The 144,179-nt window shown below is 33.1% G+C and overlaps 10 protein-coding genes, 2 long non-coding RNA genes and 1 other non-coding gene across 29 annotated transcripts; 10 read left to right on the plus strand and 3 right to left on the minus strand.

The window, feature by feature from the left end:
* The first annotated feature begins 14,036 nt into the window (after positions 1–14,036).
* LOC111990205 (uncharacterized) lies at positions 14,037–22,308 on the plus strand. Of its 6 annotated transcripts, none has more exons than XR_010623625.1 (6): positions 14,037–14,144; positions 14,410–14,691; positions 17,981–18,390; positions 18,484–18,631; positions 21,118–21,575; positions 21,656–22,308. It is a non-coding gene; the product is annotated as an uncharacterized LOC111990205 (transcript). The 6 variants fall into 6 exon arrangements; XR_010623624.1 differs by having other exon boundaries at positions 21,118–21,228; positions 21,372–22,308; XR_010623622.1 differs by having other exon boundaries at positions 14,037–14,176; positions 21,118–22,308.
* Positions 22,309–22,315: 7 nt separating this feature from the next.
* Positions 22,316–25,450, plus strand: LOC136061779 (uncharacterized). Of its 4 annotated transcripts, none has more exons than XR_010623618.1 (4): positions 22,316–23,334; positions 23,478–23,943; positions 24,752–24,790; positions 24,943–25,450. It is a non-coding gene; the product is annotated as an uncharacterized LOC136061779 (long non-coding RNA). The 4 variants fall into 4 exon arrangements; XR_010623619.1 differs by having other exon boundaries at positions 22,322–23,681; positions 23,762–23,943; XR_010623620.1 differs by having other exon boundaries at positions 22,322–23,334; positions 23,762–23,943.
* An 8,637-nt stretch (positions 25,451–34,087) lies between these two features.
* Positions 34,088–37,616, minus strand: LOC111990186 (uncharacterized). 2 transcript variants are annotated; one of them, XM_024021975.2, is made up of 2 exons: positions 37,517–37,616; positions 34,088–36,444 (listed from the first exon to the last, which is right to left on the minus strand). In XM_024021975.2, the coding sequence occupies exon 2, from the start codon at positions 36,363–36,365 to the stop codon at positions 34,116–34,118; it is 2,250 nt and encodes a 749-aa protein (XP_023877743.1). In that variant the 5' UTR covers positions 36,366–36,444; positions 37,517–37,616; the 3' UTR covers positions 34,088–34,115. The 2 variants fall into 2 exon arrangements, with proteins under 2 accessions (XP_023877743.1, XP_065616130.1); XM_065760058.1 differs by lacking the exon at positions 37,517–37,616 and adding an exon at positions 36,559–37,249.
* Positions 37,617–39,838: 2,222 nt separating this feature from the next.
* Positions 39,839–50,614, plus strand: LOC111990210 (ADP-ribosylation factor GTPase-activating protein AGD1). 4 transcript variants are annotated; one of them, XM_024021992.2, is made up of 19 exons: positions 39,839–40,008; positions 40,204–40,280; positions 40,632–40,732; positions 42,697–42,767; positions 43,241–43,303; positions 43,980–44,024; positions 44,735–44,800; positions 44,924–44,971; positions 45,064–45,159; positions 45,259–45,300; positions 45,716–45,940; positions 46,084–46,215; positions 46,304–46,528; positions 46,672–46,758; positions 46,849–47,157; positions 48,287–48,432; positions 48,510–48,603; positions 49,870–50,363; positions 50,472–50,614. In XM_024021992.2, exons 1-19 carry the CDS (start codon positions 39,964–39,966, stop codon positions 50,581–50,583), a joined length of 2,478 nt encoding a protein of 825 aa, XP_023877760.2. In that variant the 5' UTR covers positions 39,839–39,963; the 3' UTR covers positions 50,584–50,614. The 4 variants fall into 4 exon arrangements, with proteins under 4 accessions (XP_023877760.2, XP_065616131.1, XP_023877761.2 ...); XM_065760059.1 differs by having other exon boundaries at positions 43,241–43,297; XM_024021993.2 differs by lacking the exons at positions 39,839–40,008; positions 40,204–40,280; positions 40,632–40,732; positions 42,697–42,767; positions 43,241–43,303 and having other exon boundaries at positions 44,002–44,024; positions 45,069–45,159.
* Positions 50,615–50,904: 290 nt separating this feature from the next.
* Positions 50,905–53,866, plus strand: LOC136061774 (ADP-ribosylation factor GTPase-activating protein AGD1-like). Its single transcript, XM_065760039.1, has 6 exons — positions 50,905–50,959; positions 51,069–51,073; positions 51,230–51,375; positions 51,453–51,546; positions 52,814–53,307; positions 53,416–53,866. Exons 1-6 carry the CDS (start codon positions 50,905–50,907, stop codon positions 53,525–53,527), a joined length of 906 nt encoding a protein of 301 aa, XP_065616111.1. The 3' UTR covers positions 53,528–53,866.
* A 976-nt stretch (positions 53,867–54,842) lies between these two features.
* On the minus strand, positions 54,843–57,054 carry LOC136061776 (uncharacterized). Its single transcript, XR_010623615.1, has 4 exons — positions 56,593–57,054; positions 56,063–56,199; positions 55,437–55,914; positions 54,843–55,152 (listed from the first exon to the last, which is right to left on the minus strand). It is a non-coding gene; the product is annotated as an uncharacterized LOC136061776 (long non-coding RNA).
* Positions 57,055–59,113: 2,059 nt separating this feature from the next.
* Positions 59,114–59,797, plus strand: LOC111990187 (transcription elongation factor TFIIS-like). Its single transcript, XM_065760040.1, has one exon. It carries the CDS (start codon positions 59,114–59,116, stop codon positions 59,795–59,797), a length of 684 nt encoding a protein of 227 aa, XP_065616112.1.
* Positions 59,798–63,463: 3,666 nt separating this feature from the next.
* On the plus strand, positions 63,464–69,814 carry LOC111990206 (uncharacterized). Of its 3 annotated transcripts, XM_065760055.1 has the most exons (5): positions 63,465–63,593; positions 64,197–64,238; positions 64,493–64,898; positions 67,268–67,456; positions 69,437–69,814. In XM_065760055.1, exons 3-5 carry the CDS (start codon positions 64,632–64,634, stop codon positions 69,518–69,520), a joined length of 540 nt encoding a protein of 179 aa, XP_065616127.1. In that variant the 5' UTR covers positions 63,465–63,593; positions 64,197–64,238; positions 64,493–64,631; the 3' UTR covers positions 69,521–69,814. The 3 variants fall into 3 exon arrangements, with proteins under 3 accessions (XP_023877756.1, XP_065616127.1, XP_065616128.1); XM_024021988.2 differs by lacking the exon at positions 64,197–64,238 and having other exon boundaries at positions 63,464–63,593; XM_065760056.1 differs by lacking the exons at positions 63,465–63,593; positions 64,197–64,238 and adding an exon at positions 63,609–63,694.
* A 22,922-nt stretch (positions 69,815–92,736) lies between these two features.
* On the plus strand, positions 92,737–97,902 carry LOC111990207 (auxin response factor 2A). Its single transcript, XM_024021990.2, has 15 exons — positions 92,737–93,402; positions 93,514–93,626; positions 93,751–93,846; positions 93,932–93,988; positions 94,084–94,239; positions 94,369–94,453; positions 94,659–94,749; positions 94,834–94,998; positions 95,160–95,279; positions 95,395–95,470; positions 95,546–95,717; positions 95,805–96,739; positions 96,824–97,014; positions 97,121–97,322; positions 97,567–97,902. The coding sequence occupies exons 1-14, from the start codon at positions 93,234–93,236 to the stop codon at positions 97,296–97,298; spliced, it is 2,604 nt and encodes an 867-aa protein (XP_023877758.1). The 5' UTR covers positions 92,737–93,233; the 3' UTR covers positions 97,299–97,322; positions 97,567–97,902.
* A 9,682-nt stretch (positions 97,903–107,584) lies between these two features.
* LOC111990212 (transcription factor ICE1) lies at positions 107,585–112,183 on the minus strand. The gene is made up of 4 exons (XM_024021995.2): positions 110,789–112,183; positions 108,939–109,163; positions 108,394–108,564; positions 107,585–107,898 (listed from the first exon to the last, which is right to left on the minus strand). Exons 1-4 carry the CDS (start codon positions 111,881–111,883, stop codon positions 107,815–107,817), a joined length of 1,575 nt encoding a protein of 524 aa, XP_023877763.1. The 5' UTR covers positions 111,884–112,183; the 3' UTR covers positions 107,585–107,814.
* Positions 112,184–122,953: 10,770 nt separating this feature from the next.
* On the plus strand, positions 122,954–131,009 carry LOC111990197 (chaperone protein ClpC, chloroplastic). Of its 2 annotated transcripts, none has more exons than XM_024021982.2 (10): positions 122,954–123,086; positions 124,267–124,848; positions 125,448–125,563; positions 125,679–125,801; positions 125,901–126,086; positions 126,489–126,704; positions 127,598–127,815; positions 128,840–128,915; positions 128,999–129,088; positions 129,552–131,009. In XM_024021982.2, exons 2-10 carry the CDS (start codon positions 124,284–124,286, stop codon positions 130,734–130,736), a joined length of 2,775 nt encoding a protein of 924 aa, XP_023877750.1. In that variant the 5' UTR covers positions 122,954–123,086; positions 124,267–124,283; the 3' UTR covers positions 130,737–131,009. The 2 variants fall into 2 exon arrangements, with proteins under 2 accessions (XP_023877750.1, XP_023877751.1); XM_024021983.2 differs by having other exon boundaries at positions 123,058–123,184.
* Positions 131,010–133,514: 2,505 nt separating this feature from the next.
* LOC111990188 (11-beta-hydroxysteroid dehydrogenase-like 2) lies at positions 133,515–136,664 on the plus strand. The gene is made up of 6 exons (XM_065760041.1): positions 133,515–133,700; positions 134,402–134,596; positions 135,325–135,456; positions 135,535–135,663; positions 136,342–136,443; positions 136,584–136,664. The coding sequence occupies exons 1-6, from the start codon at positions 133,515–133,517 to the stop codon at positions 136,662–136,664; spliced, it is 825 nt and encodes a 274-aa protein (XP_065616113.1).
* A 1,033-nt stretch (positions 136,665–137,697) lies between these two features.
* LOC111990198 (11-beta-hydroxysteroid dehydrogenase A) lies at positions 137,698–140,844 on the plus strand. 2 transcript variants are annotated; one of them, XM_065760048.1, is made up of 6 exons: positions 137,698–138,027; positions 138,493–138,685; positions 138,791–138,873; positions 139,559–139,690; positions 139,771–139,905; positions 140,340–140,844. In XM_065760048.1, the coding sequence occupies exons 1-6, from the start codon at positions 137,845–137,847 to the stop codon at positions 140,544–140,546; spliced, it is 933 nt and encodes a 310-aa protein (XP_065616120.1). In that variant the 5' UTR covers positions 137,698–137,844; the 3' UTR covers positions 140,547–140,844. The 2 variants fall into 2 exon arrangements, with proteins under 2 accessions (XP_065616120.1, XP_023877752.1); XM_024021984.2 differs by having other exon boundaries at positions 137,703–138,027; positions 138,788–138,873.
* Positions 140,845–144,179: the final 3,335 nt, after the last annotated feature.

Here is a 144,179-nt window from a genome sequence, read left to right on the forward strand (position 1 = left end):
TTCTCTATTTGGCAATCTCACCACCAAGAATAATAACAATCTGAATTACTAGTCCATCACATGTGAACCATTGCTGCTTTATTAACATAAATTAGTTGAAACACTTGGAAACTTATTAACATTAATTTGTTTTCTTAGCTTTATTCAATAATGAGTAGCATTAATGGAATGAAAAATATAAAACTATTTGAATTGATTTTGAAAAGAGAAGGAAATTTTTGGATTGAGATAATTAATGATTCTATTTTCTTGACTAAAAAATGCAGATGGGAAACAATATGCTTTATTATATTTTTCTTTAATTTTTTTAATTAATTTACTAATTTCAGTTATAAAAAGAAAGGAAAAAAGAAAAAGAAAATAGAGGATAATTTGTCAATATGTATGGTAAAAAAAACATAATGTTGAGTAATTTTGAAAGTGTTGAATTAAAATGTCATTTTCCTGTCAAGTTGGTGGTATTTGCATTTTTTTTTTTCCAAAGCTATATTTTTCTCTCTTCATCACAATCATCAATTTATGAACTCATTTTTATTGGAAATGCTATATAACTTTTTTGCTCTCAAAGGTGATATATATATATATATAGGGGCCAGAAAAACTAGCAGCCCAGGCCCACTTAGAATAGTGGCTAGATCAGTCCAATTGTGGCCCAAAACAATGAATTTGTAAGAGAGGGAAACAAACAACTAAAGGGGGGCTCCGCCCGAGGAGGAAAATAAGGAAGAAATGGCAGACTTATTTGAATGGATGAACCACTTTCTCAATACAAGTTGGCTTGAGAAGGCCACATTTACATAAGAAATGTTAGTGTTCACCTTGTTTTCTTCTCTATATCTTGGTACTTGTGTCCTCTACCCTATTCTCGGTAAACCCCCTTTTCCTTATATACTTTTCCTTCTCTCATATCTCAACCATCCATCCTTACCTAACATACCTACTATTACGACACTTGTCTCTTTCTGTATTTGAAGAAGGTGGCGAAAGGAATCTGCTTAGCTGTGACTTGTATTGTTCAAGTCACTTCCTCATCAATGCAGCTGATAAAGCTGTTGCTCGCCATTTAATGTAGAGGCAACAGGCTACTCCAAACCAGAAACTTCCCCTATGATCACAAATTCTCTCTCTTCATATCCTTTTTTCCACTTGGAACGCCTCAGGGTCCTATGACTCATCCCTTCCTCTCCTCGGGCGACCTTCCTCCTCAGGCCCGTGGCCTGTGGCATCCCCACACCAATACTGCAACTCTTCAACTTCATTCTTGATCCTCGGGCACCCACAATATATATAAGGTTTGGAATTAGATGATAGATAAGATACAACATTATTTTGCTCATATAAAGAGATTTAGGATATCCTTTGGCCCTCTCTAGGATGAAATCCTAGTTCCGCCCCTGGACCAAGTAGAGGTCATCCTCTCCGCTGGCATACCCCAAAAGCTTCACCTATAAAGATTTTACTAGTGATTATACTCAAGCCTTTCTTTCACACCATGCTAAGAGTCAATCATAATTACTCGCCACATTGTGATGGATCTTGCATAATACCTTTATGCAAAGAACTCTTTGGATTTATTAGACCTTATCTTTTTTAGTGCAGCCTCGTGAAGGTTGAAGAGTCTGTCATCATTTAAAAGTACATGTTCAAGGAAGAGGAAGAAAACTACAGCACTGATATTTTCGATTAAATACTCATTTAGATGCCTTAACAGAACACATGAACGATGAGAGTAATGTGAGTCATAACATATGCCTTCACAGGCAAGCAGCAAGCATGAACACTATATCAAAATTCATTGCAATCTCTAACTACTTATCAACGTATATGATCTACCTTACACTAGTGAAAAAAAAAAATTCAGTAAATTACCAAATTGGTCCCATCTTACAGAAGTTAGCCAATTTCAGATTAAATTAGACTACTTTACACCAAGCATTAACATTATTATTTATAAAAGTGACCAAATCCTAAAACCTTTACCATCAACTTGATTTTCAAACTTTCAAAGCTTCACTACCTCGGTTTCAGCACTGAAAGCTAGTAAATGGGACTAGAGGGCGAACGCAAAAAAAAAAATTATGGGCTCTGTCATTGGGTATGCAGATGAGTTCATGTGAAAGCGATAAACAATCATTCATAGTATGCCACATAAAATAGTTATAAAAAATAACGCCATAAATGTTGTGATTTTGGAAGAATGAAAAACCACGTGAAAAAAGAACAGAAAGAAGCTTGAGTTAATAACAAGTAAATAAATAAATAAAAGAAAGAGAAGAAATAATAATAAAATTAATGCAAAAGAAAAAGAAGAAAAAGTGCTGCACATGACTGCCATATAACACGATTTTCTTAACAATTTTAAGTGACATATTATGGCATGTTGGTCTTTGGTGGGTGATATCATTTTTTCGTCCGAACCATTTTTTTATTTTATTTTTTTATTTTAAAGATTTCTTTATGTAGGGTTTTTTTGAATTACTTAGCTTGAATTGTCTGTGTTAGAGGTTTGCAGTTTGCTTCTTGACTTGTATTATTTGTTTATTTGTGTGTGTGTGTGTGTGTGTGCGCGCGCAAAATCTATGTCATGTGGATCTATTGTGATTTGTTAATAAAAGATAGGACTCCTAGGCTGTCCACAGGTTGGGTCGACCCGGGTTTGGGCCTAACCCGCACTCGGCCCGATTGGATCGGGTCACTGAAAAATTGACCTACACTCACCCGAAAATACGGGTTTGATCTATCGAGTCGGGTCATTGGTTGGGGCGGGGCAGATTCAACGGTTTGGCAGGTTTGGACCAAATTTGTAGATTTTCATAGATTTAATTTTTTTGGGCCTTTTTGGCCAATATTATTGGGCTTTCTAAATTTTGTCATATCAGATTGGGCCTCTTTTACATCATTTCTTTTAAAATGGGCCTGAACCCTTTAAAATAGACCTTCAAGGTCTGCTTGAACATAATCAGTCCAAATCTATACTTCTAATACAAAGTAAAACCTGGACACAATAGCAAACAAATAAAAACACACAAAATACTATTTTTTACAACATGCTAAACATCAATAGCATGTAAAACCTGGGCATTAATCAAACAAATAAAAATGCACAAAATACCATTTTTTTTATCACCTGTTAATCATTCACACATTACAACAAATATTTTCCAAATTACCTAAGCCTAAAGGCCTGGGCATTGGGCAGTACCTCAAAATTGCCTCAAGAAAATTCAAGCATATAAAAGTCAATCTAAAGTTTAGATTCTAAACACATTAAACCTGCCAACCATTCCACACATCAAGTAATTCCAAAACCACATAGTAGTAAGCATTGCTACAAATACTACAGCATCTTCATAATTCCACACACACACACACACATACACACACACACACATATATATAGTAAGCCATAGAGGCAGCAAAGAAGACAATTACTGCATAAGTTTGTAAGGCAGTAAACCACCAAGGCAGTAGACAATATTCCCAGCAGTATATATAATTAGTTACAATTATGAAATACTATAAGTATTTCCAAAAAATAGCTTTCCTAACTTATTAAGAGGATTCAGAAAGCTAGTTATTACTTTTTTTCCTATCAAAAATACCCCTAAATTAATTAACCAACAACTTAAAAATGGGGTTAAAATAGTAAATTGGCAAAAGAAAGTTAGTTATTGCTTTTTTTACTGTAAAAAATACCCCTACCTAAAACTTAAAAATGTTAAAATAGTAAATTGACAAAAATAATAAATTCCTACTTCTATGTTGAAATGTTTTCCTGCTTCTAATAAACTCCTACTTCTACTCAATAGCTTAAAAAACTCCCCACATATTTATCTTCTCCACATTTTCTGAATAGAATTTCTTATAAAAAAGAAACGTGTACAATAAATCTTCCCCACTTTTCTTCTCAAAAAAAGAACTTCCCACTACTCACGTTTGTAAGAAAATAACTACCCCTCCAATACAATAAGGAAAAACTATCCCACGTTAAAATAATAATAATAATAATAATAATAAAAATAAAAAAAAAGGAATTAAAGAAAAAAAGATTTGTCAAATATAATGAAAATTTAATCTATGCTTAAATCCCTATAAGGATGAACACAATAGCAATAGCCTTTTAAAATATATATATATATATATTAAAAAAACACCTATGCTTATTTTGTATGTATGATAATGTACCTTGTTAGAAAGGTTCTTTAATTTTCAAGGCTATGCCATCATTTCCAGTTTTACTCATCTTATTGCTGGCAAATTATAAAGCTGCAAAAGCTACAGATTATAAAACATGTTATTAATATCATTTGGTATGGATCACAGGATAAACAAATTTAATGACAAAATGCCATTGTGAGAGGACTTACTTGTTAAGTGTATGACATCCCAACCAAAATCTAATATATGATTAGAATTCCAATTGATCATTCTTGAATTAAATTATCTTGCGGGATATTAATTATTTTAGGTAAGGTAGTTTCCAATTGATCCTAAGTATAATTAAAACATTCATGCATAAGGACTTTTTTTGTTTTTTATAATTCAATCGTTACAGCATGAGGAGGGTGTCCTCAATCCTCATAATTCATAAATAAGAGCCAATAATATCATTAATGTAAAAGACACTTGATCATATTCTATACATGCCACCGTTGGTATTTTATTTTTAAATTGACAAATTCAATCCAGTTAATTAAGCTATCTGCAATAGAAACTTTAAAATTAGTGGAACTAGAAGTTTCATCGCACATATTGGAAGCATGAATTAAAAAAAAAACAAAAGAACAAAACAATATGGTCAATTGTAAATTAGACCACTAAAATAGCTAATAAACCTAAAAACTTCATTTGGCCAAACATCAATACATTATGCACTTCCTGTAACTTCTCTTTACTATAGTGAATTGCTTTTCGGGACGATTTTCCCCTAGTTTTTTTTTTTTTTTTTTCTTCTTCTTCTTCTGTGAAACTAGTTTGTTTCATTGGTTTTCCTGGGTCATAATATCTTGTCTTATTTACTTTTCCGCTGTGCATGATATTGATGTTAGTTTGTTTTATCAAGGTTTATTCATAATAAATTTAATTAACAACTTGGGTTTAAAACTTGTTAATTCTATCAACCGAGGTCTAAATTTCCCAACATATTCTATTCAGGAAATTGAGACATCAGTTACCTATATATGTACCAAAACATTGTTAAGAAATCAATATCACCTTCAACGGCCTGATCATCTTCTTGTTCATAGATGACTTCTTCTTAAACAAGACATAATAAGTCATATGATAAAGACTAAAAAGGATATATCTAAAGAAAGTGAGGAAAAAAAAAAATGGAGTTTGATCATTGATGGACTTCACTAATCATAGCATGCATCACATTACTGCAAGTTTCGTGCTTGGGCAATTGAAGATGATAATGTGAAGTCCTTGTAATGTCTTATTTTAATTAAAAAAATGTTTTCTTATGAAAATTTAATTTAAGATGATAATGTGAAGTCACATTACTACAAGTTTCGTGCTAGGGGAATTATAGTGGTCTTTTTGTATTTTTCCCTAACTCCAAACAACTAATTAATAAGCATAGCAAACTTCACGAAATGAGGAGGAGAGTGTCAAAATTAGGACAAACCACCACTAGTTACCAATTTTGCAATGGATTCTTACTGTTTGATGTCAAAATTTTGTTTCATATGCATGCCACTTTTATAAGGCATTTTGTCAAGAGTTTTGTAACTCAATTGATATCTCATATATTTTCACTAGAAAGTTGAAATGTATAGGGTTCAAATCTTTAAATATTAAATTATTAAAAAAATGAAAAATAATAATAAAAGGAATTCTTAATAATAATCACAATTTTTGTTAATAATCGTTTCACCTCTTCACACGTAAAGCACATGACTTTCTAGTAACTAACTAGAGGAATTTCACAGCATTAAAAAAAAAAAACAAACAAACCTAGTGTATAATGTAAGAAATTCCAATGTCTCTCATTTCATCAAATGAATGTTGAAATCTTTGCTCAAATTTTGATTGGCAAAGATCATGGCCTGGGCCTAACACGTTTTGACTTGACATGGATTGCACTATCTACTTTCTAGTTTCTACAACATATTATTATATGGAGAAAAAAGCTATATATTGATTGAATTTAACATCAGTGCGCAACTAATCATACTAGAGTTTTTAATTAGTACCTACAGCAATTTCACAACATCAAGAACAAACGCCATTGTATACGGTGTCAAATTCCATTATCTCCTATTACATCAAATGAGTGTTTAATTTTTCATCCACACAAAGTATTGAATAGTAAAGTTTCTGGGCCATGGTCTCAACTACAACTCTCAAGCATATGTTGGACTTGGATGACAATTTCCACAACTAAGCATTATGAAATGCAGAAAAATTTTGGAGTGTATACAACGGAAATTTCATCCAGTAATAATACATTAATAGTTTAATACCCAACCACTTTGTTGGGTCAGTGAGGGACCTATTCCAATTCAATGATCCTTGAATTTTGTATACAAGTAACAATCAATGAAATTTTCGTCTAAAATAAGTCGGACTTTTGGTAGGGAAGAAAATTGATATCTAGACAAATCAAGCTACAAGGCCGACCAAAATGGACTATATTCTTAATTTCTTATCTCAATTTGTTCCATTTACAAGACTTATAGTCAATGCTTGGCGTTTAAGAGTTGAACATCTTATCTAAAGTCCATGCTCTAAAGCTTGAGAAAAAAATCCATTTAAATTTTAAGCCAGCACAAAACAAGAAACTATATAGGAATTAAAGAAAAAAAGAATTGCCAAAATAATGAAAATTTAATCTATATTTAAATTCTTATAAGGATGAATACAATAGCAATAGCCTTTTATTAATAACAATATATATATATATATATATATAACAAGCCAAGCTCAAACAAAGTAATATGTTCGTGAACATGAGGGCTCAATTTAACTATATATAATATTATATTTTTTATATGTATATTTGTCTAAAAATATTTTTATATTGATTTGAAACTGGATTGTATAAGTCTATCAAGGTTCATATGATATAAAATTATTATTTGTAGCTTATTAATTATATATAAATAGTCTATTCTAGTGTTGGTAAAAGCAAGAGTCTCACTTAAGCACAAAGGCCTCTTGGAGCCTACACGCAAAGGGCAAACGCACGCCTGATCAAAGTGAAGTGCACGCTTTCATACAAAATTTTTTTAAATTCAAGATATCAATCTCTTTTACTTTCTTTATTCCCTTAGCATTTTGACAGACCTAAATCATTTTCATACAAAATTGTTTTGCTGTAGGAAAATTACCAACAAGTCAATAGTACAAATTGTTGGCTTGAGTTTACCAAAAAATTTGTTGACTTGAAAAAGAACAAAAAATATTGTCAAATGTTTTAACCATGTTTTATGTGAGTAAACTATGACAAAATGCAAAAGACCCTCCAACATAGGCTCACTTTCACACATACTCCAGTTGTTTCAATTTAATTTTTTAACCCATAGGATAAGTGAAATTATCATATTGATTATTTCGTCCACTCAATGACAGGAAAAAATATAAGTACAATGACTCGTAACAAAAAAAAAAGTAAAATATAATATAGATTTTTGTTTATTCATCTTCTTCCTTTCTCTATCTTATTTCCTTGTTTCCTCCCATGAAACACACAAAAATCTCCTATCTGCCAAGAACCCAATTAGCTTTAATCCATTCAGGAAACTGAGACATCAGTTACCTATGTATGCACCAAAACTTTGTTAAGAAATTAATATCATCTTCAACGGCCTGATCCTCTTCTTGTTCACAGATGACTTCTTCTTAAACAAAAGTAAGTCATATGATAAGAGTAAAAAGGATATATCTAAAGAAAGTGATAAAAAAAAAATGGAGTTTGATCATTGATGGATTTCACTCATCATGGCATGCATCACATTACTACAAGTTTCGTGCTTGGGCAATTGAAGATGATAGTCTGATATCTCATATATTTTCTTTAGAAAGTAAATATGTATAGGGTTCAAATCTCCCTCTTTCTTTAAATATTAAATTATAAAAAAATGAAAAAATAAAAGACATTCTTAATAATAATCACAATTTTGGTTAATAATTGCTTCACCTCTTCACACGTAAAGCACATGACTTTCTAGTAACCAACTAGAGGAACTTCACAACGTCAAAAAAACAAACCTAGTGTATAAGGTAAGAAATTCCAATGTCTCTCATTTCATCAAATGAATGTTGAAATCTTCGCTCAAATTTTGATTGGCAAAGATCATGGCTAGGGCCTAACACGTTTTGACTTGACTTGACATGGATTGCACTTTCTACTTTCTAGTTTCTACAACATATTATTATATGGAGAAAAGCTATATATTGATTGAATTTAACATCAGTGTGCAACTAATCATACTAGAGTTTTTAATTAGTACCTATAACAATTTCACAACATCAAGAACAAACCCCATTGTGTACTAGAGTTTTCCACACGTTTTGACTTGACTTGACATGGATTGCACTTTCTACTTTCTAGTTTCTACAACATATTATTATATGGAGAAAAAAGCTATATATTGATTGGATTTAACGTTAGTGCGCAACTAATCATACTAGAGTTTTTAATTAGTACCTACAACAATTTCACAACATCAAGAACAAACCCCAATGGGTACGGTGTCAAATTCCATTCTCTCCTATTACACAAATAAGTCTTTAATTTTTCATCCACACAAAGTATTGAATAGTAAAGTTTCAGCTGGGCCATGGTCTCAACTACAGTTCTCAAGCATATATTGGACTTAGATGACCATTTCCACAACATATCATTATGAAAGGCAGAAAAAATTTGGAGTGTACACAACGGAAATTTCATCCTAGTAATACATTAATAGTTTAAACCCAGCCACTTTGTTGGGTCAGTGAGGAACCTATTCCAATTCAATGATCCCTGAATTTTGTATACAAGTAATAATCAATAAAATTTCCGTCCAAAATAAGTCAGACTTTTGGCAAGGAAGAAAATTGATATCTAGACAAATCAGCTATAAGGCCACCCAAAATGGACTTTATTCTTAATTTCTTATCTCGGTTTGTTCCATGTTCAAGACTTATAGTCAATGCTTAGTGTTTAAGAGTTGAACAGCTTATCTAAAGTCCATGCTCTAAAACTTGAGAAAAAATCCATTTAAATTTTAAACCAACACAAAAGAAGAAATTATAAAGGAATTAAAGGAAAAAGGAATAGTAAAAAAAAAAACGAAAATTTAATCTACACTTAAATTCCTATAAGGATGAACACAATGGCAATAGCCTTTTAAAAAAATAAAATAAATAAAGATTAAAAAAAAACCTATGCTTATTTTGTATGCATGATAAAGTACCCTGTCACAAAGGTTCATTAATTTTCAAGGCCATGCCATCATTTCCATTTTTACTCATCTTATTGCTGACAAATTATAAAGCTGCAAAAGCAACAAATTATAAAACGTGTTATTAATATCTTTTGGTATGGATCATAGGATAAGAAATTTAATGACAAACTGCCATTGTGAGAGGACTTACTTGTAAGTGTTTGACATCCCAACCAAAATCTATTAGAATCCCAATTGATCATTCTTGAATTAAATTTTCTTGTGGGATATTAGTTATTTTAGGAAAGGTAGTTTCCACTTTCCAATTGATCCTAAGTCTAATTAAAACATTCATGCATAAGGATTTTTTTTTTTGTATTTAATAATTCAATTGTTACAACATGGGGAGGGTGTCCTCAATCCTCATAATGTAAAGAAGAGCCAAAAATGCCATTAAAGTAAAAGACTCTTGATCATATTTCTGTGCATGTCATCATTGGAATTTTATTTTCATTATTTTTTCCTAATTGACGAATTCAATCCAGTTAATTAAGCTATTAATATCTGTAATAGGAACTTTAAAATTAGTGGAACTAGACGTTTCATCATACATTATGCACTCCCTGTCAAATCTCTCCCCCCTTTTTTTTTTTTTTTGTGGAGAAAGATGGACTTTGATTTTTAGGGAAAGTCGAAATTGGTTAAAACACCAATAGTGCTTTATTCTACAATGAATTCAGTACAGGAGGACAATACTATTTGTGATTCTTGTGCTGTGAGTATAGTTTGTGTTTAATCTTAGTAATGTTTTTGTTCAAATGACAAATATTTTAATTTTTCCCTTGGAAATTAAAAAAAAAAGTATTAATGCCCAAAAATTTTAAGGTTTTTGAACTTAATTTCTTGAATACAGAAATGTTATTTAGAATTTGAATAAATTTTTCGGATTTGTAATTAGTGTATAAATGAACAATTGAGAGAATGTGATCATAATTCTCATTAATGCAGTGAAATAATACGTCTCTGTTTTATATACAAGAATTAGCTAACTAACTAAAACGGCTACAATTTTCTACTAAAGCCTAAGCTTATTGCTGGCAAAAGCAGCAAATTAGTGAAAAAACAAGTTTCTAATATCTATTGGTATGGATCATAAGCAAATTTAAAAACAAACTGCCATTGTGATTTGTGAGAGGACATACTTGTTCTGTGTTTGGCATTTTAATTAAAATCTATTTCATGATTAGAATTCCCTGCCTACAAGCTACAAAGTATCTCACGATATCAGCTTAAAAATGAATATTGGCTTGATTGTTTGTTTCATCCCATGTTTGCAATATTAGAGGTAGTCATGAAGGGATTCACCTATGATTTTTGCAATTTTAGAGAAAACAACAAAAATAAAAGATAAAAGTTTTTCTTATAAAAAAAAAGATAAAAAAGAAAAAAGTTTTAAAATGGAAATAGCTATCACAAGTTATGTAAACAAGTAAACATAGTCCGATTTATCAAAAATGACAAATCAAAATCCCGTCTAAACAAGTAAACATAGTGGGATTTATCACAAATGATGAATCAAAATCCCGTCTAAAATATGTTACTCTTTTTGTGTTAAGTTTAGAAAATTGATATAAATCCAAATGAACCTAAATAAGGGCCCAAAATATGACCATTTTTGAATTTTTACTCTATTTTTTATATTGTTTTTTACATTGTTGGGTCTTGAATCTTGATGAACAAGCTTAGGTTATGCGTTAACCTTATAAATTTGTTCTTAAAATTTGTATTATTTAAGAACCAAAAAGGGTGTTGATATGTTTCTTGTGGCATTTTTCTCAATTACATTTCTTGAAGGCAAGAGCTCTTTTTTCTCGCCAAGAATACAAGTTGGAATCATAAGTAGATGAGAGGCAAAAAAGTGGCAGCCAAGGCTATGCAGATAATAGGAGCATTCCAAGTGCTTTCTAGATTGGTCGTCTTCTATCTAGATTAAAACTCTATGACCTTTCAACCGGTACTTCCTTTTTCTTCTTTTTACATTCATATATTCCGAAATCTATTCTTTCCAGTGCATTTATTTGTCTTATAATCTCTAACAAAGTCAATTTATTCATCTGATACGCCTTTCTGTTGTTGTTCTTCTACATGCTAAAATATTATAATTATTGCCTATAACACAAAGTTAGAAAAGTGCTTGTAACTGAATTGGCACCTCTCCATGCACATAGTGCTTGGGAGTTTAAGGGGAAAAGGGTTCGAGCTGCGGGGTTAGCAGCATATTGTAATAATCTCTCAAAAAAAGAAAATTGATATAAGTATCCAAAAATGAACTTATTAATGTCCCACAAAATTGTCGCATATACAAGACTCACCGAGTCAATGCTTTACGCCAAATCCCTAACGTGTGGTGCAAATTTAAGGCGTTAAAAACCGATTAAGCTCAAGACAACAAATAAAAAGTTAAAATCAAAGTGGGACATATTCTATATTAATGATCCTTGAATATTTGAAATTTGTTTTGATAAAGGAATGAATGATGGTAACAAATCAAAGCTCCGTGTAAAATAAGTTGTAGTGCACTTTTCTCAAGTTAGAAAAGTGCTTGTAGCTGAATTGGCACCTCCCCATGCATAATGTGCTTGGAGGTCTAAGGGGGAATGAGTTCGAGTTGCGAGGTTAGCAGCATATTATAATTATCTCTCAAAAAAAGAAAATTGATATATGTATCCGAAAATGAACCTATTAATGTCCCACAAAATTGTTGCATATGCAAGACTGACCGAGTCAATGCTTTATGCCAAATCCCTAACACGTGGTACAAATTTAAAGCATTAAAAACCGATTAAGCTCAAGTCAACAAACAAAAATTCCCGCCATCTCTAACAGCCTATTACCAAACAACATGTGGTAATGTCTGTAACTAATAAATAGTCCAAACGTTGCTTAATTTAGTTTGCGGTAAAACAATGTACACGACAAGTAGCATAAGAATAGCTTAGAACTAAGCAATAAAAGCACACTGGGATGTGTAATTGCTTCAATCTTTAATATATACTTCGTTGTGGATCAAAATTTCAGTTAAGTCTATATACAGTAATAATTTATCAATGACTGGCTGCAGAAAAAAAAAATCATTGACGAACATTTTTAGATTTATTTTCATCTGAATTTATTTTTCTTTTCCAATGTTCTCTACAACTTGTAATGAATATTTGAAATTCAAGATATCAATTTCTTTTCCAACTAGAAGTTTCATCATATATATTTTTGGCATGAATTTCAAATAAACAATGTTGTCAATTGTGAATAAGACCACTAAAATAGCTAATAAATAGAATAACTAGGACACCACTTCATTTCGCCTAACATCAAAAAATTATGCAATCCTTTAAAAAAATATATTTTTTATTTTTATTTTTTGGAGATATATAAACTTCATTTTCGAGGGAATGTTGAAATTAAGTAAACCACAAATAGTGCCTTAAATGAATTTAGGACAAGAGGCCATTACTACCTAATATAAAAAAATTGGCTCATATCCATGACACGCTCATAAAATGTACTCTTGATAATCTCAATTTTGGTCCTAAAATAATCACAATTTTGGTTAATAATCATTTCAACTCTTTACTAGTAAAGCATATGACTTTTGGAACTAGGCAGCCTCATACTATACTTTTCAATTGCTAGATAAAGAAATTTCACAATATCAAACAAACCCACTGTATACGATAGGAAATTCTATTGTCCTGTTAAATTCTGTTGACTAGTTTTGATTAGGAAATTCTAATGAATGAGTATTGACCAATCAAATTACCGTGTAAAATGCATTGCACCTTCGTAAAGATAGAAAATTCAGATGTATCCAAATGAACCTAAGGGCTTACAAATAGAGGGTCCCATTTATAGGACTTACTAAGTCAGTCAATCCCTAATGTGTGGTTGAAATTGAAAGTATCAAACAAACTCTTCTTCGAGCACAGTACAATAAAATGGATAGATGGATGGGTTCGCATCCTATAAATAAGTCCTATGCCATTGGTCCCAAACATAACAAAATCATAAATCAGTTTTATTATTATTTTTATAAAAGCACGATGATGAGAATAATATCGGCTGTTACTTTAACCCTTCTTCTTTGTTTGCTCACTATTCATCCTCCAAACTTCTGCACTGCCCACTCTAACTCTGAGGTTCGTTGCATTGAAAGGGGTTTTTTTAGAAAATAACTACAAAACCCAAACAATATTATTAGTTAGGCAACGTTTCAAACATATTTCATTTCTAGCAATTTGACTATAGAGTAGTCGATTTTACTGTTCATATTATCTTTTTTCAAAGAAGTCGACTTCAGAGGAGTCGACTTCCCCAAAAACCCACAGCTTCCAGGCCAAGCATTCCAGGCGAAGAACCCAGCAACACTGACGAACCCAGCATCCCAGGCGAAGCATTCCAGGCGCCGACGAACCAAAAACCCACAACTTCCAGGCGAAGCATTCCAGGCGAAGAACCCAGCAACATCGACGAACCCAGCATCCCAGGCGAAGCCTTCCAGGCGCCGACGAACCCAGGCGAAGAACCCAGCAACACCGACGAGCAAGACCGACGAGCAAGCGAACGCAGGCGCCGATTTCTTCACCAGACCCCGACGAACCCAGCAACACCGACGGCGAAGCACGAAGAACACGCCGATTTCTTCACCAGACTCCGACGAAGCACGAACCCAGGCGCCGATTTCTTCACCAGAACCCAGGCGAAGAACACGCTCGGGTACGGCAAAGCACGAAGAACACGCTTCTCTGGTTGTGAGGTTTCTTTGAATTTTTACACAGTGGACTTGTTTGTATAGAAGTCGACTTCAGTAGAGTCGACTTCTTTGTAAAGAAGTCGACTCCACTGAAGTCGACTTCTTTCCAACGCCACTCACAAAAAAAAGCATTATGAACAGTAAAATCGACTACTCTATAGTCGAATTGCTAGAAATGAAATATGTTTGAAACGTTGCCTAACTAATAATATTGTTTGGGTTTTGTAGTTATTTTCTCAAAAATCCCCATTGAAAGCAAGCGACACACCCTTCTCAACTTCAAGCAACACCTTACAGATCCTTCTAACCGCCTTGCCTCTTGGGCTGCTGCATCTGACGTGGATTGCTGTCACTGGGTCGGTGTTGTCTGCGACAACCACACCGGTCATGTCCTCCAACTCCATCTCAGAACCTTTCCTCCTGTGTATGAGGAGTTTTTAATACCTTATGCTTATGAGGAGTTCCAACAGGAAGCTCCATATGAAGATTATGAGAGGTCCAGATTTGGTGGTAAGATAAATCCTTCTTTGCTTGATTTGAAGCATTTGATTTACTTGGACCTCAGTTACAATGATTTTGGTGGTATTCAAATTCCCAAATTCCTCGGTTCAATGGGGAGCTTAAGATATCTTAATCTCTCCCATGCGGGATTTGTGGGATTGATTCCTCATCAACTTGGGAATCTCTCTAATTTGCAATATCTCAATCTTGGAGATAATTATAATTATAATAATAATAATGATTATTATTTATATGTGAAGAACCTTCAATGGCTCTCTGGTCTTCCTTTACTACAACACCTTGATTTGAGTTCTGCAAACCTTAGCAAAGCCTCTGATTGGCTACAGGAGAAAACTCCCTTCCTTGTTAGAGTTGCGATTGTCAGGTTGCCTCCTTTCTGGTTTTGTCCCACCGATAGCCAGTATTAACTTCTCATCTCTCACCACCCTTCATCTTTCAGGCAACAGTTTTGTAAACACTTCGATTCCGTTTTGGGTCTTTGGTCTTCATAATCTGGTTTCGCTTGCTCTATCTGAAAATCAGTTTCAAGGTCCAATCCCTGTTCATCTCCAGAACTTGACTTCACTTAGGAACCTCGATCTTTCTAACAATCAGTTTCAAGGTCCAATCCCTGTTCATCTCCAGAACTTGACTTCACTTAGGCACCTCGATCTATCTTGGAATCAGTTTCAAGGTCCAATCTCTGTTCATCTCCAAAACTTGACTTCACTTAGGCACCTCGATCTATCTCTCAACGCTTTCAACTCTTCAATTCCCAATTGGCTATACAGTTTTAGTCATCTTGAGTTCCTCAACCTCGGGGACAATAGTTTGCAGGGTACAATCTCTAGTGCCATTGGAAACCTAACATCTGCCATTAGCATAGACTTGTCATCCAATGAACTTGAAGGAAAGGTACCAAGATCTTTGGGTAATCTCTGCAACTTAAGGAAAATTACATTGTCATACAACAAATTGAGTCAAGAGATATCTGAAATCTTTGAAATTCTATTAGGATGTGCTTCAAATGGACTAGAGATCTTAGATTTGTCTAATGCTCAACTGTCTAGGCAGTTAACTGCTGAACTTGGGCAATTTAAAAATCTGGTCAGTCTTTCTTTGGGGTATAATTCAATTTCAGGTCCAATTCCATGGTCTATAGGAAATCTTTCGTCCTTGAGATCCTTGGACCTTGAGAGCAATCAAATTAATGGAACTTTCACTCAAATTTTGGGACAACTTTCAAAATTAGAGTCTCTAAATATTGGTTTAAATATGTTGGAGGGTGTGGTTTTAGAAGTTCATTTTGTTAATTCAATGAGATTGAAAACACTTGTTGCGTCTCAAAACCGACTGACTTTAGAAGTAAGTGACAATTGGACCCCTCCTTTTCAACTCAACCATTTAGATTTGGGATCATGGAATTTAGGGCCAAAATTTCCTTTGTGGCTTTGTTCACAAAGGCAACTTTTGACTTGGGCATATCCAACACAAGGATTTTAGATGCAGTTCCTCCTTCCTTTTGGAACTTGACTTCTCAGCTTACTTATCTAAATATCTCTCATAATCAGATATATGGAGAGATTTCACATATCCCAATGATTTTGTCCTATGATTCAATAATTGATGTGAGTTCAAATAACTTCACGGGTCCATTACCTTGTATATCCTCTAACGTGTCCTTCCTTGATCTTTCTAACAATTTACTATCGGGATCTATCTCTCACTTTTTGTGTTACAAGATGAATGAGCCCAAATATATGCAGTTCCTCAGTCTTGAAAAAAATCTTTTATCAGGGAAAATAAGTAATTGTTGGATGATGTGGAAAAACTTGTATGCCTTAAATTTGGGAACAATCAATTTCACTGGTAGTATTCCAACCTCCATTGGATCTTTGGTTCATCTTCGGTATTTGCACCTAGACAACAACAGATTCTCAAGAAAATTACCATCCTCTTTGAAAAATTGTAAACAATTGGTGACCATTGATGTTGCTAAGAATGATTTTGTTGGAAGCATACCTTCTTGGATAGGACATAGACTTTCAAGCTTGGTGATTTTTCACCTTCACTCAAATAATTTTCACGGTTACATCCCAGAAGAACTCTGTTCTCTAACTTCACTCCAAATCTTGGACCTTTCACATAATAAGCTATTTGGAAGCATACCTAAATGTGTCCACAATTTTAGTGCCATGGCCACAAGTAACAGTTCAGATAATCCCTTTTTTTCATTACCTTGGTATAATGCATATTTTTTTGCGCCTATTGAGAGTCAATTGGTTGCGATTAAGGGAAAAGATCTTGAGTATTCCACCACACTTCAACTAGTAAAAATAATAGACCTTTCCAACAACAATTTATCAGGAGAGATCCCTGAAGAAGTGATGCATCTCAAAGGATTACAGTCATTAAATTTGTCATTTAATATCTTGTCTGGAAGGATTCCTGAGAATATAGGTGATTTGGGATCAGTGGAGTCTATTGATTTCTCAAGTAACCAACTTTTTGGTCAAATTCCTCAAAGTATGTCAAGTTTGACATTTTTGAGTCAGTTGAACTTGTCAAACAACAATTTAATTGGGAAAATCCCTTCAAGCACTCAGCTACAAAGTCTTGATGCATCCAATTTTTTTGGAAACAAACTTTGTGGACCTCCACTTATTGATAACTGTAATATAAAGGATGTACGACCTAACACTGAAAAGAAAGAATGCAAGGCTTTTAGTGGAGTTGATGTGGATTGGTTTTATGTGAGCATGGCACTTGGATTTGTTGTTGGTTTTTGGGTTGTATTGGGTCCTTTATTGTTGAACAAGCAATGGAGATTTTTGTACTTTCAATTCCTGGATCAACTAGGGTACAAGCTTAGGAGTTTATTGGCACAAACTTGGTAGCATTGTAAGTAAATGTTGTAAGATTCTGAATATTTAGTGCAAACATCATGTAATCATATTAATCAATAGTTTGATTATTTCTTTATCATCTTCAAGCTGATTAATTCTTATATTTCTTGCTAAATTCACTCCATTAAAATTTATGAATATGATGTTTCTTCTTGTGAACATCAACGATAATCCAAGTTGTAGTTTTATTATTCCTATAGATTAATGGTGCAAAACTACATTTTAGTTCATAAAAGTAATTGATTTGTTAAAAGTAATATTCCATTCCTTGCAATGATGCCCATTTTTTCTTTAGAGTCTCTTAGTGATCACTCTGTAAAGTGTCAATAAAAAAGACAACATATATCTACATATCTGGGCAAACTAAAAATGCTCTTTGTTACAAATTGAAGGCTATTTGGTGGATTCCTTGCAACTAGTATCTAAGAAGGAAGCATAGGCTATAGAGGAGTGCATCTCGAAAGTCTACTTTGTCTCTGGTGAAAAATTCAACCTTTGATGTTCATTGGGAAATAGGTGATATGACACACGGTGTGCTAGTATGCTATAGTTTTTTGCTTCAGAAAATTTCTATGTAGTTCCATGTCTTGTGACTAAACCTCTTAGATCACATTCATGGAAGGCATAGAGTCTAAACAGAGAGAAATATTTGAAATCGAAGAAAATTTGAGAGAGAGGGATTGGATGAGGTGAGGTTCATGGTGGATGTGAATCTTATGGGGATTTCTAAAATGATCAAAGTAGCTTTTATCACCATGAAGAATTGGAGGGATTGTGGGTCATATTCTTCCATGCTGGTCAGGTACGACATCCCAAAATCTAACTCAACTCTAAAAAGTGAATTAATAAATACATGTTATTGTTTTGTAATTTTGAATTCTGTGTCTCTTCATAGGTTGGTATATACAGTTGCTTGGCTTATTCAGTGTGTATCTTTGGGCTTCGTGGTTTGATAGAGGCGTTGCACTAAGAGGTTTTCTTCCTTTGACATCCAAGTCTCTTATATTACTTCCAGACATTGATACTCTTGATTTAGTTGAAAGGTATGGAAATTGAGTTGTCTATTTCCTTAATTATGCTGCATTATTCTTTTAAGTCTTAGTAACATATTGGTGAAACATAGTGTTGCAACTTGCAAGTAACAGGCTTGGTTAGGAGCTTGTGTTTAACTGTGACAAATCTTTTTTTATGACTCCCAGCTCTTTACTGTGAGTTGCTTTAAATGTAACAGACAGCTTTTAACATACAGGATTTATCGATTGCAAAAGTTCATATTTTGTGATACATTGAGATAAATGATTCTCAACTCTCTATACATTTTTCTTTGAGATTTGTTTCCCTTTCATGAAGTTACTGCACATGAGAAGAATCTGAACTGTAATCTTGTATATACGTGCCTGTATCTATTTGGGAGGGTACCTAGATGTATATGTGTATGTTGATAAAATTAGGTTTGCTGCAGAGGGATTTGGGTCTAGGTGAAATAGGATTTTGTTGAATTGGTGATTTAACCAATTAGGTAACGTAGAATTTGTGGGGTAAATTTAATTCTCTGTGGTGTTTTGTTGGGATTCTAATTTTGTTTGCAATGATTTTTTAAAGATTTTTGTTTCAAATCTATTTGGCATTTTAAAAAATAGTCAACTGAAAAAAATAAACATAAAATAAATAAATAAATTGTAAAGAGTTGGTTCCCATTGATATTGCTAAGAATGATTTTGTTGGAAGCAAGGTAGTTAAAGGCGAAAAGCGCCCTTAAGGCGCCAAGGCCTTGTATCGCCCGAGGCGACGAGGCGCCAAAAAGGCGCTAGCCCGAGTGAAGCGAGGCGCCAAATTCTAAATATTGTTATTTTACATATAGGGTTCCAATCTAATTAATTTGATGTATAAGAATATTATATAAACAAATCTGACTCCATTCCTAATGGACAGGAGCTGGTCAGCCTGGTTTATAAAACCAGTTTGTGGGTTTGAATCCCAACTAAAAAATGAGTCTTCATCCAAATATCAACAGTCAACTAAGTCTAGATAATTATCAAATATCAACTAAGTTTGAATATTAACCATAAATCACCATTTAAAAATTAGTCTCCATCCAAATACCAACTAAATCTAAATATTAAACCAAAATATTGTTCATAACTTCATATTAGAAAGAAGAAAACTCCTGACAAAACATTGAAGATTGAACTTCATGACTATCCATGACAAAACAAAAGCATTTGAAGATTGAACATTCTGCCTATTAGCCTATTTAATAGCCTGAATGTGGTTGTTGGTTTTAATCTAAAGGTCATCATCAGACTCTTCACTCAAGTTTTCATCATTTTCAAAGCCTCTTGAACTAGATTTATAACCATCAACATTCTCTTCCTCGGTCTCATCAGAATCAGCATCTTCCTCTTCAATATTTGGTTGTGATGTTGAGGCCTTTGAGTTTGCCCTTGATTTTGTTTGGAATCTAGTATTCTATATTAAGCTAGCTAGGTATCATTTAATATGGTTTAAGCTCTAAAAATTGAGTGAAGTAATGAGTTCGAGAAAAGGGAAAAATACTGGAAAAGAAAATAAAGAAAAAGATAGGGGAGAGTTGCTGTAAGACATTCAGACTAGAGAAGGGTAAAGGAAAAAAAAACAGAGAAAAAACAGAGGAGGAGTTGTGGGAGATAGAGTACAAGGGAGAAGGGTAAGGGGTAAAAAACAGAGAAAAAACAGAGAGGTTCATTGCTGGAGAAAGAGAGTCCAACAGAGAAGAGAAAAGGGGAAAAAAATACCAAAGCAGTGTCACAGTGAGAGAGAACTCAGAAAAAAAAGTGTAAAAAAAAAAAACTAAAAAAATAGGAAAATATCACCTGACGTTGGTTGACTGCCGAGAAGAAGACAAAATACCCACTGCTTGCTCTGAAAGTGGATGAAGAGGAGTGTTCCCGAAATTTCTTCTTGGTTCTTTTGTTTTATGCTTTTGTTTTATTTGATATAGTGGGTGACAGCTCATCCCCACTGAGGAAAAAGTTTTAAAACCAACCATACACCTCTTTAAATTTACAAAACATGCCATTACGGCCTTTAAATTGCAAACTTCACCCAGGCGCTCGCCTTTCGCCTAACAAAAAATTTCTGGGCGAGCGCCTAGTGCTCCAGAGGCGAGCGCCTCGCCTCAATGCCTTTGAGGCGCTTTTCTGGCGCCTCGCCTCGCCTGGGCGCCTACCTCAAACGCCTTTGACTACACTGGAAGCATACCTTCTTGGATAGGACATAGATTTTCAAGCTTGGTGATTCTTAACCTTCACTCAAATAATTTTCAGGGTTACATTCCAGAAGAACTATATTCTCTAACATTGCTCCAAATCTTGGACCTTTCACATAATAAGCTATTTGGAAGTATACCTAGATGTGTCCACAATTATAGTGCCATGGCCACAAGTACCAATTCAGATTATCCCTTTTACTTATATCAAACATCAACAGGATATAATTTATATAATATTTTTGCATTAACAATTAATGATAATTTCTGTATTCCTTCCAGTAAGGAGTTTTCTCTTGAACTTATAAGTTTGATGGCAATGCATTCCAAATTCTCACTATTAAAAATGTGGCTTTAGTGTTCACGCCCCCAGGTTTCATGTTGAACATTCAGGTAAATAAAAGATCACAATTCCTTCTTAAATTTTTGATTGGGTCTTCTTTCTTCTTATCATTGGTAAGATGTTTCTCTAAACATGTAGGATCTATTTGCACAGTTATCATTTGACCCACCCTGTTGTTCTAATACTTGTGCAGAATGATCTATTCTTTGCTCAACACAATTCGAGTATGAGAAGCATTATACTTTCTGTATCCAAAAGTGTAATTGTTAATAATATTTCACCACCAGAGGTTGCTTTCCTAAGAAGAATTACTGCATGATTTAATTCAAAATGGCAAAACTGGTCTTTCAGTTCCTCGGACAAGATGAGACTGAGCCTTAAACCAACCAAACTTATGGTCTCTCTTAAAGAATCTTAAATTTGTCAAGACATTTTCCTCTGTAAATCTTGTTCTCAAGGCTTAGTTATGGCATGCAGATGAAACTGATTATTTACTAGGTCATGAAGAAGAGCTAGAAGATTTTGCAAATGATGTTCCACTTAGTGTCAGTTACAATTATGATCCAGTGACTCAGTTCTTGAATTACATTGACAATGGCAACTTCTCTGTTAATGGTGTGCTAGCCGACATCCCACTTATACTTCATCAGAGGCTATAGGTAAATTTTTGTCTTTTTTTCCCCTGTTAAGAAAAGTGTTCACGTAAAATTATTCATACCTAAAAACTTTATTGCATCAGTTTATTCTAAATTTCTAGCAGTTTTGATTTCTGTACATTCTCTTACAAAGTTAAATTGTTCTGCATACCTGTATCCCCTAACAGATGTATTGGACTTCTAACTATCAAATCAATAAAGCTTCTAATTGCGATTTCCTGGGTTTGGCTAAAAGGCCTCCTTGATAGATTTCTCCTTTACCAATTTCTTGACCTTTTATCACATTCAATGTGATATGATTTACTCTTTGTCAGTGGAATCATGTGGATATCAGTGTGCATTTCCAGATAACCTTAACAACTTTCCTGCATTTTGTTCTTAACTGGTGCTATTTCTAACTTCATATAGATGCGTTCATGATTCATCCAGCTCTTCATGAGAAGTTAAATGTTTAATAAATTTGAACAAAAAAAAAAAAAAAAAATGAAAAAAAAACAGAGAAAAAACAGAGGAGGAGTTGTGGGAGATAGAGTACAAGGGAGAAGGGTAAGGGGTAAAAAACAGAGAAAAAACAGAGAGGTTCATTGCTGGAGAAAGAGAGTCCAACAGAGAAGAGAAAAGGGGAAAAAAATACCAAAGCAGTGTCACAGTGAGAGAGAACTCAGAAAAAAAAGTGTAAAAAAAAAAAACTAAAAAAATAGGAAAATATCACCTGACGTTGGTTGACTGCCGAGAAGAAGACAAAATACCCACTGCTTGCTCTGAAAGTGGATGAAGAGGAGTGTTCCCGAAATTTCTTCTTGGTTCTTTTGTTTTATGCTTTTGTTTTATTTGATATAGTGGGTGACAGCTCATCCCCACTGAGGAAAAAGTTTTAAAACCAACCATACACCTCTTTAAATTTACAAAACATGCCATTACGGCCTTTAAATTGCAAACTTCACCCAGGCGCTCGCCTTTCGCCTAACAAAAAATTTCTGGGCGAGCGCCTAGTGCTCCAGAGGCGAGCGCCTCGCCTCAATGCCTTTGAGGCGCTTTTCTGGCGCCTCGCCTCGCCTGGGCGCCTACCTCAAACGCCTTTGACTACACTGGAAGCATACCTTCTTGGATAGGACATAGATTTTCAAGCTTGGTGATTCTTAACCTTCACTCAAATAATTTTCAGGGTTACATTCCAGAAGAACTATATTCTCTAACATTGCTCCAAATCTTGGACCTTTCACATAATAAGCTATTTGGAAGTATACCTAGATGTGTCCACAATTATAGTGCCATGGCCACAAGTACCAATTCAGATTATCCCTTTTACTTATATCAAACATCAACAGGATATAATTTATATAATATTTTTGCATTAACAATTAATGATAATTTCTGTATTCCTTCCAGTAAGGAGTTTTCTCTTGAACTTATAAGTTTGATGGCAATGCATTCCAAATTCTCACTATTAAAAATGTGGCTTTAGTGTTCACGCCCCCAGGTTTCATGTTGAACATTCAGGTAAATAAAAGATCACAATTCCTTCTTAAATTTTTGATTGGGTCTTCTTTCTTCTTATCATTGGTAAGATGTTTCTCTAAACATGTAGGATCTATTTGCACAGTTATCATTTGACCCACCCTGTTGTTCTAATACTTGTGCAGAATGATCTATTCTTTGCTCAACACAATTCGAGTATGAGAAGCATTATACTTTCTGTATCCAAAAGTGTAATTGTTAATAATATTTCACCACCAGAGGTTGCTTTCCTAAGAAGAATTACTGCATGATTTAATTCAAAATGGCAAAACTGGTCTTTCAGTTCCTCGGACAAGATGAGACTGAGCCTTAAACCAACCAAACTTATGGTCTCTCTTAAAGAATCTTAAATTTGTCAAGACATTTTCCTCTGTAAATCTTGTTCTCAAGGCTTAGTTATGGCATGCAGATGAAACTGATTATTTACTAGGTCATGAAGAAGAGCTAGAAGATTTTGCAAATGATGTTCCACTTAGTGTCAGTTACAATTATGATCCAGTGACTCAGTTCTTGAATTACATTGACAATGGCAACTTCTCTGTTAATGGTGTGCTAGCCGACATCCCACTTATACTTCATCAGAGGCTATAGGTAAATTTTTGTCTTTTTTTCCCCTGTTAAGAAAAGTGTTCACGTAAAATTATTCATACCTAAAAACTTTATTGCATCAGTTTATTCTAAATTTCTAGCAGTTTTGATTTCTGTACATTCTCTTACAAAGTTAAATTGTTCTGCATACCTGTATCCCCTAACAGATGTATTGGACTTCTAACTATCAAATCAATAAAGCTTCTAATTGCGATTTCCTGGGTTTGGCTAAAAGGCCTCCTTGATAGATTTCTCCTTTACCAATTTCTTGACCTTTTATCACATTCAATGTGATATGATTTACTCTTTGTCAGTGGAATCATGTGGATATCAGTGTGCATTTCCAGATAACCTTAACAACTTTCCTGCATTTTGTTCTTAACTGGTGCTATTTCTAACTTCATATAGATGCGTTCATGATTCATCCAGCTCTTCATGAGAAGTTAAATGTTTAATAAATTTGAACAAAAAAAAAAAAAAAAAATACTAAAACTTGAACTCATTGTTTTTTGGAGACATTTCAATTTCATTCTCAATCCTGGGACTATCTTTAATGCAGAGCTCCTTGATCAGGTTACTACAGAACCGAAAATGGATTTTGTTCTATTAGTACTTGCATATGATTTTGTATATCACATGCCACAATTGCATTCTAGGAACTGAAGGATTAAAATATCATTTCTTATAGCTGCATTTTATTTAGCATTAATGGCGTGATACTTCTAACATAAGTTTTCTCTATGATAGATTATTGCCTGCTCATTTTAATAATATTTTCTTCAAGATGCTGATTGCTCTTCTCACATTGCAGATTTCTTTGCTCATCTAGACCAAAATGCTTCAGCGCAAGGTATATCCTATTGCATATTGCTTCGAATAAAAGCTAATTCTTTTCTCCTCATAACTGATTGATAAGGTTGTCTAACTGTATGTTTTTATGTAAATTTTACTTTTTTAGAATATTATTGTTTACATTTTTCTTTCACCTTCCTCTATCTCCAGTGAATCCTTTGGTTATCTCTAAATATGGAGCAAGTGAAGATTACCCTGGTTGTACAGATTTAACATATACAAAAGCTATTTGAATCATGTAGGCGTACTTGACTGTCTTGTTCGATTGGCAAAGGATGGGACTCAGTTTGCTTTACTTAATTTTTTTTGTAAGAATTCCTGTGCAATATAATTAGGTGGAATGGTAATTATATTGGTCAAATTTGGTCTAGGGGGCTCTGGTGTGTAGAATCATCTTCAGCTCTTTTGCACAGGACATTGCAGAGATCAAGGAACTCTTGAAGCAGAGAGGAGGTGACATTGGCTGTTGAAGAGATTTTCTATGACGTTTGTGAAGAGCCAGAGTTATTTTGAGACAGTTTCAATATATATCAAAACTTCTTCAAGATAAAAATTTGCTTACTGCTATCTAAAATTTTGATTCTTATCTGGAACTAAGGATGCAAGATTTGTTGGATGAAGATATGCAGTTCTTAATTAAAGAGAACCTTATGACTGATTTAATTGACTTGAATTATTTGGTAGAATAGAATGATGAACATATGTAATTGGTATTAGTTGCCAACCACCTCTATGGTCATCATCAAAGGAGCCACCTGTCTTCACTAGCAGTCAGCAGTAAAAGCAAAGTACAGATTTCAATCAGGCAACGTCGATGGTTCATCTTATTTGTTTTTTCTTCTACAAGATACCTAGGGTACATCTTATCCTAATGCCTTGCTTTCAAAACCTAAAAAACCAAAAATGAAAAATACATGAAGACCAACACAAAGTAAGAAGTTGAAAAAGAAAAAAACGAAAAAAAGGAGGGGGGGGGTGGGGGGGGGGGTGGGACTGCCTGTCAACAATAACTTAACAATTATTTTAGGTGTTTTTTTTTTTTAATAAGTAAGACTTGTTAATTTCATCTTTCTCGAATTCCTATATGCATGCTAGCATAGAACCAACATAGAAGCAAGTCTTTTTTATCCATCTTTGTTTTGAATGTGTGATAGAATGTCACTGTCACAAAGTTTATGAATTTTGACACTTACACCATCTGTTCCATTTCTGGTCAAGGTTTGCTTGTTAAGTTTTTGACTTGTCAACAATTTTTTTTTTTTTTTTTTGTTTGCGAACAAGTTGTGTGTAAAGATCTGGAGTCTAAATTAGTTTGTAGCAATGATCAACTCATTGGCATATTTGATAAAGGCCTCTCATTTCAATGTTTCATTGATTTCAACCACAAAGGCACAAACTCATGCTCACTGCTGTGCCTGTTCATGTGTCCAGACAGTTTTAGAGTTAATTACCAATTTGTTGCAGTCCGTTGCTTTGAGTCAGTTACCAATATGTTGTTGTTGTGATGTTTGATTGAGCAGTAACAATAGTTGTTAATGTGTTCCCACGCATGACTTAGTGGCAAAAAGCATTACCTTCTTTGTGTAGATATCGGTGTACAATTTTGCATTTCTTCATTGTCTGCATCACAGGTCAATAATCTTTAAAACCACTAGGGAATACCCCAAGAGAGTTGAGTGTATTGGGAAAGGCGGTGTACAATTAGTCCTAAGTTTCTCCAAGTAAAAAATACATGCACAACCATTAGTATTTTATTTGATATTTTCTTCCTAATTGACCAATTGAATTTAGTTAATTACGCTATTGATATATCCAATTGGAACTTTAAAATAAGTGGCATTGGAAGTTTCATCAACACTACATATTGGTGGGATGAATTTTACCCAAAATAATAATAATAATGATAATTAGCGTAAACTGTTTTTAACCATTTTTTTGAATAACCTCACTATAATTAATAACTAGCACAACAACTTGGACACTGCTTCTTTGACCGAATACCTTCAATCAACTATGAGTCACTTTCAGGCAAACTTTGGTAGTTCCAATTTGATGTTATTTTACTCAACTGGATTAATGAAATTTTCAATCAAAAAAAAAAAAAAAAAAACCTCTATAGAGCTCCATTTTTTGTGTGTGCATAGTTTGTGTTTAATTATAGGTATATGGGCCTGATAGTTTCTGTTCAAATGACACATATTTTAATTTTTCTTCAGAAATTATCAAAAGAAAATATTATGCTCGCACAAGAATTTAAAAGTTTTTAGCTTTTCTTGAATTTAGAAATGTTATTTGGATTTCGAATAAAATTTTCAGATTTTTAATTTAGTGTATGCTCTGCTGTGGATCAAATTTTAAGTTTATATGTAGTAGTAATAATCAATGATGAAGATTTTTAGATTTATCGGTATATTAATTTATTCTTCTTGTCCAATCTTTTCTACAACTTATAATGAAGATTTAAGTTCAAAAAATCAAGCTCTTTTACTTTTCTTTATTCCCTTGGCATCTTGACTGATCTAAATCGTTTTCATACAAATCTGTTTTGCTGTAGGAAAATTACCAGCAAGCCAAGAGTACAAATTGTTGGCTTGAGTTTACCAAAAAAGTTGTTGGCTTAAAAAAGAACAAAAAATATTGTCAAATGTTTTAACCATGTTTTATGTGAGTAAACTATGACAAAATGCAAAAGACCCTCCAACTTAGGGTCACTTTCACACATACTCTGGTTGTTTCAATTTAATTTTTTAATCCATAAGACAAGTGAAGTTATCATATTGATAATTTCTTCAGCTCAATGACTGGAAAAAAATAAGTAAAATGACTCGTGATAACAAAAAAAAATTAAGTAAAATATAATATAGATATATATTTTTTTTTCATCTTCTTCCTTTCTCTATCTTGTCTCCTTCTTCCCTCTCATGAAACACACAAAATAGTAAAAGGCATTCTTGATAATAATCACAATTTTGGTTAATAATTGCTTCACCTTTTCAAACATTAAGTACATGACTATCTAGTAAATAACTAGAGGGATTTCACAAGGTCAAAAAACAAATCCAGTGTAGACGGTAAGAATTTCCAATGTCTCTTTTCATCAAATGAATGTTGAAATCTTTGCACAAATTTTGATTAGCAAAGATCGTGGCTAGGGCCTAAGACGTTTGTTTGTTTGTGGTTTTTTTTTTTTTTTTGGTGTGTGTGTGTGTGTCGGTAATCGGCCTAACATGTTTTACTTGACATGGATTGCACTTTCCACGACATATTAATATATGGAGAAAAAAATTATACATTGAGTGAATTTAACTTCGCGCAAGGGAAGAAATTTTGTTATAGTAAAAAACAACTTTAGTAGTTTAGACTCTTTAGAGAACAAAACAATATAATCATATGTTATACTTGGGATAGTAAGTCACACTTAGGAAAATTGGACCTTTTTTCCTTTGTATAAATAGGGGTGGCTTCAATTGGATGAGAGGCTAGCAATTTTCTCTCCTAAACATTATGGGAACATAAAAGTTTTTCCTTCTAGACTTTTCACCTTCTAGACTTTTCACGCTTAAAGAACATGACTTTCCAGCTAATCATACTAGAGTTTTTACGTTTTAGTACCTTTAGCGATTTCACAACATCAAGAACAAACCCTAGTGTATACAGTGTCAAATTCCATTGTCTCCTATTACATCAAACTAGCGTACAAGATAAGTATAACCCAAACTTTGGCTTGAAAAACTCCTCTCACACACAGAAGAATTGTTAGCAGTTATTATTGTTTCCTTACTTGCTATATTTTGACAGGATAATGCTCTTATATTAAAAGATTCATAATCCTCCCTACATGCATTCCTTTTTAAATTATACGCAGAACGTTTCTCACGGTTAGATAGCATGGAGAACACATCCTCCACAAGTTTCAGAGCCAATTCAGTGCCAGGAAACTTTGTCTTGATAGGTTGTAACAATGTGTGGAGACTTTGGTAACAAGATTTAACAGCATGAAATGTAGACGAAGGCGTAAGCTGAAGAACCCAGTAGTAATCAATTCCATAACTAGGAAACTTGATATTGGACGCAGATAGAATGTCACAGACAACCAACATTGCGCCAATGTTATCAATTGCTGGAAAAAGCTTTTGTGTCATGAGTAAGTTATCCCTGGCACCAGTATAGTCATTACTAAGAATTTTTTGTTCAGCATCTCGCTATTCTAGAATAGCCTTCTTCTTATTTTGATTAATGTCTAGCATCCTCTATATATCGTCAAATTCAGTATTCAACTCCAAATGATCCCAAATTTAGTGATTCCAAATGAGCAGAGTATCAAAACTGCAATCAAAGTGATAAGCGGGATTGGCATCAACAATGAGAAAAATGTGTAACTTAAATTGTGGAAAATTGTCACTCACTAGAATTGGAAGAGGTTCTTAAGGAAATATTTACCAACATAAAGCAAACAAATTTAAACATCATTGTTTTTGGGCAGCCTATGGGAAACATCATCATTGTTTCCATGTGTATGATAAGAATCATCTTTGCAAAACCTCTATATCATGACTGATAATTTTTAAAATGATTACTCAAATCTTAATTTGGGTCCAGCAATACAGTTAGGTGCTTGTGGAGAAACACCCTAACAGAGGCATTACCAAAAAAAATGCATTATTGCAAGCTTACAAAACCATATAAAAAATTTCAACCCCACCAGACTGTAAGAAATTCAACACAAAATTTAAAATTTAAGGCAAAACTACATTATTAGTCCTTGAAGTTTACCTGCTGAGCACATTTAGTCCCTAAAGTTTCAACTGAGCGCTATTAGTCCCTAAAGTTTCAAAACTAAACACAATTGGTCTCTCTATTAACTACTGTTAGTTTTGTGCTTATGTGTCTAATGGAAAAATGAGTAGGCATACTTTTAATACATGGAAAAAAATTTTATTTAAAAAAATCCCAAAAATCTCTCCTCTCCATTTACCCCTCTCTCTCTCTCTCTCGCCGTTACCTCTCATTCTCTCTCTGTGTAACTTCGATGAAATCCATGTCAAAAATCTCCAGAGACAGCAAGACAAGGAGATCCGCAAGAGAGAGTTCCGTACATTAGTGCACAGCCTAAATAGTCCTACATATAAGCAATACCTGGAGCAGATCTCTTGTTGTGAACATTTAAAATTAAATTTCTCAGTAACCCAATAGGACCCTTTCATTTTCTCCATCTATTTCTCTCTTTTTTTAATATTATATAATTTGTCTTGGTATTTGACTTGATCATTGGCCTAATCTCTGCGCAAAAATTCAGCATGAGTTGAACAAGAAAACTATGACAATCTAGGTAAATTCTTTGAGCATTGCTTTCCTAAGACTTGTACGCTAAAAATTGGGCTTCGTGAATGTTTTAGTTTAGGATCTTATAAGGCTTCAGGTGTGCTGCCTCTTTTTGAAGATCTGAAGGTCTTTGGAGACTTTGATCCAAATCAAGTGGCTGCTGTCTTGAGTCCTCCTTGTCTCATTGTATTTTTCTGATGTTTCATGTTTGGCTATTTACAGAGAGAGAAAGGAGTACCAGAGAGGAAAAGAGATTTTAAGGTTTTGTTAGAATTTTGCTGACTTGGTTCTGGGTTGTATTTTTAAATGAAGTGTCAAATTTTGATTCAGCCACTTAAGTTACATTGCAACAATTTTACTTTTAGACATTGCAACTGATATGACAGGGGTGCCACATCATTAAAAATATGCCTACTCATTCTTCCGTTAGACAAGTAAGCAAAGAAACTAACGGAAGTTAGTGAAATGAGCAATTGTGTTTAGTTTTAAACCTTTAGGGACTAATAGCTCTCCATTGAAACTTCAAGGACTAAAAGCACTCAACAGACAAACTTTAAGGACTAATAGTGTAGTTTCGCCAAAATTTAAAACCACCCAAAATTGCCTATCAGAAACCCCACAATAAAAGGCTTTCTAGTAAGACCAACTTCAACACAAAGGTCCTTAAACTGAAATGCAATGAAAAAGGACCCAAAAATTTACCACCATTCTCCCACCAACCAAAAGGGAACACAAGAAATAAAATAAAAATTGGTCAAAGCTATTCCCAAGTCAAAATTCTGGAAAACACCAAGTATCCATTCTTAGCACAAAGATTTTGCAAGGGCCAACTTAATCCTCTTCACGAGGGATCCCTAATCCTTCCTAAAACATAACCTATAATCCAATCTTCATTATCTAAATGGATGATGATATCATTTTTTTTTTTTTTTTGATAGGTAATAAGTGTGGTTATATTGAACAAAAATAATAAAATCATTTAGTTCATGATGATGAACACAAAGGAACAATGAAAGCAAAATAACAAAAATCAAAAGGCTAGTCTAAGAGAAACAAGGAACTCTATATTGGATGAACAATCTAAGGAACCCTAACACCTAGACAAATAAAAAAGAGCACGTTGGCACAAAGCTTATAGATTATCCAATGAATTTTTGGTATCAATTCTTATATATATTGTTTTCCATTCTAATACTTCATCTGAGAACAATTACCCTAAACTGAAACACAATGAAAAAGAACCCAGAAATTTTTCCCATGATAAAAGACCAATTTCTTCTTTTTTTCTGATTAGTATGATGAAAGACCGCTGTTACTTACTAAAAAAAAATGATAAAAGACCAAGGTTACAGTGAATGCGGAATTACACAGTACCCAGCTGGCAGGATGGAGTTGATTTGGTTGTGTACTATGGAAATACCGCAGTAGTATCCAGTGGCAAACCAAGAGACGCCATGTCCTGGAAAGTAATGGTAATTGAGTCACTATGACTCTAAGAAATCAAATTTTCTTTGACAGCAGAATGTCGCCAGCACAACAGACTATCAAGGAAAGGTACAACACTAAGCTCAATCGCATCAAGAATAGGCTCAATATCACGCACTAGACCATAGTTCACTTCCCATAGTTGCTGCCATCAGGTAACTTCAATTCAAGTTTTTGTATAGTGATCAGTATCTAGAGATTAATCTGAATGCTCTAAGCTGATTTGAGAAGCATTTAGCCAAAACCATTAATTCGCAGCTACATTGTCCATGTTAAACTACACAAGAGTAACCATGATTTATAAGGAATTAGCAGATTTGACTTTTGAGGCCACTAAAGCAGTAATTGTATAAAAACTGGTTCAGAAATTGGTTTAGCTAGGCATTTTCACGAACATTTTATATGAAACAATATCATAAGCTAATTTTATAGATCAGTCTCACAATTCAAAGTCTCTATTTCCATACCCATAACAACAATCCACAGCCCATTCAAACAAAAACTACCATACCCACAAAAAACAACACATGTATGTAGGTACTGTGTTTGCATCACCCCATAACTTCCAACTTCCAGAATTAATCCACCAATACTAACAGTAACAAAAAGGTTGATATGGGCAACAAACAAAAGATCCTAGGTTGGAGAAACACCATTTACCAGTAACTAAAATGACAAGAAAAAAAAAATGTAACTTTTTTGAGATGTAACAATCTAGTACACATTTTCATTCATGAAATAGCATATATAGTTCCATCACATACTTTATGATACATAATAGTCACAGAGTCAGCTAACATGATAAATATCTTGTCCCACTAGTAACTCACATTTTCCTTCTACTTTACCATCATTCTCCCACCAACCAAAAGGGAATACAAGAAATAAACAAAATAATGAACAAAGACCTTAACTGAAACACAATGAAAAAGAACCGAGAAAGTTTTTTTCTCCAAGATAAAAGACCAATGTCTGTTGCAATTCAAAATTGAAATAAAAGAAGAGAATAGAGCTGAAGGTAAGGTTACAGTGAGTGCAGTAGTAAACAGTTCCCAATTGGCAGAATAGAGCTGCATAGCCTTCAGTCTTGAACAATGGAAATGGTGTTGTTGTACACTTGTGTTGTATTGTACCCAGTGGCAGTGGCAGTGGCAGTGGTTAACCATAACAAAAAGCAACCAAGCTTTCTTTGTGGGGTAGGAGGATATGGTTCAGCCCAACTGACTATTCAAGCCCATACACCTCAAGAATTGGCCCATTTTGTTCACTAGGAAAAACAAAATAAACCCAACTTCGGATTTTCCCTGGGTAGCTTTGGTTCTTAACTTCTCATGTGGATTGTGAAAATTTTGGAGATATTCCTGCAAAACCTTCTCTGTTTTTTCTTTTTTTTCTCTATATTTTTAAGGAAAGAAAAGTTAATTCCAGGTTTCTCTATAAAGCTACAAAGTTTGCCAGTTGTTTGGAATTTTCTAAATTAATGGTTTTTTTTTTTTTTTTTTGAGGAAACTTGATTAACGAATTGATAGCAATGCCATTGCCAACTAACAATAGAATGATTATAACAATAAAACATTTGACCATTAATTAGATTTAATTATAAAAATTCAAAACACTTTATTTCCTCTTTTTTAATTCCTTAACAATTATTAGGTTATTAAAAGAGTGTAACAATTTCAAAGCATTTTTTTTTTTTTTTGAGAAAACAATTTCAAAGCATTTTATTATTCCAATTCAGCTTGGTTGGGACTTGGGACTGAGTGGGTTAGTGGGCGAATACTTGTGTAAATATATTTATATACACACATGCACACAATAATCCCAAATGAGCATTCCATTACAGTGTATCTGTTCAAGTATTCATGCCTCTTAAAACAAAGTTGTGATCTGGGTTGCATATGTGCTGGTGGAGCTTGGAAACCTGACAAGTGTCATCTGGGATTTGGTTGCAATAGAATTAAGAATTATTCATAGGTTGAGTGCATAAGCAAAGCCTTGAAACACATCTCTTTGGCATTCATGTTGTCCAGACATTTGTGTTGGTTTATAATTCATAGTTCTATACATCACAGGGAAATCTGCCCACCTAGAATAACCTATTTCAAAATAAAAATATGTACCACATTCTTTAATGAGTGACACTGTTTCTAGTTTAATCCTTTATCAACAGAGACTACACTAAACTGAACACAAGAGGTAGAGAATACACATATGTTTAGAACTCATGTTCAGTATTATGAGTTTGGATTGAACTTATTGTTGCTGAAACTGAAAACTGAAAACTGAAAATACTGTAGCAAAATAATTTTTAAATGTGTAAATAGTACCGTGGGACCCATTTTTTAATATTTTTTAGTATATAAACAGTGTCAAACAGTACATGAACAGTGTTTTTTGTCTCATAAACAGTAAAATCATGTGATTTTACTGTTCACTTTTCCGGGTTTTTTTTTTTTTTTTTTGAAAATTACCAAACGCACTCTATATGGTGCAACACCATGAGGTTTCTCTTGGCATCATATTCTTCGTTTGGGAGGTAAAGCATTTGGTTCCAAGTGCCAAGAGCTTTCTGGAATGTCATATTTGCCAATTCCAGGAACTCTAAAAGCAAGAATTCGATGAGAGAAACCAAGCATCTTTGATTGGGAAACTGAATGAGTGACATCAAACCCATCAATTTGTAGCCTATGGTAGAAAGTCAGGCAACCCTTCACCTCCTCCAGCCTGGCAATTGTTATCTCATCCCTTTCGTGTAAGTGTGACAGAATTTCGACAACTTGACATTGGTAATTTTCATAATCAGAACGCTTCCATCTGCTATTCCAATTCTTGTACATAGCCCAAATCTCACCTTTTAGCGGGTAAATTTCGTAGATTGGCTCAACAGTACTTTTTTGGTAGTTAACATTATAGGAGAACTGTGACATTTCAAGATTGACACTAGCTCCACTAACCTTAAATTTCCCACGAACTATGGGTAGGTTTTCTTTCTTCCAGTCAATCTCATGGTCAAGAATGGGTAGAGGTTCTAGGAAAGTCACACATACTTGGCTCTCAGAAATTATATCATCTATTCTGGTGTACTGCCGTGGCAAAAAATCTTTTCCACTGTTCACAGCCCATACCTGACCTATGGCAAAATCATTTAATGACCAACTAGGCTTCAAAAGTTTGTCTTGTGGAGATGATTTTGGGGAAGGAAGTCCTCCCAATGGAATAGAGCTAGGAAAACTACTAGCATTCCCATTCTTTGGTGCCTTTTGGGAGTCAATAATCTCTTGAAACATACTATCAGGCAAGGCCAATTGATCGAGCTCAAACATCCCATCAACAACTTTATCAATTTCTCCACCCTTAAACCTATATGCCGGGATATTATGAGAGAATATATACAGATTATCCGGGGAGATATGGAAAGTGACAGCACTCCCTCCAATTTTTTGTCTCTCAAAGATGCTTCTGAAACCATCTACTTTCACCAAACATGCACCATCTGCACCTAAATATTTTGAAAAATCTGAGAGAATTTCAACTAACTCAAATTTACATCCTTTTACAAAACTAAGATCATAGGCCCATTCATGAAGGTTCCAATCCTTATACAGTGCCCAAATCTCACCTCTTTTGGGGAAAATTTCAAATTGTTCATCCGTGATGCCACGAATCCATGAGCATTTGTAGGATGAGACCATTGGCCAGCTCTCTCCATCATTCATCTCTGGATTCAAATCAAATGACCCACAAGCAACAGGTAAGCCAGCATCACACCATCTTCTCTCACCAACACTAATAGGGATTGGCTTTAACCATGTAACAAGAACTGATCGTGCTAATTTGCAAGCAACTTGAGCATACCGAAAAGTATGAGGTAGATTTGCTCTATGTTGAGCACCCCAGATCTGACCTACCTTGAAATGCTCAGGTTTTCTGTCATTCTCAAAGTTATAGTAGTCCTGACAAGGCCTTTTCTGCGCCAAAGGTTTTGAAGAACAAGAAAAATTCTCCTCCAAACTGATGGGCTGTGATGTTGACAAATTTATATCGTCTATAGACAAACCTGTGTCCCCTCTAATGTTCCCTCTAAAATTCAAATCCTCAGAAACCTTAATGGATGACTGTTGACAAATAATTCTATCATGTTGCTGCTCAACATCAAGAGAATTTTGAAGTTTGAATCCCAAAGTTCCAACGTCTTCTGAAAATATCATAGTTTTTCTACAGCTGCCACCCAAACTTTGGCTTGAAAAACCACTCTGACACACAGAAGAGTTTTGAGCATTGATCATTGCTTCCGTACTTGCAATATTTTGACAGGATAATTCTCTTTTATTAAAAGATTGATTACCCCCCCAAAAAGCTTTTCTTTTCAAATCATATGCAGAACGTTTCTCATGGTCAGATAGAATGGAGAATGCATCTGCTACAAGTTTCAGAGCCAATTCAGTGCCAGGAAATGTTTTCTTGATAGGTTGCAACAATGTGAAGAGCCATTGGTAACGAGATTTAACAGCATCCATTGTAGAATAAGGTGGAAGCTGAAGAACCCAGTAGTAATCAATTCCATAACCAGGAACCGTCATATTAGAAGCAGATAGCACGTCACAGACATCCATCATTGAGCTAATGTTATCAATTGCTGGAAAAAGCTGTTGTGCCTTGAGTAAGTTAAACCTGGCACCAGTATAGTCATTACTGCTAATAATTTTTTGTTCAGCATTTTGCTGTTCTAGAAGAGCCTTCACTCTATTTTCATTCATGTCTGGCATCCTCTAAATATCCTCAAATTCAGTAACCAACTCCAAATGATCCCAAATTTAGTGATTCCAAATCAGCCAAGTATCAAAACTGCAATCAAAGCGATAGATGAAATTTACATCAACAATGAGGAAAATGTATAACTTACAATGTGGAAAATTATCACTAGCAAGAGTTGGAAGAGGTTCTTAAGGCAATATTTACCAACAAAAACATCATTGTTCACGGGCAGCCTAAGGGAAACATCATCATTGTTTCCATGTGTACAAGAAGAATCATCTTTGTAAAACCTCTATCATGACAGATAATTATAAAATGATTACAATAAGAATCACCCTAATAGAGACATTTAACACAAAATTTAACACAAAATTTAAAGTAAAACCACCTAAAATTGCCTCTCAGCAAACCCGTAACAAAGGCTTCCTGTCTGTGTATATATAGATATATATATCCACTGCCCGTATTTGTATCATTCAGTTAACCTCAACTCATGTTTTTGTATGGTGATCAGTACCCAGAGATTAAAACCAAAAGCTGAATTCTCTAAGTTGATATGAGAAGCATTCAGTCAAAACCATTAATTTCTAGCTACTTTTTCCATGCTAAACTATACAAGATTAACCATGCTTTATGAGGAAATTAGCAAAATAAAATTTCAATTATGGATTAGCAGATTTGACATATGAGGCCACTGAAACAGAATACTGAATAAACACTGGTTCATAATACAATACTTGTTTTAGATAGGCATTTTCACGAACATTGTATGTGAAACAATATCATAAACTAATTTTATAGATCAGTCCCATCAAAAAAAAAAAATATTATAGATCGGTCACACAATTCAAAGTCTCTATTTACATTCCCATAACAACAATCCTCAACCCATTCAAGCAAAATACCATAACAACAACAACAACAAAAAGGACCCCCAAAAAATATATAACTTTCTTAAGATATAATAATCAAGTACACATTTTCATTCATGAAATAGCATATATAGCTCCATCACATACTTTATGATACATTATAAAATAAGCAAGAACAAAAACCTTAACTGAAACACAATGAATGAAAAAGAACCCAGATAGTTTTTTCCAAGACAAAAGACCAATGTCTGTTGCAATTCAAAATAGAGATAAAAGAAGAGAACCTAAACCTTTCCTCTTCTTCCTTTATCTTTCAACTCTCAGTGAGTGTTGAAGTACACAATTCCCAGTTGGCAGAATGGAGCTGCTTTTAGCCTTTACCATGGAAATGCTGTGGCAGTGGCAGTGGCTAACCAAGGGGCCACGTTATGAACCATCCAAGCCCAACTATCCAAGCCCATTTACCTCAGGACTTGGCCCATTTTGTTCACTAGGAAAAAACAAAATAAGCCCAGCTTCGGATTCCCCTTTGGTTCACCATCTCTTTTTATCTTTTTTTTTTTTTTTTTTTTGGGTAAATAATGATATTTTTATTAACAAAGCCAGAGTTTAAGTATTCAAAAAAGAGCTTCGTACATGTATTGACATATATACTAGGCTAGAGTAAGATTTTTATTTCATATATAAATATAAAAATAGGGCAACATGCCCATTAGCATCTACAAGAGCCCAAGAAATGATAGAGTTGATGGATTGAGGTCCTCAACAAGAAATTATGATCTAACCCATTAAAGGATACGAGGCTAAAGGAAAATGGTACAACAATAAACTTGCAAAGAAGGACTCTGATATCAATTACAACCAAATGAAAATCCAAGCCAAGGTGTAAGTCTAAAATGTTAATAGAGTCAATAACAACTTTGGCATCTCCTTATCCCCTTCAAAGTGGGCAGTCTTGCAGCCTTGGGGAATAGCAATTCACATTCTTGTTCTTATGGTTTTCTTTCTTTCTTGTGACTATCGCTAGGGCCACATGTCATTGTCATTTTATCAAAGTGGCACAATATCATGTATAATTTATGAGAGAGTTTTGTTAGAAATATTACAAATTTGAAGATTTAAAACTTACAAATGTGTCCCCAATTACAAAATAAATAAATAAAAAGAGTAATTTCAATATTCATTAATTACATTTTCTTTTTAGTAAGATTTGAAGTAGCCTTGGCATTTTTCAATTTTTAAATATAAGTATAAGATATGAAAATGGATCTTTTACATATTCAAAGTTGTATAAATTGGCACTCTATTTAAAAATTTTAAATAACTTGATAGTTTGTATCTTGTACACAATTTGATTTTTATAAAATGAAAAGTTTTCAAATAATATGAATCCCCAAAAGATAAGTGAGAACCTTCAATAGTTTAGGAGTCACACTTTGTTTGCTCAGGAGATTCCAAATGGATGGAAGTGCTTTAATCAAGTTAATGTTAGGGACCAAAATCTAATTTTTAAATAAAAATGGGCAAAAAATCATAATTACCATAAACTTTAAGGATGTAATTTGTAGTTTAATTTTGAATTTAATTGAGAAAATTAAGGTACAATAATTGTAACTAAGTTTTGTTCAAAAAAAGAGCGTGTGACTGATATAGTCTTTGTTATAAGTTTATTGAGGGTGTGTGTGTGTATATAGGTCAAGTTGGAGAATTTTTTTCAACCCTACCTAACTTTGTTGAGTTGAAAAATCCACAACCCAACCCATTACACATGTAGAAATCAACCAAACCCAACCTACAAGGGTCAATGGATTGTGTATAAATATTTTATACCTTGTAAAAAATTAGGCTTCCACCAATTATTAAACAAAATTTTCAATAAATTATTACATTTTCATATAATATGCTTAATTTATATTCCAAATAAAATTTCAACCCAACCTAACCCACCAAAACCAACCCAAAATGTCTGGTTGGGTCCGTTTCATCGGGTTGATGGATCTGACGCACATCCTAGCTTAGGTGATAGTAAACAATAAAATATTACTAAATAATTAAGATATAATTCTTAAAGAATTGTCAAGAGTCTTATAACTCTAGTAGATATTTCTTAATTTTTTCAACATGAACATCTAGAGTTCAAACCTCATCTCTAATTATTAAATTTAAATAATAAAAAAAATCAAATCAAATTTTGTTATCTATACAAACAGCGAATTTGATTTTGATTTTAATTTTTTTGTAGCCGTGTTTTTTAATAATGCGGCTAAAAAAACGTGGCTGTAGGTCACGTTTTTAGTAGCGTCTATGAGTTAATTATTTAATAAAGAGAGTGAGAGAGAGAGAGACAGGGAGGAGAGAGAGAAAAAAGGTGGGTAAGAGAAATGGATTGAGTGGACAAGGATGAAATGTCGCTACTATTTAGTTTAAAAGTTTTGTAATAGACCCAAAAAAAAAAAAAAACACTCGTTTAAAGAGTTAAAAATAGCAAATACAGCCTCCTCCAATTGCGCATCTCCTCCATCTCCTTTTATTATTAACCATAAGTCCATAAACTAATTACCATTATCATCATTTTATTAACTTAAATTAATTTTAATCTTATTATTCCCAAACTAAACGCGGAGAAAATTTGTTTCTCTCTTTCTCTTTCATTCTTGATTCGAAAACGATTACATTATCTGATAATTCATTGCTCTACAAAACTCAAAAAGAGATTAACAGCCACAGATTTTCCAAAATGCATTTCTCAAAACTCGACGATTCTCCTATGTTCCGCCAACAGGTTTTTTTTTTTTTTTCCTTGTTCAAATTTTAATATACTAATTACTAAATCATTATTGTTTTTAATCTATGCACTAATAGTAATCAACCATGATTTTTTTATTCAATTAGCATTAACCATATCAAACACAATCAGCATAGTGAGTTTGTCCTTAATTAGCATTTGATTAGAAATTATTGTTTTGGTATAATGCAGTTACAAGGCTTGGAAGAAAATACTGAATCATTGAGGACAAAATGTGCTAAGTTTTACAAAGGATGTCGAAAATACACGTAAGTTCATACATGCATACATACATTACATATTCCATAATTGTGGTTTGGCTCGATCACAATTTAATCCACAAATTTTCAATTACTACATTTGCTAATATTGTTAAGATTCTGTCCAAATTAAATGATTTTACATTTTGTAAGATTTTTCAATTGAATTAAAATGAAATCATTTAAGGATACTTTGGATGAAACTCTTATGATTTCATTTTAGTCAAAACCTTAGGGGGCTAAATGTAACAATGGAAAATTTGTGGACTAAATTTCGATAGGACCAGACACAAGGAAGTTGATGTAAATTTTCCTCTTTTTAAACCATCTTATGTGCGTTTAACTTTCTTTAATTTTCAGAGAAGGGCTTTCTGAGGGGTATGACGTCGACGTCGCTTTTGCAAGTTCCTTAGAAAATTTTGGAGGAGGGCATTATGATCCTCTTTTTGTTGCTATGGGAGGTATGTCCCTTTGATTTGTTTTCTCCAGTCAAAACATGGTTAAAAGGTCAAGATTGCAAAAAACTTGCTCTCACTTGCGGGGTCTGGGTGGGGTGGTTGGAAGGCAGCCTGTCCTTCAATTTTTTTTTTTTTTTTTTAAGTTCATTCTTGGACTCAAACCCATGACCTATCACACCCTCAAAACATGTATACAAAAATTTGATTTGATTTCGTATTTTTAGTTTTTTTACTTAAGATGATCACAGCATAAGATATATATTACCCTTTAATCAACGTTAGAGATGTTCAACCTATATAAAGCGTGCACTATTGTTGCATTGCGTTGTTGTAGGTTAAATAGGTTAGAGATTGAGTATAATAAGACTTATGTATGTGGTTTGTACTTTTAGGCTAGTGAATGAAGATTCTCTTCATATATTCAGGCTTTTAGCTCAACAAAATTTGCATTTATATTAAAGTATTAGTTCGTTGAATTAGATAGTAGAGTAAATGCAGATATTAATAATCTATAATTATGCATTAATTATTTATATTAAATGAATTTATATGATTATTTTTTAATTAATATATAAGAAACAATTTTTATTTGGAATAATAATAATAATATGAAATTCTTCCTCATATTTAGTTGTTTTGACAACAATTGACATACAAGCCATCTAAAATTAAATATTTGTGATTTCACTAAAATTAATCTTAATCATTTAGATTTCCATTATATACATGTGTGTGTGTGTGTGGGGAACCAACATACTACTGCAAAGGTTAGACCCTTTTGTTTTTGTAGTGGTACTCTGGTTATGTAATATATTATAAGTATGTTTAAAAAACTCATATACTACTTTCGTGTTTGTGTATTCTAATAAATATTATTGTTTTTTCAAAAAAAAAAAAAACATTATAGTCTTTATTCTAGGTAATTAAAAAGATAACTAATAGGATAAATGCATTTATTTTGTTATATTAATTATTTTAAGTGATGCTCTTCAAAAAAAAAAAAAAAGTATTTTAAGTGATGCATTAGTTATTAAGTATAATAAACTTTTTCCTCAAAAAAAAAGCATAATAAAGTTTTTATGTCATTTTTCTAAGATATATATGAGAAACAATTGATTTGAAATATATAATTTTTGCTCAAATTTAGTTGCTTTTGCAACAATTGAAACAAAGTCCAACAAAAGAAAAAAAATAAATTTAATAACACACAATAAAAAATATTATAAAAAAGGCTAAAATGAAAAATTCACCCTCTAAGTTTCACTAGAATTTATTTCAGTTATTTAAATTTGCTTTCGTTTATTTCAATCATGTAAGTTTCAAGTTTATTCAATTAAGGCATCCGTCAATTTACATTAATTTAAAAAAAAAAATTGGAAAATATTTTTCTATCATTAATTGGATTTTTTTTAATTAAAAAAAATTGAAGAAAAAATTTAAATTTTGGACACAATTAAACACAACATTTATCAAAATTTGATGGAGAGAACTTAATTGAATAAACTTGAAACTTTTTTTTTTTTTTTTGAGAATCATATAAACTTTAAACTTAAAATAAATGAAATGAATAAAAAAAAAATTAGAGGACCAAAATGAATTCTAGTGAAACTTAAAGGATAACTATTGCATTTTAGCCAAAAATAATTTAAGGATATTTTCATTTTTATTATATCAAAACGGTATTTACATTCTTGAGTAGGCATGAAGTATGTGTATCAGTATTAGTCACTATATCATGCAATTTAAGTTTGCAAACACATATGGTATAATGAAATTACTATACTACTTTGTCTTTCTCTTTTATTTATAAAATAAAATTATAAGGATTTTGAAATTTTTTTTTACATATGTGCCAACCAAATGAGCTCTCTTTGAAATATTTGACTGGTAACGGATACTTCTATCTGTCAAAGCTCAATATGTTTGTTTATTTGGTGTTAATTTGTTTTTTTTTTTTTTTTCCTTAGGCCCTGTTATGACCAAATTCACATTTGCTTTTAGAGAAATTGGGACATACAAGGAAACTCTTCGGTCACAGGTAGTAATTCTTGTGCTTTTGTTAGTATTGTTGTTATTGTTTCTCTTCTTACCCCAGTTCTGTACTGTAATTTTGTGTTGCTTACTGGCAATTTGGAATATATTTGGGAAGCAATCTTGCTGCTGTTTCATTGTTTCTAGCTTCTACCATCTTCCATATATCATTATGTACTGAACATTATATGCCTCGTTTTATGGAATCGATATTTCTTGTAAAGGTAGGTTAATCAGAGAAAAAGTAATTGACAAAGAGCACTTTTCTTCACTGTAGCTGTTAGCTTCAACCATCTTGTGTATTTATTCTTTCCTTGATACTTCTTGTGAAGCAGTATATATATAACTTATATGGAGTTGCATTTACTAAGGATATCAGAAATAGAGAAAACTATGCAATTGCTATCTTCAACCATCTTGTCTATAGGGAATTGTTTGACTGATGATACTTCACTGACTATCTTTAACTGGCTTTGTCAGGTAGACCACATGCTAAACGATCGGTTGCTAAACTTTGTCAATGATGACCTCCATGAGGTTAAGGTATTTTGTGTTTTGAATACATGCTTAATAGATTAGTAGCATATTTGATTTACACTTAAGCAGGGTGTCTCAAAATATTTGCCTTTTATTAAAGACAATTTTCTAATCTTTACCCCTTCTGTATTGCATGGGTTTGCCTCAACAGCTTTAGCACATGCATACATGAAATACAGATTTAAAGAATTTTATGTTCTATTACATTGTTATATATCCTATATCTTTGATTTTCTCCTATACTTGGAAGATTTTTTTTTTTTTTTTTTTAAAATTTTAAAAAACCACATTATATGCACTTCTTCCACTTGACAGACCTTGATTACTTCGTCATTTGAAAGTTTTACATAACGTCTTATTATGTTATGTGAAATCATAGTCATGGTTTTGACACAAATATGACACTCTTTTAATGACTAACTTATGCACCATATTTTACAGACTTTGGGATAGTGTTATGGTTGTGTGGCATTCAGGATATTCTCTTTGTGCATGTGCGCGCGCACTTTCTCCTTGCATGTAACTTCTGTTGGTTAAATAGCATAATTTCATCATCACCCATTTACATAGACTTTTCTTATCCGTATCACATGTCTGAGAAAATTCCATATTTCCTTTTGCAGTGAGTAATCTTTTTTTTTTTTTTTTTGATAACTCAATAAGTAATCTTTTGTTTATGCAGGAAGCTCGAAAGCGTTTTGACAAGGCTTCCGTTGCATATGAACAGGTGGGTTTCATTTCTGAAAATCCCACAATAAAACTTAAGAAGTTTCATAGTATTATAATCTTATATTCTTGATTGTTACTTCTGCAACTGGCCTATTATTCTTATTTTTTCAATTATGTTCTTTCATTAGAGAGGGATGTCTTTATCCACTCAAGGTGCCTTTTATCCTTTATAAGTTAGATATTTCTCTTTAAATTTTCATCTTTCTTATGCAAAGTGGTTTCATGAGTAAGATTATAAAAAATGATTAATTTTTGGGGATTATCATATGGTTAGTTCATTTCTTGGTTTGAATTGTTATAGAACAAGCAGGAGAGACTGCAAATGGGAATTGATGTCTTGAATATGTTGGTATACATTTTTGACATCTCAAGCCACTTGAGATACCCAGAATTTTGGGTATGTCACTGGGTGGGCAGAAAAAGGACCTTTTTGTTGTCTGATGTATATTTTATACTGTTCCATCTGGAAGTATAATGACTTGATTCCTAAGTTAATTCATAGATTGCTAAATTGACTAAATATTTATTCAACATTTGAATGAAGTAGACAAGCTTCTGTAAATTCAATTTGGAGTTGCAGCATTTGTTTTAAATGAAATCAATTGCTGGATTGTAGAGAGAATTATATGAAGTTGATGCTATTGGTTCCAACTTCCAACTTGCATCTCATGACTGCGAATTTAAAACCAATTTCTTTCTGTGCCACAGGCACGTGAGAGGCTTATGTCATTGAGGAAGAGCACTAGGATGGATGTTGCTTCTGTCATAGAGGAGGTAAATCCAATATTTGTTTATCCTGATTAGAGTACCGATCCTTTTGGTGCATAGATTGATCAGATAATTTGTCATGGGTAACCATTATCCTTTCAAATCTAATTTGGTAGAGAGACATTCCAGGAATTTCATGCTGCTCGGGCTTCATTTGAGCAATCCCGCTTCAATCTGGTAACTTAATTTTCACTAGGATATGTTGGTTTAACATAATTGCAGTGCATAAACAATTAGGCTTTACTCATATAGCATACTTTTATGTCCAGCTCAGTACCCTCTGCAATGTTGAGGCCAAAAAGAGGTTTGAGTTTTTGGAGGCTGTTAGTGGTATGATGGATGCTCATCTTCGATACTTCAAACAGGTCTGTAAGATTATAATATGATACCAACTGATTTGGTCTGCGAAATGTGTGAAATATTGAATTTTTGCTGCTTCTAATTTTTTTCTATTTTTCTGGCAGGGATATGAACTATTGCAGCAGATGGAGCCTTTTATTCATCAGGTTTGTTATCAACAAATTTTTTCTATAAGTTGACGGTATAATCCAAATCATCTGGATAATAAATACAGGTTTCTTTTATAAGTAAAATTTTGTAATAATTTGCAATGAGGAAACTAGTAGGTATAACAGATAGCTCACCACAGTGCTAGCTCAAAAGCTTGATAACTTATCTTCCTCACGAGTCATGTGAAATGCTCCCCAGAAGATTAAAGAAAGAAACAGAAGTCTTGGATTTTTCCATCTATTATGCTGGACACTAATCTTTCAGCAGTTTGTATGAAACAGCAAAAAAAGTCAAGTTGTTGAAGTTTCTTGCCATTAACTTCCAGGGGTTCTATGTTTTATTTCTATTAAGTTTCTTTCTTTCTTTTTCTTTTTTATAAGGGAAAAATGTCAAAGTTCATTTGTGTCACAGGTTTTGGCTTATTCACAACAGTCGAGAGAAAGATCTAACTATGAGCAGGATTCACTCAGTGAAAGGATGCAAGAGTACAAAAGGCAGATTGATCGAGAATCTAGGCACTCCTTGAATGTGTATCACGTTACTTCTAATGGAGATGGTTTTCATGGTATGCAACCTTATACTAAGACATCAAATAAAGTGATTGAGGCAGCAATGCAATCTGCTGCTCAGGGAAAGGTATGTTCTGACGCGATGTTTCTTCCGCATTTTCTATTTATATAAGCCTTTTGTTTACAAAACAAACGTAACTTAATTTTTTATTTTCTTAATCAAAAAGTTTCTATGTTCTGCATCTATAGCTGAAAGGTATAAATTTTCAGGTTCAAACCATTCGACAAGGCTATCTTTCAAAACGTTCCTCCAACTTGAGGGGTGACTGGAAGAGAAGGTTTTTTGTTCTTGATAGTAGAGGGATGCTGTATTACTATCGCAAACCATGGAACTGGTCATCTGTAAGTCACTATCAACTTGATATTCTTTCTCTTATAATCTTATCTTGGTTATGACTTATTAGTAACTTTTTAACATACCATTTTTCAGTCTGGGAGTCCAACTTCTGCACAGAAGAATAGTTCCTCTGAAAACAGTTCTGGTATTCTTAGTCGGTGGCTTTCTTCTCATTACCATGGTGGTGTACATGATGAAAAGTCCGTTGCACGTCATACAGTGAACCTACTAACATCAACAATTAAGATAGATGCAGATCAAACAGATTTAAGGTTCTGCTTCAGGATTATTTCACCATCTAAGAACTACACACTGCAGGTACTTTTCCTAAATGCAGCTAGCTTGACATCTTGTTTGGCTTTTCATCGTCTGAACTGATGGTGTACTAATATAAACCTTGCTGTTATTATTGCCTGAATTTTTCGCAACAGATTTTAAATTTTATTTCCTTTGCAATGCAGGCAGAGAATGCACTGGACCAAATGGACTGGATTGAAAAAATAACTAGCGTCATTGCTTCCTTATTGAGTTCCCAGCCTCCTGAGAGAGTAAACATTTAATTTTTTTATTATTATTAATTTCTTTGCAGAAATATGTGTTTCTATAGTCATTGTAATGGATATACCAATTATATGTAGAGTCTGTGTTCTTCACCTTTGGGAAGCGATTCTTATGGCTTTACCAGCGAGAGTGATTCTGATTGTGATCAGAATACATCTAAGAAAATCCACTGTAATAATCATTTACGTGAATCTAGAAGTTTGCAACAATACAAGTACAGTATGAGAAAAGAGAAGCCAATTGATTTGCTCAGAAGGGTTTGTGGGAATGACAAATGTGCTGATTGTGGTGCGCCCGAACCTGACTGGGCATCCTTGAACCTTGGTATTCTTATATGCATTGAATGCTCTGGTGTTCATCGTAATCTTGGTGTACATATATCAAAGGTAAGTTTTCCAGGCTTGTATTGAGCACTATCTCATTCTATGTTGCGAAAAATATTATTCATGTTCACAGTAGGAGTTCTAAATTAAAACCTGAGGCTAGGATTTAGGAACTTTGATGCGTGTGGCTCAAAATCTCATTGAGAGTCTCAATGTAAAATAACATTTTATTAAAGACACAGAAGGACCCTGCAACTTCCAGTACTTCGATGTGTAAAATGACAGGACTGATTCAGGTTCAATAGTGAGAGCTTTGGAAAGAAAATTAGGCCTTTCATGGCTTTGTATGAAAGTTCTGTCTGGTTTGGTTCACAGTAAACAATAGTTTAAGAAATAAATGAAAGGAGAATTGATTGAAAGAGGCAAATTAGAATAACAATGAGAGGGAGATAGAGACATAACAGAACCTGCAAAGACGAGAGAAATGTCAGGCAATCTAAATATAACTATAGCTATGAATTTCAAATAATCTGACATGCCCTTTAAATACCCTAGACAAGAGAATTGCCGTCAAAACCTTGAACAAGATTATTAAAAAAAAATAATAAAAAATAAAAATAAAAAAGGCCTATGATATAATAGAATTAGAACCCTTTTTTTTTGGGAAACAAATCTAGCTATATGAAACCAGATGGACAAAAATATCCTAGTTGTTTTTACTGCTGCAGTGACAATAGTTATAAGACCTAAACAACTACCATGGAAATTTTCGCTGACTGAAATGTCTTCCTTATTTTCATAAAATCCAGATGCCTTGTACTGGGCTTTTAAATTGGATATTTCTTCTCTAGCAAGTACATGGCTACAGCAGCTTCATATATATGTTTGTATGTCTGTATAAATAAAAACGCAAGTAATCAACCATCCTTTGAAGTTCTAGTAGGTGAGACATGTTTCAATCTTGAGAATATCATTGCTGACCATATCTTAAGAATATTTAAGTGTGATAACTAAATCATCCAGGGCAGGTAAATTTTAAGTTGTTGGTTGGTGTTTTATTTATTTATTTATTTATTATTATTATTATTATGGTTAGGCTTCCTCTCAGTTGTGTCTTATACATATTTTCATGATATCATGCTTTCTTCTATCCATTAATTCATGAAGCTTATGTGGATAACTTTTGACACAGGTAAGATCATTGAGGCTTGATGTAAAAGTTTGGGACCCTCCTGTGCTTAATTTGTTCAAGTCACTGGGCAATGTCTATGCAAACTCAATCTGGGAGGAATTATTGCAATCAAAATGTTCTTTTCAGACTGATGAAGTGCGCAGAAGGTTAGTAATGCATAACTTGATTTAACTAAAACGTATTTGTTTTTATGCTGATGTGCCGTTGGTTCTTTCCCTTGTAGCCTTTCCAAAATGGGTAGAAAGGACCTGTTGAATATGAAAAAACCCAGAAATGATGATCCTATTTCAGTAAAAGAGAAATTCATTCACTTAAAGGTATTCCTCTAACAAATTCAATTGCTCTCCTTGGCTACATGCTGCTAAAAAAATGGCACATGGCTGGTTACTCTTGCTGAACTGCCTAAGTTAGAGAACTGTAATATATTCATTTATAATAGCTTACATGTTGAGCCTTTGTAATAGTCTCGCTGAAGCAATGGCGAGGTGATCCCTGATTAGTGATTACATGACCCTCTGCATTGTTTGCTCCCAAGGGAACATTTATATTAAAAAGAAATCACATCTGAGATTTTGAAAGAGACAAAATTTGGAACAACCAGTTAATCATGGATTTGTCTGTTGCAGAACCTTGTGAGATGACCAATTTTCCTACTTATCACTTCCATGGTATTTGCGTTATACACTTACATTGTAAAAGCCGCATATAAGGTGGTATCTTGTGTAACAGTAGCATATAATGAGAAATTTTACCATGTAGCGGATACATATAGCCTCCCTCTCACAACACGTGGGCCCCACACATCAGTGGGTTCCACCTGCTGTGAGAGGGAGGCTACATGTATCTATTGCATAGTATACTTACATATAATGCCCCTCTTATATAAGTGTGGACCCCACAAACATGAGAACAATCTCTTTGTGTGAGAGGTGTCATATACAACTATTACATAAGTTATTAAATTCTTTAGTACACTAATATATTCATATCTTTTTGTCAAGAGTCTTGTAGTTCAACTAACACCTTTAAGTGTTTTCAACATAGACATGCAAGATTCAAATTTCCCCTCCCCCATTGTAACTAACCTTCTAGACATGTAGGATTCAAATCTCTATATATCCTTCTCTTTTGCTTGTGACAGGAAATAGGAGTAGATCTAGGAAAAGTAGCTAGGAAAAAACAAGCTAGCTACAAGCCGAAAGAAGAGGAAACGTGAGTAAAAAGCTTGGAAGTAAAATTTTCACTCCATGTTTTCCCTTGAAGAGAGTCTTCCACTTCCAAAAGAGCAGAACATGCTTAAAGAAAATGATACTATAGTAGCCCTAGGTTGATGAATCACTTATTTTTCTTCGAGGAAAGACAACAACAAATCTCATGAGCCTAGTTATCAGGTTTCAATCGACCTGAGAAATGTATATATATAAAATAAAACACATTCTAGGCAAGTACGTTTAGGTGGGATGTCATTTCAGATGTGCAAATTCAAATCTGTTTACTGTGTTTAACTTTTGATGATTAATTATGATGTGCTCGCCTAATAGGTTATCATTTAAGGCCTAGAATTGATGTTCCTCTAATTGCAGTATGCAGAGAAAGCCTTTGTTCGCAAGACAGACAATCGTGATCTCCTTTCAGTGGCAGCCCAGGTGTGGGGAAGTGTCCGTGCTAATGACAAGAAAGCAGTTTACCGCCATATAGTCAGTTCTGAGGCAGATGTCAATGCTATTAATGGGCAAGCATTATTTAGTACGTCCAGAAGTCTGGCCAAAATAATGGAGTTAGAAGAGCAGGAAAGCGTTGAGTCCAACTTAGAATGTCTTGCAGGTGATTCTTCTTTGGACAAGCCCTCCTCGAGTAATTTGAGTTCACCACAAAGAAGTGAAGATCAGTGCACAGAGCACATTTCCGAGGACTGTTCTTTGCTTCACCTTGCCTGCCAAACTTCTGACATCGGCATGGTGGAGTTGCTATTACAGTATGGTGCAAACATAAATGCTTCTGATTCAAAAGGTCGGACACCACTGCATTATTGTAGTGTCACTGGGAGAACTGCAATTGCAAAAATGCTTCTTACAAGGTGATTCTTTGTTTTTTTTTTTTCCTTGCAAATGCTAGTCTGCAGTCTATTTATCCCTAGTCCGTTCCACTATTGATATTAAATTCATATCTACAATATTATCTGCAGGGGAGCAAATCCAAAAGCTGTTGACAGAGAAGATAATACCCCACTGAGTCTTGTATCAGAATCAGAATTCAACCGCGGTGTCCTTGCTCTCTTAACAGAGAAAAACAGGTGATAGTATAATTGTGAACAACATATAAGAGACAAAATGGATCTTGGACAAGATTATTAAAAAATAATAATAAAAAATAAAAATAAAAAAGGCCTATGATATAATAGAATTAGAACCCTTTTTTTTTTGGGAAACAAATCTAGCTATATGAAACCAGATGGACAAAAATATCCTAGTTGTTTTTACTGCTGCAGTGACAATAGTTATAAGACCTAAACAACTACCATGGAAAGTTTCGCTGACTGAAATGTCTTCCTTATTTTCATAAAATCCAGATGCCTTGTACTGGGCTTTTAAATTGGATATTTCTTCTCTAGCAAGTCCATGGCTACAGCAGCTTCATATATATGTTTGTATGTCTGTATAAATAAAAACGCAAGTAATCAACCATCCTTTGAAGTTCTAGTAGGTGAGACATGTTTCAATCTTGAGAATATCATTGCTGACCATATCTTAAGAATATTAAGTGTGATAACTAAATCATCCAGGGCAGGTAAATTTTAAGTTGTTGGTTGGTGTTTTATTTATTTTTTATTATTATTATTATGGTTAGGCTTCCTCTCAGTTGTGTCTTATACATATTTTCATGATATCATGCTTTCTTCTATCCATTAATTCATGAAGCTTATGTGGATAACTTTTGACACAGGTAAGATCATTGAGGCTTGATGTAAAAGTTTGGGACCCTCCCGTGCTTAATTTGTTCAAGTCACTGGGCAATGTCTATGCAAACTCAATCTGGGAGGAATTATTGCAATCAAAATGTTCTTTTCAGACTGATGAAGTGCGCAGAAGGTTAGTAATGCATAACTTGATTTAACTAAAACGTATTTGTTTTTATGCTGATGTGCCGTTGGTTCTTTCCCTTGTAGCCTTTCCAAAATGGGTAGAAAGGACCTGTTGAATATGAAAAAACCCAGAAATGATGATCCTATTTCAGTAAAAGAGAAATTCATTCACTTAAAGGTATTCCTCTAACAAATTCAATTGCTCTCCTTGGCTACATGCTGCTAAAAAAATGGCACATGGCTGGTTACTCTTGCTGAACTGCCTAAGTTAGAGAACTGTAATATATTCATTTATAATAGCTTACATGTTGAGCCTTTGTAATAGTCTCGCTGAAGCAATGGCGAGGTGATCCCTGATTAGTGATTACATGACCCTCTGCATTGTTTGCTCCCAAGGGAACATTTATATTAAAAAGAAATCACATCCGAGATTTTGAAAGAGACAAAATTTGGAACAACCAGTTAATCATGGATTTGTCTGTTGCAGAACCTTGTGAGATGACTAATTTTCCTACTTATCACTTCCATGGTATTTGCGTTATACACTTACATTGTAAAAGCCGCATATAAGGTGGTATCTTGTGTAACAGCAGCATATAATGAGAAATTTTACCATGTAGCGGATACATATAGCCTCCCTCTCACAACACATGGGCCCCACATATCAGTGGGTTCCACCTGCTGTGAGAGGGAGGCTACATATATCTATTGCATAGTATACTTACATATAATGTCCCTCTCATATAAGTGTAGACCCCACAAACATGAGAAAAATCTCTTTGTGTGAGGGGCGTCATATACAACTGTTACATAAGTTATTAAATTCTTTAGTACACTAATATGTTCATATCTTTTTGTCAAGAGTCTTGTAGTTCAACTAACACCTTTAGGTGTTTTCAACATAGACATGCAAGATTCAAATTTCCCCTCCCCCATTGTAACTATCCTTCTATACATGTAGGATTCAAATCTCTATATATCCTTCTCTTTTGCTTGTGACAGGAAATAGGCATAGATCTAGGAAAAGTAGTTAGGAAAAAACAAGCTAGCTACAAGCCGAAAGAAGAGGAAACGTGAGTAAAAAGCTTGGAAGTAAAATTTTCACTCCATGTTTTCCCTTGAAGAGAGTCTTCCACTTCCAAAAGAGCAGAACATGCTTAAAGAAAATGATACAATAGTAGCCCTAGGTTGATGAATCACTTATTTTTCTTCCAGGAAAGACAACAACAAATCTCATGAGCCTAGTTATCAGGTTTCAATCGACCTGAGAAATGTATATAAATAAAATAAAACACATTCTAGGCAAGTACGTTTAGGTGGGATGTCATTTCAGATGTGCAAATTCAAATTCTGTTTACTGTGTTTATCTTTTGATGATTAATTATGATGTGCTCACCTAATAGGTTATCATTTAAGGCCTAGAATTGATGTTCCTCTAATTGCAGTATGCAGAGAAAGCCTTTGTTCGCAAGACAGACAATCGTGATCTCCTTTCAGTGGCAGCCCAGGTGTGGGGAAGTGTCCGTGCTAATGACAAGAAAGCAGTTTACCGCCATATAGTCAGTTCTGAGGCAGATGTCAATGCTATTAATGGGCAAGCATTATTTAGTACGTCCAGAAGTCTGGCCAAAATAATGGAGTTAGAAGAGCAGGAAAGCGTTGAGTCCAACTTAGAATGTCTTGCAGGTGATTCTTCTTTGGACAAGCCCTCCTCGAGTAATTTGAGTTCACCACAAAGAAGTGAAGATCAGTGCACAGAGCACATTTCCGAGGACTGTTCTTTGCTTCACCTTGCCTGCCAAACTTCTGACATCGGCATGGTGGAGTTGCTATTACAGTATGGTGCAAACATAAATGCTTCTGATTCAAAAGGTCGGACACCACTGCATTATTGTAGTGTCACTGGGAGAACTGCAATTGCAAAAATGCTTCTTACAAGGTGATTCTTTGTTTTTTTTTTTTCCTTGCAAATGCTAGTCTGCAGTCTATTTATCCCTAGTCCGTTCCACTATTGATATTAAATTCATATCTACAATATTATCTGCAGGGGAGCAAATCCAAAAGCTGTTGACAGAGAAGATAATACCCCACTGAGTCTTGTATCAGAATCAGAATTCAACCGCGGTGTCCTTGCTCTCTTAACAGAGAAAAACAGGTGATAGTATAATTGTGAACAACATATAAGAGACAAAATGGAAAGAGATTTTGTATTATAATTCATAAAATTGAGAACTAGTTCCCTCTACATGGAAGGGCCAAAAGTTGTTGGACTCAGGACAGAACTGGCCTACTAGGTCATGTGTGTCTTTCCCCTTCAAAAGTGTATATTTAGTTCAGTTTTCTGGTTGAGGGCTAAATAGAAGAAATTACTGTATCTGCCTAGTGGAGTTTGCCAGGCTCTTGCAATAATTTCTCCCAATATAGGCTATGCTAGTCAGGAAGTTTGGATGTTGTAGCAGCAAGTTATATTATCTTGTATATAGTTCAGGTTTTATATATTTGCGAGGATAGGGAGATTCATTTCAATCATGGAGGCTTGAAAATGTGCAAGGTGGTACTTCGAGGGCAAGTCATAACATCATTAGGGAAAACTTTTCTTTCATTTCGGAGCCACTAAAACTTCATCATGAATCATGACCAATGATGTTGACTGGTGACAGTAGTTGTAGATGAATATGATGTAACGATGATTAAAAGTTCTTGCAGATATACCACTGTGCAAGGACTCAAGAATCAAGAGGATATTCTTCAAACTTAGAATGTACACGCACATTAACACACACACACACAGAAAAGACGAAAAGAAATCTATTACCCACAATATAAAAACGAGTTTCTCTGATTGTTTTAATCATTTCACTTACAAAATATGAACTAGGAGCATTGTATCATGCCTAATCTTTTTAGTGATTCCAATTCATCCAACAAAGAAAGACAAATTTTATCCCGCCAAAGAAAAAGGCTAAGGATTAAAAGAAACGGACACCATGAGAGTGCTGAGCTGGAACAAAAAATATTCCACTAGCCTTGAATGTAGAGAACATCAGCTCCTGCCCTAAAGGGCTATTGCATGCAGTGGTTACATGAGATACCACCACCCCTGCAGACTGATAGATTCAGTACATAAAATGAAAGAGAACAGCAGTATGCCACTTCATAGCAGCAATAGTTACAAGAAAAAACTACATAATAAAGAATAATCAATAGTAATTTCAGTTGTCTCTCATAGTTAAAATGACCAACATACATGTTCAATAAGGTATTTTCACTAAAAGGAAGGAAAAACCAGCTCAATTCAGTACATAAAATGAAAAAGAACGAAAGTATGCCACATCATATCAGCCATAGTTGCGAGAAAAAACCACATAACAAAGAATAATCAATAGTAACTTCAGTTCTCTCATGGTTAAAATGACCAGCATGAAACCAGCTGAATTCAGAACATAAAATGAAAGAGAACAAGAGTATGCCACTTCATAGCAGCCGTAGTTACAAGAAAAAACTACATAACAAAGAATAATTGGTAGCAATTTCAGTTGTCTCTCATGGTCAAAATGACCAGCATGCATGTTCAATAAGGTTTTCTTACTAAAAGGAAGGAAAAATAGTTTGGCCGGTACTCTTACAAGTATTGCTAGCAACTTCTCCAGCCACATATTATTCAGCCCTTGATTTTGGCTGGCACCATCAATCAACCTTCTCACTCAAAATCACCATACCTATTATTCAGCTTTGTCACTGGCAACAGCCCACTGCACCAAATTTTCATTTTTCATCTTTCAGCCTGTCCCAAATATAACAGCCATTACAATAAATTAGCAATGTATACAAGTTGTCAGTAGAACTGGACGAAAAACTTCAAATATAGATGACAGACATAGTAACATATTAAACAGGTAAAGTGAGGGTAAAAAACATAGGGATGGTCGGTTCTAATGAACAACATTGACCACCTAGTTGCTTTAGCAAACATATAGAATGGTACATCAACCTTGCCCTATTCTATAAAAAAAATTGTTATCACAGGTAGGATTTCATCTAACAATAGAGGATGCAAAATAGGGTTACCTTTCTAAGTGTTGATTCCACATCTTTGGTTGGAAGAATCCACAATAACTGGTTAACAAAAAAGAAGCTGGACATTGTTGCTACCGAGAGCTGTCACCTCAATCTGCTATACCCAATTTCGGGTTAATTCACTTTAGCACCCTGCTAAGGCCAGAACCTGAATTTGCAACCATGAAGCCATAGACAGGAAACACTGGGAGCAGAAGTTCCAGTTCTCTAAGCTTCTGCCTGAGTAGCAACTCTGGATATTTCTTGCTTCAAGATATTAACAGATTTCTCAGAGTTTGCAACACTTTGGCCTTCATTGATTAAGCCACTTAAATTGGATGCTGGAACTCATCCAAATCTAATCATACTTTCCAGAGCCTCTGCTGCATTGTCCATATTTCCCATCTTGTAAAACCACGAATTATAGTTCTACATGTAGCAAGATTTAGTGTAAGTCCTTGCTCTCCCTCTCCATCAAGTAACATCAACACTACAGAAAAGTCTAACTATTTAATAACTACATATGATGCACTAATAGAATAATCAATAATAAAGAATAATCAATAACCCAAAAAAATCAATCAATCAAACAAACGGACAAGAAAATTTTGTAGGCAGATCAATGACTCGATACTCACCCAACACATCAATAACAGGCTTCAAATCCACTGGTCCTTCCCACAATTCTCATTCGCATCACATGTTAGCAACAAAACAAAGGATGAACAGTTCTAAAGATACAGAATGATGAACTTACTCCAAACGTTTTGATCCACTGCACAATAGCACCACAAAGCTTATTAGGAAAATAAATAAATAAATCAGCTTGCATACATGCATAAATAATTTGCTGCACTATATTAATAGATAGTGATACAATATGCTAGAACATTATGTCTATATTACTATTCCATAAAATTGAACATACATTTCATATAGAAAACTTTAATTTGACATGCCAATAGGCATATAAGTTTCTCAAACTCTACAATTTACAATAACAATAACTTTTCAGCAGTCAAATTTTCTAAAAGAGAAATTTATAAAATTAAGATCAGAACAAAACAAAAAACAAAAAAAAAAAAGTTTTCTTGATGTTGATGCATCAAAGAATGCTGCACATGATTATTCAGCATAAGACCTTTTTTCACAGCTCCTACAATGTTACCTTGAAGATACAGCCGTCAGACAAGAATGTTCAGAGTTATATGGTTTGGTTGAAAACCAATTTTCAAGATCCTTACTAAGACAGAGACACCAAAATCTACACGGTTTCAAATGGCAGAAGTAAATAACAAAATTTGAAAGGGAAAAAACTTCAATGACATGAAAAGAAACATCACTTCATAAATAGTAAACAGCAACTTCCAACAAATATACATAAGGAGATGGACTAGCAAAGTGTTGAACTATGAAAGTTGCTCCTGATGTTGAAAAGGTAAAAGTGAGAAATGAGTAGCCAAAGTAAGACTGGCACAAATGTTGTCATTGTTAGCATTCTTCAAGTAGTAGGCACAGTACTCCAATCTAACTTTGCCTTAACCTTCTTCTTCATGGCGATCTATGCCTATCTTAGATCGCATTGAAGAAGGTTGATGCAAAGTTAGAGTTAGAGTATTGTGACAATCTTGGCCTGCAGTTCAGATAGAGATTAAAGACGCAGTGCAGCTGTTGAATGTAACTCAACTGATATTATATATATCTTAATGTAACTCAACTTGGCTAAGGACTTAGTTTCAGCCCGCATAATTCTTAGAATTCCTGAGGCTAAAGACTCGGTAACAACTATTCAACTCAACTCAAATACGTTACAACTAAATGATGATAAATTCAAATAAAAATAACATCTGCTCCTGGGATCTCGCAATATCCAAATGCTTGATCTTATCTCTTCGAAAAATGCTACATTTACAAAAATTTTACAACACTTTCTCAACTAATTATAGGTGGTAACTTATTATTAATTCTAATTTAGATCCACGACTTAGATTACTTTTTTCCTCACTCATAACAACCAATAACATCCTACCACTTAAGATTTATTGCGAAAATATTTTGAAAATATTGTAGGCATAGCATTTCTCTTTCTCTTCTATTGTCTAGTTAATTTTTGGTCATCCTCAAAGACAATGATTTTGCCTCACTCATCGTTGTGAATCAAAAACAAAAACTGGTTTTACAACTAACATTAAATGATAATCCCACCACTTGTGTTATTTATTTTTTTTTTTTTTCTTTTGATAAATACAATTATTTGAAAGCTTAGTGTTATAGTCTATTGTCTTTATTATAGCTAACTCGTGATATACCAGATGGTTAACAATTGTTAAATATCTTCACTTTTTGTTCAATGATACAATGAGTTAAAAATCAAATAACTCTAGTTCTAATTAAAAATTAAAAATTAAAAAAAAAAAATCTAGTTGCAAAGGACCGAAATAGGATCAAATTGTACCAAATAAGACCAAACTAGACCGAATAAGACCGAAGTGGACTGAATAGGACCAAAGTGGACAGAATGAACTTCTAGTGGGTATGAATGAGGCCATCATAATGCAAATCAATTGGCACAAATTGAAACAATATAAAAAGAAATTTAACAAAAAGGAGCATACAAATTTCCATTATCTGATAGGCTACTACATTAAATAATTAGATTCTAATAAAGTGACAATTTTTTTTGCTGAATCCCTTTCTTTTTATAGTACAAAGTGAATACACCACAAATACCATGAAGCTATCCTCTATGAAATTCACAACCAGATCAATCTTGCCAAGTTGGTCAAGGATCTCTTGTGACAAAAATTAATAAAGAGTTCATGGCTGCATTAGTGTCAAGTTGTGTTATCATCAATTCGGTTATTTCTTAAGAGGAGCAAACATGCACTATGAAACACAATAACTCGACCAGCACTAACACATCTATAATGACATAAAGTCTGTAAATAAATCCATAATTACATCCCTTTCATGTTAAACAATAACAATTTTTCTGGGAACCAACAAAAATTTAACTAGTCTAACAAAGTCAGGTACATGCAAATGATGCAATGAATGAAATCTGAAAGAAATCTATCAGAAGAAGGTCAAGTTTCTCTCGTACAGAATGTACACAATTCTGTACCATACTGTATATTGTTGATAAAAATTAAAATTAAAATTTAGGGACTCATGAAATACGGTGATGACGTGGATTAACGCAAATTGCAGAATAGAAATTAGATGATTAATAATAGAGAAATGCTATGTTCACCACAATTTTATTAAAAATTTAAAAGCCACTTAGTAAATAAAATCTTCTCAATCTTCAATAGTAAAAAGTAAAACTCAGTTTATCTTTCTCTTAAAAATTAAACAAAACTCGAAAATAAATACCAAACAGCAGCTCCAACGGCTAGAACTAAATTTAACCTCATCACCTCACCGACCTTCAAATTTCCTATACCTATTCGTATTCCTTGAGGGTGTCGGAAACAACAACTATTGTTGAGTATAAAACAACCTTGAAAGGCAAGGCTGAATTACGTAGTGTTGAGTTTCTGTTTGTTTTCTGATACGTTCTTCAATTTGGAGAACAAGGGTAAGGGTTTAACAGAGACACAAGATTTCGTACTGGGGTTCCTAAGACTAAGAGGCTGATATTGAAGTTTATTCTTCTTGATCATCAAGATTCTGAATCAAACTTGACAATGGCGGCACTGAGCATTGAAAAAGATTTCGGGGTTCCAAAAAAAAAGAGACTGATAATCAAGTCGGGTATTACTGATCCTAAGGCAGAAACAGAAACACTCAAGGTAACAATGAAGAAGAAGATTGATCATCATCATCATCATCATCATCAAGATTCCAAGTCGATCAAGAACTCTGATTATAGAGAGAGCGTTAGGAAACTGTTGGCAGAGGCCTTTTCCAGAGTATCATCTGAAACTGATGAGAGCGTATCACCAGCTTTTGACCCAGTTGAAGTCGCTGCTTCAGTGGAGTCTGCAATGTACGAAAGAATTGGGTGTTCCAATCCAATCAAGAAGGCTAAGTATCAATCCGTCTTGTTCAATCTCAAAGACCCAAAAAACTCAGATTTGAGGCGAAAGGTTGTTCTTGGTGAGATCAATGCAGAGACTCTTGTAACCATGAGTGCCGAGGAGATGGCCAGTGAGAAAAGGAAGCGTGAGAATATTCAGATAAAGTTGAAAACGTTGAAGAGATGTGTGCATGATGCTAATGAAGAAGATAAGGCCACCACTGACATGTTTCAGTGCAGCCGGTGCCGCGAGCGCAAGTGCACCTACTACCAGTTGCAGACCCGGAGTGCCGATGAACCCATGACAACTTATGTCACTTGCGTCAAATGCAGCAAACGCTGGAAGGTCTAGTTCTGCAGAATTGATTCCGAGGAACTCTAGTACTGTTGAAAAGAATTATTACTAGTCTAGCTAGGAATTAGCTCCATTATTTTTCCACAATATGATTCATGATATACCTACCTTTTTAGTTTTTTATGTTAAGATTTTCTTTCTAATATATAAGTTTCTTTTTTTTTAATCATTCTCTGTTTGATTGGTTTCTCTTCTGCAAATTGGACATCTTAATTAAAGTATTTTTTTTTTCTCTTTGAGTTTTTCCTAATATTTTTTTTTTATCTAATAAAATTATAATCTAAATATATATGTGTATAAAACTCACTCCTAGATATTTTGAACCCTTGCACTTGTCCTTGCTCATAAACCATAAGATATATAAATAGAAATCGAACCAAAGCATAAATTGGTATCTAATTATTTAATATAGAACAAAATAAATAAATAAAAACGAAAAGAAGAATTTTGTACCTCTCAAAATTTGCTTGACTTTAAATAAGAATACATTTTTTTTAAAGTAAGAGGGAGGAGCTAAACTATGCCAAAGAATAATGAATTTTTATTTAATTGTCACCTCAATTTCACTTTGTTATCTATTCTGTTTTAGGATTTTTTTTTTTTTTCCTCTCTCTCTTTATTTTGGAAGGTCAATTTCACTTTGTTATCTATTCTGTTTTAGGATTTTTTTTTTTTTTCCTCTCTCTCTTTATTTTGGAAGGTTTGTAATGTGTTCTCAATCACAAGTTTTCTCTTTTCATCACTTTGGCTTAACTTAAATTTGGTTTACTATTTAGTTGGTTTTAGAGGTGACAATTTGAGTTTCACACAACATTTGGATAGAATTTCAATGAACTATCCTACTATTTGATTGCACAAAAATTATTTAAATGATTTTGTAACCATATTTGAAGATCATAGGCATACCTTTGAATGCATGTAAAAAATAAATAAATAAATAAATTTACGCCAGAGAAGAATGGAAACTATGGTTTGGGATTCTTACAACAAAGTAACCAATTGTTTATAATTGAAATATAAAATGAAAAAACTAAAATTACTTAAAATAAGAATTTCGGAATGTGATTTTTATTATTTTAATTTTAATTATTTCATTAAATTATTTAATAATATATAATATTTATTTATTTATTTAGTAATATATATTATATACTATTTATTTATTTATTTTCGAAAGTGGGCTGAATGGACCAAAGTGGACCGATTAGGACCGAACTGGATCGAATAGAGACTGAAGTAAACCGAATTGAACCAAATGGACTGAAATGGACCGAAAACTAGACTGAATTAGACCGAATAAGATGAAACTAGACTTAATTGGACCGAATAGGACCAAAGTGGACCGAATAAGACCTAAATGGACTTAATAGAACCAAAATGGACTAAAGTGGACTGAATAAGACCGAAGTGTACAGAATGGACCGAATAGAACCAAATAGGACCGAATAAGACCAAACTGTACCTGATTGGACTGAATCGGACCAAAGTGAACTATATGGACCGAATAAGACCAAAGTAGACTGAATAAGACCGAATGGACCGAATAAGACTAAAGTAAACATAATGGACCGAATAGAACTAAAGTGGACTGAATAGGACCGAAGTGGACAGAATGGACCAAATAGAACCAAAGTGGACCGTAGTACACAACAAAAATATAAGAATATAGAATATATATGATATTAAGTTTTATTTATTAATTCTTATTTAACATGCAATTCATGTATCATAAATAAATATAGGACATTCAATGTTTGGCACCTTGTTATCAATCTAGGTTTTGATGTATTTTGCATCATAAAAAAGGGTGCACACATTTGTTATTGTAGTTGAATTTCTAGTTTGATTGCATGGGCTCTACGCATATTTGGCACGTGAAGATTGGATGGTCTTCTTGTACTCGGTCATGGTGTGTTTCTTCTTCTATATGTCTCACTGATGTTTTCACAATGGGCTTCCCATGGCTTGAAATTTGAAATTATAACTACAATGTTGTTTAATTTTTCTAAATCTTTAAATTTTATATGATTTTTAGGAGAGTAAGTTAGCTACTTATCCTTTATTGTGAAGGAATTTGCGTTTCATACAAACATGCTTTATCATACCTTAACTTTTAAAAAATGATCTTTGTCATCTTGTTTGTATCATATTGCACTCATGCCTCATATGTATGCTCGTGCTTCCTTGTAACTTGTAAGAGATTTTAGCCTTGAATACTTTGCACGTAGTCTTATTAAATAGAATTACCCACATCACAAGTCTTCTTTAGGGGAAAAAATTTGATAAAACCTTGTGCACACATCTACTTTGCCTCGAGCACTGTCACAGAGCATGCAAACAAACACTATACCAACATGATAACTCATGTCTTTGGTAATAATAAAATGATAGCCCAATGATAATAGAATCATTTGTGGTAGCACCTCATATCTATTATTTGAACTTCACCTGACCTCCCACTTGAGATCTTTCAAGTGTTTTCAAATGAAACATCCAAGGTTCAAATCCTCCCTCCCCCAACTATCAAATTATCAAAAAATTTCAATTTAAATCATAAACTTTCTATCATGTATATGACAATCAAATCTTCTATGCATCTCCATTATATTTCGTTGTAGGAAGTAAATTTTGACCAATTTCCATGCATAAATTAATGTTAATTTATCACTTAGCTTTATACGTACCAATGATATTGTACCTCACGTTTTTCAAATAAATTTAATCATATAGCATTAGAAGTTGTAACTATACTAAAGGAAGTGCATTGACTAACAAGCCAATAAACTATATGGTTGTACTACATTTACAATAAGTCATATGATTGAATTTAATTGAAAACTCTAAGATGTAAACACCTAAGAATTTATACATAATTTGGCACCTAAAAATAAATATTGGCTTCTTTTCTCTCTTGTATATTTTCCATTCCTCGTCTCTACCATTTAAACATAAAATAAAAGTGATATAATTTAGGCCCACTAATTAATCATGTAGAGATAGGGTTGTAAACGAGTTGAGTCAAACTGGCTATTAAAAGTTCATGATTCATTATTTTATTTTAATTTCAACATAAACTCATCACTAAGTAAGACTACATATTTAAGTCTAGTTTATTTTCTTACTGAAGAAAGAAGAGTTTGTTCATAAGTTACTTAATTTTTAACTAATTCTTTCCCTATTATATAGTGAACATAATGAATAAAAGTTTTTACACAATCATAAATTTAAACTAATAATTAATAACTAAATTATAGTTCAAACTATATTGTTTGAGTTAATTAAATAGAATAATTTTTTTGTATATAAATTTATAAAATTTAGATTCACCTCCCTCGCATTGTCAAAAATTATATGTAACTTTTACTACGAAATATATTATTTATATTATCAATAAATTATAAATAATAATTTGACATCTATGGAACTTATTTACAAAATTACACAATTAGATCTTAAGTCTATATAAATATATTTTTACACACACAAATCTCAAGTTTTATATATATTGAGATTGAGTCTTATATTCATGAATTTGTTAAAAAAAAAAACAAAATGAATCCAAGCAAAACTCAATTTATAGTATTTATAGATTTGGAATTGGACCCATCTCCTTCTTATGAGTTTGGGTCTGTAGTATTTATGGATTAGGAATTGGGCCCATCTCCTTCTTACTGTAGTGGCGGCCCTCAATCAAAACTCAGCTCCCATCTCCTTCTTTCTTCTTCTTCTTACGGTAGTCTGATTTGGGGTTTAACATACAAGTGAAAAGCAATAAATCATCAGCAAAAACAAGGTTAGAACCTTCTTGTAACTCATTTCCAAACCCTTCTTTTGATAGGTTCTGTTGGTCATAATTTGTTTTGCAACTCACCAGTGAATGAATTACTACAGCAGGTAGTTTAGTGTTGGTGAGAATTTGGGTTGGTTGGAGAAAATTTCTGATTATGAATAAAATTGTTCTTTATAGTTTGTAAAATCATATGTTAATGTCTAAGCCTAAGATGCTATGATCCTTAGAAAGAATTGTTAAAACTAGGAAATATGTTTTTATGCTATAAGATGATATATGTTGAACTCATATGTGGTTGTTAAGTTTTGTTTTTTCAATGTCATGCCAGTGCTGTGGAGCCTCTTGATAGTGCAGTTACAGTTTTTATTTTTGTTATTGGACTGTTAGTTTAGTGCTATTTGTTATTGGACCGCAATGGAGAGTAAGGTTCCAACTGATTTGATTATTGCAATTTACAAAGTTTGGGATTATTGTCTCAAAGTTTGAGCTTTTCATTGTATTGGGTCTATCCGTTTGATTTTCAAGTGGTCTTTTTTGTTTGTGTTCTTGACTAATCTGACATTGGAGACTTTTAATTTGAACTACCACATTCTTCAATTTGAATAGTTTTCTTGGAACGTGTTGTGTCAATTCTGTGATTTTATCCAGGTAGGCACTCTTCTTCTCTATGAATTTCTCTCTTTATATTCTTTTATATAGTTTTTGCGGTGAACTTTCTTATTAGCTATGATAATATTCAATGTACCAAATTTTTTACCAAAACCAATTAGACCACAATACCCAAACTGTATTTTTAGCTGGCGCTTCTTCATTCATAATATCTAATATCATTTGACCAATTTTTTATTTGAACCTTTATTTTGAACGAAATTATTTATTTTTCCTTCATTTTCAATGCACAGGTTAGCGACTAGTTTCATAGGAATATTAGATTACTATTGTTGGAACTTTGGTAGTTCACAACAGAGGAGAGGAACTCATTCAACACAATACAAGCTTTTCAGTCACAAACACAGTTGAACTTGAAGCAAAACAAAAGCCATGTACGTAGGGGTTAGCCGAAGGCTATGTCAGATCCAAAGACAGTTACAGTTACATACAATGTCGTCCCATGAAGGTCCAAGTGAGACCTTGAAGAGAAAGATTTCTGAATTACAAAAGATGAGGAAAAGCAAGAAAAACCTTAAGATAAAGAAGGACCAGTTCATTGTCGAAGTTCCGGAGTCCAAATCCTACCTTGACACTGCTTCTTTGCCTATGATTCTCACTGTTGTCGGCGTTGGCCTCTTCACTAAGCTCCTCATGATGGTACTCTCTCTTCTCTGCTCTTCTCTTCTATTCTCCCTTGCTTTTCATTTTCCACAACACCCATTTCTCATTTCCCTTTTTTTCTTTCTTTCTTTATCAAGCTAATTAAAGACTGCTTCTTGTTGATATTCATATTAATTTTGATGATGGGCATCTTTGTTGTCTTAGAAAAAAGTAATTTTTTGAATGTGGGTCCTAATTTTTTTTGTATATAAGAAAGGAGCATTGCCTTGATTAGAAAAATTGGAATTTTGTTGTGAAATTTTTTTTTCCCATGACACCCATTTGTCATTTTTTTCTTCTTTCTACATGGACTAATTGAAGCTTGCTTCCTATTGATTTTCAAATTAATTTTGACGGGCATTGTTTTTTTTCTTATAAAAAAATCATTTTTGAATTTATTTTTTGTACATAAGAAGGGTGCATCAATTTTTTTTTTTTTTTTAAAAATTGGAACTTTGTTGTGAAGGTTTCCTTTTTTTTTTTTTTTTTTTTTATTTTATGAATCAGAGAATTGATATTATTATTATTATTATTTTTTTTTTTTTAATGAAACACAGTAATTTTACAAACATGCAGTGGTAAGCTGCATACACAAAAACAGACACACTCAACAAAATCATGATTTAGCCTAAACCTTACAAAGATAAAAGCTAAAACTCCAGATCATGACAGAACAGATAAGGGGATACCCCATGAAAAATTTCTTACTTAGTTCTGATGTCTTCCATCCTGATATTCCTATGTTTCCAAATGTTATATTATACAAGGCAACCTCAGATGTAAGATTGCACAACACTTCCATGAAGCTGTTGAGTGTTGCCTTTAAGGTTTTGAACGCCCCATTCAACTACATATTTTCAGCAGCATTCAGGTCTTGTAACAAGACACCTTCCATGATTTATTTCCAAATTCTGTTAGTAAATGCACACTCAAAGAATAAATGGCTTCTGCTCTCCACTTATAGTCCCACTAGAGGAGTCTATCTCTAGTTGTCAACCTGTTTCTAAACACAAGCCAACTGATTAGGGCATGCTTTGGTATGGCTAATTTGAACCATACTAGCTTTCCCCAGTTAATCTCTGGATGCTTGGAATTGATTGTACCTGATTTAAAAATACTCCGAACAGCTTGATCTTTATCCCCAAACTTCACAAGACATAGCTTACTCTAGATGGACATGAGCATCTGATCAAGCAGGTTTCTAGTACCAATCCTGCCTGTCAGCATAGTCGAAACTTTGGCATCCATAGTGCTGCTTGCCACCAGTCATGTCAACCTCGTATAAGTCTACCATCTCCTATTCCAACTTTCAGATAAGGTCTAGCAAGGTTTCATAATTTTAATAATTTTCTCCAACCCCAAGTGCTTTCCTGAGGAACCTTAACAATCTAGAAACTCTTACCTTTCAAGATATTAGTATGCACCCATGCCACCCACAAGGAACCTGCTTTTACAAACAGATTTCAAATATGTTTTATAACAGTTGCCTTATTCCTCTCAAGCCTCTTGGGACCCAAGCCACGTTCCCATTTTGGAACACACAAAATCCCAATAAATGTCAACACCCTATAGCACCATAATCTTGGCCCTTCAACAGAAACCTATTAAATTTCTGCTTTATAATCTTAATGACTTCTAAGAAATTTAAACACACTAGCCTAGAAAAATGGGATACTACAGAGTACTAATTGCAGTAGTTGTAATCTACCTGCAAATGGGAGCTTTTTACATTTCCAAGCATTTATCTTGGCAATGATTTTCTCGTTTAATGGCTTACAATCCTGAACCGGAGTACTCAACTTGCCCGATATCAGAGAAGTACCCAAATACCTCAATTGTAACTTACCCTCTTTGAAAATTTAACCATCAAAAATCAAAAATCTGTTTTCTGGTATAGGGGGAAGTGCCTGAGCCAAAAACTTCACTTCTCCTCACTTATACACACCAAAAAAAAAAAAAACCTTCCACTTTTCGCATCCAAACCAGACATACTTTTGAATTCCTCCAACACTCCTTTTATTACTTGAATAGATGGAAGATCAATAAAAACCACCAAATCATCTGAAAACAAAGGTGGGTCAACTGTAAACGTGTTGGCATCTATGTTGGATAAAATAGCAAATGCTTTGTTTTTGGTTTGATGCTTCTTTCGTAGTTTTTTATAGCCAATTTTAGTCCAAGGAGTGGTTAATGTGACCTTTTTTTAATGAAATGGTGCACCAATTAAAGGTTGGATTTTTGTTGTGGAGGCTTCATGTTGGCTTCTTATGTTTGATAAGATACAAAATGTTGCCGTAGTTTTGCATAGGCAATTTTAGTCTATAGACTGGTTAACGTGATTTGAATCTTATGTGGTGTGGTGGCAGCACGATGATTCAAGGTCGCAGGAATTGATAGAGCGAAAAATAAAGAATGCTCCTGCTGGGCAAGGCACGGTTAGAATGCTGAGTCGTGAGGAGTGGGAAGAAATTCGAGAAGTGAGGCCTAGAACTCCCTTTGAATCCAAGCTTGCTCGTCCTAATGCACGAATTAGAACTGGTGAACAACTACGCAAGGTCAGGCTCTTCATCATTTTATATCTACTCTACTCTTCTTTCTTGCTTGGTTATTTTGTGGAGAAGATTGCTTATGGACATAGGCTATGACTCTAGTGTGCTTTGCTGTTCAATGTTATGCTTTATGAGTTCCTTTAATCCTCTAATCTATACAGGTCAATACCGCTCACACTAAGTTATAACTAATCTCTGTGGAATTAATAGAATGTGAGAGTTTCATATATGCTTTTATATTCATTTGTTTAAGACACTCATTACTGTTCCTTTGATAAAATTCAAATACCTTTTTTTGGGGGAGGGAGGATGGCTGAAAGACCAAATGTGTTCATTCATCCTGTTTTGCTGAATTTGAATTATTTCTTTGCTATTGAGTGCATGCTAACATGATGTTGATCTTTAATGTTAATGTTTTCTTAAAAATTTGGATTCAATGGTTATATATAAACAACAATGTATTTTCAATTTCATGTTAATTATTCAGTCCGTATTGGTCATTAAGCAGCTTGAGGGATGAAGAAATTGGTTTGGTAATTTTAATATCTGGTTTATTTTAAAGAATTGGGAATGTTTTAAATGATCATCAAAATGTTCTTCTTTTATGTCTTATCTCATTCATTCTCATGGATGTACTACATATACCTGGTTTTTCACTCCTATCCTATAAAAGCCGTAGCTTAACTATTCAGAATGCTCTATAGTCATCACTTCGAATTTTATCATCGTTATTACATGACTGCCAAATTGTTTTAATATCCATATTTGAATGTTGTTATATTGCTTTGGATTACTGGTTGGAAAATTTTGTAGTTCATGATAGACATTGCAAATGACCCGGTTAATGTGTTTGGATGAGCTTCTTTTTTCTTTTCTTTTTTGCGATAATCAAGTAAAATTTTCTTAACAACAATCTGGGAAAACCAGCGACAGCATCCAACGGGGGCCTCAAATACAACACACTCAGGTCAAAAGACCAGCAACCAGAATTACAACAGTTAAACCCCTCACCCTCACCAAGGTTAGCTACGAATCCACAATTTCAAACACTCAGGAAAAGCGCAACTACAAACACCCTGAGCGCAACACTCAGGATAAGCTCTTAACACAGCCTTTATCTGCAATTCCCCCATATATAACAAATCTCTCTATTTGCTCTGGAGTCAGCGTAGGTCTTATCATCCTCAATTTGAGCTTTAACCTGTTTCCTGATTAGTTTCCCAATCTGTTCCCCAACTTTAACCATTCCCTGACATATGATAGCATTCCTGAGGGCTCAAATGAGATTATTTTGATTGGCTTCTTTTGTTTAAAACATAAGCTGTGTAAAAATATAGTTTTGAGGCCTTAAAAAGTTGCACTTGTAAAATAAGCACCCAAAAAAAAAAAAAAAAAACCCTTAGCTGAACACATTTTAATGGATAGTTGCTGAATGTTATAACCTTGAATATGCATCTCTTAAATTTTAATCCAACATAAGACCTTTTTTTTATAGGTAAAAATAATTTACGTAGACCTACGTTGATAAGTTACAGCATTGACTGCATAATGTTTTTTTCACTTGGGAGCTTCTAGTTTCATCAGAATCAACGCCATACAAGGAAGCCTTTAACATCAAGCAAGAAATGATTATGTCAGTTCATGAAGCTTTATCTACTTAAAAAAAATGAAGCTTTATCTGCATACTGTTTGTGGGTCTCATGGCACATGGACTGTTATGGTCTGGTTTCCCTGTGAGAGATTTTTTATTGAAGGATTCTGCATGATCAAACAACTTTAGACCATTTAATGTGAGGGCTTTTTTCTTCTTGAAATGATACATAAAAAAATGATTCTTCATTGGCTTGAATAAAGTTTCAATGTGCTTATGCATGTCACTAGGGTCATCTCATTTGTTTCCTTTCATGAAGAAAAGATATGCTTTCCCCTGACGATGATGACACAAATATGATAATGCCCATAAGTGATGTCGTTTGTTTTGTGCAGGAGGATTTGAAGGATTGGACCATTGATGTGCTCACGGATGCACTCACCCGAGTTGAAGAAACCGCTAGACAGAGTTCCAAGTGACTCAAGACTTTGATGCCTGGTGTACATAATGATACATACTGTTGGAGAGTATAACACTGAAAATGTGCTGCCATTGCATTAAATTAGTTAGCCCTATACAAATGGCATCCATAACTAACTCTATAAAAGTTTCAGTTTTTAAGGCTTTTTCTTTTGTTTCCCCATGATAAACCACATTTTTTAGTTGATTGGGTTGAGAAAAGAAGGATAATTGAATGGCTGTAGCATCTTCAAACTTTGTATGTTCACGTATACTTAGGCTTCTTCAGTTATCAAGTTCACTTTTAAAGCTGATATGAACCATAGTTGCATAAAAATTACTTACTGAGCAGATAATAGTTATGTGACTGGCATGCATTTCATGTTATGGTTGCTAGGATGAGTGGTGGAAGCAGATTGATTATGCACTATGTTGTTTGATAAATAGGTTTTATTAGGATTGGAATTTCAAATGCAAACTATGACTTCTTTTTGCAAAGAAAAAGCAGGTAAGGACAATCTTAAAAATGTTTAAACGTCCAAATGTTAGAAAAGCTGATGCCCTTATGACCCCATGAACTCAATCACGTTTTTGTGGCCTATGTTGTTGGCTACTACAAAGCTTTGGCATTGGCAACGCTAGTTGAAAAAACGTGGGTTATCTATCTGCTTTCTCCTTATTTACCTCGATCTGATTTTCATACCATTAGCGCTGAAAGTGTAGCTAGTTATGTTACATCTCCAGTGTGTCCTGAGTCTCCTGACGTATACTACCTTGTATTTAAGCATTAGTATGCACAGGATAATGTCAATTTGGGGAATATATTTAGATAGAACACTGCTCCAGTGATATTCCAATCTGATCATCCATTGACTAATAACATTAGCTAGCCCATGTAGAATCTCAATGAACACCCACCAAACAGTTAATAGGCAATGAGCTAGAAAGCAGAGCTCATATACTAGCAATTCCCATGACTATAATTAACCAATTTTCGTAGTTTTTCTGCAAAAAATCCATCCAAACGCTCTGCATTTGGATTAAACTTTATAAATAGGTTAAGCTTGTATCCAGTGCATCAGTGCATTAGACACATTAGGATGCGAACACGTATCCTATAAATATTGAATCTTTTAAAAGTTATACATGAGCAAACAAGCCAAACAAAATTCGAGAAAACGATAAATGTAAAACAGTAACACCACAATAGAGCTCCTCCTCACCTATGAATTAAAGTGATACAACATAATCTTAGTTCACACCTACCATTCTCTAAACTTCCTAGGAACACTTCTGCCAGTTCTGTGGATTCGTGGTATCTGCCATGACAAGTTCTTTGGCCCACCTAGACATGTTTAAAATCTTGGAAGTATTAGTCAAGTAGATACTATTGTTTTGATGTCACAAACCAAACCATTGATAGGTGCAGAAGGACTTATCCATGGCCATTATTAGAGAGGAGGTCGAGCCGGCACCTACCTAAAATTTAAATGTGTAACATAACACAAGGCGGTGGAAATATATTTTTTGTTTTTTCATGGAAGAAACGTTTATGTTAAAATGTAACATGTTATCAATCTTGCTGACAAAGCTAAGTTTATGAAAATTCTTGTACTTCCCTCATTACGTGGATTATTTAATACAACTTCTATAACACAAGGCGGTGGAAATATATTTTTTGTTTTTTCATGGAAGAAACGTTTATGTTAAAGTGTAACATGTTGCCAATCTTGCTGACAAAGCTAAGTTTATGAAAATTCTTGTGCTTCCCTCATTACATGGATTATTTAATACAACTTGTTCTTCTTTCTCTTTGCATACCATTATCACAACCAGTTGTAATTTTCAATGACAAATATTAAATCTTTGACACAAATACAATAAGCCAATTTTATAAAGGGTCAGGGATGATCTGAAACGAAGAATTAATCACAAAACTGCAGACACATGGATCTATTATTGGGTTTAAAAAGGACAGGATGACATATGCATTTATATTTCAATGCATTTGAACCTATCTTCTTGAAAAAAAATAATGACGGTCTTTGAACCATAATTCCATGAATAATTGAGTTGTGATCTTCTTTGTTGAGTACAAGAAAGCATTACCATTTTCTTTTGTCTGTTTTTTCAAACATAATCCTTATTCTTTTCATTTTAATATAAAGCTGGTTTTCTAGTATGAATGGATAGAGCTCAAAATTTTATTTTATTTTATTTTATTTTTTTGTTATGGATGAATAATCAAGTCATGAACATAGAAAGCTAAAGCACATTAAAAATGTGACACGTATGGTTTGTACAAATTAGTGTGTGGCCCTTTGAGTTTGATGTGAAATTGGCTAACACCACTAATTATTGACCAGTTTTATTTCCTGATTGGGACTGTGCTCGTGTCTTTACACGTGAGGTTTTTTTATATGTCACTTTGAAATTTGACCAATTCTTGTTTGTAAATGTTGAGAAAAATGGATAGGAAACATAAACCAGAAAAACAATACCACCTTATTAAACATACCCTTTGGCCATTGGTGTCTTAGGTCGGCTTGACTTTAGGCTTTGATTAAAGATGTGAGGATTGCATTTGGTCCTCTTCAATCTGACCCCAACAGTAATCCCCTTTATTATAGAAAGATTAGAAATTTAGAATTCCTTTGCATAGTAAGTCCTCAATCCTCATCTGGTAAATCAAATACTACATGATACAATTACAAAATTATTTTCTTTGAATTTACAAAATCAAGTACAACTGCATATATAGTTAAAAATCAATCAAGTATTGTTGGGCATATAATGGATATAGGTATTTGAAGAGGAGAAGTACTTCAAATTTTCATGAATGTACCAACTTTTTTCTGTTGATTAAATTCATGAATGGATCGATTTTAAGGTTTATTAATATATGTATTTGAAACTTTTTCTTAGATGTGAAATATTGTTTTAAATTCATAATAATAGTGATTTTGTTGAAGTAAAATACTCAAATCTTCAATCAATCATGAATATATTCCTTCACTGTGATCTATTATTTTCTTAAGGTTAAAAGGACAAAGCATTCATAAATATTTATACTCCTCAACTTTGGTGGGTTTTACTTGTTTTTTTCTTTTTCTTTTTTCCCTTTTTTTTACACATGAAGTTTAGTTGAGCAGAGTTAGATTCGATTAGAATCCTATTTAACTGACCTACCGCAAAAGTAAAGCATGCCCCATTTTTTGGAATTACATTGCTTTAATCTAAGTTAGGACTTAACTAATAAGGAGCGTGGAATGAAATAGTAAAAGTACCCCAGACAAGATTAAATTATTCTACTAAATAAAAGTCTTTAAGTTTGATTTATGATTTAGTACAGATGAAGCATCAATATATTCAATTTGTGTGTTTCAACTTTCAAGCCTCAATATCTAATTCTTGAAGTCTTTTTTCGGTTTGGATTGCATATTGGGACTATTGCACAATTAATATGTTAAACATGTTTAACATTTTTGTTTATCTACGAATTATTACTCACAACTCTGACTGACTCTTAAACGTCCAAGTTCATGTTATTCTTTAGTAAAGTTCATAAATAATGAAGTCCTGCATGTTAAAGAAATCAACGCATAAACAAAACCCTACAGCTTAAATATTACGATAAAAAAAAAAAAAAAAAAGGATATGGATGCCATATTCTCACCATTATATATCACTAGTTTTGTTTCAATCTTTTATTGAAGAGAGTCAAAAACTAAAATAGTTAAATAGGATGATTTTTAGAGAGAAGAATATTATCTACATTAATTGTCGCCATTTTCTTTTATCTCTCTCTTTCTTTTTCCTTTTTAAATCAAATAATAACTTATAATTTTTTTTTTTTTGGTGTAAAATGCAATTAAAATAAATAGTCTGACCAAGCATGCATGCAGTAAATTGTACAATGATGCTGATTTTTTTTTTTTTTTTTTTTTTGGGAGAATCCAATGAGGGTGATATTTTATACGTATCATTACCAGAAGTCTAATCCAAAGAGTATCACATATCATGCACATAATAATTATGAGGTTCGTAAAGTCACATGTTAAGACTAAAATAAGAAAAAGTAATATATGCTTAAGACTTAAATCTGTCTACTATTTCCCCTCATTTGGGGTTAGAAGTTAGAACTAAAGAATTTAGAAAGGATTCCCTCAAGCGTGGTCGGCTGGAGATATTATATTCTATATTTCTATCAATCAAAAGCTTTTGTATTTTATTGAAGTCTGTGTTTCAACATGATGTGATATGTTAAATAGGTAACATCTTGTATTGACGTGAATTTTGTCTTTCAATCAACAGAGAGAATAAGAATAATAACAAGATTAAGGTTTGAGATACATAATCGCATCGTATCATGCATATTGATGAGTAAGTCACTGTGTGACCATCAAAATTGTTGGCTACGCTAAAGATGGCAGCTTTATCTTTCTTTCATTGTTGGTTCAGGTCTGCTTTTGAAGATACCCTTTAGGTTATGCTGTTATGGCATGAAAATATTATTATAAAAAAAAAAAGTCTCATTTTTATAAAATCTATTTTTTTTTATGCCTTAAACCTTGCTGATGGGTTATAGACCTTTCAAATAACACTTATATTTCCTTAAATACTTGGCGGAAGACAAGTTGTGAATTCTAATCCCACCATATACCACTTGAATTACGAAGAAAGACCAAAAAAAAAAAAAATTTGGGAAAAAAACATCACAAAGTTAACGAAGCTGTCTTGTGTAATGGTTATATGCAACCAAAGTCTTATCACTTGTGGAGGCAGCGTAGTTGATAGGAAGCCTTTACGGCCTCTCACTTATGAGTTCGAGATTATAAATTTAAGTAAGTAGTGACCATATTTACGAATTTCATTTGTTTTTTGCAAAAAGTATGCAACCAAAATCTCATAATACGTGGAGCCACGGGTGTATGATGCCCGCTTACTATGAGACATCAAATATAAGATACTTAGGGCCCGTTTGGTTTGTATTTTCAAACAACATTTTTTAGTTTTTAAACAGCATTTCACGCATTTCAACACACTTTTTCACCCACACGTATTTTAAAAAATTATAAACAACAATTTTCAAACTATTCTACCAAACACCCCCTTATTTTCCCAAAATTTGAACACTAAGTGAGAAAGTGTGTCATTGACTCATTGGTCTTTCTTGATAGAGGAGGCGGATAGCTTCATGACGACAAAGTTAACCATTTTTGTGGGTGTGTGTGTGGAAAATGATAAAAATTCAAACCTTGTCAATTTCATCCTTGTGGGTACAGCATAAAAGTAATGAATATGCACCATACCCTGTGGAATATGCTCCGAATGTAAATTTTAGGGGAGTTTCATGTTTCACACAATAGCTTTCAATCTTTATGCCCCACAAAAGTTTGGGGGTCCAGATTGGTCGATGATGTAGAATTATCTCTAGCCCTTTATGACCCAGTCTTTTTGGTCTTTCCCCACTGGTCCACCCACAAAAAGAGAAAGCATACTACAATATGTATAATTGTCTCATTTTGCTAATAATACTACTTAAACTATACTTGCAAGCCTCCATATCTATGAGTTTATCTCCCTAATCCCATGATATAATTAATAATTATATAACCCTAATCAATTATCATTTAAGATTGGTGTGCTGTGTCGTCTAACCCATGTACACCATTGCTTGTGCACCCCTCATCACCCTCACGCCTAATCCTTTGCCTCTTTCTTTATGTCTGCTTTTCCTCACACCAATAAGGATTGCCACACACTTCTTCTTCTTTTTTTCTTCTATTATAATAGTCTTGGGCAGCCACTATTATTATTACTATTACTTTAGCCACAAGTTCTGAATCATTCCCATTAAACTATCAACAATGATGATGAAAAAGAGGCCAAAATCATTCATCTATGTTTTGTTCTTTTCCCTATAAGGCCAAATCAAAATTATGATGATGATGTAAATTTATTATTAACTTTACCTTCTTGGGCCAATCAAAACAAACGAAACAAATGAGTAAAATCCTAATCACTGTTTTAATCAAATTTATAATAAACAATAACTTCAGTATGAAATAAAATTTGCCACTATTTTTTTATCCCTACCATTACTCATAGATAAAAACAATAAAAGCATGTACATAAACTCTCAATAATGCATGATGGATCATTCATCACGATCAGCAATCCTTTGTCTATTACTTCATCCATTCTTATTCAAGTTATGTGTCTATCCTAATAGTTCAACTTCATATAAAATTGGAGATAAGCTTATTAATAGTGGAGGATAGGGATTGGTCACCTTTAATATTTTTTTAATAACCTATAAAAAAAAAATAAAAACACCCAGGGAGAGAGACAGAGAGTCAAAATACTTATTTTTTCTCCCTTAAAGAACTATTTTTGAATGATCATCATTTGATGTATTATCTATCAAATAAATAATTATTTTGTACTCTAACTCTCCGCTCACATATTAATAAGTTTTATTAATTAAATTTAAAAACCATTATTTTGTACTCTAACTCTCTACAAATGAGTGACTATCACACCAAGGGTGCATGGTAATAAACCATCATTCATAATGAGAAATAAAACATTAATTGCTCCTGAAATGTTGAATAAATCTCAAAGAGGATTTTTTATAAATGTAAAATATATTCATTCTATCAATAACCAAGCATATAATAATGATTTACCTTTTGTAACAGGTTTGTAATTTAAACTCATACAAAATAAAAAGAAAAAAGCAGTTTTAAATTTGTAATAAAGTTATTAAAAAAACTCTACTCATTATCTTTTGAAAATGAACAATAGACATTGTTTACAAACAAAACAGGACTAAATAAGTATTTGTCTTTTTAGCTTTTGTGAATAGACATAAAAGCACAAGTTCGCCTGTATTTGATATTTCACTAAATAATGTTTTTATATATTTTTAAAAATAAATTTAAAAGGCATACAAAGATCAAGAAATACACACAACCACGTTAATTTTATGCGTACAAATCAATATATCTTTTGAAAAGCATACATGGTAGTAGACCATAATCATCAAATATTTATTATCTTTTATACGGGTCGTTAAAACCATTACCTCATGTATGTATCTAGCTAATATATGTATATTTTCTTTTGTAATCTTTTACAATATAATCATGTGTGACTCATGGGTTTCAGTTAGCTCAACTAATAAAGTCTTTAATGGTTGTATAAGAGATATGGGGTTCAATTTCCGCCTACATCAAAAACCGATTGATGTCTTGGTCTGATAATAAAGAGCTATTATTAGGAGCAGACGTCATAAGTTGAAACTCTCTCAAAAAAATATGTGTGACTCACATATTATAAGAAGCACAAAGTTTAGTTCCAAACTAATTTGAAACTATCTTTATTCAAACTACTATATGGTGACTAAAAAAATCATTCATGTGTAGTTTTAGTCACATGATTTTTTTTTAATGAGTCATGTGACTTATTTAGATAATATACATAAATAGTCTTATAAATTACCACATAATAAGTCAAAAGAAATAGTCTTGAATTTGTTTGGAACTAAAATTTGTTCACATATAATCAGATGCATCTTTAAACATGTTTGGAGTCATCTTGCTCCTACTTACTATGTGATAATTAAAAAGATCATTCGTATATAATTTTTATCACATTACTTCTCTAATTAAGTAACTTGTTGAAATAATACATATGAATAAAGAGTTCCCCCTACTATTGATGGTTGAGGGGCTAGTTCTTTGGTACTTGGTTGTATATGACCGACAGCTTTCTCTCTCTCTCCCCCTTACAATTAACCAATATTATCAATACCGTTTCAAACTCCATTTCTAATTGTCCATTGGAATGAAATAATCAACATCAATATTCAATAACTCAAAGCAAACTACAAATAAGAACCAAAAATGCATCACAAATCATACTATATAATTTGTATAGTTATAAATGTAAAACAATAACTACTTTTAAAATTAAAAAAAAAATTATAAATTTCATTAAAACAAATTACACAAATTTTATTTAAATTGCTATTTTAAACAAAATTTAAAATTCTAGAGTAATACAATATCCACAACATTTTCATAAAAAATAATAATAATAATAATAATAAGTAGCAAGTTATTATTGATTTTCATTTGAACCCATTACTTATATTCATTTTTTTCACCCACCTTTAACAACTGACCGTTTACAATTTATTTTCTAAATATTATAAAAATATTGTCAATGTATAATTCTCAACCAATACAAATTTTAAAACTTTTGTCTTTTTTTCTTTATTCACCGCCAACCAAGGTTGTCAAAATCGCGATTTGGATCATAGGATCGCACGATTTTATGATCCCACCTCACCAAAACGTTTAGTATCACATTAGGATTGTAAAAATGGTAGAATCGTATGGGATCCTACCAATCCTACGAAAACATAAATTTTTGGTTTTTTTTTTTTATGGGATAAATTTTTTATTTTGATGAAGCTTTAAGGGTTTTTATTTTTTCATGTTTTGATGGTTTGACTTTTCATTTTTATTTTTTATAAAATTATGTTAACCTAAGCAAATGTTTTCTAGTTTTTAATTCACTTGTAATCAAAATGAATGAATACTTCGTCATTTCTAAATGAAGAATTTGATGTTGGCTTTGCTTCCTTTTAAGCTATAATATTGTTAAATTTGCTTGATCAATATACTAATTTGTGTTCTAATATTACTAAAATATTTTATATATATATAATTTTATTAGTTATGCTTGTATTTGTATATTGATTGATTGATTTTTTTTTGAGCATGCTTTTTAATTGTTGCTGAGTAATATAACTTGAATAGTTGAGTGTGAAATTATATCTTGATGTCTTTTCAGCTCTAGTATACAAATATATAATGTCTACATAGATGATAAAATGGATGATGATGATTAGGAATTTAGGATGGTGGTTCTAAGAACCTTAGAATGGGAATAATTAAATGTTTACTTTACGTTAATATTCATCTTGCTTTTGGATTTCATTTTATAGTTAGCTAGTTTCCATTTGCTAACTTATTTTAGATTTCAAACTTGAAACTTAGAACTTGGAAAATATTTTCCATATGTTTTGATAAATATTTTGGTATTTGGTTGCTAATTAAAAATTTATTGAACTTTTTAAATACATTGGGTCAAAACTTAAATATATTTTTTTTTGTTAGTATAGACATAGCGATGTATGACATACAAGTTACATCATATGATGCAAATCTTAGTTGTTTTATAAATGAATTTATAATTTACGTGATTATTCAATATACAAAGTTATTAGTAATGTGTTTTTTGCTTTAAATCTAAAAATATGTAGGATCTTACGATTCACAATCCGATCTTACAATTCACGGTCCGATCCTACGATCTACGATCCCACCTACGTAGGATCCCGATTTTGACAACCTTACCTCCAACGTTCAATACCAACTCCCAATACTACTATTTCCAAAGTTTAATCTCCACCACATATTCTACATAATATCTTCATGTCATAAATGGATAGACCCTCTACTATTCTTCTTCTTCGTTCTGTCTATTACTCTTCTTTCATTGTTTTTCCAGTCAAAGACTTCACAGCTTCAAACATGTGTAGGGTCGAACTTATCAATAAACAAAAAAAAAAAAAAAAAAAAACTGTGTTTTCAAAAAGCACAAAACAAAACCATCGCAGATTCTTGGTGCATGGTCACTCCACCGCATATTCTACAAAATATATTCATGTCATAAACGGATAGACCCTCTACTATTCTTCTTCTCCAGTCTGTCTATTACTTTTCTTTCATTTGTTTTTCCAGTCAAAGACTTCACAGCGTCAATTAGGGCCGAACTTATCGATACACAAAAAATAATCAGTGTTTTTAAAAAACACAAAACAAAACTAGTGCGATAACTACTCCACAAGTATAAGTGCTTGTAGGGTGTGGAGGTAAGAGTCGGAATTCAAATTTCACACATATATACACTTAGATTAGGGTATAATAGAATTTCTATGTTGTATAATGTTAGAGATATATATTAGTCATATTAGCCCAATGTAATAGGTCAAAGCTCACTCCTACTTGTACTAGTAGTTTAGGGTTTAATCGTCTACAGGGACGGACCCACGTTGGGGCAGAGGGGGGCCATTGCCCCCCCCCCCCTACAAAAAAAAAAAAAAAACTAGTATAAAAAAAAAATAAGACTTGCCCTTTAATATATATATATATATTTGTCTCTCTTCTAAAATATTTAGATATTAATCTACAAGAAAATAAATAAAATTCATGCCCCTTTAACTACAAAAACAAAATAAAAAATTAAATATGGACTAAACAAAAATCGCGCACAAAATAAGAAACAATTATTTTGTATGTTATACTTTGTTGATATGGTTTATAATATGAAATGTTTAAAAAATACTTATTTTGTATGTAGTATTTTGTTGAATATAAAATAAATATTAGTTTTTATTTTCATAATTTTTTTTTTTGTTTTAAGCTTTGGCCCCCCTAAGGTATAAATCTTGGTTCCGTCCCTGATCGTCTATATATACTCATGTTAAGATTCATTGTAACACAGGTTTTGTACTACACTCTTATACAGTAAAAATGTAACTCTTAAAGAATTCCTTCGTATGCTGACAAGCACAAAAATTTATTTTATTTCACCAAAAAATAAATATAAATAACGTAAAGCATTGATATTTGATGCAAGTCCCCGTAAGGCCGTAACGTTCAATCCCCACCTAACCTAACCTAAACCAAAAGGGTCATGCATAGTGCGTGATCAGATTACGACGTAACCAAACCCCACTCCAAACTCTCTCTCTCTGGCACGTGTCCTCGAACTGACTATACTTCCACGTGTCTCAACCTCATTTGTCCATCAAACAAGAGTCAGTTTCTTGTAAAAACTATTAAATCCAATGCAATCCCGTTTCAGGTCCGTAACGGAGGTACAACAAGTGATGGAATTTTGTTGGTTACCTGCGGTTGAGGTTAACAAGTAAATTAAAATATATAAAAAAAACTTTATTTTATTTTAAGGGCAGGAGGGTTGATTTGGTCTGTGGGTTAGGGGTCAAGAGGGGAGGGATTAGGGGACTGTCCAAAATGCTGAGACGAGAGGAGGCAGTGCAATGTGGGGCCCAACTCTCTTTGGTAGGTGCAAGCTATATAGGGGACACATTTTCGTAGGGTCCACTCTCTTTTGTATTGTAAGGCCTTCCTCATTTCTAGTTCTCACCTCTTTTCTCACACTCTCCTCTCCGACTTTCATCCATTCCACGTGTGTGCCCTTTCTTTGTCCATTGAATTTATGACCGTCCATTCAGCATGATTGTTTTTTTTTTTTTTTTTAGGTCCTTGTGTTTTATGATATTTGTTGATATTGGTTTTATTTTAATGGAATATGTTAACGGGTGTTTGATTGCATTGTTAGGAAGGAATCAAGTGAGTTTTATTGCACTGGATGTAACAAAAGTTAATAAACAAATTACACAACCCGTTGAATAAGTTGATCGATCGCAATAAAAATTCAATCTTAGCATTTTGACACTTATTAGCCATACCTTTTTATTGTAATTTATTGGCCTTTTTTATAAGAAGTCATGCCACCTTTAGCTTAAAGAGTATTTATTTATTAAACTTTTACTACTTCTCAATGCACAGAGACTCCCTTAAAGCTTCCTTAAAAAGTGCACAATGTCGCGTGTTATTATATTCCTTTCATCGTTAGGCTAAGACTTAATCGAACTAGTTAAGATATAAAATTCTTTATGGATACCTTTAATTCTAACGTGTGCCAAAAAAGAGTTCTATATGCAAGTGACATAAGTGATTTTTATTTTACTTTTTGCCTACAATAAATGAACTCAGGTTGAAAAACTGTTATTAGCAAAGTCACCCCTTTACATATGAAAAATATATGTTAATGAGCCTATATGTTTCATGCATGTTTCTCGTTTATTCAGTGTGAACCGATAATAAATAAAAAAACATTGACAATTACCTCATTTTCTTGTTTTTTTCCTTTTAGTCCATAAAATCATAGAAGAATATCTTTGAAAGTTGCTATGATATTGTGGAAGAAGATGTTCAACAAATCAAGTTGGTCTTATTTTATATATATAGATAGATAGATAGATATCGTGAACATTCCATTTTAATAATGTTTCTTCTTTTGACTAATGCGTAGTTAGTTACCTTGTTCCTTCTTTCTAAATACAGAGGACAGAAGAAATCTAAGAAGGATTCGGTCCAACAATTTAAATATTATTAACGTTTTTATTTTCTTTGGTTTGTAAATTATTTTAAATAAGGGTAAGTATATATAAAAATAAAAAGGGTTGTGTTAACAGGCACCGTGCGGTGCCCGTTGAGCACAAAATTTTTTAATTTTTGTCTTTTTTTTTTTTTTTTTAATGTCAATTTTTCAGTTTTGTAGGTACTGTTTGATATTTTTTTTTTTTGACTTTTTCTAACAAATTATTTTTGTCTTTTCTACACTTAACCAATACTAAGCGGTGCTGGTTAACATTTTCCAAATAAAAAACATGTTAGGGTACTAGATGATAGTGTTGTTACATTGATTAAAACACTAATACCACTTACCAACTGAGATCCATTGAAAGTGTAAATGGTCAAGATGAAAGTTAAATCAACCATCCAATCAGAGAATGTAAAAGGTCAATAAAAAAAAAATCAGGAATGTTTGATAACTATTTTTTTCCCCAATCTTTTGTTTTCAAAAACTATTTTATATTTTCTAAACCAAAAAACATGTTTGGTAACTCAAAATAGGTAGAAAACAAGATTTGTATCCAAATCTCGATTTTCAAAGGAAACTAAAAGCAATTAATGAGTTGTTTAAAATTCTAAAAATATAGAGAAACTAACACACTTAAATGAGGTTAGACTTGTTTCTCAAAAAAAAAAGAGATTAGACTTGGTTGAATAAGAGATCTGGGTTTCAATCTTCGACTGCATAAAAAATTGATTGGTGTCTTGGTTTGACGACAAATAGCACAATTATCAGAAGTGAACGTCATAGTTTGAAATCTTAAAAAAAAAACTAGACTTCAAATCTTGGCAAAAAAATAAAAATAAAAACCAACAATTTTGAAACTTACAGCCAAACCCACCACACTCTGCCTCCTCCACTCCCTATTCTCATCCACGAAATCCCTCCCTGCCGCACTGCCATTGTTGAACCAACCGTCAACCTATATGTGCACCACCAAAAACTCATGATTGCAGGTTATATTTCATGTTCAGCTTTTGGTTGCGATTGAAAGATACAATACAATGCCTATATGTTTAGTGGGCTGCTTGTTTGACTTTGGCAACATGTGCATATGTGCATGCACCTGCTGTGTTGACATAAGACAATTTACACACATTTATCTTGCCTTCCATTAATAAAGTGTTATGGAATAGATAAGAAAGGAAAGGGGGGAAAAAAATTTTGGTTCATCACTTAGTTAATAGGGTCGAGAAATGCTCACTAAGTTTTGTGTTGTTTTGAACTAACCAAATGAGATGTTTTTGACTTTGAAACCATAATAAAATTATTTTTTGTTTTTATTCTTAAGAACAAGCTTTTGAAAACAAAAAACAAAAGTAGTTTCTAAATATATCTTTATTTTTATTGAGAAATGTTAACCAATACCTTAAAAATATTGGTTTAAAAAATACTTTAATTTTAAAATTTTTTATATGAGAAAATAAAAAATTAATTAATTTTTTTGACACATTTTTAAAATGATTCTTTAACAAAAGGTTTTAAAAACATCTCTATTAACAGAACATTTTTCTTTGATAAGACAACTTTTGGACCTCTATGAGTATTAATTGCATAACCTGCACTGGATCTGGATTCCTACGTACCTATATGTTTGTCCAAAATAAGCTTCCCATAGATTTGAGAGGATGGAAGTTTAAGATATCTAAATCATCATCAGTTAGCTCAAGTACTGTCAACCTGCATGTATGGCTAGAAATGGAGCACGTTTGTGCCTGAAGGTCCCAAGTTATTTCACGTGCTGAACTGCTGGTACCTCTTTACACACTACCTGTACTTTCATCCATTAAATGTCTAACTAAACTTCAATATTTTAGATTGATCATACTCATTCTCTTTATAATCTGATATGTGTATGGACATATATATAATTATAACAAGGCTTTGTACCCTTTGGAAGTCTGGTTGCAGGTGTTAAAATTAAAAGCAGTATAATATATATTATTTGGTAGAAATGAAAACTTGTTCGAATGAGGACTAGAAGATTGGTCATGATTTAGTTTTAGTATTATTATATTTATATTGGGATTTGAATGGAATTAATATCTTGGATTTAGAATCAACCTTCACTTTATAAGTAGTATTTAGAAAGTAAAAATAATATTTCACTATGATGTTATTTAATTTATGAGTTTGAAAATATAAATAAACGAATTGTATGATATACATGTCATATAATTATATTTATTTAGTTGAAAGAACAAATATAGGGGTGCTCAATGTTCCAGGTTGAGTTTGATCAGATTTTTGTCAATACATCACCTAAGCTAATTCTGTTAGATGAGCGATTCTTGCATCTGTTATCATCAAATAACTTTTTTTTATAGAAAATTTCAATCTATGGCGTTCACTTTTAATGATAGCGTCTTGTCATTAGACCAAGACATCTATTAATTTTTGGTGTAGGCAAAAATTGAATTTCAGATCTCTTATTCAACCATTAAAGACTTTATCAGTTAAGCTAACTGGAACCCACAACTTAATTAGAATAATCTACTAATTGCCTTTAGCTTAGCAATCGAGTGTTAGACTAATGGTAATTTAACCAATACTTTTTCAAGTCTTGTATATAAGGCAAATCTCACCATGTCTACGCAAGAAGCCAGAAAAGAAGAGCGTGAAAAAGGAGGGGGGGGTCATATTTGACAATTGATGCATACAATAAACAAATTAGTTTTTCATTTTACTCTAATCATTATAAAATATAACAAATCTAATAAAAATATACATGTGCAACGTGTTCATTTATCTTATGAATATCATAAGACTTTAGAAACTACTAAGCTAACTTCTTTAAGGTCTAATTTAATTTCTAAATCATCAGTATCATATTTCTCAGGAAAAAAAAAATCATCAATATCACACTTGGATTTTGAAAGGACACTTAATCTCAAGCAGTCCTCTTTTTGCATTCGGCATATCCATATGAGCAAAAATTTGCATATCTTTACTACTTATTGAATGCAGATAGGTTGATATTTACTGCTTATTAAATGCAGATAAAAATTGAGCTTTTCCATTTATTTTGGTTTTAACCCAAAATGATATAAATACGAGGGGAAACAAATTGAGTGGGCAAAGCAAAAGGGCAATACAAATAATGCGACCCATATCTTTTACATGTTCCGAAAGGGAGCATAAAATGTTTAACTTTTTTTCCCCCAATGATCCGTCTTTTACAGGACAAAGATTCCTCCAATCGTTGCTTTTAGACATTAGAATTTATAGACCATACAAAAACTCTGCTATTAGACAAATACACATTGGTCCCACTCACTTCCCTTACCTCTAGGTCTAGGACTATGACTAGTAGCTCCCCTCCACTACAACTTAATATCAAGTACTTCTCCTTCCAATTTCTCGCGATAATTTGAATCTCACATAGCCCAAAATTTCGAACTGTATTGTACTATGTATCCTTATATAAATACTAGCTTCGTCGTTTACGTGTGCGATGAAGTTTTTTTTTTTTTTTTTTTTTAGTGCTATTTTTTTTTTTATAAGTTTATTTTAAAGATATGAATTAGTAGGAAAGTGTCTTATTTTGTAGAAATTTTAAGTAGAATTTGAGATATATTTTCACTAGTTGTCCTCAAGTTTTTCCTCTATTAAACTTAAAGGTTTAAGAGTATTTATAAATCACATATAAGTCCAATCTAAAAATAGGAATCATCTTATAAATAGTATAGACTAACCTCATCGCACGTGCAAAGGCTTTTTTTTTTTTTTAATGTAATTTTTTAATATGAATTTATTTATTGTTAGTGAGGTTACACATGAATTAATTTTAAAAAAATTAAAATTAAGATTTGGAATTTAGTAAACTGCGGGTTTAGTTTTTGCTAATTTTTAGGAAAAATTGTATCAAACCTAGGTGAGATATATTTAAATAGAGAGTGTGCTAATTTTTAGGAAAAAAGTTTATTTGGTAGTTTTTTTTTTTTTTTGAATTGCAATTTTAACTCTATTTTTTATTTTTTAAGAATAAAGATTATCTAATTAGATTAGGGTTATTTTTGACATTTTATAAAACTATAACTAACTTTTTGAATCCTCTTAATATATAGAGATAAACAAGTAATAAATATCTTATATGTAAATTTTATATGTACACACAATTTACAAATATATTTTTACGTTTTTTTTTTTCTTCTTTCTTTTTTAACCTCTGGGATAAGGCAAGGTGAGAGCCGTGAAAAACATAATAAAATTGTAGAAGGAGTTGTATTTTGATACTTCAATTTCATGAAAATAGGCAAACCATGTAAATGGTCATTTTGACGTCATTCACTCATTCATTAATTTATTGTATGACTATTCCAATAAAATTTTTGTATGAAAAGTTTGTAGACCATCTTTCTATGCGTCAAAAATAGACCATAATGGGTTTGGTAATATAATTCTACTAGTTTAGACTTTAGACTTTAGACTAGAATCATATAAGGATTATCTAATTAGATTAGAGGTATTTTTGACATTTTATAAAGTCATAAATAATTTTCTGAATTATCTTAATATATAAAGAAGATAAACAAGTAATGAATATCTTATATGTAAATTATATACGTACACACAATTTACAAATATATTTTTACGTTTTTTTTTTTTCTTCTTTCTTTTTTAGCCTCTGGGATAAGGCACTGTGAGAGCCGTGAAAAACATAATAAAATTGTAAAATGAGTTGTATTTTGATACTTCAATTTTATGAAAATAGGCAAACCATGTAAATGGTCATTTCGATGTCATTCACTCATTCATTAATTTATTGTATGACTATTCCAATAAAATTTTTGTATGAAAAGTTTGTAGACCATCTTTCTACGCGTCAAAAATAGACCATAATGGATTTGGTAATATAATTCTACTAGTTTAGACTTTAGACTAGAATCATATAAGGATAATTTAATTAGATTAGGGATATTTTTGACATTTTTTGAAGTCATAAGTAATTTTCTGAATATTCTTAATATATAGAGAAGATAAACAAGTAATGAATATCTTATATGTAAATTATATACGTACACGCAATTTACAAATATATTTTTACGTTTTTTTTTTTTTCTTTCTTTTTTAGCCTCTTGGATAAGGCAAGGTGAGAGCTGTGAAAATCTTAATAAAATTGTAGAATGAGTTGCATTTTGATACTTCAATTTCATGAAAATAGGTAAACCATGTAAATGGTCATTTTCATGTCATTCACTTGTTCATTAATTTATTGTATGACTATTCCAATAAAATTTTTGTATGAAAAGTTTGTAGACCATCTTTCTACACATTAAAAATAGACCATAATGGATTTGGTAATATAATTCTACTAGTTTAGACTTTAGACTTTAGACTAGAATCATATAAATTTGATTTTTTTTTTTAATAATTTTTGGGAGTGAAAGGGATGTATAAGTGAGATGGCATTAGAGGTAATCTTAGTTTGTCTTGTCTGGGAAAAAAAAGAAAAGATTACCCTTTAAAGTAGTTCCTTTAGATTAAGATTTGCATTGATAAATTTGGTTTTTCGTTTGATAAAAAACTTAATTCATGGAAAGCCAATCAATATTTAATCTGGAATACCAAATTCATAGCTATACAGCAATTAAAAGTTCAAAGATTTTCATTTTCAGGTTACTTTCATTATCAAATTTTAAACGTGTGAATAGGAAATGAAATGACTGGAAACGTACATATACCGAGTTACTTGAAAAAAATTTCTAACTTTCTTACTTTTACCAAATCGCAGTAGGAGGATGACTTTGGTTGGACCAATGATAGAAAAAGGACGTTTCCACAAGCAAGAAAAAAGTTTACAATTTCCATTTGCAGACAAAACTTTGTAAGTTTTAGAGGCCCATGCCAATTTTCATTTTACGCGTGTTCAAGATTTTTCTTGACCAAAAGCTAAAGGAAAAAAGGACATGTAAACAAAGATTTGCCGTTGCCTGCCAATTTCAGCAAGATCCATAATCCATGCTATGCTTTTTAAAGTCACAGAGGATTTGAAACGGTCTCTCCTAGTGGTTTTTAAATCGTGTTGAAAGTCAAAAAGAGATTGCAAGATTTCTTTATAATCAGAAAGATCGATATATGCATGGTGGAAGTCAATTTTATGAACATATAATGTAGCATTAATGAAGTTGGCTGTCTGCAATATATCTCTTTTTTTCATTTTTCTTTTTTTAAATAATTATAATATGTTGCTAATTTCTCAACTTGAATTTATTCACCCCTAAATCCCGAAGTATTTTGTGTATGAGAAGATGTCAATTCAATTAGAAGATATATAAGATATATACTATATACAATACAATTTCCACGAAGTATAGTAATATGAGAAATAGTGAAATACATTTAAATTTTAAAGAATATACTATGAGATATACATAAACATTACTAAAGTAATACTACTAGTATGACCTAGTAGTACTGTATTGCCCAACCTAATCACTGCTGCTAAATTCCCAACCGGTCCCAACTAGTGCAAACTAGGGTGGATATTAAATTTAATTAATTGTCTTATTAATTTTATAACCTATGGTCAAATATGTATTATTATTCTTTGGACAAGGTTAGTCAAATATCATTGTTGTTGAGTGCATTATGGGTCCATATATGGCAGACCTCCAGCTGGGTTCAATGCATCTGACATGGCATGTCTTATTTAGAAGCAGAATTTTCAATAGTAAAATGTGGATTCCTTTACTTTGGCTTGAAGAAGAACCACTAGCTAGGAATAATCGTAAAAAATAGTAACAATAGAAAACTAAAAATATTGACAATGGAACAATAACTTATAACAAAAGGAAAGGCTTTCCTCTTTCGCTCATGTCCTGCTTTTTGAGTGTACAAGGAAAGATATGTTCGTATTTATTATTTTAGTTTTGGTTTTCTTGTAATGGACTTTCACGTAAAAGGAAAATTTTTTTAAAAAAAATTAAAAATACACGTATTCACAAATAATAAAAAGGAAGTCATTTGATGTCATATCACAAATAACATATATTTTTTTGAGTAATACTGCTGTTACAAATTATTTTACAATATTTTTACAAAATGTTAGTTTTTCATTTAGGCTCAACATTAATATCATTTATTCATTTACCAATAATTATTTGCCACATTAGTAGTTTATAATTTTTTTTGTAAAATATTTTGTATCTCTAGCATATTATAGAAATGTTGTAAAATAGTTTATAGATGTAGCATTACTCTTTCTATATGAATAATACTAGAGATATAAACTATTTTACAAAAATTTTTACAAACTGTTGATGTGGTGAGTGATTATTGGTAAATGAAAAAATGATATTAATAGTGGGCTTAGATGAAAACCAATAAAAGATTGACCACATCAACATATTGTAAAAATGTTTTAAAATAGTTTGTGGATGTAGCATTACTCTTTCTATATTAGTGGATAAGTTGATCAAAATATTAGATAGCTAGAATATTTATGAATTACATTAAATTTATATTCTACCCCCACAAATATTAGATCCTTTAAGAGCATTATGGTTACATCAAGACGGGGATCGAATTTAAGAAAAATTATGAGATTTATGTGATTTTTGTTCTCAATTCAATCACTTCAAAAATACACGAGTTAGAATGTATTTGGTTTTGCTACGTGAGCTTTTAACCTACCTAACAAATACTTGTAATCCAAACTCTTCATGTCACATGAATTTGATGTATTGATCTTATTAAAAATACTGTGGAGTTTAGTCGTATTACTTGATTTTTGCATTGGGAAGATTTTGGAATTATCTTCTCTCAATTCTTATAAGCAAAAGAACAACAAGAAGAAGAATGAATTTGTTCTTATTTAATTCTTGTAGTCATTATTTAAGAATCCACTCATATAAAAGTATTTTCTTAGTATTCATGATATTGTGTTTAGAACATTTCTAAATGACCCTCAGTTTTGTTGTTATATTTGTTGTGATTCAAATCATTTTAGAAAACCTCTCGATTGAGTTGCCTAAACCCTAAATGGTCACTTAATAGCCATTTACTCCATAATTGATTATAGGTTTTATGAAAATTGTTAAAAAAAAAAAAAATTTATATTTTTTGTTACTCTTGAGAGATTGAGCTAAATTTAGTTTTCTCGTTGGTATTTGAACTTGTTAGCAAAGTTCTTATTGTCTAAATAGTCCCTTAATGGCCTAGCAACCCCAATTTAACCAAATAATAAGTCATTAAACTGTTAATACTATCATTAATTAGTAAAATGAAAAGAAAAGAAAAAAGAGAAAAAACTTAACAATTTCTTGACTTTGAGAGCCTTTTAAATCTATATGATCATTTTTATTTCAAGATAAAATAAGTGAATGGAATATGCTAACGGATGCCCAATTGCACTTGATAAGGAAGAATCAATCGAAACCTATTGTGTTGGAAAGTAGCAAAAATTAATAAACAAATACTCCTTTAACGGTAAGTTGCTCAATTCTTTAAAAAAAGTTGCCCGATTGTAATAAAAAACTCAATTTTAAGTTTAATTAATGCAATTCGACATTTGTTAGCCATGCCCAAAACTAAAGGGTAACCATTATTCATCTTTGTAAGTAAGTTAAAGATAGAAGGAACTAGAGTACCAAAAAAAAAAAAAATCATTACATCCTATATTTGTCATGATGCTCTTTTGGTAAAGCTAAATACTTCAAAGATATGGCTTAAGTTTAGTCCATTGTACTCATTGGGATGATAACACATAATCAAAAGTGAACACGTCACCATAGTGATGGATCTAATGCAATTGGACACTAGACCCCAATTTGTCATTACATATCGTATTTGTCATAGTGCTCTTTTGGTAGAACTTAAAAATGCTTCAAGGACATGCCTTAGGTCCGGTGCATCTAATGCATTGGACTTGTTGAGACGAAGACACATAATCAAAAGTGAACACACCTCCCGTGCAGTTAGACACTAAGGGCATATTTGGTAAACTGTAATAGGTGCTGTAATGTAATAGTTATTCCTATGGTTTAGTTATTCTTTAGTTTGGTTATGTTTTTATTGCAAGTAATAATCATTCTTTATGAATAGCTATTCTTCAAAATGAGGAATAACGATTCCTCTTTAAAATGTTGTATTAGCTATTCCTTAGTAAGTGTAATAAAACTTAATATATTTCTAAATAAATAAGCTTTCTATATACATCTAACAATTATAAAAATAAAAAATCATAAAAAAAACACATATTTCTCTTAAATTTAAAAATAACAATTTTTAAGGAGATATAATTTCATGAGTAAGAAATTTCCTAAAATAAATGTTAAGTTTCATTTTAATGTTATAACTCATAACTAAACTAATGAATATGTTTAGTTATTATATTACAACATATTTTATTCCTAGTAATAAACATATTTTATTCCTAGTAATAAAGATTAAAAAACCTGTTGTAATCTCCATTCAGTATACCAAATGTACCTTAAGGGTCTGGTTGAATACCGCTTATTTGTTGAAAACTAAAAATTTATTATTTAAAACACTGTAGCAAAATATTTATTAAATAACCAAAACATTATTCACACGTTTTGTGCAAGTTGGCTGGTCCATGAATTAGAGTAAAAAAACAAATTCATTACATCCTATATTTGTCACGATGCTCTTTTGGTAGAACTAAATACTTCAAAGATATGGCTTTAGTTTAGTTCGTTGTACTCGTTGAGATGATAACATATAATCAAAAGTGAACACGTCTCCATAGTGATGGATCTAATGCAGTTGGACATTAGACCCCAATTTGTCATTACATATTGTATTTGTCACAATGCTCTTTTGGTAAAACTTAAAAATGCTTCAAGGACATGCCTTAGGTTCGGTGCATCTAGCGCATTTGATTTGTTGAGACGAAGACACATAATCAAGAGTGAACACGCTTCCAGTGCAGTTAGACACTAAGGGTTTATTTGGATATTGCTTATTTACTGAAAACTAAAAACTTATAACTAAAAACACTATAGCAAAATATTTTTTAAACAATCAAAATACTATTCACGCATTTTGTGCAACTTGATTGGTTCATGAACAGTGCCATGGGACCAATCAAACGCAAACTTGGGAAGAATTATAAATTAAAATTATTTTATTATTTAGCTTATTTTTACTACTATTCATGAGCTCCACTATACTTTTTTGATATTATTCATGAGTTTCATTGTACTATTTTAACTAACTTTTACCTTTGTTTATAGTATTTTAAACAATAAATTTTTAGTTTCAGTAAAATAAGCGGTATGAAAAATAATCTAAACTCAAGTTTTGCTCATACTTCAATATATCAAGAAAAGAAAAGAAAAGAGAAGAAGAAAAAGACAAAGACTCGTATGTAGCAATTTATCAGCATGAGAAATACAGTACGTAAATGGGAGACAACTGCTGTTCCTAGAATAGACTCCACATAAAATTATCAAATTTAAAAATAAAAAATAAAGGAACTTTAATACTAGACTCTGCTAGTACCAATAAAAAATTAAAAAAAAAAGTAAAAAAAGTAAACCATGGTTAACATGAAAAAAAAAAAAAAAATGGTAAGTGGAGGAGGGTGTGAACTACGCACACCCCCCCTTAACCCTTGCTCGTTAACAGCACGACAAAGCCAATTCCCCATAAAAACAGAACAGCCTTTTATTTTTTTTGGTTTTTAAAGTAACGGCCAAGACACACGGCGTTACATGCTCAACGAACCAAACTTGGACACATTTCAACGGGGTTTTTCGCATCACAGCCGCCTTTATTTATTAATCCCCGTTCCTTCCACTTTTTTTTTTTCTTATATTTTTTTTTTTTCCTGAGTTCACCGGCTGTTCCCGGTTAGATAAAGCTTATCGAACCGGTAACTGACGGTGGTTGTACAAACTGGTTAAAATTTGACCACGGTCGAAATTATTGCCCAAGGTTTTGACCACCCTGGTTAAGCCCCCCTAACCCAACCCAACCCCTTGTTTCAGACAAAGATAGAAAGTTGAAACAAACACAGAGAAAGAGAGAGAGAAAAGAGAGCTATAGAGCTTATGAGCGATTCTTAGCTTTTTCAGATAGAGAGAGAGAGTGAAAGTTGAGAGAATTGGTGAAGAATTGAAAGGAAGAGAGAGAGAGAGAGAGAGAGAGAGAGAGAGCTTAGCTTTGAGGTTTCTTTGCAGTGCTAGCTAGGGTCTTTGATTCAGCTGAGAGAGTGGTGGAGTTCTTGGTTTGAGCTGTGAAGCTGTTGAACACGACGAGCTTTGAGAGAAAAGCTTTTGGTTTGAGGCTTTGAGCTGTGAAGCTGTAGAATTCGAAGAGATTTGGAGTTTTTGATTGAAGGAATTCTGATTCTCTTTTGTGTGAGAAAGAAAGAGAAAGAGAGAGAGAGAGAGAGAAAGAAAGAAAGGTAAGGTTTTTTTTTATCAGATGAGAGATCTGTGGTAGTTGTTGAAGCTAACGGAAATGTCTTCGACGGAGGTAACCGGAAAAGGAAATCCGGCAACCGCCGGCTATAACGACCACCACCACCACCACCACCACAACAGCAACAGCAACAACAACAACAACAGTGATAATAGAAACAGTAGCGAAGGGCAAAAAGGTCATTCTACATTTTCCGGCACCAGCAAAGGTAACAAAAATAATTCCGACGAGCTTAACTCGGTTTCATTTTTCCGACCCAACTCGGTAACGATTCCGATTCTGACCTCTGATTTTTCATGGTTTTTGGGCTCTTATATAGACGCAGAAACCGCGCTTTACAGAGAGCTATGGCACGCTTGTGCTGGTCCTCTCGTCACTGTTCCCCGCGAAAACGAGCGCGTCTTCTATTTCCCTCAGGGCCACATCGAACAGGTTCGTTTTCAACTCTAAAGCTAGCATTTTTCACTTTAGCTTCAATTGTGTTATGGTTTTTGCATGTCTGAATTTTTTTTTTTTTTTTTTATGATGGGTTTTGATTTGGGTGTCCTAATTTTAGGTTGAGGCGTCTACTAATCAAGTAGCGGACAAGCAGATGCCATCATATGATCTTCCTGATAAGATCCTTTGCAGAATTATCAATGTACAATTGAAGGTAGTGATTTTTTTTCGTATGGGTTTTTGATCTATGAATGATGAGCATTTTTGGTTTGCTGACTTTTATTTGGGGGGAATTGTAGGCTGAACCAGATACGGATGAGGTATTCGCACAAGTGACTCTAATTCCCGAGGCAAACGTAAGTTTCTTTGAGCGGTATCCGAGTGTAAATTGATTTGGAAGGGATTGAAATAGGCTTGAGAACTTATTAATTTGATGTTTTGTTGATGGCAGCAAGATGAGAATGCGGTAGAGAAGGAACCTCCGCCACCTCCGCCGCCACGATTTCATGTACACTCGTTTTGTAAGACACTGACGGCTTCGGATACAAGCACTCACGGTGGTTTTTCAGTGTTGAGACGGCATGCAGATGAATGTCTCCCACCACTGGTTGGGTTTTATTAGCTTTTAAACTTTTGAGAGATTATTGATTATACATTTTAAACTTTTGAGAGATTATTGATTATACACCGAAATTAAATTCTAAGTGGGTGCTCCATTTTTTTTTTTTTTGGACAGGACATGTCAAGGCAGCCTCCAACCCAGGAGTTGGCCGCCAAGGACTTGCACGGAAATGAGTGGCGGTTCAGGCATATCTTTAGGGGTAATGGTTATATTCATAGCTTCATATATGACATGTAGTATTGTCTGCCACCTTCATAAACATTTGCGCAAACTTATTGCAGACCAGTTATACTTCTTCAAGTTTGTATGATTTATGTTGTTTGGGGTTTGTTAATGACAAGGATTATCTATCCATGCATTCTAGTTTTCTATTTATAAATTAACTTGAGAAATTGGACTGCTAGGTCAACCCCGAAGGCACTTGCTTCAAAGTGGTTGGAGCGTTTTTGTAAGCTCAAAAAGGCTTGTTGCTGGGGATGCATTTATATTCCTAAGGTTTGTTTTTTATTTATGCATATGATATTCCAATTTTCGTTTGTGTTGCTTGTCTCTAACATGGGAGTAACTTAAAACCGCTAGGGGTGAGAATGGGGAGCTTCGTGTGGGTGTCAGACGGGCTATGAGACAGCAGGGTAATGTTCCATCATCGGTCATATCCAGTCACAGCATGCATCTCGGTGTACTTGCCACTGCATGGCATGCCATCTCGACTAAAACTATGTTCACTGTTTACTACAAGCCTAGGTGTGTGGTTGAAGCCTGTCCATTGTGCAATGCAAGTTAATTGAGAATATATTTTTTTTATTAGAACTATTCTAATGTTGGGCATCTTCTATTTTGATTTTGCAAGTGGTGGGCTATGGTTAAAGTTATTGTCTGAAGTGCTTATAAATGTTTTCTGACAGGACAAGCCCTGCTGAGTTTATTGTTCCCTACGATCAGTATATGGAGTCTATCAAGAATAACTACTCTATAGGGATGAGGTTCAAAATGAGATTTGAAGGTGAAGAAGCTCCTGAACAAAGGTATGGTCAGTCCTTGTTTTTTCCCCTGAAGTTCCTGTAGGTTAAATGGCGACCATTTCTTCTTTGTATGGGGATGGAGTCAAGTTTTCTGATACACATAGTTCTCATTGTACAGGTTTACTGGCACCATTGTTGGACTTGAAGATGCGGACCACGAAAGGTGGCAAAATTCCAAATGGAGATGCCTCAAGGTAGTATTTGTCTTTGGAGCAGTGTGTATGACTGACATTTTTAGCATGCTAAAATGACTTTTTCCATTCTTATAGGTGAGATGGGACGAAACGAGTACTATACCTCGTCCAGAGAGAGTTTCACCTTGGAAAATAGAGCCTGCTCTAGCTCCTCCTGCACTGAATCCCCTTCCAATGTCCAGGCCAAAAAGGCCCCGATCGACCATGGTGCCATCATCTCCTGACTCCTCTGTTCTAACCAGGGAAGGTAGGTTATTTTCATTTGCAGTTTTGTGGAGATTAACTGAGGTTTAATGTGTATATCTTATTATTTTGAACTTTGCAAAATGATTAGGTTCATCAAAAGTGACTCTAGACCATTCACCAGTAAGTGGGTTTTCTAGGGTCTTGCAAGGTCAAGAGTTCTCGACCTTGAGAGGCAATTTTGCAGAGAGCAATGAGTCTGACACAGCTGAAAAGTCTGTTGTGTGGCCATCTTCACTAGATGATGAAAAGAATGATGCGGGTTCTGCATCAAAAAGATATGGTTCAGAGAGCTGGATGGCCTCAGGGAGGCATGAACCAACTTGCACAGATTTATTGTCAGGATTTGGGGCTAATGCTGATTCCTCCAATGGGATTTGTACATCCTTTGTTGACCAACCTGGAGTAGCTGTTAATATTCTAAGAAAACCACCAGTGAATCTGGAAGGCAAGTATAACTTGCTTCCTAGTCCGTGGCCCTTCATGTCATCCAGTCTCTCACTTAACTTTTCGGACTCTAATCGGAAAGGTCCTGCGCAAGGTGGTGATGGAGTTTATCAAGCACAAGGCAATCCTAGATATGGTGGCCCTACTGAGTATCCTGCGCTTCATTGTCATAGAGTTGAGCACTCACAAGGAAACTGGATGATGCCTCCCCCATCCCAATGTTTTGAGAATCCTGTTCATTCAAGAGACTCAATGCAAAAGCCCATGCTTGTACAACAATGTGAGGCTGTGAAACCTAAGGATGGGAACTACAAGCTCTTTGGCATACCCCTTATCAGTAATCCTGTTACAACAGAGCCAGTAGTGGCACCTAGGAACATGATGAATGAGCCAACGGGTCATGTGCCACACCAGGCTCATACTCTTGACATTGATCAAAAGTCAGAACAGTGGGGCTCTAAATTAGCTGATCATCCACTTCCTGTTAATGAGAAGGAGAAGCCAGTGCAAACTTGTCAGCAACATTCAAGAGATGTGCAAGGCAAATCACTAGGCAGTTCAACTAGGAGTTGTACTAAGGTATTTTCCCCCTTAATTGTAACTGTCAGTTCTGCTATTGGAAATTTGGTTTGAACTTGCTTAACCAAATGCTGTTTATTTCAGGTTCACAAGCAGGGGATTGCACTTGGTCGGTCCGTGGACCTAACTAAGTTTAACAATTATGAGGAACTGATTGCTGAATTGGACCAGTTGTTTGAATTTGGCGGTGAACTAATGGCTCCCCAAAGGAATTGGATGATTGTATATACCGACGATGAGGGTGATATGATGCTCGTTGGGGATGATCCCTGGCAGTAAGGACTTATCTTGACTTCATCTAAATAAATATTATTGATTGTTATTTTTCTTCTTTACTCTGAGGTCTTAAGTAACTTGAAGCATCTTGTGTGTGTATCTCAGGGAATTTTGTGGTATGGTTCGCAAGATTTTCATCTATACCCGAGAGGAGGTACAGAAAATGAACCCAGGGACCCTAAATTCTAAAGGTGGGGAGTTTCAATCTGCTGCTGAAGGTGGGGATGTGAAAGAAGCAAAATCTCAGAAACTTCCTCCAGCATCTACAGCTGAGAAATGTTAAGGCCCTGGCTCTTGTGGATTTTAGGTATGTTCCATGTGTTTGCTTATGTTGGTAGTGTATCTTTCATGGTATAGAAATGTGCTCAGGGCGGTCTTTATCACAAAATGGAATATGTTTTAATGACCTTGGACACATTCTATCTCCCTCGATGCCATTCAATTTTGTTATTGTTACATTACTGCTAGTTTGTTATTCTTATTCCGCAGATTTATGGTAGATAACAATGTGTCTTCTGTTCATCAGTTTTTTTTTTCTTTTTTGCGTGCAGTCTTCGGTGGAGAGTGCTGTACAGCCATTCCAGTTGGGAAACTGTTAACTAGTTGAGATGGATGCGAGTCTCACCCTCTTTTAGATCAGCTGCTTTCTTTGTCTCTAAAATCAGATATAGATATCCAATTTTGGACATATTGCGGAGTTAGTATTTTATGGTGTCCTAGTTATATACATAAAATATGTATACCCTCATCTTGCGAGTGACATCCCCCCTTTTGTGTACATAGTTGTATTACCTCCGCCTTTCCATCCTCCTTTTAATGTAAGTAAGAACATACATCGTTCTAGTGTTTTTGGTTAAGAAGAATACAATCGTCTAGTGTTTCAATTTTGTTGGTTTTTTTCAAATTTTTGATCTTTGATTACCATATGAGAGTTTTTATCATTATGAGGGGTGCATTTTCTGTTTGAAATTGTGGTATTTTTGGTATGGGTGCAAATTGGAACGAGTAACCAAAGTAATAGATAATAATAAGAGTGGTTATTTATTATGGTGATGGTGAAAGTCGACCTACTTCTTGTTGTTTGGGAAGGGAAGCATCATAAACAGGTGTTTCTGTCCTTTGCATGTGGTATGGTTTTTGGTAGTCACATTCTTCAGGGAATCTGTGCCCACATAGAAAAGGTTGTGTGGCCATCAGCCAAGCCGCTCATTTTGTTTTAACCAATAATTCTGCAAACAAGGAGTTGTGGGTGTGGGATATGATATCTGAACCTGAGGCACACATTTCTAGCTATATATATTTTTATTTTTCCTTTTTATCAAAAGGGTTGGAGAGTCTTGAAGAAACGTTGCAGTTTGGTTACTTAAGTATACTGAGAAAAAAAAGCCCCCACTGCCCCAGTTCTTCAATAGTGTTTGTACGGGAACGATCACTGTGTCGTTGGAAATTAATTTTGGGTGCCCCATATTTAAGTGATACGTGGGTAGGGTCAAAAATCAAACGCTATTATAGCTGGAGAGGGTCCTGGTTTTCATGCGTATGTCTTCTCCATTACTGTTTCTACTAACTCTCTCCTTTGTGGTTTGGTACCAACCAATGCCCTCACGTGGAAGTGTGTATTTCCTAACTGGCCTTTGAGCCTCACTAGCTCCTGAGTCCCAACAAAAATTTGGTCTTGTTACAATTATCACCAATCAGGTGTGGCAGCTTAATGTTGAGTTGAATCATGAGTGAGTTCTAGACTATTATGAGTCAGGCATGAACACATGTTATTATTAGATCCTTCAAGTGTAACACTACCTAATAATGGGTTTGATGTAACTCGACTTGTTTAATCCATTTATACGATAGACTTTTATGAGTTGTGATAGGTCGTATAGACTTTTATGAGTTGTGATAGGGTTGGCACGACTCTATCACATATATGTAGTCAGGTTAATATATTTACTTAACACGAGTAACCCGACATGACTTCACAAATATGTTTGTAGTTAGGTTAATATATTTATCTTAACACGAATAAACCCGTTAACAATCTTCATATTTTATAGAATTTATAAATATACAATCTAATTCCAAATGAAGTAACCAAAAAGTAAACTATAATTACAACCTTTAAAATTTGAAAGGTAAAATGGTAAAATTAAATTTTAGTTAAAACAGGTTGGAGTGGGTTTTGCTTGTCAAATTGATTTGTTTATTAATGGACCAATTTGTGTCGACCCAAATTTGATACGGACTAGTTAAGTGTAACCATTAACCTAAGGACTTCATGTCTGTGTTTACTAGTGCAAAATATTACCACCCTTACCATGCAATCTACTTAGAATCAAAACTACAATGCAAGAACCTTGACATTTATATGTTGTGTTTGACTTTGTCACTCACTTGAACCCTTAAACGAATAGCTAGCTAGCTATTGCTTTCTTACTGGAGAAATAGAGCACTGAGAATTGTTCTCTCAATAGAAGGTGGGGAGATGCCCTCATTCCTACGCTTAAAGAGGCAGCAATCTATATTAGTATTACCAAGTCAACAACTTTGTGGTGGCTTTTCCACATGCTAAGACTGTTAAACCCAACTTAAGAACTTTGTCGAATTTGCATGCGAATCATATGTGTATCAAACAAAAATTCTAAGACCACGTAAAATGTCACAATTTGTGTTGCAACTGTTCACGTGACCAACTGAGTGGTAGAGAAAAAGTAATGGATCCATATAAGTGACAGGTAGTCAATTACAATCTGACATGTAGGACAGTTGTGGCAAAAGTTGTGGTATTTTATGTGGTACCAAAACTACTCTATATCAAATTGGTGTAAACCATATAAAATGCCACAATTTTTGCTATATCTGTCTATGTGATAGACTGAGTAGTAGAGAAAAAGTGGTGGATCCATATAAAAGTGACAAGTAGTCAATCACAATTTGACATGTAAGATAGTTGTGGCAAAAGTTGTGGCATTTTATGTGTACCAAAAATACTCTATATTGAATTAGTGTGGTCCACATAAAATGCCACAATATGTCACAACTGTCTATGTGGCAGACTAAGGGGTGGAGAAAAAGTGGTAAATTTATATAAAAGTGACAGGTAATCAATCACAATTTGACATGTAGGATAGTTGTGGTAAAAGTTGTGACATTTTATGTGGTACTATAACTTCTATGTGTTGAACCGGTGCAGATGCCGGAATTGGAAAACCAAATTTAGTTTAGTATGGGGACTAGATTAGATTAGACTTCTACATTTTGAGTTGCAATATTATGGCAGGTCCTTCAAATAGGGCAAGCAAGGTGGTGGTCCACTCCATTTTTCGGAGGTTATGGCTGTCAAAGCTCATACGGGTTGGGTTGAGATAAGGTGATCCTTTTTTTCCTTTAAAGGCCTGGGCCCATTCTTCTGGCAGAAAAATAAAAGTAGGGACTTAAGTGCAAGTATTAGTCACCTCATGCAAGCAAAGAGCCAGAGAGTATTGGTTGCCACTACTTTTTAGGTTTTCTTTAATATATATATATATATATATTTATTACTATTTTAACTAGTTATTTTCTCTCCATATATCCAAACTTATAAAAAGTTAAAAAATAAAAGAAAAGAAAAAAGGGGAACCTACCTAGGAAGCTGGGAGTTTGGGAGGCTTCTCTGACTAATTTGAGTAATTTCTATATTAGCATGCGGTTGAATAGATGAAAAAATATATGTTTTGACAAGGAAATAACTTTCATATTTTTAATTCTAAATATTTTGTGACATTCCTCTTCTCCTTTTAATTATTGATTGATGCCTCATTTTGTGAGTTCTAATTAACTCGATTAATAAAGTTTAAAAAAAAAAAAATAGAATGATAAAAATTATTTTTTGAAATTGTTCAATTTTTAGGGAGGACAAATTATCTACAATAAAATTTAGAGAATAAATTATACATATTTAGTGTAAGTTTGTTATGAGTTTTGATTATCATAATAATCTCTTATAAGAGAATGCAAATTTGAATAATTTAAATAAAAATTATACATACTATATATATGTTTTTTTTTTTTTTTTTTTGCTTGAAGGTATAATTAATCTCATGTTATCATAATAATCTCTTATAAGAGAATGCAAATTTGAATAATTTAAATAAAAATTATACATACTATATATATGTTTTTTTTTTTTTTTTTTTGCTTGAAGGTATAATTAATCTCATGCAATTCATTTAAAAGTAATGACGTTAAAACAAATGAGTAACTACCTTAAAGATTATATATGTAAATTCATACCCTTAAGGTTTAGAAAGACTTTCACTTAAATTTAGCTAGACCGAAGTGGAATGAAATGCTACGTTGATGTGGCTCAACAAAAGTGTAAAAATAATAAATTTTATACTTAAGAATTTAGATATTACAAGTTTGAAATATATATATATATATATATATATTAATAAATTTGGATTTAGAATATGTACTCTCAGCTTAAACATATCTTTTCCTTATATGTAACTACACAAAAATGGACCAAATGGACTAAATGGGAACAAGGTGGCCGAATAGGATAGAGTGGACCAATGTGGACCAAATAAGAACGAATGGATAGATTAGGACCAAAGTGGATATAATGTACTGAATAGGAACATATAAGACTGAATTGGATCAAGTTGGTCCGAATGGGACCACAGTAAACCAAATAGGACCAACGTTGACTAAATGGGACTAAAGTGAATAGAATAGACCAAATGAGATTGAAGTGGATAGAATATGACCAATGTGGACTGAATGGACCTAATAGGACCAAATAGAACCAAAGTGGATGGATTAAAAAGAAAAAGAAAAGAAAGAACCAAAGTGGACTGAAGAGGACTTATTACATTTTTAGGGTTCATATTTCTAATTTTTAATGTCCTTGTTTTGTATTTTTTAACTCAAAACTAAAGAATTAAGCTCAAATATAATAAAATTTCATACTTTTTAACCCAAGAATTAAGAAAAAAAAAATGGAATTATTGAGCTAAATTTGAAAATACAATTTACAAAAAAATCAATTTAAAACCTAACTAGTCCAAAATGGATTGAAGGGGACTAAAAATCAATGACAATTTCAATGTGTTTGCTTTTTTTAAAGGATACGGAAGCCCGACTGAAAACAATTAAATTTTGATAAATGGATTTTTTTAGCCAATTTTTCTTTGTTTAATCACGTTCTCTTCATATTAATACTTACAAATGACTTCCTTAATTTCACATTAAGATAATGAATTGGTTGTTTGCGATTAAGATCTCCATATTTGGTTATGAGATAGAGTAGTTGAAAAAGTATTTGGGAGGTTACTTAAATTATTGAGCCAAACTTGAAAATGCAATTTACAAAAAAATCAATTTAAAACCCAACTAGTCCAAAATGGATTGAAGGGGACTAAAAATCAATGACAATTTCAAAGTGTTTGCTTTTTTTAAAGGATACGGAAGCCCGACTAAAAACAATTAAATTTTGATAAATGGATTTTTTTAGCCAATTTTTCTTTGTTTAATCACATTCTCTTCATATTAATACTTACAAATGACTTCCTTAATTTCACATTGAGATAATGAATTGGTTGTTTGCGATTAAGATCTCCATATTTGGTTATGAGATAGAGTGGTTGAAAAAGTGTTTGGGAGGTTACTTAAATTTATGTAATTTTAGGTTATAAAAGTATTTTAATTTTGAATTCTTATTTTTAAATTTAAAAAACTGAAGGTATTCAAGCTTTCTAGGAATTTTTCTTCACATTTTCTGTGAATGATGCTGATGATTAAAATCTGCAGCATGTGTGTGTGTGTTTGTCTGCATAAATATATAACGGAATAACATTTTGTTCCTCAAATATGTAAATGAATGGAAGCAAGTCTAAATTGCAGTATTTTCTTGCCATTAATCTAGAAGTCCTCAGATCGTCACTCCATTTCAAAGACAATATGACATTTTATTAGTCTTATTCAAAAGCTAATGCTGAATGAACATTGTAGGCAAGAGGGGACCATCATCGCAATGTGTGCATCATACCTGTTTCAGCACATGGGACAAATCCGGCTAGTGCTGCCATGTGTGGAATGAAAATTGTCTCTGGGTGGTATTGGAACTGATATGCATCCTGAGACATATGACTTTTCCAATGAGAAGATTGAACCATTGAAAAACCCAATGGTATCACAGCCTACGGCTATGAACTTGTTCTTTTTAAAGGAGATAGGAAACCTGGAAGATATCAGCTCAGATGGTATGCGGCTTGCACTAACTCCAGATTGGTTGTAACAGGTGATTGCAATAGGCGTTGACACTCTTATTTCTCCATCCAAAGAAATGCTAAGAACAGCATTGCGGCCTAGAAACAGTTTGTGACTCCCAAATGTGTAATGCTAAGAATATTATTATTCTTTCTTTTTTCATTTGTCTCAGACCAGATTCTGATTCATCACCGAACTCCTCCCAACCAAACATAGAAAAAGTGGTTTCATCGTGCTTTTTGCAATTGCTAGTCTATATAGATTATTAGTTTTTGGTCAAATTACAACTTATTTGGGGTTTGGTTAAAATTTAAATTAACTACTTGTGGTGTAATTTGCCTTTGGCAGTTTGAATGGTTTCCAAGTTGCTTGAGGCATCTCGATTGCAACTATTTCTGTGTGATACTTCGATGAATAACAGGAAGACACATCTTGCAAGTGAAAATATGACTTATTAGCAAAGATTAAATGTTGAAACTTGAATTAAAGGCCACTTCGAAATGATAAAAATTCCTCATGAGATTTGATTATTTCGTGGTACTTCTTCAATACATCAGCTCTTTTAATAAAGTATGCTCACTTCGAAATGAGTCAAACTCCTCATTAGTTGTAAATAACAGAGAGAAGGCACGTATGGCTTAGCAAAACCCACCTGTCAATTTGAGCATGAAGTAGGCTTCTACACATACCAAGTGCCTGTAGTTTGAAATGCAATGACTTGGCAATTGTGCAAGCCAATTTGTAAAAGACACGTTTTTTTTTTTTTTTTGAAATGTAAGACACGTATTATTGCATTGTAATGTCTTAAGGCCATCTGCTAGAGCAATAGACTAACATTTGTTAAGTCATTCATGCATTATGGCCACACGTGTAAGGCCATTGACAATTGTTAAGTCATGCAGCCATGGTTGTAGCTTTACTCTACTTTTTTTTCTTTTCTTTTCTTTTCTTTTATTTTTTCATGTTAAAAAAAGAAAAAACACTTTCTTCGAAATGAATGCTCCACTTCGAAATGAAAAGAGGCTTGGAACCTAAAAGAAAAAAAAAAGAAAAATCTCTGCCTCGAAATAGAGGATGCCTCACTTCAAAATGAGTCGAACTCTTCATGATTTGTAAATTGCTTATCAAGTAAAATCATGATTTACAAATTGGTTGTCAAATAAAAAAATCAATTCACGATATGATTTATATTTTGACAATTATGATATCAAGCACTTGTGTTTGTGTGTAACATAAACACAAAGATCTTTAGCTTTTGTCATGGCAAATACATGAACGCCATGTTCAAGTTTAACACTTTTATTTTTTGATGCGACATTTATGTTTAACACTTAGTTACTTGTTTGTCGTGTTACTTTTTTAATTAATGAAAGTTAAAGTCATACAATGACTAACAAAGATTTATACATTAGCTAAATTGGGTTCAATAAAAATAAGAGTAATACTACATTTACAACATTTTCACAATAATTTCACAACAAATCCAATGTGGTAAGCTGTTACTGGTTCTAATTTGGGCCCAATACTGATATTATTTTTTTACCCATCAATAATAGCTTTTTGCATAAGATTTATTATAAAAATGTTGTAGATGTAACATTACTCCAAAATTAGTTATGTCCCTCAAACGTAATCCTTAATCACTTTTATAAATTAAAAAAAAAAACTTAAATAACAACAATAAATATTAGCCCAAATAATAACAAACATAAACCAAACAAAAATAAGATAAGACCAAACAACATCAAGTGAACAAATTATTCAACAAGAAACTTATTATAAAATAAAAAGACAAAAATCGTTAATTATTCAAATTTGTAGCTCATTTGACCTATTCAATAAAAATAGTCTCCAATTTCATTTTTCTTTAAAAAATGGTACCAAGAAAAATATTGTAATTGTGAGTTCTTCTTGATAGTGACAATAGTTATACTCATTATTTTCGGCTTTACAGTTGCAACAATTTTACTCTCTTTAGCAACTTGACTCGCAGTCGTATTAAATATTCAAGTTATTTCTTTATTAAATTTTGTGTATTTAAATTTTTAATGACCACCCTAGAAGAAATTCCTAAAGCCACCACTGCACTTGACTAGTAATACTATTTGTTTTCAACCTTATTGTTATTCTTACAATAACATACACTAATTTTCTATCTTATTGCAATTTTGTTTGCTTGAATTTCTATATCACCACTTGACTGACAACACTATTGTTTTCAACCGTATTACTGTTCTTACAATAACATACACTAATTTTCTATCTTATTGCAATTTTGTTTGCTTGCATTTCTATATCACCACTTGACTGGTAACACTATCGTTTTCAACCGAATTACTGTTCTTACAACAACATAGACTAATTTTCTATCTTATTGCAGGTGAAGATGCTGTCCCCACTTCTGCTGATTCTCCTTTTCCTGTTGCACCTTACTTCAGTGACCCAGAAATTCTAGAAGACTATTACAACTTCATTAAAATGATTGATGAAGCTTCTAAATACAATGACAACATCGCCTTCGCTTAATATGATGAATGAGAAGTTTAAATCTTTGTCTGATCAGTTGTTACAAGATAAGAATTTTAATAAACCTCTTCCTAGTAGGGTCATTCAAAGAGTTGACCAACTGACTGGCCGTGCAAAGGCCATTCAGAAGGAACCTGTAGATCAAGAACCTATTCAACGAGCTAAAAGACAACATACGGATGGTTCAAGTAAATGTACTGAACATCTAAAACAAACTCTAGTGCAAACATTTAAACAAAACTTTGATACTGCAATAATTTCTAGTGCAAAAGCTCAAAGAAAAAGAGAAAGAAATTCTACAATTGACTTTTAATAAATCCAAATTTTAGTGACAAAGCTGATGACCCAAAGAAGCCAAATACCTACTGCTTCCAAAATAAACTCTATTTTTTTTTTTTAATAGCATTTATGAAGTAAATCATCATATGTTGTAATGATGTTCAGCATATGTGGTTCAAAACACCCAAAGCAGATTAGTTGCAAATTAAAGCCTTTCATGCTGGGCTAGTGAAGTTTTTTAAGCCTTGGGTTTATAAACAAAATATAGCCTAAATTTCAATAGGTGTTAAGTAAGCATTGCATTTTTTTCACCCTTCAATTTCTAATAATTTCTAATTATTGCATTTTTTTTTTAATGTAATTCCTCTTGGGTTTATTACATTTTTAGGGTTCATATTTCTAATTTTTAATGTCTTTTTTTTTTTGGTATTTTTTTAACTCAAAACTAAAGACTTTAGCTCAAATATAATAAAATTTCATACTTTTCAACCCAAGAATTAAGAAAAAAAAAAGAATTATTGAGCTAAACTTGAAAATGCACCCAACTAGTCCAAAATGGATTGAAGGGGACTAAAATTGACCAAGTGAACCAAATTGGATCGAAGTGAACTAAAGTAGACCTAATTGGACCAAATAGGACAGAAGTAGACCAATTGAACTGAATAAAAATTGTTTAATTTTTAGGGTGAAAAATTTATAAATTATATTACAATTACAAAAGAGAAAAAAGAACCAGACACCTTGAAACAACCCTATTTAACTTAAGGAAGAAAATAAGGGACCTCGTACTGAGATCACATGTTGGGCTTAAGCCATGAAACAACAGCTTCTGGTGGTAATTTCAGTCATGATGACTGAACAGAATCCCGCCATAACACAAAATCGACAGGCTAGGCCATCTTCGTTTTGTGTCACCACTTCCAGAAACATGTACATGCAAACAGATAATACAAAAGACAAAACACAAACCCACCACCACAAATACCAGACACACAGAGCTTATCCAATCAATTCACTAGTAATTATAATAGCCAAAATACATATTTGACGGTGGGGTCAACTTTTGATTGCGTGTATTCATCTAAAATTCATAGCACACTTTGATGTCGCCAACTGTTTACACATACAAAGGTGGAGATAAGGCTACCTACGACTATCAATCACCTCTCCTATACCTGAAAAACAGGAACTTGTACACTAGGCAATAACTATCTTATGCATTTGGTGTATATTTCATCCCTTTCACAGAATGTCGACCCTATATCATCTCTCTTATAACATGTGAACCTTAAAACTATGAGACCTATATGTGAGAGTGCATATATTGAATGCACAAGATACATTTCAGTGCACTAGATACGACCTTTTTGTTTAGTAATTAGTATTGTAATTGTTTCAAGGTCAATACATCGACAATATAAGCAGTTAGGCCAATTCCGAAATTATTTTAAAGCCAATACATTGACAATGCAGAGGCCGATTCCAAAGTATCAGTCTGCGTTGAGTAAAGACAGATCAAAATTCAAAACGGGACAAATTATTTCAAAGCTGAGAAAGGCTGTCTACAGATATTCAGTCAACGCAGGGGAAGTTGTTGGTCAACTTCCAGCTGATACATGCTAATGAGCTAATCTACTAATTGCTTAAACTAGATTGGTAGGAAAATTGAACTTTGGGGAAAAGAAAAGAAAAAAAAAACATTTGAGAGATTAATTTTTGAGAAACTACTGCAGTCTCTAACTTTTGACCTACATCATGTTATGGAAGCCAGCTGAATCCAAGAGTACTGCTTTGATTTGGTCGGGATGGACATCTTGGCCTTCCTTGCATTGCTGAAGAAAAAAGAAGTTAGCCATTATCACCTAAGTTATAAAGGAAAAATATTGAGTCATTCTGACTAAAGAATCTAGCAAAAACCGGGAAATTCACCCCACCCCCAAAGTACTATAGTAAAAAAGAATATATGTGACCGATCTTGATTAATCTATACAGTTTGACTCAAAGTTTTGGGACAAATAAGTACAAATGTTTTGGAACCAAGGTTTGGTTTTTCTAAGGATAGCCGTAATTTGAAGTCACTAGCATGTTACTTGAGAAGCTAAAAGTATAATGGCATCTCAGCTTGTACACATATAATCAAGGTAAGCCTCATGAAAACATGCAAGAGTCAGACAACGTGAAAGATCCAATTGGTATTGGATTGGAATTATTGGATAGTATTGAATTTAATTTACTTGGAAGAAGATTAAAAACAAGACCGGGAAGGTGGAGCTGCTTTATAACATTCCAAGGCTAGCTAGAAAATGGATAACACAAAGCAATTTTACCTCAGCTCGAAAAATATCCATTGCAAACCCATTGAAACAACTAATGACAGCTTGTTGTATGTCTAACCCAAGGTTATCCAGAGCCCTCATAGTGGAGAGCAAGAGACCAGGTCTGCGGCCACAAAACATGTGGATATTTACAGCTCTTCCTTCTCGTAACCTAACTTCAACCTGTATATACAAACAACTAGAACTGTATTACTCAAAAGTTCATTTAGAGAACCACATTTGCAGTATCAGGGTGTCAATAGATAAGGGTCTCAATGAAATTATCCTATCTGCAATACTACTGAAAGCGAAAAAAAATCCCCCTAAAGCAGAAGAAAAGGATGTGAATTGAATATTTCCCAATTGAAAAGGATCAACAGAAAGGCAAATGAGTTCTAGCCCAACTGGTACCTCCTCCCCTTTTAAGAGCTAGGTGGAGGTTGAGGTCATGAAATTAAGACCCATTGGCTGTGTGTGTAACTTACTGATTCAAAAAAGGAAAAGAACTGCAATAACAGAAAGTAATTAATTTTTCATCACAAAGAGAGGCTTTGTACCCTTGCAGCTTGGCCATTCGGGCTTGGCAATGAGCTGGGGCAAAGCTCTTCCTTGATACGGCTAGGTAGGGTAGATGGAGTCGGTGTCAAAGGGTGGAAGCTTGTTGTAGGTGTCAATGAAGTGCCAGGAGGGGTTGACTCCAATTCGATATGGAGATCATTGATCCTTTGCAGAAGTTCCTTCAAGTACTCAATTGCATCTCCAAGGATTGAAGCCCTATCCATCTGTCAACACAAGGACAATAATATTATCATATTATCTTCATGAAGCACCAAAAACATACAAAGCTCCAAACACATTTCTTAAGTAGTTAACACTGAACATCTGTCTTTCACTAAAGTTGACTCGATTTTGGTTATGTACCACAAAGTAATACTTATAAATCTTTCATTCACATGAATCTTAAGGAATGATACTTAACTTACTAATCTCATACAAATGTTATCTTTGTTCTAACCACAAGATTTTCTATGGCTGAGATCTCAACCATGCTGGAGGCTTGGTTCAATCAAAATAGTTTGAAGGAACTTAGACCACTTAAAATTTGATCACTGTGCTTAACATTTCAGAACAGTAAATTAATTAAAACCAGAAAAGTCCAGTAGTCCACTTGACAAAGATACTGGAAAACTTAAAAATTCATCAAAGTATATCAATTTTTTTTTCTTCCTTTTAGCATACAATTGCTAATTATTTCATGAGCCAACCAGTAGAATTGACATAAAGATTTGAATGAAATACTGAAATTATGCTCAATGCATAGTAGTTTAATAATTTCTATATTTACAGAATGGGTGACCCCATCTGTGATCTCATGGTGATTTTTTAAATGCAGAAGCCTTAGATTTATTTTTATTATTATTAATTTTTAAAGAGGGTAGAGGTCAGGTTTTGGTGCAATGGTAAGCGTTTTTCACTGAAAGCATGGGTTTAGGTATGAAAATTAGTCTTTTGGGAAAAAAATTAATAATAAATAAAGAATTAAGGTTGTCTACTAAGACCACGCAAAAGTGGGAACTTTGTGTACTAAATATGACCTTCTATTAATTTTTAAAGAGTGTTTATTTCGCTAAAATCTTCTGATTTATACAAAAATTCAATCCTGTGGGATTTTCATCTGGTTCAAATCCCATAAGATTCATTTTGAAATGGCAGTCTAGAAGAAACCGTAGGACAGGATGGTCACAGGATATGCCTTTTGAGTGAAATTTAACAAAATTCTCACTACAATTTACAAACCCCAAATCTAAATTCACCTCAATCAACAACTCCAGAATGTAAATTCCACGAGAATAACTAGATCAATGGAGATAAAATGGAAACATATCAAAGGGAGTACAAACTAGATGGAAGATAGAGGAAAAATTGACCTCATATTGGCATAAGTAGGGAATGATCACCAAAGGGAAGACGTTAGACAAGAGAGCTCTATTTAGCATTTGGTGTTCCATAAATATAATTTTGCTTAACAATACAAAAGTTTTAATATTTTATCTCTCTTTTATGTGTGTTACTCAACAGAATAACTTCAGCTTGTTATCCTGCAGTGGGGCCAAAAATAATCTGCATACAAATTTAAAACAATACTAACAACAGAGTCCATGTGAGAGAAATTAATGCTAACTTTACATTCAATTCCAAGAACCATGTCAAAAATGCTACTTATTCACACTCTCTCTCACACACACAAAAAAGAAAAAAGAAGCTAACTTTACATTCAAATAAAATTAATTGCTGGATGAATATGAGAACCTAAAGCAGAACAACAATAATTCACACTAAAATTCACGAGAAAACACTGCTTAAAAAACAAAAAGATTAAAAAAAAGAGAGAGAGAAAAATTCTTACTTTGCTAATTTTTGGAACCACGGATCTCAGCATGTATAGCCTATCATTGAGCTTCTTCCGGCGGCGTCTCTCAGCCATCAAATTCTTAGCAGGGAGACCCTTCTTCTTCCCCTTTTGTTCTCCAAGTGTTACAGTACTATTGCCATTGGAGCTATTTCCACCATTCTTAACATTCATCTCTGCCTTTTCATTCTCTAAAAACTCATCAGAATCATAATTCAAACCCGACCCATCAAAGCTCACATCTTCAATGTCATCCCCAATGCTCAATTTCCTCTTTCTCTCATTCTCTTCCCCCATTTCTCTCTTGCCCTTATCTACTTCAACCGCCTTTGATATTTCCAAATTGGCTCCACTCTCCTCCAAATTCTTCCTCAAAGCCGCTCTCTTTTGAAAAAGAGTAGGCTGAGCTCCCACTGAAGGGAAAGATTCGAGGGGTCTTAGAAGCTTAGCTCTGTTCAAAAACAGAGCATTCCCAGAATTCTCTTCAAAGCCTTTGAACCCATCGAAACCGGAGCTGGAACCGGTTTCAGGAAAATTGAGAAGACGGCTCGTTTGGAATTGAGGGTCTAAACACAAATTGGGACTGTTTATCTGAGAATTCGAGCCTAAATCGGTGAAATTGCTCAAATCCCCAACTCCCCTGTTTGCCAAAGTATTAGTTGCTTGGGTTTCAAGAAACCCAACCTCGCACCCCAAATCGAACCCAGGGTTACTAGGTAGTGTGTTAATGAGTGAAGACAAAGTGGGTTTTGGATGTAAAAAGTAGTGCACCTGAGATGGGTCGAAATTGGTGAAAACAGAGGAAGATGGTGAACAGGAAGAGGACGAGTCCACTGGGTTCAGCAATAGGCTTTCTGGGTCAGGCAAGCTTGAAGAGAAAGTTAAGCCTCCCATATCAGTGTGGCTTTGGAGAGAATTATTAGCCAAATTAATATTATACCACTCGTCTTCCATTTCCAGCATGGATTTGAAGCTTGAAAGCGAACCCATCTCTTCCTTGTTGCTGTTGTTGTTGTTGGTTTTGACCCAAGAAGCAGAGTCTGGGTCCTCTGTATCATCCATCCAAACGTTACCGTTTGCTCTGGATAGCATCTTGGTTTGGACTCTGAGTCACTGAGAACAGTGTTTCTCTCTGTTTTTCTTTTTTTTTTTTTTTTGGGGGGTGGGTTTTAAAATGAGGTTGTTGTCTTGTGGGGACAGAGGAGTTAAAGGGAAGAAGAGAAATGGTTTATGCTGCAGAGAGGAAGAGAAGAAGAGCTACGGTTGTGCAGAGAACAAAAGTAGTTCGGCTTTTTGTACATTGGTTTTCAAAAAGGGGAGGGTGTGAGGTTTGAGACACGTTAGCCTTTGAACGTTACACTAGGCAATCACTGCTTTTCCATACATGGTTGGATGTGTATATCAGTGTATATATATAACACAATGATTATTACGTTAGGCCTTTAGGACTTTGGGAGTTACTTAGGAATCAGGAATTAGGATAAGTACGTGATGATATTAACAATTTCTAACCCTTGTTGCACTCCTATTTGGTGCTTCTCAGTCTGTGTTGCCACACGTGGCATTTTACAACAAAAACTTTTACTTTTTATTTTTTATAATGTTTTTGTTCTTAAGATGTGTTTGGAATGAGGGGGAAGTGTAAATGAAATGAAGCAGAATATTGTGCTTTTTGCGAGCCTAAAATTAACTGGTTTTTTTTTTTTTTTTTTTTTTTTACTTTTTTCTTTTTCTTTTAGCTTATTTTGAGTTCAAAAATAAGCAATTAACAAAGTGCATCCAAATACACTTAAAGAGGAATATTTCATCTTTTCCAAATACATGTAAGAAGAGTATTTTTACTTTCAAGATAAGTAATTAAAAAAGTGCATCCAAGTGCCCTTTTGGGTACACATAATTTTTAATAACTTATTTGCATAGTATTTATAAAAAAATATAATTTTTGGTAACTTTTACGTTAAATGTGTGACAAATAACTAAAAGTCAAATTATTTACAAAAACGTATGCATAAAAGCAAAAAACATAAAACTTTTTGCCTTTTTCCAAACACTTTCAAAATACACTTTTTCACTATTTGTTGGTTTGGGTTTGCTTGTTTGTGTAAAAGTGAAGTTAATTTTTTTTTTTTTTTAAGCTTCAAAAAGTTATACATAACTAATTAAACTTCACAAATAAGCCAAACCAAACACATGCTACACTCGTTGAAGGATTAGTCAACTTCTTTAAGAGCCCTCCCCTCGATATAGATATATATATAAAAAAAAATGAGTATTTTAATTTTCCTCTTAATTTATTTAAAGAGTTTTACATCCGGAATCATTACTTTTGTTAGACTCTTCTCCAAAAATAAATAAACCCTTCTATTAGACCTATAAAGATGATTGATCCATTGAAATAATTTGACCTTCTTTTTTTATTTTTTGAGAAGAGACTATTTCCTTTTAAGAGTTTAAAACACACGCAAACCAAGTGTTTCCATGGTCATTTTGGAATAATTGATTCTGAACAAATTATGACAAAACTTCTCATTTATTAAACACCATGTAAAATAGTATTACTCATCAAGTATGTGGACCATATATCTTGAATTTATATAATTTTAATTATTTTCTACTCAATTGGTTTTTACCCTTAAGACATCATCCCAAATGAAAGACTCATACTATATATTCATGTGTTAAAATTTGATTCATTTATAGCTGTTAAATAGTGTTTACCATTTTTTTTTTTTCATTCAAATGTGAATGCTCCAAGTTTGGGAGATATTCAAGGACAATATCTCATTCTAAGGTATATATGGTAATTCCATCCTCTTGATTGTATTTCAATAAAAGCCAAATCTCCTAGTAAAAATGGTATTTAAGTCATGGTCCCAAACTGCACCTATCTTATCCTCTTCACAATATTGCATTTCGTTATGTAAAAATTAACATTTTTTTAAGGTCCTTGTTAGAAGATCTAGAATCACTTTTTATATAAATCCATTTATATAAATCCACTACCAAACCCACATTTCTTAACATTAATCTCAAACGTATTACTTTAACAATTGGGATGACCCCATAGAAAGTAGATCAAAATTAATACAACCTGTCAAACAGAGTAACCATTAAAAAAGATTCCATTTGGCTAAGGCATGAGCATATATATGCATTTGCAGACCTGTACACTGTACACTACGGACTACACCCAATTAAAGTGACAGACTTCAAGCTTTTCTTTAACTGCTAATATAGCCTCCATTCAATGTATGTATTTAGTTCCCAGTCTGGAAATAGATTAAACGAGGAGTAAGAAAGAGCTTCATAATTCCATGCTCAAGAGGTTTAATCAGAAACTGCATATTGAAGGGCTTGAAGTTGCAGACTTCAATGGAAGCACTAATTAGTAAACTCAGTTTTTGTTTTTGTTTTAGTTTTATATCTGTATAATTTTAACAAATCTTACTTTGAAATAATCCTAATATAGTAAAATAAATTTATCACTCGTAATAATAGAGCATGCATGGTTTACTTGTTATGATTTCCTCAAACGCTTAATAGCAATTGCATGCGTGGCCTTGTGCAGGAGTTCACCTATTCGATTCATTCTACCACATGTTTTTCACTTTCTACTAGGTAATGATACTATCTCAACAAAAAAAAAAATAATGGTTTTACAAGGATGTAAGCATATGGTTTTTAGGAGTTGGATATTGGATATGATTACATAATAACAATAATCTAGTTTACTTATAGTGTATGTTATGTGTCTAATTTTTTTTCCTATATTTTAAGCATTAGTTATTTTATATGGAAAGAGGAAGAAAAAAAAGTTTATAACAAGTTATGATTTGTGAAATATGATCACCATTGTACTATTGATTATAAATAATGTTAAAGATACAAATTATTTTATAATATTTTTACAAAATATTGATATTAGAATTACTTTCACTCTCATTAACGGTGCATAATTTGGTGATTGAAAAAAAGGGGTAAGAATGAATGAGATTTTGTGTGCGTGCAGAGATTATTGGTGACAATGTGAAGAACCTAATAACAAGATTGAGACATGATTGATTAAATGTGAAAGAGGGTAGTACTAGACCAGTAGTAGTGGGTGCAATTTTTAAGACATAAAAGTGAGTGAGACTGAGAGATTGCACAAAAATAGACAGTTCTGGCAGAAGTACTGGGAATAACATTTAGAGCTATAAATGAGGAGGGTCCCAAGTTTCTCGTGACGTCTTTCTGTTCACCGCACCTACTACCCAATCAAAATCTTAACCTCTTTCTTTTCTTTTCTTTTCCTTTTAAGAAGTTCTTCTTTGCAGGATCTGGTTGCTCAACGGTTACTTCCTATCTCCTTTACACAAGTAATCCTCAATTATCAAGTACCGTCTCACCTCTCTCTCTCTCTCTCTCTCTCTCTCTCTAAATAATAGAAAAAAAAAATGCATAACAGCAAGAATTTTTTTACTTTCAAATTTGTTATCCAAATTATTGTAAAGACACTGCAATTTTTTTTTTTTTACTAAAAGAGTTTATTAATTACCACAACTTTACTATTTATGAAGTTGATTTCCAATATAATTTCAAAAACTTTAATTTTGATAGGCCATAATTATAATTATGGGTTTCACAAAGATATCCAAATAAATAATGAGAACTAATAAGAGAATTTGAAACAAAAAAAAATAGACACAATTACAAATCATCAAGAATTTACGTGATTCAATAATAACCTACATGTATTATCTATATCAAAGTAATATTACATAAGTATTGAAACACTCATAAGAACTTACACATAACAAAATCTTTTTAGGATTTTCTAAAACTAATTCAAAAGTTTTTCTTGTAGGAGGACCATTGGACCAAAACCATTAAACCTTTTATGGTAATATCTATATTTATTATATTGCAATATTTATTCCTTGGTGGGGAAGGAATACTTTTCTTAGTGGACAATGAATGGACTTTCATTTCACACCAAGAAAACTCAAACCAAATTATTTACCAATTGTGGCAATATTTAACAAATCTCCACTGACCTCAAATTCCACAAATCAATCTTCCAAGCCAAGTTAAATTGGTGTAATAGTTACTCTACATGTATAAATGCTTGTGAATGTGGGGGGTAAGAACTGGGGTTCAAGTTTCCAGAAAAGAATTTCATACACATATACACTTAAATTAGATTAAAGTATAATTTCTATCTTATATAATAATAAATAAATAAAAACGAGTTAAGTCAAATTAAGTATTAAAAGTTTATGATTGGATAATTTGATTTGATTTTTTAAATTTAAAGCATGAGCTGATTTCATGCTCATCACCAAACTAACTTATATGTTTAAGTTTGTTTACAAGTTACTTGATTAACTTATTATTCTCCAAATATAATAATTATCACAACTAAATATTTTTACTCCTTCACAAGTCTATACTAATAAACAATAACAATTATATGTGAAATTATATTATTTTGAATTAATTAGATTGAATGACATTCATTTATGATCTTTTATTAAAATTATGTCCATCAACCTTGTATTGTTTATATATAATATCTTTACTACAAAACGTAATATTTATATTGACAATAAATTATAAATAATAATTTGACATCTTAAGAATTTAACTACAAACTTACAAAACTTAATCTCAAGTATAATATAAGTATAAATTTATATATACATATATATACACACACACACACATTCAAATCGAGTATGATACTCATCGGTTTATTCAAAAACACATTATTATGTTTTAACTTAGTTTGTTTAATAGTCAATCTTATACTTAGATATTAGATTGGCTTATTTGTTAAATACAAACAAACATAAACAAGTTGTTTTTTAAGTCGAGCCAAAATTGTTTATAAGCAATATGGTTTCATTTCAACAATAATTTAGTTATATGTTAGACATTGAAATCTTTATGCCTTTTCAAGATTTACAAATAGAAAAAATAAGAATTATTATTAGTATGATAACAAGAGAAAAATTGCAGGCCATTTCAAAACTTTTTGTTTTTTAGAATGTAAAAGTTTACGCTCCATTATATTCTTTGTTTGAGATAACTTTCTTTTTTCTTTATTTCAGTGTTATAAATTGATTAGACTAATTTTTTTTTTAGATGAAATTGATTAGACTAATTTGTCTCATTTGGAATACTTTACTTTCATTGGTTTATAGGTCTTAAAAAATAAGCTGGACAACATTATAATTGTATCTGAAAAGAAGGTGAAGTTCTAAAAAAATTATGCATAAATCTAATAAGTTGAATGTTAAATAAATTGGAAAAAATTTATGGGAAACCTTAAGAGGAACATCCATGTAGGCAGTTAAACTGATCATATACCTTGCTCACTTTATTCCTAAACTATTGATTGTTTCAAATTTATCATGCAACTCATTTCAATTTTATCGGATATTCCAGAAGGGACATTCAATTTAATTCTTGAACTTATTATAAAAATAATAATAATAATTCTTGAACTTTCTCAAATAACAAAATCTTGAACTATTAATAAGGCATCACTGATGGACTACTGTGTACACTGTACACTAACCAAAAGAGAACTTTTTTCTGGTTGGGTTTCAAAATTTGCCAAAAGACGGTACTTTTATTCACTATTTGGGTCCATTATTTTGAATAAGAATAACACAAGGCAAGGCAAGTAGATAGATCATATATGGACCACATCTATGTGTAATAAATGTTAAATATAAAGAATGACCTGGAACAAAAGAGAAGGACAAGAATCTTAAATAAGTTGCAGTTCGACTGCTTGGGCTTTAGAAGAAAGCTGTCTTTAATATTTCATGCATAACCTCGTGAGTTTGGGACATAGATGGTTGGCTGCCCTTTGTTTTAAGGGCCACATAATAATATTTGGTAGTTTGTACTCCATGCTAATTTTACTGATTGCAGATATGACAGTTTCCTAGCTATCTAATCAAATTATTTAGGGTAGTAATCTTGTTCTGGTGTGATAGAATAATAAAACATGTAGATGAACTGTTTCTTTGTATAGCAATACTTCATTTGTTCTCTTTTGAATTTCATATTTGTTCAAAATTATTTTGACAAAATGATCACTTCATTTGGATTGATTCTAGATTTGGATCAAATTTTCTTAAGGCCCACTGTACATGCTCTCTATTATTAAAGATATATTAGTCCATTAACATAGGCCTAAGCCTAATACTATTTTGTGTGCAAGTTAAATCTTTTACTTGTATTAGAAGTCTATTAGTCTAGAGTTTAATTTACTATATATACCCATGTTATAGTTTATTGGAACATAGAATTTGTACTACTCTCTAATGTATTAAAAATGTAGCCCTTTAGGATTTTCTTCGTAGACGTAAGCCATTAGGCTGAACTATGTAACTCTCATGTGTTATTGTGTTCTATATTTTATGCTTTCGCTTTTATATCTATACTTACATATTCATATACCACTCGTATGTTATTATGTTATATACTTTATACTTCCGCTTTTGCATCTATACTAACATATTCAACATGGTGTATCAATACTAGTATTTCTAACATTCATCAATAAATAATGTCTATGAAAGAGTAAGGCTTGAAACACAATATTTTTTAACCTTTTTTAATTTTTTTAAAATTTTTCTGCAATTGTTAATATAATTAATATATTGTGATTGAAACAAAACCACTTTCATTAGAGTCCATTATTGGTATCATTTTTAGTATGCATCAAGTTACAAATTGTCATGCTATTAGCTACGGAAAAAGTTGTAAAATTTTTTTTTTTTGAAAGGATGATAATTAATATTTTAGATATTTTGCAATGAATGAAAGACACAAGCAGATAAGTTGCACATGTGTAATTAATTATACGGATGGAGGGTGGAATTTAAATATTTTATATATACCTCTTCCAAATGAAATTAAGGAGAAATTTTTTTTTTTTTGAGGAATAATTAAGGAGATTATATATCATAGGACTTCCAATTCCTCAATATTATACTCATCCTGATAGGTTAATATGGCCAGGTATTACATGCCAATGTTCTGTTAAGGAAGCAACTCGATTTTTATATCAGTATGTGAGGGAATTTCAGAAGACAAAAGCAGATGGACTTGGATTTGGAAAAACACCCATGCATGAAAAAAAAAAAAAAATCAAACTTTTATTTGGAAATGTTGTCATGATATTAGGCTCCCAACTCAGTCCTATCTTGCAAGTTGCAAACAGACAAATTGGAATAAGTAATGAGTGTCCACGGTGTAATGATATTCGGAGACTACTTTGCATGTTATTCACTATCAACAGATTATCATTATATTTATACCCCTTGGAACATTATGTTTGTGTATGGTATTTGGCAATTGTGGCTAGCTAGAGATGATAGAATATTGAAACTTTGTACAGTACACGACCTAGTGGAAGAAAATGTGCTGACTTGGTTACATCTGGACTCTACATGTGGACAAACTGTAAGGTACAAAAGAGAAATGTTGGCGAGGGAAGCTGTAGCTTTGGCTCGTGCTTACAGCATGGTCACCACTGGGGGAAGAGAGAAGCACAGCCTAGCATGGACACCGAGCACTACCATAAGAGAGAATTCAGTTCTTGCTGGTCAGAGATTGTAGAACACCCCTCATTGGTTAGTAATAAGCTAGACCACTACCAAGGAAACGTGCAACGCCCTCAGCATCCATTTAGTCCCTTTCCTAGTCGATGCTTGTCTCTCACGATGTAGCAAAACTGCCTTTCATCCCACTACCCTGATAGAAGCGGTTTTTCTCTCCTCCAACCATGATATAGTATAGTAGTTGTATTAAGATTTGTGAGGAGAAATGAGAATAAGACATTTGTTACTGTACATTTAGCAGCATTCCTCGTACCATAAGAGGGGAATGTTGCTGAGTAAAGAGGGTAGAGAGGTAGGAAATCTGGGTAGAAAAGAAAGATAACACAAAGGTAGGTTTTTGGGGAAGAACATCACATTGTAACCTTAAATTTTCCATTTGATTACATAGTCTATTAAGAGTGAAGGATACTCTGTCCTTCACTCACCATGATTTTTCACCCCTTTTACAAGGTTTTCCACATATATCCTTGTTCTCCTTTACTTTTCTACGATGTCATTGCTTTCCTTTTGATGATTTGGTGTTAAAGTTTACATTTTTATTGTTCATCAAGTTTTGACACTCAAATGTACTGTTAGGCTTTTAGGTCACACACATTGAACACTTAAAAATCTAACTTGCACGTACAAACTTCCATCAATAACTTTTAACCAGCTTCTTTATAAAACTATTTTTAGCTCTCCCTCGTGTTTTATCATCTTGCTCAACCAATCAAGGGTCACCAACTTAAAATAACTAAACTTTTTATTTGGAAACCTCCTACTAACCCTTTTGTTACCCTTAACATAGATGGAAGTACACTAGGAAAACAAGGATTAGCAAGAGAAGGGGGTGTGGTTATTCTAGGGTAGATTGATCAAATGGTTTTCTCTTTACATTTTGTTGAATATTAGCTTGAATATAATATGTTAAATATGCTAGAATAAATGCAGAAGAGAGAGATTGTATAAAATAAGAACACAAGAATACGAGGATTACATGATTTAGTTTAATGGCCTATGTCCATAAAAGAAATCCTTAAGAGTTACGTCTTTATTATATGAGATTTTAGTACAAATCCTATTTTACAATAAACCCTAATTAGTGTATATATAGTGTATTAAATCTCTAAAATAATAGACTTTTAGTTCAAGTAGGAGACTTGGCTTGCATACAAAGTAGAATTAGACTTGGACCTATGCTAATGGGTTAATATATCTCTAACAAGTTTTCAACTAATAACTCTACAGAATTATGGGATGTTAGGGAGGGACTTCATCTTTTTTTTTTTTTTTTTTTGAGGAACTAGTTAGAAACATTTTATAAATGAACTAAATCAGCCTGGAATACAACATCTAGTTTAGATGGTAGATCTTTTACTTACACATCAAGATCTGTAGATAAAACTGTTCTTCTAAGGAATGAGCAAAAACTGGTTTCCAGGAGGGAGGGACTTCATCTAGCATGTGAATTAGGATTTAAATTTATAAATCTAGATATTGACTTTGCTCTTGTTATAAATTGGCTAATGTCATATATGGTGTCATGGCACCAAATATGACTTCTCTAATTTTTTTTATTGCAAGATTCTCTTGAGCTGAGTGTGGACTGTCCATCTACATCACATTTTCCATTATGCTAATGGAGTAATAGACGAACTTGCCAAGAGGAGAAGGGAGCAATGAAGCAGACTTGAAGAAATATAACCAATTTTTGTCTTTTGTATATTGTACATGTATGGGACTTTTTGCAACTTGGTACTCCTAGAGAGTGCCCTACACCTTATGAAACCTTTTGTTTCTAGACACCCATTTGGGGTGGTACACGGACAAAGCTGATGTATTAGTACTTTGTTACAATAAATAATTTCCCTCTTTCTACCAAAAAAAAAAAAAAAACAAAAAGCAATTTACAGCCATAAATTTTGAATCAAATGAAACAACTGGGTTGCCGATTTTTCATTTGAAGGGAGGCATTGAACTTGGAACACATTTCATCATCCTTCCATATCCTATGCATGTGAATTCCTACAGTCAGGATCAATTTGGTAAACATGGTCACCTTTCAGAGTAACAAATAGTTTTATAGCGTATGCATAACAACTTTTATTTAACCAAATTTTTGGAACCACATATAAATTAGAACTTCCTGCCTTGAGCCACAGCCATACAAACACATATCAATGTTCCTATGGTACATATCCATTCAATCTTATCCCGTTTGTTACTATTGCTGCAAAAAAAAAAAAAAAAAAAGCCATCAATGAAGGCCACAGCATTCATTTGAGACTATTGGGCTTGAGCAATCCCGGCCCACATAGATGGCATGATATTTACATGGGGTCTCATTGGACTTGAGCTATAAGGCCTTTTGATATAAGTTGTGATTTGCCAATTGCAACCATGATTTTCTTTCAATTCTCTCAACTACCAAATATTGACTCATGACAGTCCAATAGATTTGCCTCGAGCCCATGGGCTTGAGATATATGTATCTAATGTCTTTCATTTCGATTAAGGTTTATCAATCAGAAAGAAAATGAACCACTAAGAAAAAAACGGTGGTGAAATCGACAACGAGGCCATTTTGGAGGTTGTTGAATATCCGACCCAATTCCTGCTTGATATTTTAGTTGTTTCTACTTAGATTTTTACAATTTGATTTTTTGCCTTAGTTGTGAGGCCCTACTATCTACAACAAGTCCACAATATTTTTTTTCTTCCCATTTTGTAAGTTTTCTCCAATCAAGCAAAAATTCTGTCTATACCAAACTTCTACGGCATACCTACCAAAGAAAAAGATAAACAATGCCAAAGAAAAAAAAAAAAAAAAAAAAATCATAATTTGTTCACGCATTAAGTTATGATTAGTGAAAATAAGACAAAAGAAAGTTCACGATTATTTTTTAAAACAATTGATATGACATGTTGTGATTAGTAATCCAAATGAAAGTATAGTACTCCAATTATGACCCTAATATTCTTCTTTTCTGAGATCTACTCCTAACATTATTTATATCGTGTCCGTCTATATTAGAGACTCTTGTACGAGTCATGCAATTAAAACGCCTCCTTTCCTTTATTTTCTTTATCTCGCAATGGTCCTTTCACGCTATTCACATGTTATTATTGTTTTATTTTTATTTTTTTTAAAAGAAGTTATTTTTGTGTCACTATACATATAATTTTTTTTTTCTTTTTAAATTAATGTCAAAAACTGGTCTTGTACTCGTATACGACTGTTCCACAGCGACCATAGACAATAAAATCCAATGTACAAACCCAAATTTTCCAACTCTATTCATCAGTATCTGGCGGCGAATCAGGGCGTAGAAACGAAAGGGCAAAATCATCACACACATGCAAAAAATATCAAAGGCAAAATCATCGCAAGCTACCATTGACTTACAGATAAAACTGATGGGCCCCACTTATAAAAAACAAAAGAAGGACCTTTTGACTACGCAATAGTAATCAAATCAAACGGCAGTGATTGTAACTTAAGCATTGTAAGTATAATTATTGCGTACAAAGGCGGTGCATGACAAAGCGGTGGAGTGTCGTGCAGACTAGGAACATAGAATATAGATTAGCAGATAATAATAATAAGGGTGTTTGAGTTCTAAAAAACCTCATCTGTTTCCTTGGCCGACCAAATACGAGGGTCTGCCTTTCTCTCCCAAACAAAACACTTATAGGTCTCTCTCTTTCTCTCTCTCTCTCTCTCTGTGATTTTTTTTTTTTGAGCTTTTTTTTTGAAGTATTGAGTTTCATTTGAGGGGTTAAAGCCGTAAAGGTGAGAGCTTTTTTTGTAAATCTAGGTGGGTTTGATTGATACTGTGCGGTTTTTGGGTTATTAGGGATTTGGGTTTTTGGTTTCCTGTGTTAAATGTTATGCCTTTTTGTAAATATTTTGAGCTTTGCTTGCTGGGTTTGCCTTTTTTTGTTTGGTGGGTGCTTTGCTTGATTTGGTTGTTGTTGTTGTTGTTTAGTTCTGAAAGGTAGTTGTAGTTTCCAAAGGTTAAAACTTGGGTTTTTGGGTGTTTTGTTAAAGTGAGCTATTTGTGGATTCTGAGCTTCATGATCTAATAGATGCACCAACCCCATTAATCTGAATTTTGATTTCGAGTGTTTGTTGTTTGAGTTGGAACTGGATTTCACCTTGTGCTGTGTGTGTGTGTGTAATATATGACTCTATATGTAGTTAAGCATTACATGTTTGATGACCCAATTGGTGTAATATACTTTTGATTAAAATCTAGTTCCCTGATTTTGTTAATTATCTATACCTAACTGTACGGGGTTCGTTCTATTTGCTTTGGTTGTCTGGGTGATACTTTCTTATGCTTATAGTCTAGCATTTTCCACTTATCATTTACTAAGAACTCTTGTTTTAAATATAATAAATTGGGTAGTTTGGCCCCAAATTTTGACCCCTATTAGATTGTCAATGATCTATAATTGACGCAAAAGTTTGAGGCAAAGGCTTGGTTGTTGTTTTCTTATCTTGTGTAAGACAAGGATTTGACTATTGTAACCTATTGATGGTAGTTTCTTATTACTCCTTACTTTTTTTAGAAAGACTTTCTGGTGTGCTGAAATCTGTTAGTGCTGTGTGATTTGATGTGTTTTAACTGCTTCGGTTATGGCTTTGTTGTGGATTACTCTAGTAATGAACTATGATTTGTTTTAGGATTCAAGTTGATGTTCATGTTAAATTAACATTAGTCATTACTAAACTGGCTGCTTGTTGGTTCAGAATTTTGAGAGTTCCTGTGTAAACTCAATTATTGGTCTTGAAATTTCCTTGCAAAATCTAATCTCTTGTATTTTGTGTGTGAGAAATTGTCAACTGACAAGTGTCATGAACAAATGCAGAGTAGTAGGTCAGCATCATGGCTCGGGTGTTACTTCAGTCAGCTAATGTCCCTGGTTTAGTTGCTAATCAGAGACGTAACCAATCTAAAGGATTTGGAAAAGCAAAAAGGTCCGTCAAAATGATGTCTAGTTTACAGGCACCTGGATTGAGAATGGGAAGCTTCTCAGGATTGCGGAGTGTTAACGCTTTGGATACTCTGGTAAAGCCTGGGATAGATTTACATTCTAAGGTGAGAATTGCAATCAATTCTCGGCAAGGAAGGGGTAGCAGATGCGTGGCTAGAGCCATGTTTGAGCGCTTCACAGAAAAAGCAATTAAAGTAATTATGCTTGCACAAGAGGAAGCTAGACGGCTTGGTCATAATTTTGTTGGCACAGAACAGATCCTGTTGGGTCTTATTGGTGAAGGCACTGGCATTGCTGCTAAAGTCCTTAAATCTATGGGAATCAATCTTAAAGATGCACGTGTAGAAGTGGAAAAAATTATTGGAAGGGGCAGTGGATTTGTTGCTGTTGAGATTCCATTCACTCCTCGTGCAAAGCGTGTTTTGGAACTCTCGCTAGAGGAAGCCCGCCAACTTGGTAGCATTTTTTTTTTATTCCTTCGGTTCTTTTATAGCACCTTTAAATCTTGTGACAAATAAATTTCATGGAAGAATTTACTCCTTACAAATGCAATTTTATCTTTCTTTTTGTCACATGTTTTTATTTGTAGTGATTTTTACATATATCATTAACTCAATAACTTTGGAAATGGATGTGGCTGTACTTCAGTCAGAAAACCTGTTATCATCCTATTTGAAAAACCTTAACATGGTACAGGCCTTTTGGAAATGGATGTGGCTGTATGTATCGACATAAACTTCAGTCAGAAAACCTGTTATCATCCAATTTGAAAAACCTTTACATAGGACAGGCCTTTTATTTTTGAAGTGCAATCATACTCAAATTGTCAGCTGATTAACATGAGTTATACCAGAAGATTAGTAATTATGTATGTGGTTTTTTTGGGAACAAATAGCTGGATTGTAATTAACTGTGCCAAGAACCTATTTTCCCTGTCTTAAGTTGATTGTCTAATGGGGTTTGGGGTTTTCTGTCTATGCCTGTGATTAGCAACTACTTCTTTGCTAGATTAATTTTAAGCTTTCTGAAAAATCTATCTTTTCTGAACTTATCAGGCCATAACTATATTGGATCTGAGCATTTGCTTCTGGGACTTCTTCGTGAGGGTGAGGGTGTTGCAGCTCGTGTTCTTGAAAATCTAGGTGCTGACCCGAGTAACATTCGCACCCAGGCAAGCTTTACATGTTCATTTGCATCAAAGGCATTTTTGTATGTTCTTTAGGAATTCCTTCACCTTATTTCAAGAAGAAAACTAACCATGAGAGAACTTCAATTGGAGTGAGCAGGTTATTCGAATGGTTGGTGAGAGCCCAGAAGCTGTTGCTGCTGGTGTTGCAGGAGGAAGTAGTGGCAATAAGATGCCAACCCTGGAGGAATATGGGACTGACCTGACTAAGCTTGCGGTGGAGGTAGTTTATATAATTCTTTCATCTCCTTTGTGATATCATGAGATTGCTCTATATTTCCTTATAATTGCTTGTTTCTAATTTCTTTTCTTGGTGTTCCAGGGTAAATTGGATCCTGTTATTGGAAGGCAGGCACAAATAGAACGTGTCACCCAAATTTTGGGGCGTCGAACCAAAAACAATCCATGTCTTATTGGAGAACCTGGAGTTGGGAAAACAGCAATCGCAGAAGGGCTTGCTCAAAGAATTGCAACTGGTGATGTTCCTGAAACTATAGAGGGGAAGAAGGTAAGTATAAGTCGACTTTAATGTTAACAAGGCTTGGAAAATATTAATTATCTATACGAAAAGAATTTAATGCAGATATTCTCAACTATTTCTATCTTTTTCATACTGATTTACACAGTGGCTCTTTGTTTTGTTTTTGAATTATCTTTGTATTGCCATTTAATTTCTGTGGCTACCTATAAGTTAGTACAAGAGAAAGCCTGCAAATGATTTGAAGTGTATTAATTTTTTCATTTAACATTTTATGAATCAATGAATATGGACTTGGATTTCACATGGGTATTTCATTTGAAATTCATTGATACATTTCAAGAAGCTAACCTTGTTTTTTCATCACCCCTTTATTTTAAAAACAATGTAACCATATATGTTTTTTCTTTTTTTTCCTTTTGTGTGATTTAGGTTATAACCTTGGACATGGGTCTTCTAGTTGCTGGTACAAAGTATCGTGGAGAGTTTGAGGAACGATTAAAGAAGTTAATGGAGGAAATCAAACAAAGTGACGAGATAATATTGTTTATTGACGAGGTGCACACTTTAATTGGAGCTGGAGCAGCAGAAGGAGCAATTGATGCTGCAAACATATTGAAACCAGCTCTTGCAAGAGGTGAACTGCAGGTAATTTTTTATCTAAAAGAGAACTTAATAGATGTATTGTTTTTGTTCTCTGGTGCTATGAAATATTAATTTGAGAATGCAACTATAAATTGGTGGTCCCTTGGAGGTGTAAGCATTACCTGTATGTGTAGGTTTAAGCTTCGGATTAAATAACATTGACTATTTTAGCATTGCCTGCCTCTTCAATATTGCCTATCATGTGTAGATGTTGAAGTTAACCTTCTACAATTATGTGCTACTGCCTATGCCTTGTGTTGACCCTTTGGTTTTCCTTTAATGACCATTTTGATTCATGTGTACTTGACCTCTATGAGATTTTCAACTGGGTTTGGTTTCTGGACTGTAAAGTTTGTATCTTTTAGATGATTTAGAATTTCATTGCCCAACATACCAGTAGCATATTCGATGTAGCCAGCAACTCATTGTCACTGTTGTTGGGGTTTTCTATTTTACCTAGTTGATTGAATGCAAAAGGTTGGGTTGTGAAAGAGGTGGAAAAGATTCACTTTTCTACATCCTATTCCCAAAATGGCTAAATAAATTTGTAGATTCTTGACATGTGAACTTCAATTATTACTAGAGATTTAACTAATTCATATTGATTAGTCTCATTGTACTTCCTTCCAAATTAGTTTTTGTGGTCAAAGTAGCTTATCATCACGTTTTGGATTTCTATTTATGCTAGGATTTTGCATTTTTGCCTTTTCGATTGATTGCAAAAGGTGAAATTGACGAAACTTCAACTATTATAGGAGTTTTAAATACAGTCAGATTGGATTAGTCACTATGTGCTTCCTCCCAAGTTTGTTAGTGTGGTCAAATTAGCTTTACAGTTTCTATATCTTGGATTTATAGACAAATAGTCTCAGTTAGTTTCATCTCTGTTATTGCAGTGCATTGGAGCTACAACACTAGATGAATACAGAAAGCACATTGAGAAGGATCCAGCTTTGGAAAGACGTTTCCAGCCAGTCAAAGTGCCTGAACCAACTGTGGATGAAACCATACAGATTTTGAAGGGACTTCGGGAGCGATATGAGATTCATCACAAGCTCCGTTACACAGATGAAGCACTTGTATCTGCTGCACAGCTATCATATCAGTACATCAGGTTTGTTTACCATCTTGCTTTGCACTTTCAAATTTAAATATGATGTTATGTTCCCTGAAACGTTGCAGTAGATAATACATCATACTTCATTATGATATTTAACACAGTTTTTTTTTTTTTTTTTTTTTTTTTGGAGACATCAGCTAATGAGTATGCAAAAGAAATTTTAGAGTTGAGTGCTTGAAATAACGTCAATTTAAGCAAATACATTACATAGAGATGGCATTGTTATAGGAGCACCAATTGGAAGTAGCTTATATCTGGAGTTCCTTCAAAACTTACAGATTTTCTACTTAAGTTCAAATTCTTAGCATTTGAATTGTAGTTTCCTGTGTCTTGTTTTCCCTTTTCTCCTTTCCTCTCCAAAAGCTAATAAGTTATCAAGCTTTGTGGGAAGCATTGTTGCCAGCATATGCTTTTTTGCTTGATTGATGTGGTGCCATCATCACATGGGGCTGACCAAACTCTTTTTTTTTTTTTTTTTTTTTTTTACTGCTGCTTAATCTAGATCTTTCAGTAAACTGCTGTGTTGTGTTGGGGATAAGTAGCCCAACTGATAAGGTTCCACTAGCTACTGTTACTTCAGAGACAAATATGGGAACAAAATTACAAAACACAACAGTTCAAGAGACCCTTAAGGGAATCACTGTATCTTATGATTTTTATTAAATGCTTTTATTTGATTGTGGAAGTTTCTACAGAATTAAGGACCCAAATTCTATATTTTTACTGATGTAACCTATGATGAAAAGCACTGAGGGAATCTGGTGGAATGGTTTCATACATGCTTAAAATTACTCTCAAGTTATGTAGCACAATTAGGCACAAATTTATTTTGGACATGCAATGTGTTTTTTGGTTTAGAATTTCTACTTCTGAGTTGTGTAATTATCATTCTGAAATTGAGAATTTAGCTTCCATAGTATGTGGTGGCCAGCTTAGTACCTTCACAATGCTGCCGATTACTTTTATATTGCCTTATGTATTTCTTGTTTTATTTTTGACATATGATCTGTCTCTTCAGTGATCGTTTCCTGCCTGATAAAGCAATTGACTTGGTTGATGAAGCTGGTTCTCGAGTTCGTCTGCGTCATGCACAGGTATGGCCTATAAATCATATCTGTTACTATACATCCTGTTTTCCACTCATTCTGTGTTGATTGGGGACATAATTTCTTTGCAGCTACCAGAGGAAGCTAGAGAACTTGAGAAAGAGCTCAGGCAGATCACAAAAGAAAAGAATGAAGCTGTTCGCAGCCAAGACTTTGAGAAGGTACATATTGCAATCACAGAGTTCAGGTTTCTGATTTCTTAGTTTTGCATATTTTCTAGAGGACTGCACATATTGCAACTATTTCCCTAAAGATGGTGAACCAAATTGAATATATAACCATTTTTTTAATCAGTAAGTTACATGGCTGTTACATGCAAAGCCAGTGACATTTAAACTCGCCACACAAAACTCCACCCCTTCTTGTGGTGGGAGGAGGAAGTGCCATTTGAGTCAAAGCTCACTGGCCATTTATACTCGTCAAGAAACAAAATTGTACTAGGATTTATCAGCATAATTGATATGTGAGAGAGATTGTATAGTTGAAGGGTTGTTTTCTTTGAAGTCTTTGTTATAGTTATGGAATATTTGAGGTTTCTAACTTATAAAACCTTTAAAATGTTTTGTCTACTGGTTTTTCTTTCTTGGCTTCACCTTAGATGACATTGCACAAAATCTTGAACAGGCTGGAGAGTTACGTGATAGAGAAATGGACCTTAAGGCACAAATATCAGCTGTTGTAGATAAAGGCAAGGAAATGTCAAAGGCAGAGACTGAGGCTGGGGATGTAGGTCCACTGGTGACTGAGCTGGATATTCAACATATTGTCTCCTCTTGGACAGGCATTCCTGTTGAGAAAGTCTCAACAGATGAATCTGACCGCCTCCTCAAGATGGAAGAGACCCTCCATAAGCGGGTCATTGGTCAGGATGAAGCAGTCAAGGCCATCAGCCGTGCTATTCGCCGTGCCCGTGTTGGTCTCAAGAATCCAAACCGTCCAATTGCTAGTTTCATCTTTTCAGGTCCAACTGGTGTAGGAAAGTCTGAGCTGGCAAAAGCGTTGGCTGCTTACTACTTTGGCTCTGAAGAAGCCATGATTAGGCTTGATATGAGTGAATTTATGGAAAGACATACCGTCTCCAAGCTAATTGGATCCCCCCCTGGTTATGTCGGTTACACTGAGGGAGGTCAGTTGACTGAGGCTGTTCGACGCCGTCCTTACACTGTGGTATTGTTTGATGAAATTGAGAAGGCCCATCCTGATGTCTTCAACATGATGCTTCAAATTCTCGAAGATGGAAGGTTGACAGATAGCAAGGGCAGAACTGTGGACTTCAAGAATACTCTTTTGATAATGACGTCAAATGTTGGCAGTAGTGTAATTGAGAAAGGAGGCCGCCGAATAGGATTTGATCTTGATTATGATGAGAAGGATAGCAGTTATAACCGAATCAAGAGCTTGGTGACTGAGGAATTGAAACAATATTTTAGGCCAGAGTTTTTGAACAGGTTGGATGAAATGATTGTCTTTAGGCAGCTCACAAAGCTGGAGGTAAAGGATATAGCCGATATTATGCTGAAAGAGGTCTTTGAGAGGCTGAAGACCAAAGAAATAGAGCTTCAGGTGACGGAGAGATTTAGAGATAGAGTGGTTGACGAAGGGTATAACCCAAGCTATGGGGCAAGGCCTCTGAGAAGAGCCATAATGAGACTCTTGGAGGACAGCATGGCAGAGAAGATGCTTGCTAGAGAGATCAAAGAGGGTGATTCAGTTATTGTGGATGTTGATTCTGATGGCAACGTGACCGTCCTCAAAGGTAGCAGTGGCTCCCCCGAATCATTACCAGAGCCCGAGCCAATTCCAGTGTAAAATAGGCCTCATTAATTTAGTAAACTTTACCAATATGTTGTTTGTACTTCTCATTTTGAACTATAGTTGTAGTCTCTTTTTATGAAAAGAATACTTGAAAATGGAATTGGAAAATGTTGGATTAATTGCTGGCGCCTGGCTTTTTCTAGGTTGTATTTGTCATGCTTCAAACACCACGCATGGGTCATTCACAGGTTGTAAGGTGTTGGTATTTGGTAGTGCTAGTTTTGCAGAATATTTTTTATAATAAAAATGTAACGATGTTAAAGATTTTTTTTTTTTTTTTGACAGTATTATGATATCTTTGGATATGATGATCAGAATCTAATATTGACCTCTTAGAATGGCTTAACCATATGGACGTGTTGAATGAGTTCTTGTTATCATTGGTTCTGATAATGTACAAGGGCTTGGAGGGAACATATATATATATATATATAGAGAGAGAGAGAGAGAGAGAGAGAGAGAGAGAGAGAGAGGGTTGGGTTCAAAAGTAATATTACCTTGTACAAGGGCTTGGAGGGAACATATATATATATATATATAGAGAGAGAGAGAGAGAGAGAGAGAGAGAGAGAGAGAGAGGGTTGGGTTCAAAAGTAATATTACCTCCTAATAATTTCTTATTAAATAATATTTTTAAAATTACATTGTTGGATTTTATGTTCTTAAAATGTACACTAAATTTTGTGTGAATTGGATGTCATTTACTATTCAATCTAGAAGCCCATTTTTTGTGGACAACTTTAAATACAAAAACTTTAGATGTAAACATGTCATAGTTATCAATTTTAGATCATCTTGAAATTTTGTAGGCATGTAGAATATAAGAAAAAAAATCTAATCCAATAGTGAATTTATTAAAATTCGCATCCAATAAAGAAATATTGAGTGGTATAATGTTGGTTAAAGTTACACTTTAACCTAATGGGCATGAAAATTTTGATTCATTTAGATTTGTCATATGGATACAATAGGTTCTACTAAATTTGTTATTTGGATACAACAACCTGATTAAATTGTTGTGTAGTTTGGATTAACTCAGCATAAGTAGTTTGAGCACAAAACAATCACCTTTTTCCAGTCTTAAGTTATCACTTAGGGTGAGTTTGGTTCAACTTTTTGATATTGTGCTTTTTGAAAAAGAAACCTTTTCATTTTTCAAAATGTTTTTCTTAGCTCAAATATAAACATAAATAATTTTTTTTAGGGTAAAATATCATTTTCGTCCCTAAACTATTACAAAAGTTTTTTTTTCGTCCCTAAACTTTCAAAAGTTCGTTTTTCGTCCCTGAACTATCACAAAAGTTCGTTTTTCGTCCCTAAACTTTCAAAAGTTCTATTTTCGTCCCTAAACTTTTCCAAATGTATTGATTTTCGTCCCTCTCACATCAGCACACTGTCAAAACCACGTCAGCACTCCGTCAGACAGAGGGACGAAAATCAATACATTTGGAAAAGTTTAGGGACGAAAATAGAACTTTTGAAAGTTTAGGGACGAAAAACGAACTTTTGTGATAGTTCAGGGATGAAAAATGAACTTTTGAAAGTTTAGGGACGAAAAACGAACTTTTGTGATAGTTTAGGGATGAAAATGATATTTTACCCTTTTTTTTTTTTAAATATACAGAGGAGGAGAAGAAGAAGAAGAAGAAAGAAGAAGAGGAAGAAGATCGCCGACAGATGACAAAAGCAGGAGAGACTTTTACCTGCAGTAGCACGAAGAGGCTTGTTTTGTAGCAGAGCAGAGAGATGAGAGAAATCTGGCGTGAGGCGAGCTCCAAAGAGGTGTTATCTTTTGATTTATCAAAGGGTAAAATTGGGTTTTCAATAAAATATTTGGGCAATTTGGTAACTGAACATAGCCTCCAATGGTGATATTTATGAACGCGCATTGGCTTTTACAAAAGGTTCTGAAGAGTTGCTTTTTAGAACGGCCTTCACATTTCAAAACGCAGTTTTTAAAACCTTACCAAACATATATATTATTTTTTTGGTTTCAAAAAGCGCTTTTTACCAAAGGAAAGTGCAAACAAACGGGCACTTAGTAAAACTAACAGTGTCATTTTGTGTGGAGAGCATGCACAGGCAGCCTGCCTACATATATGCAGAAGTATGGGCCCTATTTTGCTAATAGGCTTAAACCACTCTTCAAGGAGAGAATATCTTATGCATATGATATATATGTCTTAAAGGAGAGTGCCAAGCCTTATAAAAAAAGCCAAAGACAGGTGAAAAGATGCATGGCAAGCAAGTTTCACTAAAAATGTTCTGTAAATATGCAAATCACTAATCTATATGATTACAATTGAGCATTTTTCACTCAACAAGCTTATACTAGGACCGATTCTTAGTTGTAATTACATTCATTTTAGAATTTTCTACTATCTCTGAATATATGTACCTAAGAGATCAATTTATGCAACTAGTAATACTCTTATATCCATACATGAAACCTAAACTTTTTTTAATACTCTTTGGATATTATTCGTAAAGTGTCAAATCGTGTTAGCAATTGAATTAATTATGGTCCCACTAGCCTACATGTCCATCAATTATTAGTGGCATATAATTGATCAACTTCGGACCCAGCTTAAGCTTTAGTTGCCAAATTTGCCAACATCTTAATGAAAGCTCAAAGCCGTGCCAGTACTTTGAGTTCATATTGATTATTTGATATTGAGCCACCTGAGCAATTCAAAACTTTTTATATAAGTACTTGAATGAAAGAACAATTACAAATTAAAATAAATGACATTGTGTAGCAAGTTAGCTATCATGGATTTGCTACACCAGTTCTTGAACATTAATGTACTCCCTCCCTTAACATTCATTGCGTTACTTCTCTTAATGCCAACATTTGGTCTTCTCAAGTTTCTTTTTTCCTTGAAAAGATACATATACATAGAAAATGTAGCAGGCAAAGTAGCACTCATCACTGGAGCATCTTCAGGAATTGGCGAGGTGTGTATGAGCGTATCCATTCCAAACCATTTATATATATTTATAAACAGTGTGGAAAGGGAGGGGGAGTCTCTACTCTAACTCTCCCTTTATTGAGAGTGTTTTTTTATGCAGTTTTCATGTCTTATTTTTCTATTTCAAGGTTAAAATACTTATTTTGTGGTAATAATAAAAGTAAGGATCTTGAAGCCCACCACTTATTTATTGATTCATTTGATTATATGATAAAAATAATTATAAGTTTAGGAATATTACATTTTTTACAACTGTTGACATGATATCTGTTTATGATTAGTGTATAATATACAAAATATTTGTGGTAGACTTAAGTGAAAGTGATATAACTCCAATTATAATGTGTTAATCATTATAAGTAAATATTATATCCTTGTAGCATTACTAAAAAAAGAAAATTATTTGGTCTTGCACGCTATGTTATAATGTCCCATAATGTTAAAGAGTGAGTAAAAAAGAGTAAGGATTGAAGATGTAAACTTATGACTATTTATACTATCTTGCAGATCAAAGTACTCTCAAGATGAGATAAGACTAATGTTTTCAATTATTTAACAAGAATAGAAAATATTTATTCTATATTTAATCACACACTATATAACTTATGACACTATACGATTCAATATTTTACATCTATGCATGGCTTACTAATGTCATATTTGTTGACTCTGTGAGTATGTATGAAGCATGTTGCTTATGAGTACGCTAGGAGAGGTGCTCGTTTAGTCCTTGTTGCAAGAAGAGTAGACCGTCTTCAAGTAGTCGCAGATAAAGCACGTCAGATAGGATCCCTGGAGGTTATTGTGGTCGCTGCAGATGTTTCCAAGGTTGAAGACTGTAAGCGATTTGTTGAAGAGGCAGTGAACCACACTTTGGACAATGTAAGTGTTCAATATGTTTTTATTTTTCTTTGATTCTTTTTGTAAATTTTGGAAATGTTTTATGGTTGATGGGCTTTTTGCAATAGTGGATCATTTGGTGAACAATGCTGGAGTGGCACTAATAGACTTTTTTGAAAAAGTCACTAGATTCTCTGATTTCGCTTCAATTATGGTAATAAAATTGCATTGTTGCCATACTTTTTGGAACAAGATTGTAATATAAGGGAACGTTTTGGTACCCAGTTGTAACGACCCGCCCCAACTGTAGGTCTCTACACATTGAAGGCAGGTCATTTCTTATAAAATATTCTCATGTGCTTCTCTAGGCGATGTAGGATTCCATGGAATGCAAGACCCCCCTTTTTGGGTCGCTACACCAGTAATATATTATGTGTCACCATCACTAAAACAAAGAAATTTATTTATTGTGTTGTTCAAATGACATCAATCACATTTATTTATTGGCACGTTAGTTTATAAATCTTTTGTAGTAAAATTGATAGCAATTTTAAATTTTTTCTTAAAGAATGAGTGATGCTAAAGATATTACAAATGGTACTATATATAAATCTATCATATGTCTATGATCATGAATTCATGGGATTAGCATACATGCATGTACCTATTATTAACTCCATGCCCTTTTTTTTTTTTTTTTTTTTTTTTTTTTTTTTTTTTTTTTTTTTTCTATTGCTTGCATTTAAAGATTGCTACTTCATGTTTTTTAGGACATAAATTTCTGGGGTTCAGTATATAGCACCCATTATGCAATTCCATACTTGAGAAAAAGCAAAGGGAAGATTGTTGTTATTTCTTCAACTGCAGCATTGTTAACTAGTCCAAGATTTAGCTTCTACAATGTAAGAACCTCCAAATTATTATGCCTTACTCCACCTTTTCTTTCTCATTGATTGCTCCTAAATCTGTGATGAATTCAGGCAAGCAAGGCGGCACTAATTTCCTTTTTTGAGACTTTGAGGACTGAATTTGATCCAGATATTGGAATAACAATTGTGACTCCTAGATTGATAGAGTCGGAAATGACAAAAGGCGAAATTTTGTCACAGGTAGGCTTAAAGGAATTACATACATTGTCAATTATATTAAACATAGCTCATCCCTTACCCCTTAACTCAAAGGAAGTACATCTTTAATTAAAGGAAATAAATGTACAGTGTAATTAAGATACGGTTGGTTAATTCTGGACCACTCTCATTACAAAAGCATGGAAACTTGGGTATCATTTTTTAGATATTATACATTAAGTTTCCCCATTGAATTCAAACACATGATTGCATTGACTAATGCAATACAAGCAGTGTTATCCTTCTCAAGGATAATTAAATTTAATGCACCTATATGTTAGAATTTAATTGTAGACACTAAATCTTATCAAAGCCAGTTAAGACAATGAAGCCAAACATAATTAGCGCATGGCTAGCTAGTAAACAATTGATCACCAATGATTAGACTGAATTTTTACTGCTCCATTTTTTTAAAAAGAAATTTCTCCATTAGATGAATGTTTTTAAATAACAATTCAAGTTTAAATCACATAGCATGGTGTTAGGCTGTTAGCTGTATGTGGTACATGTTCACAAGCAGTTTTTGTACACTTACTTGCAGAAAAGTCTTAATGACTTCTACTACGTGTGATTTTCATTTTTCACTCCCATTATATGTACATTGCTGCTTTTATTCTCTCACAACAAAGAGACATCTTTCTTAATATGATTTCTGGTTAGTATGCATGGGTTCAAGTCGAGGCGACAGAAGTGTGTGCCAAGGCGATTGTGGACAGTGCTTGTAGTGGAGACATGTACTTGACTGAGCCACCTTGGGTGAAGGTGTGGTGTTGGATCAAAATCTTGTGTCTTGAAGTATTTGAATGGGGTGCACAATCAATGTATGTCAAAAGGCCATGCACTTCAAAGAAAAACTCCTAGTAGCAACATTTGATGTTTTAAGACAACAAATTCTTCAACAGGGCTTAAATTTAATCCTTAATATCTCAAGGCAGATTAAGGTCATTAAGCTTCAAGTCTTGTTCAGTAGTGAAAGTATCTGACAACTCGTATTGTATTCATTATAAGACAAGGGAATGCTGGTTATATCTGTTATTATTAAGTCTATGAATCCATTTCTGGAAAGATTCTTCCACTATTGGTTTCTTTCTTGATCTCTTTTCTATTTCCTTACATTTATGGCGACTTCGGTTAATGAGTGCCCTTAGGGTATTTGTTAATGAACTATTTTAGAAAAGTTTAAATACCACTTTTATGGATATTATAAAAACTATCAAAAAAATTAATAGTTTTTTTTTTCTTAAAAAAAGTTTTTAAAAATAGTTCCTAAATCAATGCCCTTAGGGCATTCGTTAACCTTTTACTTCACTTATTATTATTATTTTTTAGTAATTCAGTAATTAAAATTTGGGGTGGGGGATTTTAAACCTCGTATACCTTAGTTGGAAACACTTGGAACTAGGAAGTGTCAACTAAGCCACAAGGCTATTGACCTTTCATTCAGAATTTAGTAATACTTTGATAAATTATATCAATATCTGGTCATGCATACGTTGGAAACACTAGGAATTAGGAAGTGCCAGCTAAGCCACAAGGCAATTGACTTTTCATTTAGCATTTAGTATTACGTTGATATAGTACATCAATATCTAGTCCTAAATGTATAACGTAAGTGATTTTTCACCTAAGATATTTGTATCAAACATTAATTAGTCATCTAATTTTTTTATATATAGATACTATAGAATTGTAACCTATAACATCTATTCTATAATGATTTTTTTTAGAGAGAGAGAGAGAGAGTTTCAATCTATGACATCCACTCTTGATAATAGCTCAAATGGTTAAATAAGAAATTCGGGGTCTAATCTCCACCTACACCTTCTTATCATCAGTTTAAGGCACAATCTATTTTTGGTGTAAATGACTAATTCAAAGATAAGAGATTTACCAATCAAGTTAACTGAAATAGAATCAAAACTCCCTCTCAAGTTATCTCCTAATTATTAAAATAAACAAACTAGCCATACAATCAAAACTAAAAATAACTAATAACATTTGAAGCCTTCTACCAAAACTCCCTCTCACGCAAAATGTTTGCCAACCTACTATCTAACGACTCCTAACCCCCTGCGCACGAAGTGCATGAAAACTAAAACATAAAGGATTTGTCCTCTCTCTCTCTCTCTGTTTCTCTCTCTCTCTCTCCATTGTAGCAAAGCTATGGATTTTCTGCACAAGTTCTTGGGCATTGCACTGCCTCCCTTGATGCTCATTGTGTTCACTATCGCTTTGGCCCCATTTCTCCTTCTCAAGTTTTTTTATTTCCTAAAAAGATCCAAATACAGTGAAAATGTGGCGGGCAAAGTCATACTCATTACTGGAGCATCTTCTGGAATTGGAGAGGTTTGTATCAATCTCATACTATTAATCTTTTGTAGATGAGTGATGATACAATTATTACAAATTTTATTATACACCTAAGAATTTTTGTGTCAACTTTTAAAAAGTGATGGTAAGGATACCACAAATTGAATTACAATTCATTATTTCTTTATTAGTTGTTGAAATGATACCAATTATATTCATTGTCACGCCAATTTGTAAGTCTTTTGAAAATTCTTTTTGCAAAAAGTAAGAGAGTATATCATGTATATTGTATATGTAGCCACTCTTCACATAAGATTGGGTCTACACTTGTGGAGTCTACCTCTATGTGAAAGAGTGGTTACATATACCGCATACATGATATTATTTTTCAAAAAGTAGAGAATTGGGGTTTTGATTCTCTTTATTAGAAGAATCGGTCAATATTACTGAGTTACAACTTACAAGGCTTTTAATATAAATTTACAATGTGTGAGTTTGTAGCATGTTGCATATGAGTATGCTAGGAGACGAGCGTGTTTAGCCCTTATTGCAAGAAGAGAGGACCGTCTTCAAGAAGTTGCAAATAGAGCCCGACAACTAGGATCCCCAGAGGTTATTGTGGTACCTGCAGATGTTTCCAAGGTTGAAGATTGCAAGCGTTTTGTTGATGAGACAGTGAACCACTTTGGACAATGTAAGTGAATGTGTGATAAGCTTTCATTTTCTTCTGTAAGGATTTTTTTTGTGGAAATATTTTGAGATGTTAGTGTTATGGTTGGTGGTTTTTGTTGAACAGTAGATCATTTGGTGAACAATGCTGGAGTAGCACGCTTTAAATTATTTGAAGATTCCATCCAATTCTCTGATTATGCTTCAATTATGGTAAAAATCGAAACCAATATGGTTGCATTTCTGTCTCATTTTGTAACAAGGTGGTGCTACTAATTGCACTTGAAATTCCATTATATATATATATATATATGCTAAATAGAAAGAAGAATATAAAATAATGTTGAAAGAGGAAATGTAAACAAAAGAATTCACATGATTAATTAATTTTTATTATTATTATATAGAATGCCATAATATTCTATAAAACCATATTTTAAGTATTTTTTATTTTATCAAAATATTTATAAGAAAATGTTACCTGTTGGAGAGACTGCAAAATATGGCATTTTTTCCTGTTATAATATGTTTTTGATCATGTCTTCTTAGGATTTACAATTATCTTTCCCTTAAATAAATTTACACATTTTAGCACCAAATGCATGTTTTGGCCTAGTCTAGTAACTTATAATATGTTTTCATTATGAAATAGGCTTTTTGGTTCAAATCCTACTGGCTACTTACATCCAAATACTCAACAACTTTGCAACAAATTCTTTACACCCTAGAGTTCAAAATTATTCTTGCACATTAGATTAGTAAAACACTAAAACAATCGTATCTATTAGGAACTTGATGCTAAGCTGCGGTTCTACAAGAATTAAGCCCCTATAAATTTTTATTTGATTTTTTAACTTGCTTTCTTGCATTAACTGAATCCCACTTTATATTTTTCTAGGACATAAATTTTTGGGGTTCAATATATAGCACCCACAATGCAGTTCCACACTTGAGAAAAAGAAAGGGAAAGATTGTTGTACTTGCTTCAGCTGCAGCATGGTTGCCTATTCCAAGATTGAGTTTCTACAATGTAAGAAACCTTCTTAATTGGAATGCCCTACTCCCACTTTTTTTTTAATTGATTCATTTGTAAATCTGTGATGGCTACAGGCAAGCAAGGCAGCCCTGGTATCCTTTTTTGAGACATTGAGGGTTGAACTTGGTTCGCATATTGGAATAACAATTGTGACTCCTGGTTTGATTAAGTCAGAAATGTCCGCAAAATCACCCACAAAATTATCAAAGGTATATTGTGAATTAAATGAAACCTGAAAGCCTCCGTCACCAGCCTATGATCTTGAATCAAGTTTAAAAACTTGCATTTATATTAGAGGCAATTAAGTGCCTTAAGCCACTAGATACCAAGAGGGTAAGATGTTTTAATAGTATTGAGTAATGGTATGGTAAAGACCCTTTAAAATGTGAAAATGATCACTTAAACCATACAATGACTGTACTAACTACTAATTAACCTTGTTGAATCTTTTTTTTTTTTTTTCCTGACATGGTTTATGAAACATCAATTTGTAAGCCTTATGCAGTAAATTTTTTATATATGTCTAATACCACTCCTGTTATATGTGATTTCTACTTCCAACTTAGTCATTATGTACACTTCCCACTATTATTTTTTAAACAAAGAGGGAACTTTTCATCTTCTGAATGTGATTTCTGGATAGGCTAAACTAGCAACCGGGATCCCAGCTAAGTCAACAGAAGGGTGTGCCAAGGCAATTGTGGCCAGTGCTTGCAGGGGAGATATGTACTTGACTGAGCCATCTTGGATGAAGGTGATGTTTTGGATGAAAAACATGTTTCCTGAAGTATTGGAATGGTATTCCCACTCGACGTTTGTCAAGAGGCGCCAGACTTCAAAAGACTCCTAGCTGCAACATCTGGTGTTTAAGCCAATAAATTCTTCAACACAGCTTCAATTTAATCTCCACGCATGGAGGCATATAAAAATCATGAAGCCAAGCAGAGCTAATGGGCCTCGCTTCAATTTAGATATTATACCTTTAGAGTTGAATTAAATTGTCACCTTGAAAAATTATATCAATATCTGTTTATGAAGCCCATAACTTGTCTTTTTTTTTTTTTTTTTTTTTCCTATACATCTATCTATCTATCTATATATTATTAAAAGTTGAAGCGCAGCGTTTAATGTTGCTACGCTCCAGTTAAGCCACGTCAGCACCATGTCATCATTTATTTTATTTTCTTTTATTGTTTTATTTTTTGTTTTATCGATTGCCATTTATTGAGTTTCTTTTTAAATTCAGGTGTTATTTTATCTCCATATCTATTGCGTGTCTCTCCATTAACCCATAACCCATACTCTTGAGATGTTGCTATTATATGGAATTCTTATAGTCGGCAATACTTTATCTCCATATCTACCATGTGTCTCTCCATTAACCCAGACTCTTGAAATGCCGCTATTATATGGAATTCTTATAGTCACTAATACTTTATCTCCACATCTATCATGTGTCTTTCCATTAACCCAGACTCTTGAGATGCCACTATTATATTGAATTTTTATAGTCACCGATAGATTGCAACCTCCTCACCTCTCATTTTTTTTCTATAAATTTTCAATTGTTCTCTGTTTACAAATTGATCGGTATGGCCTTCAATGCGATAGTTTCTTGAGTGTTTTTTCCGTTCTTTTGGTCATGGCTCAAGTTCATCTACCAAAACCCAATCAAGTGAGCGCAAGAGATAGATAATGACTCTAGAGCTTGCAAACGAAACTAAAGCAGATGAGAGGTGAACATTGGTAGCCAAAGTCCAAAGGGTATAAACTGAAAATGAGTTCTGCTATTTGTATTATTCTTTTTCTTTATTTTTCTTTTTTTATTCCCATCTCATTATTAGGAAAAAAAAATGTAGTTTAATTTTGAGTTTTCATTATGAAAAAGATTGAGTTTTCATGGTCTTAAAACTATTAAAATATATATATATATATATTTATATTTTAAAAAAAATTATTTGAGTTGGGCATTTGATCATGTTTGTTATAAATTGTTTTATGGTTGCCATTCTCTAGACTGTAGGAATGTTACTCTCAATATGTTTGTTCAATGTGATGTTTTTATTTTGGTCTTTGTTTTATAGTAAGAGTGTTATTCATTTTCATCAAAGAGAAATTGTTATTGTTCTCTTTTTCCCATCGTCTTATATGCTAAACTAAATTTCATTTTTATCTCTGTTTTGTTTGTTAATTCTTTGACAGATGTCAATGATCAAGACTCGCAATCATTGGAGGCTTTTTAATCTATTAAAGGTCATACTAATCAATTGGTAACCATTCTTTTCTTAGAATATTTTGAAGGAAAGAGGAGTAAAATTGTTGCTTTTCTTGGGTGGTGCTTGATAATTTGCTTTTTATGGTTCAATACACAGCTATATTAGATTTCATTTCCTTATGCTAATAATTTGTTTTTTATTGTTTAATTTGGCTATTTGGTGTCCCAGAAATTGTGGGAAAATGAAAAAGAAAAGAGAGTAAAGTTTGAATCTTTTTTTTTTTTTTTTTTTTTTGTTTGTGTATGGAACTTGGGATGTAATAGTTTAAATTTTTTTTATCTTAATATTTTAAAGGAAACTCTAATTCTTCAAAGTACATCAGCTTAAGTAGATTGTTGTATTGTGGCTAGAATTTTTGTGTTTGGGACCTAAGTTGGCTTGTTTGGTTGACGAATAACTTTGGGGATTATTTAGCTTATGAGAAATTTTTTGGTATTCTAGGAGTGAGGAAATTCAAAGAATTGAGTTATTTTTAAATTCCATTAGTACCTAGCTTTATGCTAACTGTTGTGAGGATAGAAAAATTAATTGGTTCTTGATTTTTGAATACCTATCTTTAATACTGTGTACATGAACATTAATTGGATTTTTAGTTTTAGATTTTGAATTATGCTATTTTTTCAACAACTTGATTTTCTTTTTTTGAATATCTAGAATACTATGTACATGAGTTTTAGACAAATCTTAACAATACTATTTCTTTTGGATTTTACTATTTTTTTCCTTATTAAACACAATATGATATAGTTGATGTGTTCCAATGAAGGTAGAAGCAATTGCTATTTTTGGGCATAGCAACTGATACAATCTGATAACTTCCTGTAGCCATTTGAAATTCATAACTTGGAATGTTAATAGACATCTTCTCCGAGGTAAGAACAATTGGCCGAGTTAGCAAGTTTACAATTCGTATACGCTCTATTTTGATTTTCTGTGGGAATTCAAAACAATAATAATTGAGTGATTTGTATAGGGACACATTGATAAATGTCTGTAGTAGACATGGGTGGAATCAATGGCATATTACTATTTGACAATTTGGTGGTCTTTGATGGAAATTGATATAAGTGAGGATCTATTAAATTTGATCATTTTGCTAAAGTAAGGTTTGTTTAATATGTATTTTATTTATATACCTTATTGTAAATAAGTTTTTGTACGTGATGATTCTAACCTATAAAACTTCACTTTACTTCTTTTTTTTTTTTCTTTTTTTTTTTTTGTGGTCTTATTCTTTTTTGTTGGCAACTAACTAGACATCACTTTTGGGAATGAAGGATTTAGCAATTGGTATGAAGGTTGCACCTCAAAATTTAGAAGAATTAAAATATAATACAATCTCATCATGGGAAGAAAAATAGAAATCTAATGTTGTGTTCGCATGTCCCTCCATTATTGGTTTTCAAATATCATATCTATAAAATTAAAAAAATAAAATAAAATAAAATAAAAAACCAAAATAATATAATGATATATTTGTAGAGATAGAGAGTTGGAAAATAATTTTAGAAATAGTTCAAGTTTTTAGGAGAAAACTATCTTCAATAAATTTTAGAGAATAAATTATGAATTGTATCATATTACAAAATATATATTCCCACGCATCGTGTGGGGTACGACTAGTGTTACTAAAAGTTAAAGCGTAGCATTTATTGCTGCTGGGTTCTTGTTGCCCCACCTCGTTGTCAAATAATTATTATTCTTTTTTATTCTTTTTTTTTTACAAAAAAAAATATAAATAAATTATTAACTTTACATATTCATCTTTGTTAGTTTTAACATCTATATATATATATATATATATGCTTTTTATTTCCAATTTTCCTATAAATTTTTTTTTGACATTCACTTTTTAAAAAAAAATATTTACACTTTTTTCAATCTTTCTTCTTCTCTTACCTCTTCGTCTTCCCACTACTCTCTACTTTAAGAGAAATTATAGAGTCTTTTGGTGGACCACATCATTTGTCTACCATTCCACTAAAAGACTCCTAATTGTTTAAAATTGCTAAGTCAGTAATCAGTTTCTGTTTTTAAAAAAATTTCCAACTCAATATTTTTAAATAGGTGGGAGTTTTTTAGTGAAATAGTGGACCACGTCACTTGTCCACTATGAGAACCTTATAATTTCTTCTACTTTAATATCACTATTCATCTTTCCCTTCATCTTCCTTTATTTGTCTCTTCTTAATCACTCCCTCTTACTA

The sequence above is a fragment of the Quercus suber genome, unplaced genomic scaffold (assembly GCF_002906115.3).
Source record: "Quercus suber isolate HL8 unplaced genomic scaffold, Cork oak 2.0 scaffold_351, whole genome shotgun sequence".
Classification (NCBI taxonomy): Eukaryota; Viridiplantae; Streptophyta; class Magnoliopsida; order Fagales; family Fagaceae; genus Quercus; species Quercus suber.

Bases quoted from the DNA above. Each gene is read 5' to 3' on its own strand.
- LOC111990186 (XM_024021975.2), bottom strand. From the start codon at position 36,365: ATGCCAGACATGAATGAAAATAGAGTGAAGGCTCTTCTAGAACAGCAA.
- LOC111990210 (XM_024021992.2), top strand. From the start codon at position 39,964: ATGCATTTCTCAAAACTCGACGATTCTCCTATGTTCCGCCAACAG. The intron at 45,301-45,715 runs GTTTGTTATCAA...TTTGTGTCACAG, and splicing joins TGGAGCCTTTTATTCATCAG to GTTTTGGCTTATTCACAACA. The intron at 48,433-48,509 runs GTTAGTAATGCA...TTTCCCTTGTAG, and splicing joins ACTGATGAAGTGCGCAGAAG to CCTTTCCAAAATGGGTAGAA.
- LOC136061774 (XM_065760039.1), top strand. From the start codon at position 50,905: ATGGCTACAGCAGCTTCATATATATGTTTGTATGTCTGTATAAATAAA. The intron at 51,547-52,813 runs GTATTCCTCTAA...CTCTAATTGCAG, and splicing joins AGAAATTCATTCACTTAAAG to TATGCAGAGAAAGCCTTTGT. The intron at 53,308-53,415 runs GTGATTCTTTGT...TATTATCTGCAG, and splicing joins GCAAAAATGCTTCTTACAAG to GGGAGCAAATCCAAAAGCTG.
- LOC111990187 (XM_065760040.1), top strand. From the start codon at position 59,114: ATGGCGGCACTGAGCATTGAAAAAGATTTCGGGGTTCCAAAAAAAAAG.
- LOC111990206 (XM_024021988.2), top strand. From the start codon at position 64,632: ATGTACGTAGGGGTTAGCCGAAGGCTATGTCAGATCCAAAGACAGTTA. The intron at 64,899-67,267 runs GTACTCTCTCTT...GTGTGGTGGCAG, and splicing joins TCACTAAGCTCCTCATGATG to CACGATGATTCAAGGTCGCA. The intron at 67,457-69,436 runs GTCAGGCTCTTC...TGTTTTGTGCAG, and splicing joins CTGGTGAACAACTACGCAAG to GAGGATTTGAAGGATTGGAC.
- LOC111990207 (XM_024021990.2), top strand. From the start codon at position 93,234: ATGTCTTCGACGGAGGTAACCGGAAAAGGAAATCCGGCAACCGCCGGC. The intron at 93,989-94,083 runs GTAAGTTTCTTT...TGTTGATGGCAG, and splicing joins CTCTAATTCCCGAGGCAAAC to CAAGATGAGAATGCGGTAGA. The intron at 94,454-94,658 runs GTAATGGTTATA...TTGGACTGCTAG, and splicing joins GTTCAGGCATATCTTTAGGG to GTCAACCCCGAAGGCACTTG.
- LOC111990212 (XM_024021995.2), bottom strand. From the start codon at position 111,883: ATGCTATCCAGAGCAAACGGTAACGTTTGGATGGATGATACAGAGGAC. The intron at 109,164-110,788 runs GTAAGAATTTTT...TTGTGTTGACAG, and splicing joins TGGTTCCAAAAATTAGCAAA to ATGGATAGGGCTTCAATCCT. The intron at 108,565-108,938 runs GTACAAAGCCTC...TTGTATATACAG, and splicing joins CGAATGGCCAAGCTGCAAGG to GTTGAAGTTAGGTTACGAGA.
- LOC111990197 (XM_024021982.2), top strand. From the start codon at position 124,284: ATGGCTCGGGTGTTACTTCAGTCAGCTAATGTCCCTGGTTTAGTTGCT. The intron at 125,564-125,678 runs GCAAGCTTTACA...TGGAGTGAGCAG, and splicing joins CGAGTAACATTCGCACCCAG to GTTATTCGAATGGTTGGTGA. The intron at 126,087-126,488 runs GTAAGTATAAGT...TGTGTGATTTAG, and splicing joins AAACTATAGAGGGGAAGAAG to GTTATAACCTTGGACATGGG.
- LOC111990188 (XM_065760041.1), top strand. From the start codon at position 133,515: ATGGATTTGCTACACCAGTTCTTGAACATTAATGTACTCCCTCCCTTA. The intron at 134,597-135,324 runs GTAAGTGTTCAA...CATGTTTTTTAG, and splicing joins TGAACCACACTTTGGACAAT to GACATAAATTTCTGGGGTTC. The intron at 135,664-136,341 runs GTAGGCTTAAAG...ATTTCTGGTTAG, and splicing joins AAGGCGAAATTTTGTCACAG to TATGCATGGGTTCAAGTCGA.
- LOC111990198 (XM_024021984.2), top strand. From the start codon at position 137,845: ATGGATTTTCTGCACAAGTTCTTGGGCATTGCACTGCCTCCCTTGATG. The intron at 139,691-139,770 runs GTAAGAAACCTT...TGATGGCTACAG, and splicing joins CAAGATTGAGTTTCTACAAT to GCAAGCAAGGCAGCCCTGGT. The intron at 139,906-140,339 runs GTATATTGTGAA...ATTTCTGGATAG, and splicing joins CACCCACAAAATTATCAAAG to GCTAAACTAGCAACCGGGAT.